Genomic DNA, 129,700 nt, shown 5'->3' with positions numbered 1-129,700 from the left:
TGGCCTGCCCTTCCACCCAGACAAGCGCTGGGGCCGTCCTGGTCTGAGCAGGGTCCTCCCTCACAAGGAGCTGACACCCACCCCAAGGATTTGCACCAGCGAAGGGCTGGCCCACAGGGCCCAGAGCTGTGCCCTGACGGGCAGCCCTGATGGCCTTTCTGTGAGCACATGGACGAGCCCACCCAGGCCCTGGGCAGTGCCCCAGAACTCAGATGGAGGTGCATCTGGTCTTTCTATTTTCAGTCCAGAGGGAGGGGCCATGAAGCATCGCCAGGTTGGGGCTGCCTGCAGCAGAGATGGGGGTCACACTGGCGGGGGGCTCCCACTAGGGCCTGGAAGATGGGTCCCAAGAACACCAGCTTCAGAAAAAGCCATGGGCCCGGTTCCCACAGAGGCGCTGGCCCCGCCATCGGGCCACAAGGATGTCAATGTCACTTCCTCTCAAGCGCTCAAGAAAAAACAGACCGGCCTAATCGTTTACACATGCTGCTCTGGGGGGCTGAGGGAGGGGCCACAGCAGCCCTCCTTGCGAAAGAAAATATATTCCAACATTGCTGTCACTATTGTAGCCGTAATTGCAGGGCTGTGTGGGCAGCTTCCCGGGCACCCGTCCCGGGATATAATTTTCCATGAGGATAAGGTACCCGAGGCCCCATCCCGGAATGGGAGAACTTGGAATCCTTCTCCCTCTGATTCCCTTTCCCCTTTTGGCCAAGCAAGCTTGGGACAGGGCATTGAATGTATCTGCTTCTGTTTTTTTGTTTGAAATAAAGAAACTTGAGTCGAGAGAAAGAGAGAGAAATTGAAGGAAAGGCAGTCTGGCTCTTGCAAAACCCAAAACCTGAGAAATTAAGACCAGAGTTTTACCTTGGGCAAGGCACTTCTCCGGGCCTCAGTTTCCTCCTCTATAACATGGGGTGATAACAGAAGCCACCTCACAGGGTTGTTGGCAGAGTTACCCTCCATAAATGAGCGCTGTGGTGTATACGGTGGAAAAACACAGACCAAGGGTGGAGTTCAGGGAAGTCAAAATAGTCCCTGTTCTGGGGTGAAATTGCACATTCCCTCCTCAGAGAACCTGGCTCTTCCCCTTGTCCCTTCCAAGCCCACATTCCTTGGGCACCAGCTGGGGACCAAAGCTCCTGCACCTCTGCTGCCTGCCACTGGAGGGCGCTGTGGGGTCCCCGCCAGGCACAGAGCCGGGAGAACAAGGGCCCTCTCCCGCACGGATCACCAGAGATGGCTGCAGGCTCCTGACCCAAAGACAAAGAAACAAGCAAATCCCAGATCACCAGCAGGGGTCACAGCATAAACATCAGCACAAGTCTTTTGGAGAATGCACCAACAGCCACGAAAATGTTTGCATGCTTTCACCCAGTAATTCTACCTCTGAGCCCCACTTCAAAAACTAATCCAAAATGGGGTGGGGGGTGGAAGCAACATGTGCCAAGATGTTTATCATATATTTTCATAGATTCAGTGTAAAAAATCTGGGAAGGGGCTTCCCTGGTGGGAAGCAGTGGTTGAGAGTCCGCCTGACGATGCAGGGGACACGGGTTTGTGCCCCGGTCCAGGAAGATCCCACATGCCGCGGAGCAGCTGGGCCCGTGAGCCATGGCCGCTGAGCCTGCGCGTCCGGAGCCTGTGCTCCGCAACGGGAGAGGCCACAACAGTGAGAGGCCCGCGTATCGCAAAAAAAAAAAAAAAAAAAAAAATCTGAGAAGACCCAAACCAAGTTGTAAATACTTTAAATTTGATAATGGCTCACAATCCACTTGTCTCTATGTTTTCTGTAATGAGACTAATAACCTCATAGGGAAACAGAACAAGCAGGCCAATGTGATCATCTCAACTGCATGAGAAGCTCTTTGCAATGAAAAAAACGTGCTTTCTTCCCTTTTATGTCCCCCTTGGTGCCTCAGTCAGAGCTGGACTTGCCTTTTCCATCCCTATTGGTAAGTGAGTGGCCCCCATCCAAAGCTCGCTTCTCTGCTCCCGTTATCCCACAATTAGTCCTTCAGATCTTGAAGCTTCGTGGTAGTCAGGAATTCCCTTCTCTATTGCAAGTGCTGGAAAGGGCGTGTTTGAGAACTTCTTAAGCTCTTAGTTCACATCTTAGAAGAAGTGGGAATGGATCGAGCTTGGGGTATGAGGACTCAGGAGTGGGCACCTTGAAACTGGAAGGTGCACTTGATAAAGTGGTGTAGATGACATAATTCTAAGATGTTCCCATGACTCCCACCCCAGGGAGACATACACTTCGTAATCCCCTCTCCTTGGGTAGGGGTGGAACCTCTGACTTGCTTCTAACCAATAGAATATGGTGAAGATGAAGGGATGTAGCAGATGTGATTAAGGTCCCTAATCAGTCGACTTTGACTAATCCGAAGGGAGATTATCCTTGGTGGGCCTAACCTAACCAGGTGAAACCTTTAAAAGAGAGTCCAGGTCTTCCCTGAAAGAAGAGATTCAGAGCAGAGAGATGCGTTCCCACCAGCCTTGAGAAACAAACAGCTGTGCTGTGACCTGCCTGTGGAGGAGGTGGCCCCCAGCAGCCAAGGGCCTCATTCCTACCACCACAAGGAACCCAATCCTGCCTGCAATCTGAATGAGCTCAGAATAGGATACTGAGCTCCAGATGAGACATCAGCTGAGGACTCCTTGACTGCAGCCTGGGAGACCCTGAGCAGAGAACCCAGTTAAGCTGGGCCCAGACTCCTGACCTATAGAAACTGTAAGACCATACATGGGGGTTGTTTTCTCTCTTTCTTTTTTTCTTTTTTGGCTGCACTGAGCAGCTTGCAGGATCTTAGTTCCCTGACCAGGAAACCAGGGATGGAACCCATGCGCCCTGCTGTGGAAGCACAGAGTCCTAACCACTGGACCACCAGGGAATTCCCTGGGTACTGTTTTCAGCTGTTACGTTTGTGGCAACTTGTTACCCAGTGTAGAAAACCAATGCAGATGGAGATGAAGCTTGGAAGTCCTCTTGAGCTTGGCCTCCCTCTGCTCACAGCACACCCGAAGAACCCCGGGACCCATGACAGAGGAGACTTGACACCTCTGCTCAAAGTACCTGCCATCTTATCACTTTCCAGGCCATTCTGCATAAGCCGACAGATTAGTTGCCCTAAAACACAGCTTTGGGACTTCCATGGTGGCGCTGTGGTTAAGAATCTGCCTGTCAATGCAGGGGACACAGGTTCGAGCCCTGGTCTGGGAAGATCCCACATGCTACAGAGCAACTAAGCCCGTGTGCCACAACTACTGAGCCTGCGCTCTAGAGCCTGTGAGCCACAACTACTGAGCCTGTGTGCCACAGCTATTGAAGCCCATGTGCCTAGAGCCCGTGCTCTGCAACAAGAAAAGCCACTGCAATGAGAAGCCCGCGTGCCACAACGAAGAGCAGCCCCCTCTCGCCACAACTAGAGAAAGCCCGTGCGCAGCAACGAAGACCCAAGGCAGCCAAAAATATAAATAAATAAAAAAACAAACAAAAAAACACAGCCTTGATCATGTCCCTCTCCTGCCTAAAGCCTTCTGGGGCTCCCCAAAGCCCTCCCATCAAAGTACCATCACCCAGGCCAGGTGTTTGAGGCCCTAGCATCCAGTCCTGCTCTCCCTGTCCGCCTTAAACCCGCCTTGTCCCCTACTCCAGATTCTTCAGACGATCCTGACAACTCAGTCCCCTCCTCCTACTGTCCCCCTGCAGCAACATCCTGCCCACCCAGCCCCGCTCTGCCAGTGAAAATGTATTCCCCAGAGGGTTACAATGTAGTGTCAACTTTTTTTAAAAAGCAAGCTAAATTCTAGACAGAAGATGCATTGGCATGTCTGGGGAGATGTGTGTCGCTTGAAAAAGAATAATTCAATGTTGTAATTTTATATTTGGAAAATGAAAAGAAAAACCCTATTATTTTCATAATTCAAACTTTAAAAAGTGAAGCTACTCAACATGCTCTTGGCAGGCACAGATACCAAGAGAAGCAACCACTGTCATGGGTGGCCACACGGCAGGATCTCCAGGGAGGAGAGGTAATATATAAAATATAAATATTATATATTTAATATGCATAGATATATACATATTATGTATATTGCATATAATTTGTATGTGTATTTAATATGCATAGTTTAAAAATCTGGAAAGTCATAAACCATAGGGTGAACAGTTGTTTTCTCAGGAACGTGGGATTGTGGGTGGTCTCTATTCTTTATACACACACTTGTAAATTTCCCTGCTTGGGTTCTAAAAATTGACAAAACTTTTTAAAGGTGCCCATGAAAGCATTGCTTATGCTGACGCAGCGCGGAAAATTAATTATCCAACAATAAGGGCAGATTAAATAAATGATGAGGGTATCCGGGATGATGGAGTGCCAGGGAGCTGTTAAAATTCATGATATTGACCATCGAAAGCCCTGGGAGGAAGTGCAGATGCATTATTAGGGAAAATCTCAAGTGATGATAAAAAGGCCAGGCTGTGAACCCCTGAGCACAGATGCCACCCACGTCTGTGACACACCGACGACATCTCCCCAAAGCCAAAAACCCTCGATCCATATTTTTTGTTGTGGAATTCCATCCTGGATAGAAACAGTTCGGAATCCCTATCTCTACACTATGTGTACACACACACACATTCATTTTACACATCATTCATTCACTTAATAGAAACGCCTTAGAAGCTAGGTGCTCTTCCAAGACCTGGGGACACAGGCACGGCAAGAATAATGCAGACCCAAATCCCCGTCCCCCTGGAGTGCACGTTCTAGAGGGAGAGATGGACAGTGAAGAAGGTGGCAGGAAGATGGTGAGGGAAGATGGCGCGGGGCCTTGCCAGCCTCCTCTGGGTAGGGGGAAGCCACCGGAGGACTGGCACACAGAAGCCTCTGGTCCTGGGTGGGGAGTGGACGGTGGGGGCCAAGGGTGGATGGTGGATGCAGGTATCCAGTTGGGAGCTGTTGCAATGACCCGGAGCATGACCAGGACAACAACTGCGTGGTGAGAATACAGGCAGTTTTTATTTTCTTCTTTGAGCTTTTCTGTAGTTTCTAAACCTCTGATAGTGACCATTACTTGTGAGTACCTGTAATTAACAGTTTAAAATCTCATCCACCTTTCAGCTTCCAACTCAAAGGATGCCTCTCCAGGGAATCCTGCCTGGATTCCCAGCCACCCGGACAGACACCCCTCTTCTGTGACTGCCCAAGGCCCAGCCCACCTGGAATAAGAAGGGGTCCGTCCTTCCGCCCTAGCCAGCCTGGAAGCCCATTCCTGAGGCCAATGGCCTCCCAGGGACACACACAGAAACCCCAGGAGCCCTTAATTCTGGGGGAATTAAGGGGGTCCCCAGGTTCTGTCCCCGCCTCCAGGACTAAAACCAGGCCCCTTTGTCCTCTCATCTTTGCCTGTTCCTCCAAGTCTGTCACGTACCAGGGAGGCTCTTGGAAGCCTGGAGCCAAGGAATCCATTAAACGAGGGAGCCCCAGTGGTTCCCCAGAGGGGCCCTCATAGGAGAGTGGGAAGCCCAGGTGGATAGGGTACACCAGCCGTCACCTGTCTTGGGCTTCCTGCTTAGAAGTGTGTGTACTCAGGACTTCCCTGGTGGTGCAGTGGTTAAGAATCCACCTGCCAATGCAGTGGACAGGGGTTCGAGCCCTGGTCCGGGAAGATCCCACGTGATGTGGAGCAACTAAGCCCGTGCGCCACAGCTACTGAGCCTGTGCTCTAGAGCCCATGCACCACAACTACTGAGCCCGCGTGCCACAACTACTGAAGCCCAGGCACCTCGAGCCCATGCTCCGCAACAAGAGAAACCACCGCAATGAGAAGCCCGTGCATGACAACAAAGAATAGCTCCCACTGGCCGCAACTAGAGAAAGCCTGCATGTAGCAACGAAGACCCAACACAGCCATAAATAAATAGTTTATTAAAAAAAAAAAAAAAAAGAAGTGTGTGTACCCGGGTTGGGGTGAAAGGTTCTATAGCATTAGGACCAAACTGGCAACATTTTGAGGAGAGGGCCCCTAACTCGCAGACCAGGGCCCTGACCCTGGGGTCTGTGTGACACCCCAGGCTGGCTCTGGGCTTTCCTGCCAGAGCCCAGGAGAAGTTGCCCCCAGCCACCAGGTCCCAGTCAGGGGCAGCTCCGGTTTCCCAGGCCTGGGCTGGGCCCCAAAGTCCTTGCCTGCCCCCAGGGCTGTGGTTCCGGAGCCCCCAGGCTGCTGCTCAGCACTGCCCTGCCCCCCAGCACTGCACACACTTCGCACCACCCCTAGCCCAGGGTCAGGTGGAGGCAGCCCAAGAGGGGGCCCGCATCTGGATGGGGTGCGATCGAGGCGAAGTCAGAGGAATTCACGGGCGCCCAGGATGGCCTGGGGCAGGGTGGGGGTGGGGCTTCCGGCCAGGCCAGCCCACCCGCATCATCTCACCTGCTGTGCTCACTTTGCCGCTGCCCAAGAAAGGGGCGCTGTGGTTCAGCCACAGGGGCAGCTGCTCCGGGAAGCCGCCCCCAGCCCTTCCCCATCCTGGAGGGTTCCAGGTCTACCCTGGAAACATCGCCCGGCTCCTGCCGGCTGCCCTCCCTGCTGTCAGGCTGCGCCTGCCTCTCCCCGGCCCCTCGAGAACCTGGAGGGGCAGCTGGGCACTGTTCGTGTCAGTTGGGGAACAAGAGCCACTGCCCAGCTGTCACCTCACCATGCTGCCCTCCACGTGGCTTCTCGGAAATCCTCTTAGGACACAGACCCAGGTCACTAATCCCTCGCCCACTTGTCCTCACCCTGGCTCTGAACCCACCCGACAAGGCCCCAAGTCCTTGAATGAGCCCCTTTCCGCCCACCCCCCTTCCCCCACCCTCTCCCACACGCCCCCCTCCACTTCCCAGGCACAAGACCCCAGGGGGCTGAGCTCTGCTCGTCTTCCCTCAGTTTGATTGGACACCCCCCCAAAACCGGTCTGACTTACCCCCATGGCAGGCGAGCTGTCACCTCCCCTAGGAAGCCCCTCCCCAGCAGGGGTTAGAGGCCTTCCCTGTGCTCCCACTGTCCACCTACCCCCGTTAGGGCACTGAGCACTTGGAGTTGTCACTGTCTGATGTCCTGCCGTCCCCCCACCCTGTTGTGGCTCAGCATCGGAGGGGTCCCGGGGGACGGGGCAGGGAGTGACTGATGGGCCAGTGCACAAGGGGCTGCTGCTTCTGCAGTTCCGAGGAGCTGCCCCCTCCCTCGGTCCCAGGGCACATGGTCCTTGTGGGTATCGGATGCCCTCCTCACCCGGCTCTGAGCTGGGCACTTTGTCCTCTCAGTCCCTCTTTCCCCAGAAGGGAAAATACTAAAATACAAGCACACATACTGGGTCTGCTCCTCCTTTACCACATCCCAGCTCCGGGATGTTGGGCAAGTTACAGCTCCTTTCCGAGCCTTACTTTCCGCATCAAAAAGCAGAAATACCTCCTTCCTGGGATAGAGGATCAAGTGGAAAAAAAAATTGTAAACACCATGCTCAGCCGATGCTTAGCAAACGGCAGACACTGAATACAGGGATGTGCGCTTTCTGTTTCCAGATGTGCGGCTGCAGCCCCAGAACAGAGGCTCATCTCACCACCAGGAAGCAATGTTACCCATCCCACCTCCTAGCACGGCCGGGCAGGGGGGCCGACTCGGATTTCTAGTGAGGCCTGGGGAACCCTGGGTCCCCAGTGAGGCCCCCACTAGGCAGACCCGTCAGTCCGCGGGGGCAGAAGCTCAGGGGCTGCAGGGCTCTGAGAGGAAGCCATGCCCAGGTACGAGGGGGGGCTTCCCTAGATCCTGGAGGAAAGGGGCAGCACTGGGGAGGGGGTTTGGGAAAAGGCAGGACTGTACAATGGTTAGAGCAGTTTTGGAGAGCCAGACAGGCGGGGTTCAGAGCTGCAGGGAGTCCACCTTGAGCCTCGGTTTCCTCATCTGTAAAAATGGGGTTGACTGACCATCTTACTGGCCCACGGCAGGAGGTGGGAGGGTGTCGCCCAGCAGCCTGCTTGCTTTCTGCATGATTCAACACCCTCGTCTGGGTGGGTTTGTGTGTTTGCTGGAGACTGTGTCTTGTCAGTTTCGCCCCAGACACAGACCCGCAAGTGTCCGGCGAGCCGGATGCCCAGCCAGCCTGGGCGGTGGTGGATGCCAGGAACCAGCAGCCAAGGGGCCAAGCTGGTCAGACACTTCATTAATGACTAAAGCCACATGCTCTTAGAGCAAGATCCAGGAGAGACACATGATTCCCCGGCAGGGGTTGCACATTTGTGGTTTTCAAGCCTCCCAAATACCGAAGGAGTCAAAATTTCCTTTTAGCGGTTGGTCCTTCAAAGCCTTGTCCTTGAATGACAGCCCTTCGGAACAACTAAAGCCTCGGGAAGAGAAGGTCGACCTTACTGTGGGCCCTTCCCGTCGGCACCTGTGCCAAAGAGAGAAGGATCCAGCAAAGGAATGTGGCACAGGGAACTGTCAACAGGGCACAAAGGAACACAACCCTTCTCCCACCGTGAGAGAAACTCCTACCCTGCCGGTCCTGGGCCCTCCCCTAGAGGGAACTGCCAGTGGGCCTCAGGCCCCGCCATTGTTGGGGCTCACAGGAACTTTCTAAAAATGCAGACGCCCAGGCTCCCCTCTAGACCAGCTAAATCAGAATCTCTGGGGTGGAGGTGAGAAGTCCTTATTTATTACAGCCCTGGATTCAGAGGGTCGTTAGGTTCAGAAACCGGAACTGAGTCTCTGCTCGCCCTTCCCAGACTTGGGGAGGAAGAGGGAGGGATATTTTTCATGCTCTGTTCTTTAAGTGGAAGGATTTTCTATCATTCGTGACAACCGGTCTCTAAACAGTTCCAATCGGTGGCTTCACCCAGGAATCCAGCTGGTTGCCAGGAAACCAGGCTCCGGGGCCTATCACAATCTCAGAGGGGCACCTGGTCTCCCGGTGGCTCGTGGCCAGGGGTCTGGCGGCCGAGGAAGTGTCAGCGGCTGGTCACAGGTGGTGAGCTGCTTCCCAGACAATCTGCAGGGCCATGGAGGCGCAGGGGAGCTGGGCCAGGGTGTAGGCCAGAGAGCGGGTGGGCGCCCGCAGCTTCCCCAGGTAGGCCACGGTGTGCACCATGCGGCCCAGGAAGACGACCAGGAAGTGCATCCAGGCAACGAAGGGGTCAGGCCCCAAGAAGGAGTAGACGAAGCCCAGGAACAGGAAAGGGTAGATGGTCTCCATGTCATTCCGGTGGGCTCTGGGAAGGCAAGGGGGTGCAGTCAGCCAGGAGTCGGCTTTGAGAATGTCCTGGAAGCTGAGACCCTCCGCCCCGAAAGGCCCCACACCCCTGGGGACCATCTCGGGGGTACCAGACTCACATCCATCATTGCCAAGACAAGGAGATACCCCAGAGGCAGGGGCGACGGTGACTCCAAGCTTGTTCCTGTGAGCGGCTCAGAAAGTGAAGTCCTGTTAGCAGACCGGGAGCCACGCAGGGCTGCTGGTTGGTTTTCTTACCGACCCCAGGGCTCGCCAAGATGCAGCCTCTGCCATGGTCTCCCCTATCTTCCCCTCTGGCCTTGGACACCAGGCAGGAAACGTGGGGCTCAGTGGGGTTGAGTGAGAGCCGGGGTGGAGCCTAGGTCTGCCTCCAGCCCCTGCTCTTTTATTTATTTTTTTAATTTTGGCCACGCCGCATGGCTTGCAGGATCTCAGTTCCCTGACCAGGAATTGAACCCGGGCCACAGTAGTGAAAGCGCCAAATCCTAACCACTAGACCACCAGGAAACTCCCCGGCCCGTGCTCTTTACCACCAAGGCAGGGCTTTTCTGAGGCCGTCCTCCTTCCAAATGCAGGTTCCTGGGCTCTCCCCAGCGGGATGGGCTAAGAACATGCATCTGAAATCCACACCTGGCTCTGTCTTATTCTGCCCCTAAATCTAAGCAAACCCTTCCTCCTCTCAGGGATAATAAGAATGACTTGCACTCACTGGAGCCAGCCAATCGCCGGACAGCAGCGAAGCCCTGTTTTATCCGCGCTATCCTGCTTCTTTCTTTGTTTAAAATAGTCAAGTGTGTGAGTATATGTGGTGGTGGTGGGGAGGGGCGGCTGTGTATAACCCTGCCATAAAAAAATGACCAACAAAGAAAACTCATCCACTTTTGCTAAGAGTTGGTTCACATTTTCCATGACTCTTGCTAATGGGCAGCTTCCTCTGTGGAGGGTGGGGAGGTCAAGTCCCATAAATTAGAGACTGAGCAAATGACCAAAGCCAGAGATGGCGTGTTGGAGGCGCAAATAAACAGGAACGCGTTGCCTGGGCCGTGACCTCCCCCAAGGACAGGGCACATGTGTGAGGCATGAGGACGCTTCTAGAACTGAAGCCCCTTCTCCAAGCCTTCCAGCTGGAGTGCATTTCACCAACGCTGCACCAACGGGCCAAGCCCAGCCCAGCCCAGCAGCCCCTGTATGGGGACCTGCCGCAGAGTCCTCCTCTTCCCTGCCACTTGCAAGGACCTCAGGCAAGGGCCAGGGTATGTGGATGCTAGGAATTGGGCAGGGCAGAGAGGAGGAGCACTTAGCAACCCAGGGCTGCAGGGGTCTCTGTGGCATGACTAGGGTGGGTGTAGTCAGGGAAGGAGACATTGTACTGAAGCCTGAATGATGAGGGGCCATCTGTGCAGGGGAAGAACTCTCCAGGGAGAAGGATGGGCATGTGCAAAGGCCCTGAGGTGGGAATGAGCATTGCGTGTTCGAGGCTCAGAAAAGTGACCCATGTGGCTGGAGTGTGGCACATAAGAGGGAGTGAGACCGGATAAGAGGGGGAGAGGGGCCTCATGAAGCAGGGTAAGGGGTCTGGAATTCAATCTGAGTGTACAAAAGCTCCCGTAAACCCAGCAGGGCCTGGATCTTAGGTCCAACTCAGGACACGGCAGTTGCTGTCTATGTCCGCATAACCTGGAGCCAACATGAGTCTTCCTTCTCCTTTATTCCCAAAGCTTGACCTTGGGACGCAGCCCCAGGGAAAGAAAGTCTACAGCAGGGCAGGTCTCACCAGCTGGGGGAAATACCGCCGGATGTCCATGTGAGAGAAGCAGGCCCTGGCCGGATCTTGGCTACAGGGATGAACAGGGGGAACCTGAGAACTGGGGCCATTTCAATTCCTCAATCGAGCAAGTGTCTTACCTTACTGGGGAAGAGGCAGGAACTGTTGCTCTAAAATCACCCCATGCTATGGAGACAAATCTGTGTGCACCAGCATCCCCTCACATGCTATGAGACAGACACCTGGGAAAACCTATTTGACGTTGTCAGTGTGTCCTAGAATGTGGTCTTCCTCCCACAGGTGGACTCATGAGATGGTGCCAGCTGGGAGTATTTCTGTCATGTTGTATATTTCTCGGAACGTTTCAGAAAAAGGGTAACTAGCGTGTGAAACCCATTCAATGAGACACTTCTCCTTAAAGTATGTATTTACGTTCTAAGAGTGAGTCACTGTTTAGAAAGCTGTTAAGAGGATTGTTGGCCAAACCCCAAAGCACAGGTGAGGGAAAGTAGTCGGGGGACACCAGGCAGAGAAGAGGCGTAAAGGTGGGAGGGGCAGCCCTACCTCCTGCCTCCAGCAACTGGGACTAGAGGATTCAGAGGTCACCTTTGAGGGAGGAGAGGTGGCTGGGAGCTGAGAAAGCCCCTCAGCCCCTGGGGTGCCCAGTCCCCACCCCCAGTACATTGAAAACTGCAATGGGGCCCCCACGAAGCCACAAGTGGTGCCAAGGACAGGCATGATGCCAAGAAAACTCATTCCTCTCCTCCCCGCCATCCCTACCCCAGGATCCGAATCAAGAGACATGGAGGGAGTCACGTACCAGAGAGATGCTTGGGCAAAATGTGTCATTCCACTAATAAGCAGTTTTTTAAGGTAAAAGGCACTCAGAGCAAATTCCTGCTAGACTGGACTTGCATGGCTTCCTGCAGCATTAGGCCTGCCTCTCCCGTCAACAGACACTGCAGCACCGGCTGCATTTTACTGCATCAGGTGACAGGACTGCGGAGAGAGCCCTACAGTTCCCCCCAGGCCTCCTGGGCAGGGACAGCTGCTGGCAGCCCCGCTAGCTCTCTCCTCTCCCCTCCCCAGGCTCTCCATCTGCACAGGTGATTTCCTTGAATTCAGGTTTGATATGAGATGAAGCCTGCTTAGTTTTAAAGGCAGGTTATAAAATAGAGTTAAACCGCGTTCTTTTTTTTTTTTCGGTACGCGGGCCTCTCACTGTTGTGGCCTCTCCCGTTGCGGAGCACAGGCTCCGGATGCGCAGGCTCAGCGGCCACGGATCATGGGCCCAGCCACTCCGCGGCATGTGGGATCCCCCTGGATCGGGGCACGAACCTGTGTCCCCTGCATCGGCAGGCGGACTCTCAACCACTGCGCCACCAGGGAAGCCCAAACCGCATTCTTGAAAGGAGAGCAGAGCCCATATCAGATGGCCTGGGCTCAATGGCAGCTTAGCCATCAGGAGCGATGTGGCCTTGGCAAACCTGCTTCTTCCTCTATAGATGCTAGTACCGCCCTTGGAAGCCTATATTGGGAGGCAGAGTGGGTTGGTTCCTATAAAGTGCTTAGAACACTGCCTGGCACGGGTTAGGTTTGCCCCAATTTAGCTGCCATCTTCTTTGTCATCGTCACCATCACCACCAGCCCTGTCCTGGACATGATTGTTAAAGCTCATTTCAGCTCTTGGTTTTGCCAGACTCCCAGCGCCCTCAGATGCCCAGGCCAAATGAACGAACATTTTATGGTGCGAGGCTGCTAGCCTCGCACCTCTCCAAGGGTGCTCGTTAGACCCCTGGCCTCAGGCAAGTCTCTGTCTCTGGACCTCTGTTCACCATCCACAAAATAATGTGTTTGGATGGGGTCTTAAAAGACTTCTAGGGCTGAGATTTTGTGACCCAATCTCCTGACAAACCAGTTCGCTGAGATTAAGTCTCCACACCACATTCCAAATAATCAGAAATATCCCAAAGTTTGGGTCAAGTGTTTGTCTTCCTTCCTCGGGACCACTCAGAGACACACCCCCCCACCGGCCCCACTGAAGTTGTATTCACATAAACTCAGAATCTGGCCCAAACATACATTGCCGGGAGACTTCGTTAGGTATCACTAAAAGGATGTGGCTGGGTTTCATCATTTTCCTTGAAACCTGGTTCCTGACCTCTCCCAGAGCTGGGCTCACATTTGGGTTCCAGCCTGTGCTAATCTGCAAGGCAGATCTGTGCTCCAAGAACTGAGACCAAAGTGCTTTCCTGTTTGTGCAGAAGGCGGCCCTGGTTGCACTAAAACCTCTGGTCTAATATTTAACTCACTTTTGCTTCCAGGGCATCTCCTGTCAGGTTCCAGCCAGTTCTCCGGTAGCGGATGGCAGGATGTGTGATGCTCTGCACCCTCGAGGTTCCATGATGTTATGTAAAGTCAGCAGGAGCCCTGGGGCCCCAGGAACCCCCAGGTCTGGCATAGTAAGCCCCAGTAAATAACAGTACATGGCAGGTCACCAATAACACTCACTGAATGAATATAAGACATTATTACCTAAGAGGTGCTCAAAAAGTGTTGAATTGCGGGGCTTCCCTGGTGGTGCACTGGTTGAGAGTCTGCCTGCCGATGCAGGGGACACGGGTTCGTGCCCTGGTCCGGGAAGATCCCACATGCCGCGGAGTGGCTGGACCCGTGATCCATGGCCGCTGAGCCTGCGCGTCCGGAGCCTGTGCTCCGCAACGGGAGAGGCCACAACAGTGAGAGGCCCGTGTACAGCAAAAATAAATAAATAAATAAATGATTTTTTTTTAAAGTGCCAAATTGGGCACTATTTACGATAGTCAGGTCATGGAAGCAACCTAAATGCTCATCAATGGACGAATGGATAAACAAGATGTGGTACATATATACAATGGAATATTACTCAGTCATAAAAAGGGATGAAATTGGGTCATTTGTAGATACGTGGATGGATCTAGAGACTGTCCTACAGAGTGAAGTAAGTCAGAAAGAGAAAAACAAATATCATATATTAACGCATATATGTGGAACCTAGAAAAATGGTACAGATGAACCGGTTGGCAGGGCAGAAATAGAGACACAGATGTAGAGAACAAACGTATGGACGCCAAGGGGGGAAAGCGGCGGGGGTGGGTGGTGGTGGTGGATGAATTGGGAGATTGAGATTGACATGTATACACTAATATGTATAAAATGGATAACTAATAAGAACCTGCTGTATAAAAAATAAATAGAATAAAATTCAGGGATCTCCCTGGTGACGCAGTGGTTAAGAATCTGCCTACCAATGCAGGGGACACGGGTTCGAGCCCTGGTCCGGGAAGATCCCACATGCTGTGGAGCAGCTAAGCCCGTGCGCCACAACTACTGAGCCCGTGCACCTACAGCCCATGCTCCGCAACAAGAGAAGACACCGCAATGAGAAGCCCATGCACTGCATCAAAGAGTAGCCCCCGCTCGCTGCAACTAGAGAAAACCCACGTGCAGCAATGAAGACCCAACGCAGCCATAAATAAATAAATAAATAGATAGATAGATGGATAGATAGATAGATAGAATCCACCTGCCAATGCAGGGGACACAGGTTCGAGCCCTGGTCCAGGAAGATCCCACATGCCGTGGAGCAGCTAAGCCCATGCACCACAACTACTGAGCCCGTGCACCTAGAGCCCGTGCTCCACAACAAGAGAAGCCACTGCAATGAGAAGCCCGTGCACCACAACGAAGAGTAGCCCCCACTCACCGCAACTAGAGAAAGCCCACACGCAGCAACGAGGACCCAACACAGCCAAAAATAATAATAATAATAAATTAATTAATTAATTAATTTAAAAAAATAAAAGAAAAGTGTTGAATTGGGGAATTCCCTGGTGGTCCAGTGGTTAAGACTGGGGTGTTTTCATTGCCAGGGGGGCCCGGGTTTTATCCCTGGTTGGGGAACTAAGATCCCACAAGTTATGTGGTACAGCCAAAAAAAAAAAAATGCTGAAAATTGAATTTCAGTTATTTGAGTATCAGCACTGTAGATGACATGTCCTTTTGTTCAGAAATGAGAATTGTATTGGGTGGGTGTAGACATCATGGCACCACACAGGTGTGTGGTCTCTCCCTGGCATGGTTGCAGCCAATAAAAACAAAGCGTTCATGACCCTATGTAACCACCCCTGTGCCACAAGTGACACAAGTTTTGCTACACAGACCTCTCACCCCTTGGGAGAAGCCGCACACTCCTCTGGGTGGCTGCTCTGAGCTGGCTTAGCAACCGGCTGCCCTGCTACTCATCACATCCTTCTCCACTGGCCAGGAGAGTCATGCCAACCAGGTGGCATGAGGGTGAGGCTTTTGTTCACCAAAGTACAACGAGTGCTTAGCACAGTAGCTAGCACATAGTCAGTGCTCGTTGAACATTGAATGAACGGATAGATGGATGGATGGATGGACCTCGTAAGGAGGACTATATACTGTAGTTACATTAGAAAGGATGAAAGAGCAATGAATTTCACTTTCTACATTACACATTTCTGTAATTTTTAAAAACCACAAGTACGTGTTATGTTCAATGGCCAAGAAAAATAAAAGAATCTCTATTATTTATACTACTTGGTCCCACCCATTTCTGCCGGTGATTCATGGGAATGTGACAAGAACTAGGTGAGGGCTTGTGTCTTTCTCACTCCTATCCAGCTACCCATCCTCCCCAGACCCATCCCATGCCTGCTGACAACCCCCATCCCCTGGGAGCGCTTCCTCCTGGTTCTCCAGCCCATCGGTGTAAAACAGCAGAGAGGAAACTGCCAAAATACCCACCACTGAGACTGGCTACGTGAAATTAACATTTAGTCTCTGATGGAATTTTACACAGCCTTTATTTATTTATTTATTTATTTATGGCCCCCACATGTGGCTTGTGGATCTCAGTTCCCTGATCAGGGATTGCACCTGGGCCACGTCAGTGAAAGCGCCGAGTCCCAACCACTGCACCGCCAGGGAACTCCCTCTACATCCCTTTTTAAGAATCACTTTTCGAGTAGTCATTACTGACATGGAAAGTGCTTATGAAATAATTAACTGAAAAAAAAATCAGAACGCCCAGTTGGGTGTACAATGCACACCTAGTATTACGAAAAATATTTAGACAAACGACAAAGAGGAGATAGATGAACATGTTAACGGTGACTAGAATTGTGAGTGGTTTTCCCCTTTTTGCTCTATGTATTTTCAATATTAACCAAATTGCTTGCAATGGATAGTTCTGAGTTTTATAATAAGAAAAATTGCTTTTGATTGACTGGGGGATGCTAAGCATATGAAAAAATGTTCAACTTCACTCAGAAATGCAAAGTAGGGAATTCCCTGCCAGTCCAGTGGTTTGGACTCCGTGCTCGCACTGCTGAGGGCCTGAGTTCAATCTCTGGTCAGGGAACTAAAATCCCATAAGCTGCACAGCACAGCCAAAAAAAAAAAAAAAGGAAATGCAAAGTAAAACTGAAATGTGATGTACATTTTCACCCATCATGTTGGCAAGAGTCCACCCAAAAGTGGATACAGAGTTAGCAGGGTCGGAGATACATCTCACACACCAGTTGTGGGACTAGATTTGTGTACCATTTGACAGTATTTCTTACCATTTTATTGCAACCTGCCGTTTTGCTCACACTGACGCACAAAGGAAAGTGAAAGAAGTTTTGATGCACTCTGTTCATAACACAGAAAGACTTAGAACAGCCTAAATGCCATCGGAGGGTAAGTGGTTGGGTCAGCTACAGACCATCTATTTAATAGAGAAATGATGTAAATACTACAGTGCCGATGTAATGAACGAGGCCCCTCTATGGGCTGATATAAAACAATTTCTGTTATGTGAAAAAAGGACAGTATAAATCAGTGGGTAAAGAGTGATCCTTTGGGAGTAAAAAGGAAAAAGCATAGCGTGTGTGTTGTAAATGCAGGAAAAGTGTCTCGGAGAAGATGCATAAGACATTGGTAACAGCACTGGCCTCTGGTGAGCAGATCTGGGCAGGACCTGCAGGTCAGAGGTGGGAGAGAGACTGAAATTGCACTGAATAGCCTTTTCTAACTTTGTCATCCTGAGCCACAGGTACATATTACTTTTCCACGAGTAACTAGAAATTAAATTAATAAATAAATGAAAACAGTCTAAGAGGATCTGGAAAGCAGAAGACCTAGGCCCCCTGGGCATCCTCCAAGCCCCCATGTTCAGAAGAGGGCCCGAAAGGACAGGCTGTGATCAGGCTGAGGGCCAGTGGTACTTGCCTGAGACAACGTTCCACATCCGGGTCGCTCCGGCAATACTGGAGGCCTCCGTGTCTCTGAGCATCCTCAGGGTTGGCAAAAGCCTGGATGGAATACATCAGCTGAGAATTACTGTTCATGAGATGGACGGCCCAGTCGACTAGTCTGCGGCGATGCAGGCACATACGTGTCCATTCACCAGCATCCATGAACTCTTACTGTGTGCGAAGTGCTGGGCACTCACCGTGAACAAGGCTGCTATGGATTAAATGTTTCTGTCCCTGCAAATTTCCTATGTTGAAGCCTAACCCCCAGTGTGATGCTTTGAAGGAGGCAGTTAGGTCATAAGGGTGGAGCTCTCTTGAATGAGATTAGCACTCTTATAAGAAGACCCCAAAGAGCTGCCTCGCCCCTTTGCCATGTGAGGACCCAGCAAGAACGTAGCCATCTACGGACCAGAAAGTAGGCCCTCATCAGACACCACCTCTGCCGGTTCCTTGACCTTGGACTTCCCAGCTTCCAGAACTGTGAGAAATAAATTTTTGTTGCTGATAAGCCACCCAGTCTCTGGCATTTTGTTGTATAGCAGCCTGAAAAGACTAAGAAAAAGGCCCTCCTATCTCTGCTCTTGTGAAGCTCAGAGTGTAATGAGGGAATTGCCAATGAACCAGGGAAGACCAGGCGGTGAGTGTTAAGAAACAGAAGACTGGGTTTGCTTTGAGAAAGTTCACAGGAGACCCAACCAAGGCTGGGGATCAGAGAAGGCTTCGCTGAGGCAGTGACAGTAAAGCTGAGGCTTGAAGGATGCATCAACATTAACCAGAAGAAGGGAGGGTTATAACAATAGCATACGGAACAGCATGTGCAAAGGCCCTGGGGTCAGAAGAAGAGCATGTATGAAGAATGAAAAACCAGCATGACTGGAGCATAGACAGCAAGGGACAGAGTTCCAAGATAAAGTTGCAGGGGTCAGCAGGGGTCCTGGAGGCAGGACCCTAAGAATTTAAACTTTGAACTAAGAGCAATAAGAGGGTCTTGACAGGTCCCGGTGAGAAACTCAGCTCCACACCGACTAACTGCAGGTTTCTGAACTTCCCTGGGTCTCAGCTTCCTCATCTGTGAATTCCAGATCAAATGAGGTTCATCTACCACACGAAGAGCAAAGGAGAGAAGTGGAGACGCCCCAGCACAGCGCCAGGAGGGCGCTCCCTCGGTGAATTGTCAGTGCAAAACAGGGACTTGAGGTCACACTCAGGTCATTGGAGGTCACACCCAACGCTCTTGCTGCCCTGTTCCCTGCGGGCATCCAGCCAGCCAGCCCCACCAACCCCACAGCAAACCTGAATCTCTGTAGCACGTCTTCTAAATTGCAGATCCTGCTGTTTCTGATTCATGAGCCCTTGAGATACCTGTCCCCAAGTGCTGGGGTTTTTTTTGTCCTGCCTGGTGGGTCTGCCCCTGCTCCAGCCCAGAGGTGAATGCAGCGCTTGTCACGATCAAGAATCCCCAACGCCCAGAATTCTTCTCTGCTGGCCCTTAAGTCATGGAATCACCAATTCTGATGGCCCTGCAGAGTCCGTGGGCCTGTGACACCTTTCACAGGGTCTCGGCATTCAGTGGGCAGCTGTCTTGGGTGTCCACAGTCCATGGGTTTGCTCACCCCTGAAGACAGCATGAATACAAGTTGGCCTGGCCAGGAGCCAGCGGCAGTGCAGATGGGATAAAGCCCCAGCGTCAGAAGCATAAGCCCTGCCTCTAGCCGGGGCCAGGGCCGGGACTCGGGATGCACTCCCACCAAGAGATCTACGGCCTGTCATGTCAATTCCAATTGTTAATAAGTAATGAAGACTAACACTGGTGGGGCATTTGCTCCGTGCCAGGCGCTGTATTCTCCTGGCACTGCTGTGACCATCCTCAGTTTACAAACAAGGAAATCAAGCTCTCAGACTTGCCCATGGTCCCAAGGCTAATGGGTGGAGGAGCCAGAGCCCGCATCTGTCACCTCCCCAGGCATCCGTCACCTCCCCACGGTGTGGCTCCCCCAGCTCCTCCCCGACTGACTGAATGAGAGGGAAATTTCTAGTGTAGGGAGAACCTGAGACAGCCCAAGGGGAGGTTTCCTTCTGCCACTCCCTACTGACCCGGCAGACAGACACCCCAACAGGTTTGCCTCTTCCTTCCCTAATTGCCATTAAAGAAAAGCTCTGGGCCCTGCACGGCCCTGGTGAGAACCCCATCCCCACAATGGCAGGGTGTGGGCTTCAGAGCTGGGCACCTGGGCTCAAATCCTCTTGTGTGGCCTTCACAAGAGATGTCTCCTCTTTGAGTTCAGGTTCCTCAAGTGGATGACAAGCTGAATACGGCCCCACCCCGCGGTGATGGGGAGGTGGTGGGGATTAAACGCTCCATAGAAGGATTCAATGGGTGACCGCAGCTGTCCCCGCTGGGTGCCTGTATCTTGCATCCCAGGATGCGCCGGGGCAGGGAGAAGTCAGCTTGATCCGTGTGCCTCTGCTTTGGGAGTTCTTTCACCTGGGGAGCTGCCCTGCCTTCAGTCCTGCCCGTACCTGCTGAGCCCTGCTGGTGAGCAACTTTCCTCTCCCCAGTGTCCACCCCCCGCATGGCACGACGTGGGAGCCGGCCTTGGCCTTGCCTTGGAACTGGACAAAGGGGCACGGTCGGAAACAACTCTTCTCTGAAATACCTGGGGGGGATAATCAGCGGTACCCCTGGGCTTCTCTATGTCTAATAGGACGGCTGCTGCCGCTTTCCTGGCTCTGGCTGCCCCGCGGGCTAGCGGCCGCCCTGGAACAGGTCCACCCGCCCCCCTGCTCCCCCCTCCCCCCGCCCGCCCCCACCGGCTCAGATCTTGGCGTCTTTATTGCTGTTTTGGCTCCAGGACTCGGACTGGCGGGTCGGTGGGGGAAATTCCTCCCCGAGCACTTCAGCGAAGCCTGGCTGAGACCTGGTCTCTGGAGGGAGGCTGCGGTGGGTTTGGGAGCGACCTTGCCGGGCGAGCTGGGAATTTCCACTTAAAGGCTTCTCTGGGCTCCTGTTCTGCCGGTTCCCACCCCACCCAAACGTCAGATCTCCGGTGCGGGAAGCCGCCAGGTCGGACGGAGGCTGAAAGCTGCCTCACTCCACCCTCTGGGACCTGCTTCTCTCGGAGCCGCCGGCAGAGCTCAGTGGGACTCGTGGAGTCTTGCTGTGCCGAGAAAACTCACCTGGTGGCACAGCAAATGGTAAATGCTCTTAAAACAGAGGAAAAGGAGGTGCGGGCCCCGCTGAAACCAAGGGCCGCAGAGAAGCCATCCCAAAGGGCTGGGAGAGGCACCTGGTCCCGAGCCCGCTCGCTCAAACTCTGGCCCCGAAAACATCTGGGCCAAGGGTCCCGTCCCCAACCTTCCCGGCGGCGGGAGAAGGGAGCGCACGCAGGGCTGGGGTCCCCGAGGGCGGCGCGTACCTTCTTCCGAAGCCTCACTTGGCCCGTGATGATGGCCACCACGTACATCTTGATGACGAGCAGCGTGCTGCACAGCAGGAAGGCCGGGAGCACCCGGCCGCTCATCAGCTCCAGGCCGGGGGGAGGCATCTCGGCGGTGGCAGCAGCGGCGGCAGCTCCGGGAAAGAGAGCGAGCGGCTGCGAGCTCGGGCGCGTGGCTCCGTCTCCGAGAGGAGGGAGGGGCGGGGAGAGCACACGGGAGGCTTGTCTGCGCTCGGCACCCGCCCACCTCCCAGCAGCCGCAACTTCTGCCCCCAGATGCTGGGAGAAGCAGAGAGCCAGGGGGGGTCCCGATCGGGCCCCGGGCCCCGCCCCACCCCTCCCTGGCAAATCCTTAAACACTTTCTAATCAGTTTCCTCAATCTGTCAAGTCGGGGGTGTATGGCAGTGCCTGTCTTCAGGGCGTGCAACAAAGCCAGGAGCCTGGCAGGACTTCCACAGGTGGCAGAGTCACGGATCTGTGGCCACCGCCCTGAGGGTCAGGGTGTGAGAACCAAGCTATCTGTCCCCACATTCAGCCTGGACACTTGAGCCACAGCCAGACCTACACTGATGTGACTTTGCTGAATAGTGCTCCCCCCGCCACACCCCCAAAGATGTCTACATCCCAATCTCCAGAGCCTGTGAATATATTACAGAAAATGGCAAAGGGCCTTTGCAAGGACGTAGTAAATGTCTTAAAATGGAGAGATTATCCTGGATTCTCTGTGAATGCAGTTAAATCAGAAGGGTCCTCCTAAGACAGAGGCGGTAGAAATGGGGGGAGAAAAGATGTGAAGACAGCAGAGGTCAGAGAGGAGAGAAGATGAAAGGTGAAAGGAAGGTGCACCAGAAAACGCAGGTGGCCTCTAGGAGCTGGACAAGGCAAGGAGACAACTTTTCCCCCGGAACCAGCCTTGTGGATACCTCCACTTTAGCCCACCGAAACTGATTTTGGACTTCTGGCCTCCAGAACTGTGAGATAGCAGGTGTGTGTTGTTTTATGCCACTAAATTTGTGTTCATTTGTTACAGCAACTGTAGGAAACTAGCACAGTGATCTACTGTCTTTTTTAGTATCACTTTATTTTCCAGGAGACTCCCAGGCAAATGGTTTCATTGTTCATTACAGGAACTTCCCAGAAGAGCCAGCTCTTCGATAGAAAGCATCAACAGCTTGTGATCCCTTTGAATCCCTTGCTTCAAAATCCTCACCCTGTTGTGTCCTCTCCTCCCCTTGGCCCCCTTCCCCAGGTTTGGGGTGGGACCTCGGTAGAGGCAGGGATCTTATCCCTTTAGTTTTGCCAGCACGGCTTGCTCCTGCTTGCAGGGGCACCCTGAGGAAGTGGGGAAGAGGGAAAAATCAGTTTCCGGTGCCCACTCCAAACTTGGACCTGCCCAGAGGGACAGCAGTGTCAGTCTTGTTACCTGAAAACTGGGTTCCCCTCTTGGTGGGTGTTGAGCCAAAAGACACACGAAGCCACAGATGGGGAGAAGGAAGGATTTATTACTTGCAGCAAGTAAGGCGGAACACCAGGGATCTTTCCCAAAGCAGTGTCTGTTAACAGCAAAAGTGGGGAAGTTTTAAGCTGAGGGTATGTGCATATTCATAGAGGGGCTTGAGCAGAGGAGAATTCAGCACAGAATTGGGGCAGAGGTCAACCGCGTCCAAGCTTTAGGTGATTGAAGTCAGGAGGGTCAGAAAATGTTATAGTCACCACCGTCCCCTAGGTTTCAGTAGATCTGGTGGTCGGGCGCCCGAGGGGGGTGTTTAAATTCTGCAAAACATCTCCAGAAAGTGCTTCAGGCTATTGAAGCATCATTGAAACAGAACCAGGAGTTTTAACAACTGATAAATTATCTTTGTTATTGTTATTCCTCCTGCCCGATAACAGTTTGTTTTTTTGTTCCCTGAAGTTCCTTATTACTGAGAGCTGTTCAAGGACTAGCATTGTGGCCACGCTTAGATCACAAAATGGCTTAGGCCAAAATGGCTTCTCTTATGCCAAAAACTATACCTGGTTCTTTTCCTCCGGGCACCCCCTACCTTAAATGCTTACAGCCTGGCTTGTGCCCCAAAGCAGCAGAGACCAAGGAAAGACCTGGCCAGAGGGCAAAGACACTTGCTGTGAACTCTGGAGCCAGACTCAGCTGGCATCAAAGCCCAGAGCAGCCCTCAGTGGCAGCTGTGTGGCTTTGGGCAAGCAGCTTCCCTCTCTGAACCCACTTCTTCAACTGTAAAATGCAGCCGACCGTCAGCCACTCCCCACAGCAGCTGTGGGAACCAGGAGGGATCATGTCTAATTATCAGGCACCAGGCACATAGTCGGCCCTCCATCTGCAGAAGCCTCTGAGCCTCAGTTTCCTCCTCCTCAAAACAGGAATAACGATGCCTACCTAGCAGGGTTGCCAGGAGGGAGACTCTTGGAAACCCCCCCGCCGCTGAGGCTGGGGGCAGTGGATTGGGGGTGGGGGACGTGAGGTGAGGGATAGCTTCTTGTCCATTTATATGTGCCAAGCCTTCCTTTATCTGGACAAAAGATGAGCTTGTAAACCAACACCCATGTCTCTGCAGCATGCGGCTGCCGGGCTGGGTTGTCCCAGCCCTATGAGATAAATGGTAGGACAAACATAGAAGGCATTGGATGTCCTGAAACGTGTTTTATCTCTGACACTAGATCGGGAGAGACTGTGCTGGCTTGCTCCTTGCCGATGTTTTTGTCTAAGAACAGAGGGCTCCCGCTTCTCTTGCCCCCAACTCAGGGGAACCACTGCAGGGGGCTGTCTTCCTTGTCAAAAAAGCTCAGATACGGGGCTGGGATCTCTGCACCACCCCCAGAATCGTGGACCAGAGACAACCAAGACGGGACGCTTGTGTTCATCCCTCCTTGGACCAGGGGGCGTGCTCTCCTCTGTTTGGTCTTCTAAAACAGCAAGATAGAGACCTCACCAGCAGAGGCTGGGAAAACCAGTATGGGCCAAGAGCAGATGATTACCTACTGTTACCCACAGCGGAAAATAAGAGGGACTTTGTAGGGAGGCCCTTCTGACCCGTGTGTGTGACTTTGTGATAGGAATCTTTTCTTCATCCTCTGCTGAAATTAACCAGCTAAGCCAGGGCCTGGTAAGGATAACAAACCCTTCTCTGATCTTCCGCCAAGAATTTCCCTAAAGCCTTCCTCAGTCAGTGGAGCTGCCCTTGTTGTTTTTGGTGGAGATGGTGATGGTGGTGTTACTTTTCTCTGAGCTCCGGTTACGTTCTTTGCATGTAAAATGGGATCGGTGCTCCCACCCCTGCCCTGCCTTGCAGGGGGTGGGGGTACAGGGTCTCAGGGATGGGAGTGCTCACCGTGGGCCTGGCCCCAAGGCCCCCAGAAAATACACTGGTGCCTGCACAGAAATGACAGCCAGAGAGGGAATTCCCTGGTGGTCCAGTGGTTAGGACTCCGAGCTTTCACTGCTTAGGGCTCTGGTTCAATCCCTGGTTAGGGAACTAAGACCCCCCCCCCCCCCGCAAGCCAAGAGGTGTGGCCAAATTTAAAAAAAAATTTAAAAAAAGAAAGAGGGCAAGAGAAGGCTCTGAGACCACCCCGGGAGGAGGCCTCCTGGGCGTTGGAAATGTTTTATGTCTTGACCCGGGTGATAGTTACACAGGTGGATATATACATAAAAATTCACCGAGCTGTATAATTAAAATGTGTTACTATACTGTATTAAAAAAATAACCCACAAAAGTTCTCCCATCCCAATTCTACAACCCTGAGCAGAGAGCAGCTGCCGTGTCTGAGCCTTCTTCCAGCTCACCCTCCTCGGCATTTCCTGAGGATCAGAGACCCGGCTCTGCACGCTGTTTAATTGTCTGTGAGTTCAGAGGAGGCTTAGAGAGAGGAGGAAGTTGCTCCACCTCGCCACTGGTTCCTGACCTCAGTGAATATTGCTGGGGCTTTCTCCAGCCAGGGATGAGGAAACGCAGTGATAAAAATCACTGTCACTGAAGTGACCTTTTAGGTCAGATTTGTGTTGTAGTCATCACCGCGGCATCAAGCCTCCTCAGAGAAGCAATGTTTGAGAAATGTGGTACGTGGTCTATGGGAGAGGCAAATGGAGATGAGTGAGTGCTTTCTGATGGCTCTGCAGCCCCTCCTGGGTCAGAGGTCCACCAGGTGGGAACCCTGGGCTCCCCTTGGGATGAGCAATTCAAGGAAGGGCTGTTGTTTTTTGTCTGCTACCTTACCTCTCCTTTCTACCTTCCTGTGGGAAATCACAACCTTCCTTTCCTTTCCTTGCACCCTGATGGCCTGTAACCCTGGTGGGGCAGCCAGACTACTGCATCTTCTTAGTGTGGGGCAGCCATGTGACACAGACCAGCCAATCACAATGTTCCTGGCATCTGGGCACTGCGATTGGTCCAAGCAGAGCCAATCAGAGACCTTCCCTGGGAGTTTATATTCTGACACTGATGGAGAAATCCCTCTAGCTCCAGGACGGGGCCCTGGCCTGGTGTTGGCCTGAAGCAGTGTGCAGCCATTCCCTCTCCCCGCATAGAGGAGGTTGTATGCGCAAGGAAACAAAGAGGCCCCAATCTCTGACTCACCCAGGCCTAGGAGTCTAGGCATTTCCTTTTTAGCTTCAACAAAACATCAGTCAAATCACATCTTTCCTCTGCTCCAAACACTGCAGTGGCTCCCATCTCACTCAGAGCAAAAGCCAAAGTTTGGACCATGGCCCATGGCCCTATCCCATCTGGTCCCCATCTGGTTCTCTCTGAACTCCTCCTTCCTCCCCTCATTCATTCAGCCCAGTCACACCGCCCTCCTTGCTGGTCCTCAAACATGCCAGACACTGTCCTTTCTCTGATCCCTCTGCCTGGAATTCTCTTCCCCCAGCCATCCACTGGGTTGACAACTCATCTTCAAGTCTTTACTCAAATCTCAGCTTCCTGATGCGGCCCACCCTGATCACCTTAAATCAGTTCTGCATCCTGTCCCCACCCCCAGCACTCCTGATGCCGCTTCCCTGCCTTCACTTTCTCTTTTCTTTCCATAGCACATATCACTCAATGACACATCATATAATTTATTTAATATCCTTACTAATACCTGGCTTTCTGGGGCAGGGGTCTCTTTTGTTTATTGATGAACCACAAGCATTGGTCCCATGCCTGACATATAGACACAACTGTAATTTGTTGAATTGAATTGAATTGAACTGAATTAAGCTTATTTGATTTGGATTTCTTTTTTTGTAACCCAAAGAGTCTAGCCCAAGATAAGTAAAAAGCTCCAGAGTTTGGTTCTGCATTCTGACTGCTGCCTGCCTACTTCTTGGAATTCCCGTGGGGGAGCCTGGCTGTCTCTCCTGCCTGACAAGCAGAGAGCCAGGGAAGAGGACTATGTGTCTCTGAGTGGCACTGGCTGCCAGGCAGGTTGGGACCAGAACAAGGTAACTGGGGCATTGCCCCAGGGTACCTGCCTTTGATAACCATTCAGTTAGGACTGGAAAAGAAGGCATAATTTTAAATTTGGTTAGTTTGCATGTTAACAGCACAAACACTCACCCAGCAGTGTAGAAACACAGAAGCTGACATTTATTGACAAGGATAAATGGTTAAGACTGGAAGCTGCCCATCAGTGAACCAGGCTGACTTGGGGCTTCTTGCCAAGCTGTCTGCCTGGGCTCCTAAGCCCAGCCTGACCCTGAAACCCATTCCTGAGACTGCCAAGACTCCCTTCAGGGATGATGCCATCCCACTAAGGACAGCAGTCACGTGGGATGATGGCCCCAGGGTCGTTGGGGCATTGCCTTCATACCCAACACTGGCCTAATCACAGACGCCATGGTATTCAATCCTGAGGAGAGATGACTATTAGACCCATTTTAGAGATGTGGAGCCTGGGGGAAATTCCCTGGCAGTCCAGTGGTTAGGTCTCCTATCTTCCATTGCAGGGGGTGTGGGTTTGATCCCTGGTCGGGGAACTAAGATTCCACGTGCCATGTGGCATGGGCAAAAAAAAAAAAAAGGAATGACATACTGATACTGGCTACATGTGGATGAACCTGAAAAACATCAAGCTAAGAGAAAGAAGCCACTCACAAAAATCCACCTATTGTATGATTCTATTTATATGAAATGTCCAGAATAAGCAAATCCATAGAAACAGAAAGCAGATTGATGGTGGCCAGGGTGTAGGTGGAGGGGGGAATGGGAGTGACGGCTTGAGGCATACAGGGTTTCCTTTGGGGAAGATGAAAAAGTTTTAGAGAGGGTTGGTGGTGACGTTTGTACAACAATATGAATGTACTTGATGCCACTGAATTGTACACTTTAAGATGGCTAGTTTTACGTTAAAAAGAAAAAGAAAAGCCAGGGCAGCTGTCTCGTTCACGGCTATCTTTACACACCTCACGTGGTGTCTGCATAAAGCTGTGCTGGGTAAATATTTGTCAAAAGTTGGACCACCTGAATGTGCGCATGAGATGCTGGTGAATTCTGGGGCTAGCTGTGGCGCCCGTCCTCTCCTCCCTTCTCAGGGGAGAGAAACACCCTTCTGGCTGTTCCAAGCTCTGACGAAGCGTGGCCCTTGATGGAGCCCATCTGCTTACCGCTCCTCGGCCTCTGGGTCTCAGATCTTGTTACTGATGAACAGAGCTGCAGTCAGGCAGGAGTATTTCCTGGATGCAGTTTGGGGACATGACACAAACAACAGGAGAGGCAGATGGGGGAGGAGGGAGAGGAGAAACGTTTGTCTCAGCACAAATCCCTGCCAAGACTTTTCCAGGGAAGCAGCAGTCACCCCAAGTGTGACTCTAGGCAGAGGCTCCAGGGTCAGCGAGGGCCAAGACCCTCCCCTGCCTGGGCTGTCCGTGCGTCAAGCGGCACATGCAACCTCCCTCTCACACGCACGCCACCCACTGATGCTGTTTTCCGGTGTCCTGCTCTCAGACACATCAGGAACCCATTTCCTAGGAGGCCCTTGGAGGGGAGCTTTTGCATTCCTGGGATCTTGTTCAGCGTGGGATGGCTCAGGGGACAGCTGGCTGAGGTTTTCAAAGGCAAGAAAAACGGGAACCCCTCCCACTTCTTCAGCAGCCTCCAGGACCCAAAGCTTCCTCTCCTCCACAAAAAACACCACCCCCTTTCCCTTGCTGCCTTTGTCACCAAGACGGTATTTTACGACTGCAGGTTTTTAAACTAATCATCCAAATACACCAGATGCCGAAAGGGGGCGAAGTGGGAACTTCTTCCTTTAGCTCTGATGCAAGGGCCGGCTCTGCAGCTCCCTGTTGATCCGTTTCAGCTAGAACCCTGCCGGTCTGGGGAACTCACTACCTTCCAATAATAATAACAATAGCAACGACAGCAATGGCAGCAGCTGTTACCCACGAGATACCTCCTAGGAGCCGGGCTCTCTTTACATGCTGTACCTGTAAACTTGCCTTGTTTTTTTTTTTTTTTTTTTTTTTCTTTTTGCGGTATGCGGGCCTCTCACTGTTGTGGCCTCTCCCGTTGCGGAGCACAGGCTCCGGATGCGCAGGCCCAGCGGCCATGGCTCACGGGCCCAGCCGCTCCGCGGCATATGGGATCCTCCCAGACCGGGGCACGAACCCATATCCCCTGCATCGGCAGGCGGACTCTTAACCACTGCGCCACCAGGGAGGCCCTAAACTTGCCTTGTTTTATTTTTAGCATCTCACCCTGTATTAGGGAGCGTTATCAGCCCCGTTTCCTAGGTGGGAAAATTGGCTCAGGGCTACAAATGACCTTCTCTATGGTCACAGATCTGGGCAGAGGTGGAGCTGCCGGAAGACAGAGCCCATGCCTCAGCCCCCAGGCAGAGCTGAGGTTTGAACTGAAGCCAGCCATTCCCTTCTTGCACAACTCTCCTTGTTTAAAATTCCTACCTTATCCTGGATCTGCCCTCTGGGGCCACAGAGAATACTTGAGTTCCCTTCTTTTCCCCACTGCCTTTCAGAAATTGGAGGATACGCAGTGTCCACGCCAAATCCCCTCTTCCAGTTGAAACAACTGCTGCCCTGTCAGCTCATCCTTGGAGCCCATGTTTTCCAGCCGCCACCACCCAGTTCGGAAAGGTCCCTCTTAGAGGGGCCATCACCCCATGTGCTGCTGAGCCAGCTCAGACCACAGTGGGAAATTCACCCCTCACTGCTACAAACACAGGAAGCACTGTGACTCCAAGTAGGTCTGGCTGCACAGTTTGCGGGGCCCAGTGCAAAATGACAATGCAAAGCCCCTTGATCAGAAGTTATTACGAATTTCAATACAGCCATGAATGAGACCGGCCACCTTTTTTTTTTTTTTTTTTTTTTTCGGGACACGGGCCTCTCACTGTTGTGGCCTCTCCCGTTGCGGAGCACAGGCTCCGGACGCACAGGCTCAACAGCCATGGCTCACGGGCCTAGCCGCTCCGCGGCACGTGGGATCTTCCCAGACCGGGGCACGAACCCGTGTCCCCTGCATTGGCAGGCGGACTCTCAACCACTGCACCACCAGGGAAGCCCCGGCCACCCTTTTTAACGTAAATGAGACGGCTTTTCTTTTTAATGTAAAACTAGCCATCTTAAAGTGTACAATTCAGTGGCATCAAGTACATTCATATTGTTGTACAAACGTCACCACCAACCCTCTCTAAAACGTTTCATCTTCCCCAAAGGAAACCCTGTATGCATCAAACTTTAAGAGCATTAAACTGAGCCTGTGTGACTGCATGAAGCTGGCCCTGATTCTGAGCTCAGGGTGACTTAGCATGGGCTGAGGGAAGAAGCCATGTCCTCATAAAAGCCAGAGAAAGGATAACATCAGAACCTGATAGGGCCTTTCAGGATACCAACATCTCATGGTAAATAACGTGAACAATAAGAGCAGCTAGCATTGTTTAGTACTTCCCCTGAGCCAGGCATCATGATTACTTTTTTTGTGTGTGTGTTACACGGGCCTCTCACTGTTGTGGCCTCTCCCGTTGCGGAGCACAGGCTCCAGACGCGCAGGTTCAGCAGCCATGGCTCATGGGCCCAGCCGCTCCGCGGCATGTGGGATCTTCCCGGACCGGGTCACGAACCCGTGTCCCCTGCATCGGCAGGCGGACTCTCAACCACTGTGCCACCAGGGAAGCCCCATGATTACTTTTTAATAATAGCACTTATATGACATTCACCATGTGCCCGGGAAATATTAAACTTATTTAAAATTCATAACAAAAAATTCATAACAACCTGTTGAGGTAGGTACTGTTATTCCCATTTTACAGATGAGAAAATTGAGGTATGGAGCATCTGAGTAACTTACCCTAAGAGCTAATGAGAGGGACTTCTCTGGTGGCGCAGTGGATAAGACTCCGTGCTCCCAATGCAGGGGGTCCAGTTTCGATCCCTGGTCAGGGAACTAGATCCCACATGCATGCCGTAACTAAGAGTTCACAGGCCACAACTAAGGAGCCCTGGAGCCGCAACTAAGGAGCCCTCCTGTGGCAACTAAGACCTGGTACAACCAAAAATAAATAAATAACATAATTTTTTTTTTTTTTTTTTTTTTTTTTTTGTGGTACTTGGACCTCTCACTGTTGTGGTCTCTCCCATTGTGGAGCACAGGCTCCGGACGCGCAGGCCCAGCGGCCATGGCTCATGGGCCCAGCCGCTCCGTGGCATGTGGAATCTTCCCGGACCAGGGCACGAACCCATGTCCCCTGCATTGTCAGGCGGACTCTCAACCACTATGCCACCAGGGAAGCCCAAATAACATAATTTTTTAAAAAGAGCTAATGAGAGGTCTCACAACAATCTTTTGGGGTAATTACTCATAACACCATGACCTCCAATTATCCTAGAGGATTCCTGAGGTTCAGGGGCCAAAAAACAACCATAGTAATGAGAACACAAGTGGAGGATTCAAATCCAGAACCATGCAGTTACAGAGCTCCTACTCTAATCCCCTTTGCAGTCCAGCCTCTATCAAAGACAGAGGTAACATGTCTGTAGTGTGTTGAATAGTGTCCCCACAAAAGATGTGTCCGAGTCCTAACCCACAGCGCCTGTGAATGTGAACTTACTTGGAAACAGGGTCTGTATGAGTCAGGGTTTTCCAGAGAAAAACAAAATCAAAAACAGAATCAATCAAATCCTATTGATCTGATTGAGAGAGAGATTATATGACTATATAGATATAGATATAATCTATCTATATATGATCTATATATAGAGAGATTGTCTATCTATCTATCCATCTAGAGGGATTTTTTTTTTTTTTTTTTGACCCTCCGCCACTGCCGCCGCCGCCGCCCTGCAGGCTCCGGGATTTTTTTTTTTTTTTTAATAAATTTATTTATTTATTTTTGACTGCGTTGGGTCTTCGTTGCTGCACGGGCTTTCTCTAGTTGTGGTGAGTGGGGGTTACTCTTCATTGTGGTGCGCGGGCTTCTCATCGCTGTGGCTTCTGTTGTTGCAGAGCACGGGCTCTAGGGCGCACGGGCTTCAGTAGTTGTGGCACACAGGCTCAGCAGTTGTGGCTTGTGGACTCTAGAGCACAGGCTCAGTAGTTGTGACGCATGGGCTTAGTTGCTCCGCGGCATGTGGGATCTTCCCGGACCAGGGCTCGAACCCGTGTCCCCTGCATTGGCAGGCAGACTCTCAACCACTGCACCACCAGGGAAGCCCTGGGATTTTTTTTTAATGAGAAATTAGTTCATATGATTATAGAGGCTGAGGAGTCCCACGACCTGCCATCTGCCAGCTGGAGACTCGGGAAAGCGGGTGGTGTAGTTCAGTCCAAGCCCAAAGGCCTGAGAACCAGCGGAGTCAATGGTGAAAATCTCAGTCCAAGGGCTGGGGGAGATTAGTGAGGCAGTGAGGCAGGAAAAATGGGGTGAATTCCTCCTTCCTCTGTCTTTGATTCTGTTCAGGCCCTGAGCATTGGCTGAAGCCCACCTACGCTGGGGAGGGTGTCCTACTTTACTGAGTCCACTGATTCAAGTGCTAATCTCATCCGGAAACAGGGTCACAGATCCACTCAGAAATAATGTTTAATCTGGGCACCCAGTGGCTAGCCAAGTTGACACATAAAATTAAGACATACAGGGTCTTTACATATGTGATTAAGTCAAGGACCTTGAAATGAGATCAGCTCAGATTTGAGGTGAACTCTGAATCCAATGGCTGGTGTCCTTATAAGAAAACAGAGAGGGAGACTCAGACTCAGAGGGAAAGGCCAATATCTGCATCTCTGGTGGACGCAGAGATTGTAGTGGTGCGGCCACAAGCCAAGGAACGCCAAGGGCTGCCAGTGATACCAGAAGCTGGGAGAGAGGACTGGAAGAGACTCCCCAGAGGGAACCAACGCTGCCAACACCTGGATTTCAGACCTCTGGCTTCCAGAGCTATGAGAGAATAAAATTCTGTTGTTTAAGCCACCCAGTTGGTGGTAATTTGTCACAGAAGCCCCAGGAAACTAATAAAATGCCTTTCTGTGTTTTTAAAAGTGTTTGCATGTCCACAGGACACGTGTAACTGCTGGTTGGATCTCCAGAGAGTGCTTACTTCATATAATCCAGCCCAAAACTAAAGATTTATTTAACTGATACTGCCAAGCTGAAAATAAATCTACAGACACCTTCCTGGACCCCCAAAGACCCAAGGACTGTGGATGAGAAGTGCTGTCCCGGTTCAATGCCTTGTTTACAGACAAGGAGCCAGAGAAGGGAAGTGGCTTCCTCCCCTTATGGTTAAAGAAGAGTGAGAAAGGTCCAAGGTCACCACAAGTGCAAGCCACATATGTAATTAAAATTTTTCTAGTAGCTGTGTTAAAAAAAATAAAATGAAACAATGAAATTAATTTCAACAATTCTTTGAGTTCCCTGAGGACACTAACAAATCACCAGAAACTTGGTGACTTAACAGAAATTTATTCTCTTACGGTTCTGGAGGCTAGAAATCTGAAACCAAGCTGTCAGCCTGGCTGTGCTCCCCACCACAGCCTCAAGGAGAGAATTTGCTCCTTGCATCTTCCAGCTTCTGGTGGCTGCTGGCATTCCTTGGCTTGTGGCAGAATCACTCCAGTCTCTGCCTTCATGACCACAACCAACCGCACTGCCTTCTCCTCCTCTTCTCTGTGTGTCTATGTCACACCTCCCTCTTTCTCCCACTTATGAGGATACATGTGATTACATTTAGGGTTTACCTGGATAATCCAGGATAATCTCCTCATCTCAAGATCTTTAACTGAATCACAATTGCAAAGAAGAACACCTTTTCCATTACGGTAACATTTACAGGTTGCAGGGATTAGGACTTGATATCTCTGGGGGACATTGTCCAGTCTACTATAATAATATATTTTACTTAACCCACTAGATCCAAAATATCATCATTTTAACATCATTAATATTTAAAAATTATTAATTAGATATTTAACTTTTTTTTCATATTAGGTCTTCAAAATTAGGTTTGAATTCTACACTCATGGCACATCTCAATTTGGAGCTCCACATTTCAGGAGCTCAAGGACCATATCTGGCTTGAGACTGCCATGTGGACAGTGCATAAAGCAGATTCAATTTATCTCTACATAAAGTGTTCTAGAACTTGTCTTTCCGGTTTTTTATTTCTTTAAGGCACGTGGTACAAAGGTCACAGATGTGATTAGAATCTCAGGTGAAACTTGAGCCTTTCAGTTCAGACCCGAAGACCTGTGAATCAAGCTGTCGAAGCTGCCTGTGAGGTATGTGCCCAAATCTGGGGATGATTTCAAGCAAGCTGGACTTAAAATTTAACTCTGAAAACCCCAGTTTATTACCAAGAGAACAGCAAAAATCCACTTCCTATCTGTGATAATAATGCCAACCCACGGGTTGAGTTTTAGTTTGAAAAGCGCTGATTTTCTGTGACCACTTCGTATGTTAAATCCTCTTATCCTACTTTTGGAGAAAGTAAAACTGAGGCCTGGAGATGCCAAGTAACCTGCCACCAGGGCTCAGCGGCTGAGGATCAGGAAGGAGCACAGGTCTGAGCCAGTGCTGGTCACTGTTGGGCACCACTGCTTCCTCTCTGAGCACCATACTTCCCCTCTCCAAGCCTCGCTTTCCTCATCTCTAAAATGGGCATGAGAACAGACCTTCCTCCGTGGATTACTGAGGTAATCCAGGTAGCATGTAGCATTGTTTCTGGCATTAAATATAAACTGTCACTGCTGGTGGTGGTGTTCATATTGGTTTATTCAACTGAGCCAGTCTAATTCCAGAGGCAGAGCCCAGGGGCTGGGGATGTGTGTGTAAAGGGCCACCTGCTCTCCAGTTGTCAGTCCAGTGGGGGTCGAGCGGTATTGAACTAATTACCTTACAACAGGATAAGAACCATGCATAATGATGAGTGTGTACCAGGTGAAGAAGAAAACAGGTGGTCAGGGTGGGGGAGCCTTGGGGGTTTGCTGGATTGCCCAGGAACCTGATTGACTGGTTGGAAGCCAGGGGGTGTACTTGACAAGCCCAGAATGCGGGCCTTCACTGAGCCCCTGCAAGGGGTCCTTCCCACCTCTCCTCCACACACACACACAGGTAGAGACACCTCCCCCAGGGAGGCAGTCCCAGGCAATTCCTGAGGTAGGGCCGCCATGGCCATAGCTGATTGGACGGCAGAGAGCACCTGACCACAGGCAGCCAATGGGAAGCTAGCCAACAGACAATGAAATCTGCTGCTGGGGTAGCTCCGCTCAAACAGGTGCTTCCCAGGTGTGAACAGAAGATACCAAGAGAGATGGAAAGGTGGGCGTGGTTCAGGAGCCCAGACCACTGAGAGGAGTCTGAGCTCAGCGCCCGAGGAGTGGGATGCAAGCAGCAGGAACAGATCAAAGAACGTTGACAACCAGGCCCCTCCATGAATCTGCTTCGGGTCCCGTCCAGCCCTGGGATCCTCACCTGTGTTTCCGTGTCCTGACTGAGAAGTTCCCCTTGTACCGCAGCATCCTCACCATAAGTCCCTCTATCCCAGAATCCTCAGCGCGGCTCTGCCTTAGCAACAAGAAAACAACCTACCACCAACCCAAGCTAGTTAGCGCTGGTCGGCCACCTGCTCTACTGGGCGCCGGTGTCCACGTGAAGCCAAGGCCCCACAGAAGGCCATTTCAGATTCCGCTTGTCCTCTGGGTATAGTAGGGTAAGACGACATTTTCTATGTAAGCCTCTCACTGCTTCCCTGCCCCCCACCCGACCCTAACTCCTCCACCGTGAAGGCCTCCCTGCTCTCACCTCGTCCCAAGAGTCAGATCCTCCCTGACACGGAAGAGCACAGAATTGACCCAGACCAGCCTCTCGCGGCCAGCAGCCCCCTCCTCACTGCATTTTTCCTGCGAGGCCATTCTCTGGGCAAGATTCTGGCCATGTGGACCCATCAAAGGCCACTAGGGCCACTAGGGCTCAACAGTGTGTCACTGTTAAGCATGTTGGCAGCAGCAGCTGAGAGATGAGACCGACCAGCACTGTGGGAGGGGGTGAGACCCCGGGGATGAACAGACACAATTTGGCTCCAAGACAAGAGTAAGACCTGGCAAAGAGAACAGGCTCCTCCCTCCCAGACAGGGCCGCTGAGAGAGCTCCAGCTTGGGCTGGGAACACAAGCAGGGCAGTAAACTAAGTGATAACATGATAATCATTATATAACAAGATTAACAGTAATAAGAGCTAACTTTATTTTTATTTTTTTTTAATTTTTAAATTTAATTTTATTTATTTTTTTATACAGCAGGTTCTTTTTTAATTTTTTTTTTTTTTTTTTTTTGCGGTACGTTGGCCTCTCACTGTTGTGGCCTCTCCCGTTGCGGAGCACAGGCTCCGGATGCTCAGGCTCACCGGCCATGGCTCACGGGCCTAGCTGCTCCACGGCATGTGGGATCTTCCCAGACCGGGGCATGAACCCGTGTCCCCTGCATTGGCAGACGGACTCTCAACCACTGCACCACCAGGGAAGCCCAGCAGGTTCTTATTAGTTATCTATTTTATACACATCAGTGTATACATGTCAATCCCAATCGCCCAATTCAGCACACCACCACCCCCACCTCCCCGCTGCTTTCCCCCCTTGGTGTCCATACGTTTGTTCCCTACATCTGTGTCTCAATTTCTGCCCTGCAAACCGGTTCATCTGTACCATGTTTCTAGGTTCCACATACATGCGTTAATATACGATATTTGTTTTTCTCTTTCTGACTTACTTCACTCTGTAGGACAGTCTCTAGATCCATCCACGAATAAGAGCTAACTTTAGCTGCCAGATACTGTGCCCAATATTAGTCCACTGTCTTCCTTGTCCCCATTTTAGAGGTGAGGAAGTTGAGGTTCAGAGGAGTGAAGTGACTTGATCAATTTCCATGCTAAACCACTGTGATATATACACATCACTGCACTGGTGTATGTGAAAAAGACTCTTCAGAGAGCCCAGTGGGGAGGAAAGGACTTGGCTGAGAAGGGGCTGATACCCACACGAAGCTGATCTTCCACGGGCCCAGCTGGATGCTCTGACCTTCCCCCCAGTCTCCACTTTCCAATCTGGACTCTGTGTCTCAGAACTGCAGGCAGCACTGTGTGCTATTATCGACTGCTCAGCCCAGAGCACTAGGGGTGGTGTTCCAGAAGCTTCTGAGTTTGGAGCCAGGAAAGGACCAGAAATGTCCCTTGCTGCCTCCACTCCCATTGGCCCTGCACAACCTGCAGCCAGGGACCCAGGCATCTCAGTTTTAACCACCTTGGGAGGCCCTGCCCCTCCTGTCTCATCATGAGCGATGCCCTCCAGCCCTGGGAACGACACAGTTTTGACCACAGTTTTGGCGCTAAGGGAAAAAGTGCAGCTTCCTCCTGGCCAGAGGCCATTCTACACCCAGTTGTCTGTCATTCCCCAGCTGTGTACGGAGCTGGTGAAAATGCTGGCCTGTGACCAGAATGCCAGACCAGCCCTCATGGGAACCAGGGAAATGTAAAGCCCAAGAACAGTCCTTTTTTTTTTTTTTTTCGGCTGTGCCATGTGGCTTGTGAGATCTTAGTTCCCCGACCCGGGATTGAACCCGGGCCCTCGGCAGTGAGAGCGTGGAGTCCTAACCACTGGACCACCAGTGAATTCCCAAGAACAGTCATTTTTTTTAATTTATATTTTTGGCCGTGCCGCAAGGCTTGTGTGATCTAAGTTCCCCGAACAGGGATTGAACCCATGTACCCTGAATTGGAAGCATGGAGTCTTAACCACTGAACTGCCAGGGAAGTCCCCCCAAGAACAGTCACTTCTGAAATTTGCAGAATTAAAGTGGGAGACCAGTGTGCCCAGCAGAGGTGCCTTGCTCCCTAATTCATTCATTCATTCATTGATTCGTCCATTCAACCCCTGAACTCCGAGTGCTTAAGTGTGCCAGGCACTGTGCTGGGTGCTGGGGACACAGGGGTCACGTCAGAGGCGCCCCAACATTGGGAGGGGTTTGGGGCTCTCTCCAAGGAGACGCTCGACCCGGTGACCTCTCTCCAACCCAGGCCTGGAGTTCCTCTGAGCCAGCCTCTGCCCTTCGTCCTGTCTCTCACCCTGGCCCCAGACCCCTCTGCCTGAGCTCACAGGCGATGACTTCAGTGATGTCACACCAGAGGCCCTGGCCGGCCTGCAATACCAGGGGCTTCCAGCTCCGGCTTTCTGGCTTTATCCTCCCCCTTCTCAAGCATGACTCAGGCGGGGACAGGACGTGGAATGTGGTAAGGCTCTCCATTTTTACGCAATGACTGTCAGGGTTCAGACACTGGGTAAATAAAGAGCTTCTCCTCTGCTAGGGGTCAAGGCCAGTCCTCAGGAAAGTGCCACAGTGGAGGAAAGCCTCCACTCCAGAGAAGCGCTCTGCCCGGCACTGTAGGGACCTCCTGCCTCCCTCCTTCCTCCTCCTCCACCTCTCTTCTCCCCCTCCCTTCTCCTCCTTTTCCTCTTCCGCAGCCAGCAAAGTGATCTCAAATGCAACCCATTGGCAGTGGGACATACGATTTTTCCTAAGCGTAGCTGTATTTCTGCAAAAGAAAACCTGAATAGATGAATAGATCATTCTGTCATTCATTCTTCATTCATTCATGGAATGATGGCAGTAGGACTTTTTTTTTTTTAATAAATTTATTTATTTTATTTTTGGCTGCATTGGGTCTTCGTTGCCGCGCACAGGATTTTCTCTAGTTGCGGTGAGCGGGGGCCACTCCTCTAGTTGTGGTGCGCGGGCTTCTCACTGCGGTGGCCTCTCTTGTTGCGGAATATGGGCTCTAGGCACGCGGGCTCAGGAGTTGTGGCATGTGGGCTCAGTAGTTGTGGCGCATGGGCCCAGCCGCTCCGCAGCACGTGGGATCCTCCCGGACCAGGGCTCGAACCTGTGTCCCCTGCACTGGCAGGCGGACTCCCAACCACTGCGCCACCAGGGAAGCCCGGCCGTAGGCCTATTAACAGCATGGGTTTGGGAGTCAACCTGTAGGTGTGTCCAGCTCCACTGCTTGCTGCCTTTGCAATCACGGACCAGTGGCATCCCCATCGTGCCTCCATTCCCTTGTCTGGGGTGTGGTGAGGACTCAGGGGATGGTGCAGGCAGGGTGCCCGGTGCCAGGTGATGATTAGTCTCGGTGCTGAGCACAGAGGGAGCTGGCACTACCCTGAGGACACTATAGGAGCCTTTGGGAAGTCTCAGGCAGGCTGGGTACTGCTCAGGTCCCTGGCTGCTGGGGAGGAGGGGGTGCCAGAGGAGAGGGGACACGTGAGAAGGCAGGTGCTATTGCCCGGATGAGAGGTGACAGGGCCTGAGAAAGATATGGCACAAGGACTGGCAGGCCTCAGCGATAGGCTGGCTGTTAGGTCTTAGAGACAGAATGTCAGCAGAAGTCAGAAGAGTGGTTACCTCTGTGTGCAGGGGGTGTAGTGACTGTGATGGGACACAAGGGAATTCACTGGGTGCTGAGAAATTTCCGTGTCTCCATCTGGGTGGTAGTTAAAAAATTTTTAACTTAGGGATGTCTACGTAGGTTAAATTTTTTTTCTTTTTGAGCTGTCACTTAAGATTTGTGTATTTTACTTAGGTAAATGGTACCTCAGTAAAAAAAATAAAGAGAATCCCTTGGTGGTCCAGTGGTTAGGACTCAGTGCTTTCACTGCTGGGGCCCGGGTTCAATCCCTGGTTGGGGAACTAAGATCCCGCAAGCTGCATGGCGCGACCAAAAAAAAAAAAAAATTTTTTTTTTTAAATAAAAAAACAGAATAGGGCCTCCCTGGTGGTGCAGTGGTTGGGAGTCCGCCTGCCGATGCAGGGGTCACGGGTTCGTGCCCCGGTCCGGGAAGATCCCACATGCCGCGGAGCGGCTGGGCCCGTGAGCCATGGCTGCTGAGCCTGCGCGTCCGGAGCCTGTGCTCCACAACGGGAGAGGCCACAACAGTGAGAGGCCCGCGTACCGCAAACAAACAAACAAACAAACAAACAAACAGAATAGGGCTTCCCTGGTGGCGCAGTGGTGGAGAGTCCGCCTGCCGATGCAGGGGACACGGGTTCGTGCCCCGGTCCAGGAAGATCCCACATGCCGCGGAGCGGCTGGGCCTGTGAGCCATGGCCGCTGAGCCTGCGCGTCCGGAGCCTGTGCTCTGCAACGGGAGAGGCCACAGCAGTGAGAGGCCCACGTGCAGCAAAAAAAAAAAAAAAAACCAGAATAAAATCCCAATGCCCAGGTCTGTGACTTGAATAGCTGAGTAGATGGGGATGTCATTTACTGACATGGGAAGTGTGGAAGAAATGCTGTCTTGAGAGAAAAGATCAAGAACTTGGTTTTGTATTTAACCAACTGCTGGACATTTAAGTTGTTCTCAATGCTTTCCCTGGTATAAACAATGCCAAGATGAATGTCGGTGTCCATTCAGGTAAATTCCTACAAGTGGGATTTCTGGATCCAAGTGTACAAGCATGTCTTTAAGACTTTTGACTCACACTGTCCATAAGGCTTTATCAATCTGTGTTCCCTCCCACATTCATTCATTTGTCCATTCATTCCATTGCTGAGCGCCATCTCTGTGCCAGGCCCTGTCCTGGGTACTAGGGACACAGTGGCAAACCAGACAGGGAGATTGCTGCCACCCGCTTCCTGGAGCGCCCAGTCTGGGGTTGGGGGCAATGTAGGAAGAGGGACCCTCTTGTTCAGAGAGGTCTATTCAACCCTAAAGGGGTGAAACACTTGCCCAGAACGCTGGCCTGAAACCAGCTATTTTTAGTGATATATTTTTTTCCTCTGTAGTCAGAGAAAGATATATTAGACAGCCAGAGCGACCAGAGCTCTAGAGGAAAAGCGCTCCAGAGGGGGAGAAGCATTCCAGAAAAGGGCACAGAATGTGCGAAGGTCCTGCGCTGAGGAGTGCAGGACAGGGCTGCAGGGCCAGGCAGCAGGTTAGAGCTTCACCTCAAGAGCGATGGGAACCACAGGAGGATTGCTTTTTTAAATAAATTTATTTATTTTATTTATTTACTTTTAGCTACGTTGGGTCTTCGTTGCTGCGTGCGGGCTTTCTCTAGTTGCAGCAAGCGGGGGTTACTTTACGTTGCAGTGTGCGGGCTTCTCATTGCCGTGGCTTCTCTTGTTGCAGAGCACAGGCTCTAGGCACGTGGGCTTCAGTAGTTGTGGCACGCGGGCTCAGTAGTTGTGGCTCGTGGGCTCTAGAGCGCAGGCTCAGCAGTTGTGGCGCACAGGCTTAGTTGTTCCGCAGCATGTGGGATCTTCCCAGACCAGGGATCGAACCCTTGCCGCCTGCATTGACAGGAGGATTCTTAACCACTGCACCACCAGGGAAGTTCCTGTGTTTATTTTTGATTGTTCGTGTTTTCTAATTTTCTTCATGCACATGTACTGTTTTTGTAATTTTAAAATATATTAATATATCTAAATTATATATACTTAGATATATAATACATTATATAATATATATTATATATTTTAAAATATATATTTAAATATACATGCACATACCACAGATGCTTTTTATTTTATTAAAAAAAAACCTCTCCAGTACAAAAAGTGCTGGGTGGCAGCCCAAGGCTCCCTACCCGCCTCGGTTAGACCCTTCACTCAGTTGCTCAGGGCCTTTCGAAGCCTATGCGAGGTCTGAGGTGGGGGAGAGGTGCCCACCAGAGAAATCAGAAACCCCGCAGGGAGGGCGCCCAGAGCCCTGCGCCCCACTGGCCGTGAGCTCGGGTTTCGGCCCAGAGCCCCGTCTGGCCGGTTGTGCGTGTCTTTTTCTCTCCACTTTGGCGTCCCACCTGCGCTCCCTTTGCAATCTCCCCGACTGGGACCCCCTGGCGCGGCCGGATGCCACCCATCGCATAGGTGTTGATGTGCACGCACACCCGGAGCCTCTGGCGGCTGGGGTGAGTTCCTCAACCCCGGGGGCCTCCCGCTGCAGCCGAGCCGGCTCAGCAGGAACTCTGAGCACAATTTGGAGCAAGGTGGGTGCCAGGACAGGGCCCGGGATGGGACGGGAGGGAGGCGCGGGGTCAGCAAAGCCAGCTGGAGAGCAGGTGCTTCAGCGTCTAGGCGCTCAGAGTCGGTCAGACGTGGGTTCAAATTCTGACTCCTCCAGGCTCAAGTAGGTGGACGCGGGCGAGGTGTGACATCAACTCCCACCTCTCCTCTGGGAATGTGGGCAGTAGCCCCTGCCTGGCTGTTCTGAGGACCGGGTGATTGCTGTTGGCATATACTTCCCTCAGGAGCCTGACCCGTTCAACTTCTCACATGGATTAGCAATTTCCATTCATTTTGGTTCAATTCAAAGCCTGGCTTCCAATGACAACCAAATGCAAGGCTTAATCCTTCATTAGCTCTTGAATTAAAAACAACAAACGAACAAACAAAAAACCCTGAAGGACATTATTGAGATAACTGGGGAAATTTGAATGTGGACCAAATGACTGATAACATTGTGTTGAAATTAAATTGAGTAAGATGATGGTATTGTGGTTTTACAGGCATTGTCCTTAACCTTAGGAGACACTTGATGAAGAGTTTGGGGCTGGAGTTTAATGATGGCTGCAAAGTGCTTTCAGATGGGTCAGTAAAAGAAGAGAAGGAGGAGGCCAATGGGAGAGTGTTCACACTTGCTGGATCCAGGTGAGCAAATGTGGGCATTCATCGTAGTATTCTTTCCACTTATCTGAAAGTTTAAAACAGTTTTTTTTTTCCAAACTGAAATGCTATCAACTTTCTAAGAAAGAGGGTCTTGCTTTCTTGTTGCATTAGGAGAAGTGTTGGGAACTTTCTCCCTCTTCTCTGTCTTCCTCCGTTATCACTCCAAGGGTCCCCAACTAAGGTGTGCTGTTGTGTGTCAAACAGATGTTTTGGGCCAGCCAGGGAGCCTCACCACTCTTCTTCTTCTTTTTTTTTTTTGCGGTACACGGGCCTCTCACCATTGTGGCCTCTCCCATTGCGGAGCACAGGCTCCGGACGCGCAGGCTCAGCGGCCATGGCTCACGGGCCCAGCCGCTCCGCGGCATGTGGGATCCTCCCGGACCGGGGCACGAACCCGTGTCCCCTGCATCGGCAGGCGGACTCTCAACCTCTGCGCCACCAGGGAAGCCCTCGCTGTTCTTCATGCTGTTGCATTAACAAGTGTTAGTAGCACACTTTCAGAACCCCTGTCCCCATCCTCGCTGGGCTGGTACATCCTGGACATTAGTCCCGAATCATGTCAGTTTGGCCATTGCGGCCACATCCCCAAGCCAAGGCCCTTTGACCAGAACAATAAATAACTCCACCTAATTTGGACTTCATCAAACCAACTTCGTTTAGTCTAGAGCCATGCTTCTCAATATATGGGACAACGGTCACACACAACCTTTAAAAGAATGGCATAGCCGTAGGACATGACAAAAACTGGTTAGATCCCACATGCTGTGGAGCAACTAAGCCCGTGCGCCACAACTCCTGAGCCTGAGCTCTAGGCCCACAAGCCACAACTACTGAGCCCATGTGCCACAACTACTGAAGCCCGTGCACCTAAGAACCTGTGCAACAGGCCCGTGCGCCTAAGAAGCCATCGCAACAAAGGGTAGCCCCTGCTCCATGCAGCTTAGAGAAAGCCGGTGCACAGCAACGAAGACCCAATGCAGCCAGAACAAAACAAAACAAAACAAAAAAGAAAACTGGTTAGAACCAGCTAGATCCAAGATGGCGGAAGATTTGACTTCCAGTGGACCTTGAGCCTTGTTATATACTCATTGTAATACATTAGCATCTGCTAAGTGACACACCCACTAGCACCGTGACAGTTCCAAGGCCAACCATCAAAGACCAAAAGTGGGCAATGGCCTATCCTGGAAATCACCCTTTCCCCAAAATAATTGGAATAATCCTCCCACTCATTAGCCTATGAAATTACCCAGCCCATAAAAACTAACCATGCCATATTTCAGAGCCTCTCGCCTTCTGGGGTGGCCCACGCTCTGTCTGTGGAGAGTGCTTCTCTCTTAATAAGTCCACTTCTTACCTATCACTTTGTCTCTCACTGAATTCTTTATGTGAGGAGACATCAAGAACCTGAGCTTCATCAAGTCCTGAAACCAGGTGTGTGATCTCAATTTAAAGACTGTGGGTTCAAGTCCCAATCTGGGTTTAGGCACTTGGCTTCAAGTCGCTATCTGAGGCGCATGGTTTCACTTTGAGACTCTGAAAATGACAAAATTCCCCTAAAACACACACACATTTTAGATGTCACGTCAAGGGGCTGACAGAAGCTGTGATGGCCACCAAGCTGTGATGTCCATCCACTGGCCCTAGAACTAAAATTTGAATGGGCTAGACAGAAACAGGAAACAACCTAAATGTCCATCAACTGGCAGATGGAGAGACAAAATGTGACATATCCTTATAATGGAACACTATTCAGCAATAAAAATGATGTAGCTACAGATACATACTATGACATGGATGAACCTCAAAAATATGCTCAGGGAAAGAACCGGGACACAAGAGACCACATGTTGTATGGTCTATTTATATGAAATGTCCAGAAAAGGCAAAGCTACAGACAGAAAGAAGATTAGTGGTTTCCTGGGGCAAGGACCGGAACTAACATTCAATGTGCACAAGGGTTCATAATGGGATGATGAAATGTTTGAAAACTGATTTATGGTGATGGTTGCATAACTTGGTAATTTTACTAAAAACCACTCAATTGCAGACATGAAAAGTGTGAACAATCCAGTATGCAAATATACCTCAATAATGTTGTTTTTGAATGTCACTGGGCTGGAACATACTGACCCACACTTTCGGGGTTTCAGACACACAGGGTCCCATCATTCTGACGTGTGTGATCGTATCCCTGCCTTCATCTCCTTTGCCCTCTAGTCCTCACCACATAGTGTTCTGCCCTACCTGGGCTGTACATCCTCAGGGGAGGGAGGGGCAGTGTGTGTCTTGCTCACACTGCATCCCAGGGCCTGCTCTAGGAAGCTGCTCTCTAAATATTTGTCTAATGAGTGAAAGAAGGAAGGGATGGTGTCATCCTCTTCTTGAGAAAGTGGCAGGGTTCCTAGAAGCTCCTTTTTTTAATTTTTAGTTTTTTTTTTTTTTTAATTCAGTCTTGTTTATTCTTCTTCTTCTCTTCTTTTTTTTTTTGCGGTACGCGGGCCTCTCGCTGTTGTGGCCTCTCCCGTTGTGGAGCACAGGCTCCGGATGCACAGGCTCAGAGGCCATGGCTCACAGGCCCAGCCACTCTGCGGCATGTGCGATCTTCCCGGACCGGGGCACGAACCCGTGTCCCCTGCTTCGGCAGGCGGACTCTCAACCACTGCGCCACCAGGGAAGCCCTCTTCTTTTTCTTTAATTTTTAGTTTTTGGCCATGCCATGTAACATGTGGGATCTTAGTTCCCTGACCGGGCATCGAACCTGTGCCCCCTGCATTGGAAGGAAAGAGTCTTAACCACTGGACCTCTAGGGAAGTCCCTCTAGCTGCTCCTTTTATATGGTCATCAAATATCTCACCATTATCCTTTCCCATGGCTGGGTACGTGGGAATATCTTTACCCCTCAGGAGAGCATTAAATTCTGTTCATCGTGTTGCAGTTTGAAACCTTGTCCTTGTTCCCTGGAATTGCTTACTTTAGAGTGATTTGGGCATTAGGGTCTAATGCTTCTACCATTTACCAAAGGCTTACTATGTGCCGGGGGGGTTCACGTGTGTAATCGCATCCAACCCTGGCAACAGTCCTGTGGGCCAGGTGTTATTATTTCCCCTAGTTTGCAGATCAGAAAGCTGAGGCCCAGAAAGGTTAAGGCAGTCACCCAAGGTTACACAGCTGTTCAAAAGCAGTGTCAGGATGTGAACTCAGGGCCTTCAAAGTCCAGGCACTTGAAACTAAACATACCTCTGGGTCGTTCAGTGGAATGGTATCAGTCAGATGCGGGGGTGGGAACTGGAGTTTCCCTGAACCCCTTGTTGACATCTGTTTTAAGGCCTAAGAACTGCATCTTGGGTAATTTTAAGGACTAGAAAATAGATACCTTATCAACACCAGTGAATGGTTTGCTACTTCAAATAGGGGTTCTTTTGTTACTTGGATGCTGTTTTTTTTACCTCTACCTGTCTCTCATGTTCTCAAGGTCACTGCCTCTGCTTCTCTCGCAAAATTTCTTCCTTGTTTCAAGTTGCTCGGGTGAGCCCGTTTCTCCATTTCTAATCCTGCGTGCTCGCCCCATCTAGTGGTACGACTTGGGAATTACACTATCCTCCCTCTGAGAAGCCGCAGGGTGAGGCAAGGTTTGGGGGAATGAATGCCTTGAGCCCTTCTGTCCAGGACAAAAATAGCAACAGTTCTCAGGTTACCAGAGGCCAGGTTCTCCAGATGCGTTCTAGCTACCTCTCTGGAGGCCACCTTAACTCTTTTATTTAATTATAAACTATTTAATCAAAAGAAACAATATAACACCCCAGATTTAATAGATGTTACATTTTGCTGTATTTCCTCCAGCTCTCTTTAATAAAAGTACCTTTAATAAAAGTAGAGTTCTAGGGCTTCCCTGGTGGCGCAGTGGTTGAGAGTCCACCTGCCAATGCAGGGGACACGGATTTGTGCCCCGGTCCGGGAAGATCCCACATGCCGCGGAGCGGCTGGGCCCGTGAGCCATGGCCGCTGAGCCTGCGCGTCCAGAGCCTGTGCTCTGCAATGGGAGAGGCCACAACAGTGAGAGGCCCGCGTACTGCAAAAAAAAAAAAAAGAAAAAAAGTAGAGCTCTAATCCCATCCCTTTGGCCTTCCTCCCCAAAAGTCATCTCCATGCCAAAACTGAAGTGTATCAATTCCTTGTTATGTTTTGTTTTTATTTTAACTACACATGTTATGTATCCGCATACAATGTGCATTTTAAAAAACTATTTATTTATTTTGGCTGCTCCAGGTCTTAGTTGTGGCACACGGGATCTTTGTTGTGGCACGCATGTGGGATCTAGTTCCCCGACCAGGGATCGAACCCAGGCCCCCTGCATTGGGAGCGAGGAGTCTTACCCACTGGACCACTAGGGAAGTCCCACAATGTGCATTTTAAATATGTGAACAGAAGGAATTCCCTGGCAGTCCAGTGGTTAGGACTCCGTGCTTTCACTGCCAGGGCTCAGGTTCAGGGAACCAAGATCCTGCAAGCTGTGTGGCATGGCCAAAAAACAAAACAGAACAAAAAAACAAAAAATATGTAAACACATAAATGGTATGCTGTACATCTCCTTTGGCTACTTTTTCTTTTTCACTCAACTCTGGTTCATGAGACTTATTGACATTGATACACATAGTTCTAGTGCATCCATTTTTATCTTCTGTATAATATTCCATTTTAGGACTAAACAATGGTTTGTTTATCCATTCCTCTGGTGATGGAAAATTAGCTTTGATTCCAATTTTTAATACTACAAGTAGCACCTCAACAAACATCCTTGAATGTGTCTCCTTGTGTACATGGGTCCCTCTAGGAGTGGGCTTTGCCATGAATGGGTTACAGGTGGGCAGACGGAAAGGGCCCAAGGCAGCCAGGGCCCTGGGCTCAGTCACCCTGTCCAGTAGCCCTTCCACTAACACCAGTGGACTGTACCCATACTTTCATTTTCTTCATGCATCATAATGTGATAAAGGCTTGAAGATGGAATTTCTGGGTCACAGGGCATGTACATCTTCAACTTTGCCAAGTATTGCCAAATTGGTCTTGTCTTCAATGTCACTTTAAGTGACATCAGGGGGCTCTTGTTCCCCCAAAAGATCTGGGTGACTGCCATTTCCTGGGTATGTAGCTTAGGACTGGAGCGCGTGCAACCATCTGTTTACATCACAGATATTTACTGACGTCTGCTGTGCCATGAGTAATAACATCCCTGTCTCTGACCCAGGAAGCTCATGTCTTTGACAGCCTCTGTGAAACTGGCAGGCTAACTTGTGAGCTTGCAAGCAGGGCAAAACCTGAGACACTTCACCATTCTTCACGAGACAATCCCCTTTCCCACCATGCACAAAGCACTATCACAAGCCTGAAGGGCTCAAAGAGAAGGGTCCCCTTGGCCTGTTTTTTTTTTTTTTTTTTTTTTTTTTCTTTTTGCGGTATGTGGGCCTCTCACTGTTGTGGCCTCTCCCGTTGCGGAGCACAGGCTCCGGATGCGCAGGCCCAGCGTCCATGGCTCACGGGCCCAGCCGCTCCGCGGCATATGGGATCCTCCCAGACCGGGGCACGAACCCGTATCCCCTGCATCGGCAGGCGGACTCTCAACCACTGCGCCACTAGGGAGGCCCGCCCCTTGGCCTGTTTTGAAGGGTATGATGGTTAATTTTATCCACCAGCTTGACTGGGTCATGGGGTGCCCATACATTTGGTTAAATGTTATATCTGGGTGTGTCTGCGAGGGTGTTTCTGGATGAGATCAACATTTTTTTTTACTTTTTTTTTTTTGCAGTATGCGGGCCTCTCACTGTTGTGGCCTCTCCCGTTGTGGAGCACAGGCTCCGGACACGCAGGCTCAGCGGCCATGGCTCACAGGCCCAGCCGCTCCGTGACATGTGGGATCCTCCCGGACCGAGGCACGAACCCATGTCCCCTGCATCGGCAGGCGGACTCTCAGCCACTGCGCCACCAGGGGAGCCCTGTTTTCTCTTTTTTAACATTTATTTTTTAAAATTTCTTTTTAAATATTTATTTATTTGGCTGTGCCAGGTCTTGGTTGCAGCACACAGGATCTTCTTTGCTGCATGCAGGATCTTTTAGTTGAGGTAGGCGGGAATTTTTTAGTTGCAGCATGTAGGATATAGTTCCCTGACCAGGGATCGAACTTGGGTCCCCTGCATTGGGAGCATGAAGTCTTAGCCACTGGACCACCAGGGAAGTCCCTGGTGTCTTCTTTAGCTTGAAACCCACAGTCCCTATGGATGCAATGCGTTAACTGCCTTCTCCAACCTTGGGTGTATGATCCATCTGGGAGGCAGATTTCTTTCCCCTTTGTGTTTTGCCTATGAAGCAGGTTGGCAGTCCTGAGCCCACGCCCATCGGGAGGTCAAAGAGGGTGGCTAGGTCCCAGGGGGAAAAGAAGCCAGCTTTGGGTTAAACACGTTCCTCGGAGAAGCCAGTTCAGTCATTCCTGAGCCCAGCTCCTGGCCATCCATTTGTGATTGACTTGGGGGCTGGAGGTGACATTTGTTTAAGGAACAACAGTGAGAGACCTGAGTGGTGTGTAGAAGCGCAGAGAACAGGAAACCTTTCCAGGAGGTTTTTCAACAACAGCAACACCACCTTGGGGTGTTTTCCAACAATGATGCATTTACAAAGAATTCTCCATGGGGCAGCTGGTCGGTCTCAGGTGATGTTGGTAGAACTTGGAGGGATTGTAAAAGTGAGATGGAAGAATATTAACCCCCCACCACAGCTCTGACGACACTGGATGGTAATTGCTGAGACCCCTCCCCAGGCGCCACCCCCGGCCAGATGGGCGCCCTGTTGGGCGGCACCAAGTCTCTCTTACTTATTGTAAATCCCCAGATGGACAGATACAGCGCCTGACATAGAGGAAGCCTTGGACTGCTAGAAGATGGATGAGTGCATTTCCAGCACAAGTAGAACAGACAAAGGTCATCCAGGAATTCAAGGAGAGAACTTTCCAGAAGTCTTGCATCCCATACCAACTGCCCCCTTCCTACCTCCTGGGTTCCCAACGTGTCCTGGATGTCCGTCTCACTGCACTCACCTCCCACACCGTGACCACACGTCTACTCATCCGTCTTCCCTGGGCCCTCTGCTAAGGTGCCCCTACACTCATCTCGTCAAGTGACCCTCAGGGCAACCTTATAAGGCAGGGACTATCGTTAGGGCCAGTCTACAAATGAGGAACCAGGGCCTAGAGAGCGTGAGTAACCTGCCCAGGGTCATATGCATGGTCACAGCAGAGGCAGAGTTTGAACCCAGGCAGTTTGTTTCCTGCCTGTTGGAGGAGAGAGGCAGGTCAGTGGGGGAAGAGCTCAGGTGGGGCCTCCGAAGGGCCCAAGTGCTCATCCTGACTCCACCACTTTCTACTCATGTGACAAGTTCCTTGGGCACGTTATTTAACCTCTCTGGATATTCACCTGTAAAATAAAGATTGCCACTTCACAGGGTTGCCTTAGAATTAAATGAGATGATGAGTCTAGTGCACCCAGAACCTGATCCTTAGCAAGCACTTAATAAATAAAACGATACAAAATAATGTTATTTTAAAAACATATGATAGCCTATAAAAAGTGTCTGAATCTGCAGTGATAGAAAGCAAATCTGTGGTCGATTGACAGGGGTGGGGGCGTCAGGGGAGAGGTGAGAATTACAAGATGGCAGGAGGAATCTTCTGGGCGTGAAGGCCATGCTCACTACCCTGATTATGAGGATAAATATGTCAAAATGTAACAAATTGTACACTTTTATTTTTTTATTAATTAATGAATTAATTAATTGATGGCTGGGTTTGGTCTTCGTTGCTGTGCGCAGGCTTTCTCTAGTTGCGGTGAGCAGGTGCTACTCTTTGTTGCGGTGTGCAGGATTCTCATTGCAGTGGCTTCTCTTTTTGTGGAGCATGGGCTCTAGGTGCGTGGGCTTCAGTAGTTGTGGCACGTGGGCTTCAGTAGTTGTGGCACGTGGGCTCAGTAATTGTGGCTCATGGGCTCTAGAGCGCAGGCTCAGTAGTTGTGGCACACGGGCCCAGCCGCTCCGTGGCATGTGGGATCTTCCTGGACCATGGCTTGAACCTGTGTCCCCTGCATTGGCAGGCGGATTCTTAACCACTGCGCCACCAGGGAAGCCCTGTACACTTTAAATGTGTGCATTTTGTTGTATGTCAAACCTACCTCAATAAAGCTTTTTGAAGGCATATGTAATATTCTATAGCCATTAGGATTTCATAGAAATAAAGTGCGAATCCCTGTATAAACGATAACAAGAAGAACGCCAAATACCATGTGCCCCAGCAGAGCCCCTCTGTATAAAATAGACACTGATAAGACTTAGATGAGAACAAGTCTTCGGGCCGACAGTTGGCTTTTTATTTTTATTTATTTATTTATCTATTTTTAGCTGTGTTGGGTCTTCATTGCTGTGCACAGGCTTTCTCTAGTTGTAGCGAGCGGGGGTTACTCTTTTTTTTTTTTTTTTTTTTTTTGCGGTATGCGGGCCTCTCACTGCCGCGGCCTCCCCTGCTGCGGAGCACAGGCTCCGGACGCGCAGGCTCCGGACGCGCAGGCTCAGCGGCCATGGCTCACGGGCCCAGCCGCTCCGCGGCATATGGGATCCTCCCAGACCGGGGCACGAACCCGTATCCCCTGCATCGGCAGGCGGACTCTCAACCACTTGCGCCACCAGGGAGGCCCCGGGGGTGGGGGTTACTCTTTGTTGTGGTGTGCGGGCTTCTCATTGCAGAGGCTTCTCTTGTTGCGGAGCACAGGCTCTAGGCGCACGGGCTTCAGTAGTTGTGGCACATGGGCTCAGTAGTTGTAGTGCATGGGCTTAGTTGCTCCATGGCATGTGGGATCTTCCCAGACCAGGGACTGAACCCGTGTCCCCTGCATTGGCAGGTGGATTCTTAACCACTGTGCCACCAGGGAAGTCCGACAGTTGGTTTTTTATATAATCTAGGGGTTTGAACTTCTGTTGTCATTTTTTTCTGGAGGTCACAGAGGTAGTGAGGGCAGGATTTGAACCCACGGCTCTGAGTCCTCAGACCAGCAGCTCACCAGTACCCTCTCGTGCTTCACTCGGTGCGAGTAGGTCTCTGCAGCCTTGAGCAGTTTCCCATTCTATCAGCGTGGTCACACCTCTACTTACAGTCAACTCCGAAACTTCCCTGGAAACAGGTGTGGACCAGGGGGCGCTGTCTTTGGTCCTGAAAATCTCTGCCCACCTCGAACCAAAGGGCAGAGCCCTATCTGCAGCTCCCTTCCAAGACTTTCCTGGTTGCGCTTTCAAGTTATGACGGCCTTAAGGAGTCAAGTTGGTGGTTTTGAATGTTTTTGTTTTTGTTTTTTGCGGTACGTGGGCCTCTCACTGTTGTGGCCTCTCCCGTTGCGGAGCACAGGCTCTGGACGCACAGGCTCAGCAGCCATGGCTCACGGGCCCAGCCGCTCCGCAGCATGTGGGATCTTCCCGGACTGGGGCACGAACCCGTGTCCCCTGCATCAGCAGGCAGACTCTCAACCACTGCGCCACCAGGGAAGCCCTTGAATGTTTTTTATTAACAATTTAAACACTGTAGGTGATGTTCCAAGAGAGAAATGACAGAAAGATTAAAGGGGAAGGGGATAATGTAGGGACAAGAGGACGGGTGGGAGGTGAGATGACCAGCCTTCCAGGGACAGTGATGCAAGATGGCAGCTACCATGGGCTTGGACGATTTTTGAAAACAAAATGTGGATATAAATACCCAGAAGCACTCCCTTTTGTAAGATTTATAACAAAAATTAATATGACTGGAGTTAATAGTTCTAATGGAGTGGTCACCCAGTAGCCAAATCAGTGTTAGCAAAATGGCAGAATTCATGTAGCATCAAACTGGTCCAAAGAGAGCTTCAGCTTCTAATGTTGTCTAAAGAAAACATGAAACACCCTCAGCTGCCTGAAGGACAGTATTACAGCAATTAATAAAAAAGATAAACCACAGGCTCTCCACCACCCGCCTCCCAATCCGATTTCTTCATTTTCCACAGCAGCAAATTTTCTAGGTACGTCTTGCAGACCTCAGAGTACTAGAAGTTCCCATTCACAGGCAATTTCTCTTAAGATATGCTAAATGAACTAGTTTTTATCTTAAGATACTCACTGATACTGGAAATATATGTTGTTTTACACTCTTTAAAACTTTATTTTATTTTATTTTATTTTTTGCGGTACGCGGGCCTCTCACTGTTGTGGCCTCTCCCGTTGTGGAGCACAGGCTCCGGACGCGCAGGCTCAGTGGCCATGGCTCACGGGCCCAGCTGCTCCGCGGCATGTGGGATCTTCCCGGACCGGAGCACGAACCCGTGACCCCTGCATCGGCAGGCGAACTCTCAACCACTGCGCCACCAGGGAAGCCCAGGGTTACAATTTTTTTCATAAATAATTATTAAACCAAGAATTAAGATTTTATGGAAAATCTATTAATGAGATGGATGGGGTTCTCTCTCTTTTCTTTTTCCATTTACTTCGTGTATCCACTGGGGAAAATTACTGAGTGATTTTTCTTCTTTCCAGAGGGCCAGAGGTAAGACAGGGGAGGTGAGAAAGGAAGCTTCAGAAAGCTGGGCCACTGGGGTCTTGCTCAGGGAGGAAAGAGGAAAGAGGCTACGTTTCCACTGTACAGCACAGGGAGCCATATTCAATATCTGGTAATAACCTATAATGAAAAAAATCTGAAAAACTGAATCACTTTGCTGTATACCTGAAACTAACAAAACCTTGTAAGTCAACTATACTTTAATTAAAAAGACAGACAGACAGACAGAAAGAAAGAAAGAAAGAAAGAAAGAAAGAAAGAAAGAAAGAAAGAAAAGAAAGAGGCTGAGTTTCTAGGATTGGCATCCTTACAGTGACCCATCCCACATGTCCTTGGGAAGTCTTCATCTACCTCCAGGTGTTCACATACCCCAGGGTGAAGGTGGCCGGCTTAAGACAGGGTAAGGCCCACCACAAGGGCTGCCACCCTACCTCCAGAAAGTTGGGGCTCAAAGCACCTCTCCAGGGACGCCTGACAAGCTTTCTCCACCAGGGCTGGTGTGAGCAGGTGGCCTGGCTGCCAGGCCCTCTGTTATCTGTTGAACCTAATCGGTTTTCCTGCTGGCTCTGGGACAGAGGCCGCCTCGGGCATGCAGTTGGTCAAGTCCAGCGCGCTCCCTGGGGTGCAGCTGTGAGAGATGTTGGAGCAGCTCTGTGGCCTCCAGGGGATTTGCAACACGGGGTGGGGCGAGTGTGTGGAGAGCAGGAGGTTGAGGCCATAAAAGTTACAGAAACTGGTTCATTCCTTCTCTTCCTAGCTGAGTGGTTCTGGACATGTGACCCCACTTCTCTGGGTCTCAGTTTCCCTATCTGTAAAGTGGGGATCACAACAGTCTCTTCCTCTTGAAGTTGTTGGACATACCAATGGACTGATGCATATAGAGCCCTTACTGCTGCAGACAGTTAAGAGGTCAGGAAGACCTTTTACTGTGACTGTCACTGCTTTTGACTCTCTCAGCAAATTGTGTGAGGCTCACAAGTCAGGAGAGACTGTTTATTTTTTTAAAGATTTTGTTGACGTGGACCATTTTTAAAGTCTTTAATGAATTTGTTACAATATTGTTTCTGTTTTGTGTTTCGGTTTTTTGGCCGCGAGGCATGTGGGATCTTAGCTCCCCGACCAGGGATCGAACCCGCGCTCCTTGCATTGGAAGGCAAAGTCTTTAACCACTGGACCGCCTGGGAAGTACCAGGAGAGACTGTTTAGACCACTAGTGTTTGAAAGGAAACTTTTGTGTCTTTAAGGATTGTATATAGTGCTGGAAGGAATCGATGGTGTTTGGATCTGGAATTACAAAAGCTCAGTAGCTGGTATTTATGACTCTAAAGATAACACAGGGCTTCCCTGGTGGTGCACTGGTTGAGTCCGCCTGCCGATGCACGATGGGTTCGTGCCCCGGTCTGGGAGGATCCCACATGCCGCGGAGCAGCTGGGCCCGTGAGCCATGGCCGCTGAGCCTGCGCATCCGGAGCCTGTGCTCTGCAATGGGAGAGGCCGCAACAGTGAGAGGCAAGCGTACTGCAAAAAAAAAAAAAAAAAAAAAAAAAGTGTTTTTGGCTGTGCTGTGGCATGCAGGATCTTAGTTCCCTGACCAGGGACGGAACCCATGCTCCTGCAGTGCAAGTGAGAAGTCCTAACCCTGGGCCGCCAGGCAATTCCCCTGTGCTCTGCTTTATCCCCAGCATACGGCACTGGATCTGACACAGCCAGTGTCTGTTAAATATTTGTTGATACACTGGCTGATGAGTGAACTCAACCAACTTCGGCAAAGCCTGGGCCAGCGTTACCTGAACAAACCCAGCAGCCATCGTGATCTTTGATCTGACCATGTCATTCCCGGTGTGCAACCTTCTGTGGCTCCCTATTGCCCCCCAAACAGAGGCCTTCCCCTTCCAGTCTCTGCCTAGCTCTCCATCCTCCTTCTCACCAGCCTCCACCGTGTGAAATACTTTCAGTTCCCCAAACTGCACATCCTGCATATTCTGTTCTCTGCATAGAACATCCTACTCCTCCGTTTTTGCTTGGCTAACTCCGTTAATTCTCAGTTCAGACTGACAGCGTTCCCTGCTCCATGGCCTCGGCGCTTCTCTGACCGCTCACTATTGGCCCTTGCCCACTGCCTGCCTCTCCCAGAGCCTAGAAGCTCGAGGCGGGGGCGGGCAACCCCATCTCCTTCCATGCTGTCTCCCAGCATCCAGCAAGGGGCCTGCCTTGTAGCGTGCTCAATGAAAGAGTGCGCTTCTGGGTTTGTGCACACCAGGGCACGTCCGCCTTGGTGTAGCCCCAGTGCTCAGCCTGGGGCCAGGCACCCAGAGCACCCTGCAACTGTTTCAGGAAGGCAGGCAGGATGGGGAGACTTGAGAAAGGCTCACGATAGCTCCAGGGGACGTGAAGAGAGGGATGACAAAGCAAAGCGTGAAGGATCTGAGAAGCTCTTAAGAAAAAGAAACCGTAAAAGCTAGCCGTGCGTTTCACCTGCAGCTGAGAGAGTCACTACCCCTTTCCGTGGCTCTCGCAAAGATGGTGGCGCGGAGCCACGCCCCTCGCCAACAAGGCCTTCCCACGGTGTGTTGGGGGTGGCCTGCGGGCGGAGGTGACGCACGGATCGGAAGTTCGTCCCCAAACTCGGCCGCCCGGGCGGCCCTAGCAGCGGCTGTGGCTGGTTGCGAGCTGGGCGATGCATCCGGCTGGGCTGTTCTGGGTCGCCGCGGCGCTGCGGCTGCTGCTGGAGGCCCACGTGGCGGCGGCGTTCGACCCTATCAGCTTGGGCATCGCCATCGGGGCCGCGTCGGCCCTCACCGGCTACCTGTCGTACAAGGACCTGTACTGCCGCTTCGCCGAGTGCTGCCGAGAAGAGCAGCCGCTCAACGCGTCGGGTACGGCGGGTCTGCCCCGGAGGGGCTCGAGGGGCGCGGGCGCCAGCGCCCGGCACCCCGCGCTTACCCTGAGGTGGGGTGGGAAGGAGGAGGGTTGGGGCCTCGGTCCGGACTCCAGCCTCGGAAGCCGTGTCTTCGGAGACAGATTCTCCGGATCGTGGGGCTCTGCCCAAGTTCCTTTCTAAAAGTTTGGATGCGTTGGGATGACAGTAAGAAGAAACTGAAAGCAGCAGCCCTTCGGCGCCATGTCACCCCTGTTAAGTAGTTTTCAGATGTGCAGCGTCTGCCCAGAAAGCCCACATTTGGCCCTCGGTTTTCTTACAAGCCGGAAGGGGTGGCTGGGGAAATAGCAAGCAGCTGAGTCAAGAGAGGGCCAATCCTTGGATGAACGAACACATTTGGCTTCCTTTTCTAGTCCATTTCCTTGGAAGTGGCGTCGTGTGACTGCAGCCCGTGTGGTTCTGCCTCGGCGCTAACCCTGGGGTTTGGCAGAGACCCTGCTGGACCACTTGCTAACCTGTGCCTCTCACTTTGGCCAGCTGGGGAGAGTGCTGCTTTTCTGGTGCACGTTTAATGTGTGTTTTTCTCTCTTGTTCCCGGGCTGGCTCCTGCAGCCCTCAAGCTGAATTTGGAGGAGAAGCTCTTTGGGCAGCATCTGGCCACAGCGGTGATTCTCAAGGCGCTGACTGGCTTCAGGAACAACAAAAATCCCAAGAAACCACTGACCCTTTCCTTACACGGCTGGGCTGGCACGGGCAAGAATTTTGTCAGCCAAATTGTGGCTGAAAATCTTCACCCAAAAGGTCTCAAGAGCGACTTTGTCCACCTGTTTGTGTCGACCCTGCACTTTCCTCACGAGCAGCACATAAAACTGTACCAGGCAAGGAATTCTGTTATCCCGTCCCCTGGCCTCTCGGACCCGTCCGGGCGACCTGCTCCCTGACTCCGGCCTCTGCTGCTTTCCTTTGCACTCCCGTAGCCCCAGGCCCCTGCACACTTCCCCCACCCTGGTAACCCTTTGCCATCTGCAGAGCTCTCCTGCAACTTTTTTTTCTCGCTGATTCCAAAATAATACAGCTGGGTAGGTGATGTTATTTCCATTAAAAGATGGAGCCAAGAGCGGCAAGGCGACTTGCTCCTTAGAATTTTTGTGCAAATCAGAAACCGGGACCCAAATCTCCTGACTCCCAGTCCACAGGGTAGCTGTGTTGCGCGGTGCGTATCTTCAGTATCCCCATCACAGCCCTTGGTTAAGTGGAGCAGGTCATGCGATTTGCTTGGACACGACTTCATGTAAGGCTCCTCCTATGATGCAGCTTCAGCTTGGCCTCTGCGGTTAGCAGTGGAGACCAGACGATTTTGTTTCTCCTCAATAGCGTTCACTTCCTTTGTTCCTCCCATCCTTCCCATTCTTGGCATTGCTGTGTTAAGTCGTCCCGTAGGGCTCTCATTTAAATGGACGTCCTTGTGAAAGTTAGTGTTCCTGCTGTTAGGTGGGGACTGAAATAAGGAATAGAAACTGAACAAGGAAGTGAAAGTGGATATTTGCCCCATAAACTGTAAGACAGGGAAGACTGCCAAAAAGAGAGAATGATTTTCTTATTTACCAAATTCTGTCATAAATCCCTAGAAATACACGAACAAACGCTTTTCATGAAATGTCATCTAGGTCAGCACCTTTGTTCACTGCACCAGTAAAAGGCACTGGTCTTGGGATGCTGTGCCGGTCTTAGTCTAGTTTCTTATTCCTCAGTATGTCTGGTAAAATTAACATGAGATTCCCAGCCCTAGGGAGATGAAGATGACAGGTTGGTGAACAGTGAAATGATCAATATTCACGTATCTTAGACCCCGATACCTTTAAAAAGTCACATTTGGCACGTCATTTGAGTTAGGAAAACACTTATTTGCATTTTAGCACCTATCTCTGCCAGTTTCCACTTCTTATAGATGAAGTTTTGGAAAAGCTCTCAGCCAGTGAGTGGAGGTTAGGGTGCGAGTTTTCTTTGTTAAACCCCAGAGAGCTCTGATTTTTCACCTTCCTGAGCATGAGGAACAGTGGAGCGCCCCTGCTCCCCTGGGCCTATCTTTTGAGTCCCTGCATCCTATTTCTTCTCTTATGGTTGGTGTAGGACCAGTTACGGAGGTGGATTCGGGGTAACGTGAGTGCATGTGCGAGCTCCGTGTTCATATTTGACGAGATGGATAAATTGCACCCGGGGCTCATTGATGCAATCAAGCCATTCCTAGATTACTACGAGCAGATTGATGGCGTGTCTTACCGGAAGGCCATCTTCATCTTTCTCAGGTCAGTGGGAGGTGTTTCTCTGAGGGCACACAGCCCTTCATTCTGCCAGGGCTAGAAGGAGGTCCTGGCAACCTCAGCAGGTGCCAGGGACAAAAGTGCCAGCCTGGCAAAAGTGACTTGCGGACTTCTTTTACTTTGGGGTTGCTAGTGTCAGCATGGTACAGAGCAGGGGAAGGAGGAAACAAATGAAGGAAATAGTAGATAACAGGTAATTTCATTACCTGCACATGTTGTCTCTGAGGGTTATAAAAAGTTGTAGCGGACTTCCCTGGTGGCGCAGTGGTTAAGAATCCGCCTGCCAATGCAGGAGACATGGGTTCGAGCCCTGGTCCAGGAAAATCCCACATGCCGCAGAGCAACTAAGCCCGTGCGCCACAACTACTGAGGCTGTGCCCTAGAGCCTTCGAGCCACAGCTACTGAAGCCTGCGTGCCTAGAGCCCGTGCTCCGCAATAAGAGAAGCCACTGCAATGAGAAGCCCACGCACAGCAACGAAGACCCAACGCAGCCAAAAATAAATAAATAATTAAAAAAAAAAAAAAGTTGTAGCATGACACACCAAGTTCTGAAAAGATTTTCAGTTCCTGAGGGCAGGTGCTATTTTTTTTGTCTAGTAACACTTAGTAAATATTCCTTGGTTAAGAATAAACCTTAGAGAAATATCACAATCTGATTCCATATTAGAAAACTCAAGTGTTTCCTGATGATATATGACATTTGTAAGAAGTCATTACAACCCTTTAATACATATAGACTGGCTTATATATTTGACTTTGAAACAAGCTGTATAGGGACCTCCCTGGCGGTCCAGTGGTTAAGACTTCGCCTTCCAGTGCAGGGGGTGCAGGTTCGATCCCTGATTGGAGAGCTAAGATCCCACATGCCTTGTGGCCAAAAAACCAAAACATAAGAAAACTGAAGCAGTATTGTAACAAATTCAATAAAGACTTTAAAAATGGTCCACATCAAAAAAAAAAAAAAAAAAAAACCGCATAGAAACTGAAAAAAAAAGAATAAACTTAGAGCAGGTACGTTTCCTGATTAGAGAAGTCTTTTTATTTTTAATTAATTTTTATTGGAGTATAGTTGATTTACAATGTTGTGTTAGTTTCTGCTGTACAGGAAAGTGAATCAGTTTTATGTATACATATATCCACTCTTAGATTCTTTTCCCATATAGGTCATTACAGAGTATTGAGTAGAGTTCCTGTGCTATACAGTAGGTTCTTATTAGTTATCTATTTTATGTATAGTAGTGTGTATATGTCATAGAGAAGTCTTAATGTGTGATTTTAATCTTCGTTTCTTTGGCCAACTCAGCAATGCAGGCGGGGACCTCATAACTAAGACGGCCCTTGACTTTTGGCGGGCAGGGAGGAAGAGGGAAGACATCCAGCTGAAGGACCTGGAGCCCGTGCTGTCTGTTGGGGTCTTCAATAACAAACACAGTGAGTGCCCCTGGCGAGGAGCCCTCACCCTGCCCGCGGTCACGTGTCTCTCTTTAAGCCTCTCACGAAACCACAGAATCTGCTCGCCTCCGTGCCTTGGTTGAAGTAGGGACTTTTTCGGAGGGCATTCTATTCTAGAAGCTAGTTAGCAGGGGTAGCCAACCGGTCCTTACATCACGCTTGACCAAAAGAGAATCTTGAGGGCTACAGACGTGAAGCATGTGCTGGGCCCTGTTAGAGCAGCGAGCTTGGCCGGGTGACAGGGACAGGAACAGGCGAGAAACCCAGCTGTGCCTTGTTTCCCAGGTGGCCTGTGGCACAGTGGACTGATAGACAGGAACCTCATCGACTACTTCATCCCCTTCCTGCCCCTGGAGTACAGCCACGTGAAGATGTGCGTGCGGGCAGAGATGAAGGCCCGTGGTTCTGCCGTCGACGAAGACGTCGTCACCAGGGTGGCAGAGGAAATGACGTTTTTCCCTAAAGACGAGAAAATCTACTCAGACAAGGGCTGCAAGACAGTGCAGTCACGGCTGGATTTTCACTGAACTCTCATCCAGATGGGGTGAGATGCGGCTGGGAGCCCAGGGAACTCGGGGCCTGGCCTTTCCAAGCACTTTGAAGACCTCTTCAGGGTTTACACATTTGCACCTGTGGACTTGCGGGACATGGAAGCTTCTAAGGGTTGATTTTTGAAATGATGCTCATCTGTTAAGGGTACTTGTCATTTTGCAACAGGACAGCAACCCAGCTGTTCATTGTGGTTGAAGATGAACTTTTGAAGTCCCTCCCCTCCCCTGCCACTACCACTTAACTGACCTTGACAGAATGACAGAAGTGCCTTGAAAACAGCTTTGTGAGTGAGACCAAGGACTCTTTCTGACCCAACGGTACCCACACCTCAGAAGCTGAACTGAAGGAGTTCAAGGGCCCCGCTGCAATCCGGGGAGCGCTGGGTTTTCACCTGCCAGAAGCATTCTTCTGCTCTAGTTCTTTTTTTTACGGAGCGCGTTCACTGACTTGAAGTATTTTCAGGTAAAATCGGTGGCACCTTCAGGCAGTGTCGTGTGGGAGGACCTGGGCCCACAGGCCGAGCACGCAGCTGGGGGAACCGCCTGTGTGTGGCATGGGGGCTCCACGCCAGGGCCCTGCAGCCAGGCAGGACAGGCAGGACCTCTCCGTCTGTCCGTGGCTTTGCTGCTGATGACAGCCCTGGTCATGGAATTCCTTCTCCCAACTCTTACTTGGTACCGATCGCTGCCTTCCTTGTACCACCTCTACTCCTTAACTTCAGCCCCGGCTAGATGTCCCCCCAGCCATATCATCCCTGAAGTCAGATCAGAACGCGACTGTTGGCTTTGAGTCCTTGGCTCCCACGGTGAAATGTTTGTCTGTTAAAGTTTACACGTGGGTCAGTCTCTCACTTGACTGCACAGAACCATTTGAAATCCGTAGGACAGAGTCCTTCTCCACGGATGACACGTGCCGACTGAACGGTCAGCTTGCACGTTCTCGTTGCTAAAGTGGAAGTACTGGACACTAGAAGTGCTCGAGTTTTCAAGGATATGTATATTTTTTATAATGTTCTTCTGAATCTTAGATAATAGAAATGTGGGACATTGCTCATTTTAAAACATGGGAAGGAATAATTGCCTATTCCTTTATCAGATACTCTTAAGGTTGTGGCTGATCCTGGGTGTCATCTGAGAATGATACCCTGTATGGCACTGTCAGGCTGGGCTGCCCTGGCCACTGGGAAATACGACTTCCATTCCAGCCAGTGTGGATCATTCTATCTTGTAGTTGCAATGCAACTGCAGACATGTGATGAGAACATGCAGCTTTTTTCTATATAAGATGTGGCAGAATGAATGTTCCTCCCACATGGCAATGCCTTATAGAGGATCATACTTAGTCTTTAAAAAATGCCAAGGTGGGGCTTCCCTGGTGGCGCAGTGGTTGAGAGTCCGCCTGCCGATGCAGGGGACACGGGTTCGTGCCCCGGTCCGGGAAGATCCCACATGCCGTGGAGCGGCTGGGCCCATGAGCCATGGCCGCTGAGCCTGTGCGTCCGGAGCCTGCGCTCCGCAGCGGGAGAGGCCACAACAGTGAGAGGCCCGCGTACCGCAAAAAAAAAAAAAAAAAAAAAAAAGCCAAGGTGAGGCTTAAAATTTTTAGTACATGTTCTCAAGTTGGAGCTAAGTTATGTTTCTTTTGTCACCTTTTGGGTGTCTGGTCAGGAGGAGATAAGATTTTTTGTTATGATGCAATAAACTCAACACACGTTGGTTACCTTTGGACTGCTGTTAACTGATTTGTAACTTGAAAAGGCCACAGCTGCTCATGGCCCAGTATCCCCACCCCACGTAAGATGCAGACAAACTTAAATTGACCTACTGAATGTCAAATAATAAAGCCTACATTTTATCATGTGAGATGCCACTTGCAGATTTTGTCTCTGGTTTATTTGGTAGCTCTGAAAAGTCTGAGCTTAGAATAAAGGCTCTTCGATAAGTCAGGTGTCTTTAGGCTCACCGTACCCTGGACACGCTGGGTGGCATTCTTTTTTTTTTTTTTTTTTTTTTTTTTATGGCTCACAGGCCCAGCTGCTCCAGGGCATGCGGGTTCTTCCCAGACCGGGGCACGAACCTGTGTCCCCTGCATTGGCAGGCGGACTCTCTACCACTGCGCCACCAGGGAAGCCCTGGGTGGCATTCTTTACCTCATAAAGAATCAGTATTTACCTTAGGGAGTTCCCTGATGGTCCAGCAGTGGAGAATCTACCTTCTAGTGCAGGGGACGTGGGTTTGATCCTTAGTTGGGGAACTAAGATCCCACATGCCGCAGGACAACTAAGCCCGTGTGCCACAATCAGAGAGAAGCCCGCACGCTGGAACTAAAGACCCGACGCAGCCAAAAATAAATAAAATTAAAAAAAAAAAGTATTAGACCTTAAAAAAACATTTACCTTAAAGGCTGTTATCCCCAAACAAATACAAAGTTAAATTGGATTAGATGATGGGTTCTACTCCATCGAGTTTTCATGGATGAAAATATCATCAGAAAGAGCTGGTTGTCTTCCTAACAAATATATTCTCCTAAAATTAACGTAGGAAGGAAACTGAGGCACTCAAACGTGACTCACGGCTGCCATTCTGAACCTAAGCAAGGCCGAGCTCAGACCGGGAAACCTACTTGCCTGGTCTTGCCTGCCCTGAAGTGGTAAATAATGAAATCCTTGTTATGTTAACCAGATTTCAGCTTAATCCCTTAACCTGGGCTCTTATCTTCAGACAGTGATTTGTTAACACCAGCTCTTCCCAGGACTGAGGATGGAGCCCTTTCTAGAAAGCTGAGACCCTCTTCGCCACCACGTCACCCACTCCTGTAAGTTCCCAGTTGGAGGTGCTCATCCCATGAGGCTGCCCTTCTCCGTCTGGGTCTCAGGCTAATGTCGCTTCTACTTCACCCCATGCTGACTCACCTCAAAGACTGAACTTTCCAAGGGGAGTCAGGGGACCCCTGTGTTCCCTAATTAGGGACTCCCAGGTGCTGGGGCTGCCATTTTCAGATGAACGGTTTGCCCTACTCCGTTACCCCCGGGGCCGTGACAACAGGCCAGCTTCAGGTCAACATCAAGCACTTTCCTATGTTCCGTGCTGCCTTAGGGGGCCTGGGCGGGTGGGTAGCCATGAGGCAGAGGGGTCCAACCCATCTTCTGTGCCTGCTAATAACTGCCCCTGCGAGCACTGTGCAGATGCTCGTATCCCACAGCGGCCCTCAGCAGCCCTCGTAGGCACAAAGGTGTGTTGCACAAAACAAGGTGTGTTTACATTCCGACACTGCTCTGTACTCCTGGCCGGCTTCTCAGCGGGAGGTATGTCTGTAGACTTGAATGAACTCCACAGCTGAGTGTCGGGAGCTCCAGGGGCCCCCTTGATGGAGTGGGACCCCACGGGCAGCTGAGCAAGGAGCCGGAGCTGCCAAGGTCCTCGGAGTCCGTGTCACACTCTCCTCCATTCCAGCCTGGGCTGCACTGTTAGGTCTAAATTCACAGCTTAGGGACTTCCCTGGTGGCGCAGTGGTTAAGACTCCGCCTGCCAACGCAGGGGACACGGGTTTGAGCCCTGGTCCAGGAAGATCCCACATGCCGCGGAGCAACTAAGTCCATGCGCCACAGCTACTGACCCTGTGCTCTAGAGCCCGCGAGCCACAACTACTGAGCCTGCGTGCCACAACTACTGAAGCCTGCACGCCTAGAGTCTGTGTTCCACAACAAGAGAAGCCACCACAATGAGAAGCCCACGCACTGCAACGAAGACCCAATGCAGCCAAAAGTATAATAAAAAAAATTTTTAATTAAAAACAAAAGCAAGTCACATGAGTGTTTATAAATAAATAAATAAATAAATAAATAAATAAATAAATAAATAAAATTTATTTTAAAAAAAAAATCTGCCTACCAACGCAGGGGACGCAGGTTCGAGCCCTGGTCCGGGAAGATCCCACATGTTGCAAAGCAACTAAGCCCATGTGCCACAACTACTGAGCCTGCGCTCTAGAGCCTGCAAGCCACAACTTCTGAGCCTGAGTGACACAACTACTGAAGCCCACGTGCCTAGAGCCCGTGCTCCACAACAAAGAGAACCCACCACAATGAGAAGCCTGCACACTGCAATGACGAGTAGCCCCCGCTCGCTGCAACTAGAGAAAGCCTGCACACAGCAACAAAGACCCAATGTGGCCAAAAATAAAAAAAAAATAAATTAAAAAAATATATTCACAAATCATACACAATTTTATTGTAAAATGGTAGCTGTTTGCATTAATAAATAAAAACACTGTTCTCAGCATCCTGGGGGGCAGCTGAGCTTCCCTAGAGGTTTGGGGAGTTCTGATTCAATATAATGAAAATTAGTAATCAGTGAGGAAGGTTTTAAGAAAATATGGCAAAACCTGGTACAGAGCGTGCGGCTCATTTAGGAATGGAAAGAAGAGAAGGGCCTTTGCAAAGCTGACTGACCGGCCAGTGACAAGCTGCAGATGCTTTTCTTTCGAGGAGATTCTGTTTCTAACAAATTGTTCATGACGTTACTAAGATCATTCCCACAGTTCACAATGCTACTGTGACGAAAACTCTTGGGGAGGACATTTAGGTCTTGTCTGTGACGGGCCTGAGTGTGTCCCCTTACACATTTGTCCTTCTATAAACCCTGCCCTTGCGACGGTCATCCTGGGACAGATCGGCTCACTGCTAGAGCCTCCGTCCCCAGTACAGCGACACCATCCTACAGAAGACAGGCCGAGGACTCAGGCTTTTTAGCAGTAAAGACATCACAGTGTATGTTTGAATGACAGGAACGTAAAAACACACACAAAGCCAACAACTTAAGAGTCTGAAAAGTTTCTTCATAATGTTAAAAACCATTTTAAATAAAATTATCACATTTTCAGTAAAACTGATTCATCCTTCCTTGAAACAGAAACACTTGAAATTAAAACATGATTTTTAAAAAACCATGAGGCCTGGCGGCTGGCTGCTCCTGCTTCTGCAGGCTCTGGGGCTGTTTCCACCTGTGATGCGTCACCGACGGCCCACAGGCCCTGCCGGATGAAAATAACGCCCAGGAAAGTGCCTGTCCTGTCACACCGGGATAATTCATTTTACTCCTCTTCCGGGACCAGAGCGGGGATGCGGGAAGCGACATCTCTGGTGCCATCAGTCATCGTAGTAATAATCTAACTTGGTGAACACAGTTTTGCAGCCTTTGTCAGAGAAAACTCTCTCCTCTTTGGGGAAAAATGTCATCTCCTCGGCCACTCTGCTTACAATGTCCTCGTCAACTTCGTAGCCTCGGGACTGCATTTCGACTCGGATGCACATTTTTAGGTGTTTATATTCCAGGGGGAGGAAGGGAACAAAATAATCAATGAGATTTCGGTCAATTAAGCTGCTGTGCCAGAAGCCACCTGGGGAAAAGAAAAAGGTGCTGTTCATCCATTGTCCACCCACCTATCCACCTGTCCACACACATCTGCTGGGTGTCAGCCATGAGGTGGAGCCCCGCACCTGCCCTCATGGGGCTCACAGCCTAATGAGCAGTCAGACTAGCCAGGGAGCTCACCCAGGGCAACCGCGAGGGGTGACGCTCCTGTGAAAGCCAAGGGCAGGGTGATGCCGCAGTGGGCAGGGAGGCCTCTCGAGATGGGATCGCTAAGATCTCAGGCGGGTACCCTTCCTATGCATTTATTAAAATTTTTAGATATGAAAAAAAAAAAGGATCTGAAGTGGGAAAGGGGCTCACCACCCACCCTGGAATAAGCAAGCAGGCCGAGTAGGAAAGGGAGCAGCTTCACAGAAAGTGAAAGGTGAGAAGAAGAGTCCCCAGGGAAGGACCAGCACTCCCGCATCTTGGAAATTTGCGACTGGCTGGGGTTCCAGCGGCTGGGATTAGCAACACGGTAGAGACCCACTGCGGCTGCTGGCATGTCCCGACCCTCCAGAGTGTTTGCGGGACCAAAAGCTAGAATCCTCAGTAATGTGTGAAGACAGCGCTCTGTTACGGCCACAGGGCTCGCACTTTCCCTGGATGAGGCCTGCCTCTGCCCAGTCTCGGGTCCTCCAAGATTCCCGGCCTCTTGACCCTCCCACTTCCCCTTTGGAGATGACGCAGCACCCACTGGATCACACTCAGCGTTTCTTTCTGAGGAGGGTTTCCCTTCCGCCTTGCCACTTCACCCCTGTGCCTTAATCCTGGTTTGCCTCCGACATCAAGTCCATCCTGTATTTCCCCCCACACCACCAAGAGGTTCTCTGAGCCCACCTGCTTTCAGCTCAATTCTGACACTCTCTACCTGGAGACTCCATCAGATCCCACAGGTTAAGGAAGCAGCCCCACAAGACCGTCCCCTCCTTCGGCCACCAACCAAAAGTTCGGGTTGTCACCTGTGCTTCTGAGGTTCCAATGACCCCCTCCTTGGGTTCAATTAATTTGCTAGAGCAGCTCAAAGAAACTCAGAGAAACATTTTCTTACTAGATTACCGGTTGATTATAAAAGGATATAACTCAGAAACAGCCAGCTGGAAGAGATGCACAGGGCAACGTATGTGGGAAGGGGCGTGACCCTTCCATGACCTCTGAGCGCATCACTCGCCCCAGATCTCCACGTGCTCACCAACCTGGAAGCTCTCCAAACCCTGTCCTTTAGGGGTTCCATGGAAAATTCTTTACATAGGCACGGTTGATTAAATCACTGGCCACTGGTGACTGATGCAACCTTCAGCCCCTCTTCCCTCCTGGGAGGTCTACAAGGGCTGGAGACGGAAAGTTCCAACCCTCCGATCAAGGGTTGGTTCCCCTGGAAGCCACCCCCGACCCTGGTTATTTTCCAAAAGTCACTCATTAACACAAACTCTGATGTGATTGAAAGGGGTTTGTTAGGAATATCAAAGACACCATTATGGCTCTTATCATTTTGAAACTCCAAGGGTTTTAGGAGCTCTGGGCCAGAAAATGCGGATGAAGACCAAATATACTTTTTTTACTATCAATCACATCTGGGGTTTATTCTTTTCTTGCCCAACGGTGCTTTGCACACAGCTGGTGCTCAATAAACATCTGACTGCCTGGATGCGGTGGAGTCTGTGGCCGTGGGAAAGCAGCACATGGAGCGCCGAGCCGGACAGCCCTGGCCAGGTCGTCGCCGGCAGGCCTGCCCTGTGCCAGGTGCGCCTGAGGCCCGAGGCAGGGGAGGGAGGAGAGCCAGGCAGACGTGGACCGGCCACCTGGTAAACAGACGATTCCAGGTGGTGCCGCGGCCTGTGAGCACTGAGCTGGGGCCATCAGGCAAGGAGAGCAGGAAGCTAATCAGCCAGGGAGTCAGGATGCCAAGGACCCGCCACACAGGGGCCCTGAAGAGTGCTCAGGTGGAGCGAGTGACTTTACAAACCACCAACCGACCACTGACCGACCACTCCGCAGTCTGCGTCCTCAGCCTGACCCCCTGCCCCGGAACTGTTCTGGAACTTTAGCCACCTGCTCCGCATCTCTGCCTTCAGATGAGTCATCCCTTGCCAGACACGCCCCTCTTCATCTCCCACCCTCTCTGCAAACCTCCTCCTCCTCCTGCAGGCCGTCCCCTAAACGGCAGTGTCACCCTGCCAAGTGCTCAAGCCGGATTCTCGATTCGTCTCTCTCATTCCCACACACAGTCCCTTAGGAAATCTTATTGTTTCCACCTTCAAAATACATCCCAGTCAGACGGTGTCCCACCTCCCCCACGGCTGCCACGCTGGACCGAGCCGCCATCATCTCCCCCCAGGTTGTTGCAGCTGCTCCTCGCTGGCCTCCCCGTCCCTGCTGCCTTCAGTCTGTTCTCCACCCGGCAGCCAGGTGGTCCTGTTAAAACTAGGTCCGATCAGGGAACTGTCTGCTCAAAACCCTCCAGGGGCTCCCTCTTCCACTTGGAGCCAAGCCCAAGGCCCTCCTGTGGTTCCCCAGGCCTTCCATGATCTGCACCCCACATCAAGCTCCACCTCTCATCTGACCTCCCGTCCCCTGCGTTCATCCTGGCCCAGGCACACTCCTGCCTCAGGGCTCTCGCGTGTGCTGTTCCCTCCCATGAAGTGCTTTTCCCTCCCGTGTCCACATGGCTCCCTCACTCCTCGGGTCAGGCCAGATGTCACCCTCACAGTAAGCCTTCCCTGACCACTGTATTTAAAACTGCAGGGACTTCCGTGGTGGTGCAGTGGTTAACAATCTGCCTGCTAGTGCAGGGGACGCAGGTTCGATCCCTGGTCTGGGAAGATCCCACGTGCCGCGGAGCAACTAAGCCCGTGCGCCACAACTACTGAGCCTGCACTCTCGAGCCCGCAAGCCACAACTACTGAAGCCCACGTGCCACAACTTACTGAAGCCCGCACGCCTAGAGCCCGTGCTCTGCAACAAGAGAAGCCACCGCAGTGAGAAGCCCGCGCACCACAGTGAAGAGTAGCCCCTGCTCACCGCAATTAGAGAAAGCCCGCGTGCAGCAATAAAGACCCAACGCAGCCAAAGATAAATTAATTAATTTTAAAAATTAAAAAATAAATAAAACTGCAGCTCACCCTCGTCCCACACCCCCCAACCCCTATTTATTGGTTTACTTTTTCCCTATTGTGGGAAAAGGGGAAGATAAATCTCTACCTCTACGTAGATATGGGTCCCAGCATCTGACACGTCTCCTTACTTGTTATCATTAGGATAGAGACTCCACGAGAGTGAGGATTTGTGTTTTGGTTCACTGCTGGGTCCCCAGTTCTTGGACCCGTGCCTGACACCTAGTAGATGCTCAACAAATACGTTGAGTGAACGAATGAAAGGGTTCAGCCATCTGCCTAAGGCCGGAGTCAGGACGTGGCTGAGCCAGGCCTGCCCAGATCCAAAGCTCATCCTCTGGAACCCTCTGGAACCTGCAGCGTGGGTTCTAGGCCAGAAGCACTTGCTGTGGTATTCAGGGGCTGAGACTTCTACTGCATGTGTTCATACTTCTGGCATGCCAAGAATCTACTCAACACACTACAAAATATTTTGTCTTTCACCGTTAACATTCCACTTGCACGAACTGACATAAAGTACCCCATTACTGTTCATGTAACTCTGAAGTGCTATGAATTTCTTGACAAGTCTGTTTCAGAGGAGACCTTCTGTTTTACAATTTCAAGAACAAACCTGGGCAAATGGTAGCAACCCACCCACATGGCTCACGGATTTTACCCAGTGGGTCAGTCTCCAACATGGTGTCTTTCCACATCCAAGGGTTCAAGGTCAAAAGTGAATGTGTCAGGTCACTGGCAAAGCAATAAGCTTGGTAGTAAAAGCTCATGCTCCGGAATAGAGATACCTAATAGGCTGTGTGTCCTTGGGCAAGGGTTCTCTCTCTCTGAGCCTCAGTTTCCCCATCTATAAAATGAGGACAACAGTAGTTTCTACCCCAAGAGGTAATTATGGAGATTAAAGGAAACGTGCAGGTAGAGAGTTTCACACAGTGCCCAGTACAGAACAGGGGCCCAACCACTGCTTGGCTGTTACTCTCGGGCACAGACCCTCAGGGTTCTAGGTTAATGTGCAGAAAGAAAGGGATCTAATGGGCCCATCTCCTCCATCAGAGGCTCCCCAGCAGCCTTCCTTGTTCCACCACCCGCTTTTACAAAGGAAAATGATTTGGCTGAAAAAACCAGGAAACGAATTTTCAAGATCTTGATGATCAACAATGTCCCTATTTCTTTAAAACAGCATCTCCCAGACTTGCGTATGTGTAAAAGTCACCTGGAGCTTATTAACACAGATTCCCTCAGGAATTTGGACTCAGGAGGCCTGGGGAAGGGACTGAGAATTGGTATTTCTAACCAGCCCCCAGGTGATGGTGAGGTCGTCAATTTAAAACTTAGGGGCGCGGGATCATGAAGTAGGGGGATGTTGTGCTGGGAATGGATGGCCTCGCTTACCGTTTTTTTTTTTTTGGCCGCACTGCACCGTGTGTGGGGTCTTAGTTCCCCAACCAGGGATCAAACCCACAGCCTCTGCATTGGAAGTACGGCGTCTTAACCACTGGACCACCAGGGAAGCCCCCCCACTTACTGTTCTTGTTATTGAAGGCCGACACAGACAAGGCATGCTCCATGTCTCTGAGCTTGATTTCTTCCCTCTGCTTTCCACTTCTCCAGAAGTCTAAAGCCACGTCTGTGATCCTTTCTGCTCCAGCATTGCTGCAAAAGAATGCTAGTGAATAAGGACTGGGGTTCTTTTCCCCAAAGCCCCCAGGCTGGAGCTCAGAGCTCTTCAAACCATGTCCCAGCCCCGACCTTACCTGAGAAATACGAAGATGGCTTTCTGATAGGAGACCCCATCCAAGTTGTCATAATAGTCTAGGTAAGGCTTGATGGCGTCTATGAGGCCAGCATGCATCTTGTCCATCTCATCAAATATGAAGATGGACCTCGCACAGGCACTCACGTTGCCGCGAATCCACGACTGTAACTGATCCTGAGTGACAAGGGGGAAGAGCCAACACACAGATGTTCAGAAGTGTGAGTGACACCGCCAGAGTGAGCATTATTAACGCTACGACTGCCTCTACAAAGGCTGCATTTACGGACTACTTACTGTGTGCTCCCCACTGTGCTAAGAACTTTATATAAGCTCTTTTGTTTCTCACCACAACGCCATGTAGTAGGCATTATCATACCCATTGTACAGATGAGAAAACTGAAGCACAGAGAGCATAGTCAACTGAGATTACAAAATTTGCCCCAGATTACAAAATTAGTATGTGACAGAGCTAAGATCTGAATCCCACCCTGCCTGATTCCAAGGCCCCACACTCTGATTGTAATTCTTGTCCTGCAACATGTCACGTCGATGCCGTGTCACTGAGTTGTTGGGCCTTTGTCATCAAAATGGCAATGTTAATACATATCCTGTGTACACCAGCCTTCTTGGAAGAAGGCAGAGACCAAGTAACCTCTTTTCTCATTCAGTCCTTAGATCAGCCTGGAGAAGGGGCTCTAACTTTCCAATGGGGGAAGTGAGGAGAACTCCAGAGCACACACACTTGGGGATGAGTGTGGTGAGGCAACACTCTTGAGTTTCTGGAACAATGCCTGGAGGTTGCTGAAATAAATTTGCTTAAGTGGAACATTCCCTAAGAACATATTTAGGTACTTCTTATATTAAACAATCAAGATAAGAGCGAGAAAGGACCCTTTACATCAGAAATTTGAATTATGGTTCTATACAGGTCTTTCCTGGGTGTAAGGAGAAACAATTAGCTATCTGTTTCTGAGGAAAAATCTGTAAGTTACAATGACTTGACTTCTTGACTTCTTATGATTTGGCGTTTTGCTTGGCTACTCGGACCACAGTTACAATGTTCCATGGGTACATATTTAAGCAGTAACTCTGCTCTGTAGGTATGAACTAACCTCTGTTTACAGGACGAGAACCTTAGGGGAGCTGAAGTGACTTGCCAGAGTCCACAAAGCGAACCACCTTTTTTTTTTTTTTTTTTTTTTTTTTGCAGTACGCGGGCCTCTCACCGTTGTGGCCTCTCCAGTTGCGGAGCACAGGCTCCAGACGCGTAGGCTCAGCGGCCATGGCTCACGGGCCCAGCCGCTCCGTGGCATGTGGGATCCTCCCGGACCGGGGCACGAACCCATGTCCCCGGCGTCGGCAGGCGGACTCCCAACCATTGCGCCACCAGAGAAGCCCCGCGAACCACCTTTTAAACAAGGATTCCTTCATGTCTGGCAGGCTCCAGCAACCAAGGTCTTCCCATTCTGCTTCTCCCACTTACAGACAACAACAGAGAACATGTATCGAGCACTCACTGCAGGTTAAGATGCTGTTCTAAGCACCGTTCATACAATGTTTTATTGTGACCTTCCAAAACCCACCATAGTAGTTACTACTGTGTTCCCTATTTCACAGATGAGGAAACTGAGGTGTAGAGAGGTTAAGTAACTTGCTCAAAGTCACACAGCTATTAAACAGTGAAGACAGAATGCTAACTAGGATGACTAACTCATCTCTATTTGCCTGGAACTTTCTCAGTTGTAGCACCGAAAGCCCCACATCCCAGAAACTCCTGGACAGTTGGTGACCCTGATGCTCTCCCAAGCCAAAGGGAAAAATGTGTTCGCACAAGTGAGGATTAAAAAAGGCAATAGTTAACATTGATTTGAACGCTTATGTGCCAGGCATCATGTTACATACTTGACACACAGAGCTCAAGAAATCCTCACAACTGCCATTTGACAGATGAAGAACCTGAGTCTCAGGGAGGTCTTGTGACTTTCCCACAATTACACAGCTGCAAGGAGCCTTAGGGCTCAAATCCAGGTGTGCCTGCCAACAAAGCCAGACTGTTAAATAGGGAGTTAAACCGTAAAAGCAGACTGAGGCCTCCCTAGAAACATTTCCTCTTTTATAAAACATGTTAGATTTGAAGATCTTTAAACTGGATTTGATTATGTCCATCTCTCAAATCCTACGACCCCACTTAATATCACACTGAGCCTGTTTTCAGAAACCACCACGAGCTTTGATGGTATAATTGCTTCCTGCATCTCCAACCCTCTGTAAGTTCCACACTTTTCAAAGGGGGAACTGATGCATTTTCAGGGCTCACTCATTTCAACACGGAATTTCCAAATCCCGTTCCCCAACAAAGAAACCCCAAACCCAGCATCATCCAGGAAGGATCCCGAAATTTGGCCCTTGCCTTATACAGGGTGATGTTGGAGATGTGAGGGAAGTGCAGTGTGGCCACAAACAGGTGGACGTAGTCACTGTTCAGACCACCCTCGTAAATATTCTCTGCGATGATCTTGCTGACAAAATTTTTGCCGGTGCCCGTCCACCCGTGTAGGGAGAGGGTGAGAGGTTTCTTGGGCTTCGGGTTGCTTATGAAGCCAGACACAGCATTTAAGATGACTTTCTTTGCAAGATGCTGTCCAAAGAGCTTGCTGTCCAGATCCTTCTGCAGCGCTGGGAAAAACAAAGCCAGTCAGGCGGGGAGGAGGGGGACACACGTGGCAAAACGCAGCCCAGGTTACAGGCTCATGGGAAAGTCAGCGAAGCCCGCTAAGCTCTTCAAGCGTCTAGTGAGACGCGGATGTAGGTAAGCACTTGGCCCAGGTGACCGGCGGGTCCAGCAGGCCCTCCCTCTACTAGTCCTGCCCGTTCCCGAGCCCTCCTTCCTGAAGAGACCCTTGGCTCCAGTGCCTCCGCCACCAGCGTGAGCCCCTCATCCCCGCTCGGTCCCTCCCGCCCCACGCCCGGCAGGAAAAGGGCGGCGGTTCGGCCCTTACTGCTCCGCGCCGTTAGAGTCCCCACCAGCCTTCCCGTCTCCGGCGAGGAAGGAGTAAAAACTCTCTGGAGTTAGTTTCCAATCGTCCACACTCCCAGTTTCTGAGCGAAGGTGCCCAAACAGCAGCTGGCCTCCGCAGGTCTCCGACCAAAGTCCGGTCTGCCTGTGGCCGTGGCCCAGGAGCCAGGCCCCATCCCGCACTCCGGTTCCGGGTCCAGCCCCCGCTGGCCTCAGCCCTGCCCGGGCTTCCGGGTCTCCTGGACCCCAGCCTCTGACCCCCGCCCCAGCCCTAGCACCAGCCCCCAGCGCCCCCCGGGCTTCCGGGCCTCCTGGACCCCAGCCTCTGACCCCCGCCCCAGCCCTAGCACCAGCCCCCAGACCCTTCCCCATCCTACCGTCCCGGCTGAGGCTCCGCTTCTGGCTGCAGCACTCGGCGAACAGGCAGTAGAGGCGCGGGTAGGAGATGTAGCCGGTGAGGACGCCGGCCAGGGCCAGTCCCACGCTGATGGGCTCCACCGCCCGCACCGCCAACGGCGCCAGCAGCACCAGGCCCAGTGCGGCCCGGCCCAGCTTCATGCCCGGACCCGCGCCACCCGCGCGTCCTCACGCCTACCGCAGACCGGCGCTACCGCCAGACTGCACTTCCGGTCCCGCCCTCCGGGGGCCGCCATCTTTGTAGCGGGCGGACCTCCTCCGACGCCGGCGGCCGCCATCTTTGTGAGGGGCACGGCCCTTGCCTGCTTTGGGCGCTGGGGCCGCTGGAGGGGCAAATTTTTTTTTTAATAAAACATTTTTGGGAACAGTTTTACATTCATAGAAAAGTTGACAGGACAGTACAGAGAGGTTCCATATTACCACACCCCCGCCCGCACAGGTTCCCCTATTATTAACATTTTACATTAGTATGTTACATTTGTTAAAATTAATGAACTTATATTGCTAGATTGTAACTAACTAAAGTTTCTTCATATTTCCTTAGGTTTTACCTAACGTCCTATTTGTGATCCGGGATCCCATCCAAGATACCACATTATATTTAGTTGTCATGTCTCCTTAGCTCCCCTTGGCTGTGGCTGTTTCTCAAACTTTCCTTGGTTTTGATGACCTTGAGAGTTTGGGGGGAGTACTGGTCAAATCTTTTGTAGGATCCCCAACTATTGGAATTTGTCTGATGCTTTCCTTATGATTAGACTGGAGTTACGGGTTTTAGGGAGGAATATACTTTACAGAGATAAAGTGCTATTTTTATAACATCATATCAAAGGTACATACAGTCAACATGATTTCTGTTGATGTTGACCTGCATCACCTGGACAAGGTAGTGTTGGTCAGGTCTCTCCCAGGTAACGATATTTCCATTCATTCATTCATAATTTTTTTTTTTTTTTTGCGGTACGCGGGCCTCTCACTGTTGTGGCCTCTCTCGTTGCGGAGCACAGGCTCCGGACACGCAGGCTCAGCAGCCATGGCTCACGGGCCTAGCTGCTCCGCGGCATGTGGGATCTTCCCGGACCGGGGCACAAACCCGTGTCCCCTGCATCGGCAGGCGGACTCTCAACCACTGCGCCACCAGGGAAGCCTCATTCATTCATAATTTTGAGGATCGCCTATGGACTCGATCCTGGGGATTCAAGAAAAAAATGAGGCACACGTGATTCCTGCCTTCAGTGAACTTGCATTCATTCGAGTGAAGGGGAAAAAAAGCTAGAAGAAAATCTAGTTTACAGATGAGAAAACTGAGGCTCCGAGGCAAACGGATTTGTCCAACGACTTAAGAAAGCTGTGAGCAGGGCTCGGATCTGACTCCAAAGCCACACCTCTCTAATCACACAGTACCTGCTTTAAATCAGCCCAGGAGTCAACCGACCTGTTCTTTCCTCGTCACAACCTGTGTAACTATCTCAGGAAAAATGGCACAGGTGGGCCATACCTGACAGCTCAGAGACTGGAGCCTGTCCACCTCTCTTAACCTAAATGAGAAAATCCCTCTCAGTGACTGAATTCTGCTTTTGAGCTGCCCAACCCCCAGACTCTGAACACATTACCTAGCGTTGGTATAAGAAGACACAGTACAAACAATAAGGCTGGGTCCATTTCATATTTAATACTTAAGTGCTAAAAGTGATAGAAATTGTTTTTTCTTTCATAATGAAAAGAAACAGATAACTTTGTAAAAGTCAGAAAATACCAGTGTCCCTTTGATCTCAACCTAGATTTTTCTGCTGTCAGCTGGATCCACTGTAAACAGTGATGGATGCATTTCTGAACCCCACTCCAGATACTTGAAAATAGGAGACATGATTGCATATATAATAATCATAAAACCACAATCTAAAGGATATTATCTCACCCTGAAACACACAACTGTTTCCTCCTGACCCAGGGCAAATATTAGGAGAAAGCCAACGTATTTACAAACGAGATTTAATAATGCTCTCAAGAATAGAGTTTGTCCCCAAATAGGAAAACTACACATTGTTTCAAAAGGTACAAATTCAGTGCCTGAAAAATCCAGCAGGTAAGCAGCAGGACTGATAGAGTCTGTTTTGGGAACTGTCTGCTAGCCAATGAGCAGGCTTCTGTCCAGGAAGCCTTTTATCAGGGGGATAAAGGGAGTGAACGACACTGTTTACATCCCGCTTTGCACCTCTCCCCTTTAGCCTCCCTCAGTACCGCCTGTTCATCTTCTTGAACTTCTCATAGTGATAGTCATCCGTGGCCTTCTCGTTAGCAGGACGCTTGCGGTTGGGAGGGGACCCTGAGAAGGAAAAGAGGAAAAGCTGTTTGCCATGCTGGAAGCCAACAACAGGCTTAGCTCCACGTAGGCAAGGACGACCATGCCTGTCTCACTCCCTACAGGAGCCCCCGGTGCCTACTCTAGTGAACAGGAACATAGTAGGGCCTCAGTAAGTAAGTAAGTGTTTTTGGGTGAATAGCAATAAACACGGTGGAGTCAGGTGCCAGCCAAAATATGCTGACTTCAATGTTAGACCAGGTGAACAGCAGTAGCTACGCTTCATTGAGAGCTTGACAACATACCAGGCGTGGCACTAAATCTTTTTAGACAAGACTTCCTTTCACCCACCCGGCAATCCTAGCAGGGGCATGTTACCATCTCTGCTCAGAGAGGTTAGCTGATTTGCTCAAGGTCACTCAGGAAGTGATGGTGGGCTGAGTTGAACCCAAGTCTGGTGCCTCCAAAGTCCCTGCTTCCTAGGTATTAATAATAGGAAGCTCTTTGGGAATCAAAGACTACACAGCTGAGGTGTTACAGAAAATAATTTCTCAAGTAGGAAGGAAGAAACAGAGCAACAGGCTGGATTTTCAGAAGCCTCAGCAAATTTAGCATTTCCTTAGAATCATCCCATTGTTGATGAGAAAGATGACACCGCCTGGTGCTGGTGAGCACGTGGGAAAGGGGCACTGCTGGATGTTGCTGGCGGGAGAACAAATTAGGATCATTTGGTGAGTTCTCAGAAGGCAGCTTAAGGACATGACATGGGCAAGAATGATCATCATTAAATAGGGAAAAATGGGAAACAACCTAAGTGTCCCGGCAGAGGGAAATGGTTAGACTATAGGACATCTATCTATACAGCAGAACGTGATATGGCCATTGAAAGGGAAAATGTATTTACTGTCATGGAGAGACAGGCAGAGCACACTAAAAAGCTGTGAGATCCTATTAAGTATGTATACAGCATATGTATATTTTTTAAAAGTGGGCAAGGTTATACACAGTCAGCCCTTGGTATCCCTGGGTTCCACATCCATGGATACAGAGGGCTGACTGTGGGACTTGAGCATCCACAGATTTTGGTGTCTGCAGCGGGTCCAGGAACCAGTCCCCCACGGACACTGAGGGATAACAATATATAAAAATGTTAACAGGGGCCGTCTTTGGGTGGTGAAATTATGATTAACTTTTAATTTACTTTTGCTTATTGAAATTTTCTAATTTTTTGAGTTTCTATTATATTTGACAGCCCAGTGAATCCTTAGAGCAACCCCAAGTGGTAAGTTTGATTACTATCCCCATCTTAGAGGTAAAGAAACTGAGGCTTGGAAAGGGGAAGGCACGTGACCATGGTCCAGAAAATGGACTAGAACCCAGATGCCCTGACCCCAAAGCCCAAGCGCCGCCCCTGCCGAGTCCCTCCCCACCTCCACGGGCCCTGGGCAACAGTCACGCCAGGCGACCCGAGGCCTCTGCTGTACTCACGCTCAGGCTCCGGCTTCTCTGTGTCACCCACTCTTAACGGTCGGGCTTTGGGCTCTTCTTTGTTTCTCCGTATGGGCGCATTGAGCTCCTCGTGATAAACTGGACCAAAAGAGACCAGGGGACGGGTCAGACAGACTTTGGGAACCCAGGGACCTCGACCCAGTGGCGTGGGCTGGAGCTGCTTCCCCAGAGACGCGACACTTACATCGGTTGTGCTGCACGTAATTCACAGCCATGTTGGTGGGCACGAAGGATGTCTCGCTGTCTTTCTTCTTGTTCTGCTGCTCTGCCAGCAGACGGGCCTTGGCATCCTCCGTGGAAATGATATTTTTTATTTTAGCACTACGGGGAGAAAGGAGCCACACCACAGTGAGATCGTCACACCTCTGGGCCTCAGACGGAACTGACTAAGGGGGTTGGCAGCCCCCCCCCCCTCCACTGCATAAGGACGTCATCTTTCTTGGGGCACAGCTCTCTACAATTTACCAACTCCCTTGTGGTCAGACTGTCACGGAGCTCTCCCAGCATCAGAGATGCAGGAGTTACTCTCTTCTGATCAAGAGGAAATTGAGCTGGAGGTCAGGTGAACTAAGGCTCAAAGCTAGTAAGGCCAAAAAGGAAGTGAGAACCCAGAAGTCTCCCAACTTCCTACCACACCCGAAGATGATTATGACCACTGTATTTCCTCCATAAAAATCCCCTTTTGGAGCAGATGCTTTGTAGTAAAAGTGAAAGAAGGATCACGGGGTGGGTGAGCCTTTATCATTGCTCCTGCTAGAATAAAGCAGAAGAATACAAGGACCTGAATAGAAGAGCTGAAGAGCTGTGAACAAAGGCTAAATAAAAACATTCTTGTTTTCGGCAGGCAGAGTCCCTTGTCTCTTTAACTACTTCTCACCAACCCTCCAGAGAAACTCTGGGCAACAACCATGTCAGCCTGCCACAGAAGACAGTTTATATCTGTGGGTGTCCAAGGAGACAGGTTAAGAAACAGTCCTTTAACTTTTAACTGGAAAGCAGAGAGCTCGTCTTTTCTGCCTAGGGGCGGGAGAGAGGCACGACCGTGGGTCTGAAACGCACTCGATGCCGAGGTCCACCTCCGGGATGCCGCTCAGCATCTGGTTGGACAGCATCTCCTCAGTCTTCTTTGCTGAGGAAACCCGGATGTTTTCCGGCAGTTCGTAAAGGCAGTCCTCTGCATTCTTTGGCTTAACTTTCTGTTCCTCGTGTTCCACGATCCCTTTCCGCTTCTTCAGCTCCGTCTCAATGTACTTCATCCTGAAATGAGATATCCAAAGGCCTCAAAAAGGGGCAGGAAAGCTCACAACGGGTGTCTTTTAAATGGTCCCCAACACTGGCTCACGGAGCCGTGATGGCTGATGATGAAGTTGCCCTCGTTCCATGGAGGAGAAAAATAAAAATAACTTGAGTTTTTAAATCAAGCTAAAATTTTTCAACTTAAAGCACCAACCTACATATTATGAGATTCTGTCCTACCACACCATGTGTAAGGTTCTTCGAAGACAAAAAGATGATGGTAGATGGTAGTTTGTTTAACAGCCTTGTTGGCAAAATGAAAAATAGGCAAGTCCATTGTTTATCCCTGCAATTTTGGGGGGATGGAACATTACTAGTCAAGGAATCTAAAATCCCAAGAACCACACTTTTAAAGAATTTTCGAATTTTTCAAAGTTCTCAAGCCTCAGGCGGTGGGGAAAGGGGAGGCAGGGGCGCAAGAGGGGCCGATTTGCTGTCTCTGGGTAAGTCTAGAAATGTCATCTGTGACAAAATATCTTGGACTCTGGCTGGCTGGAGCCCTCCCCCAATCTCTTACTGATGAACAGACTGACACCTACATGTCAGCATCCTCGTCCCTTCGGTTGGTTTCTGCAGAAAATGACGTCCCCAGATGGAGGTCTTCCTCTTCACTGATCCTAAAAAAAGGGAACAGTGAAGCAGAGCCTTAGAGTCACAGCTAAATGAGGCTGAGTGTGATGTTACATGAATAAAACAAGTATGCAACGAAATGTACAACATCCTGTTTATGGTCAAAAAATATATACATATATATGATATGTAAATCGAAGGAACTCTAGGAATATATGCAAGCACCCTGACGGCCTCTGGAGATACCTCGGGGGAATGAATAGATTCGTTTATATTTCACTTTTGTATTGTTTGTATTATTTTTGTAATTGTTTCTATGTTTTCCTCAAAAAAGAGAAACAACTTCCACATGGGTTTGAAAGACAATATATAGCGGCTTCCCAGGTGGTGCAGTGGTTGGGAGTCCGCCTGCCAGTGCAGGGGAGGACATGGGTTCGAGACCTGGTCTGGGAGGGTCCCACATACCGCGGAGCAACTAAACCCGTGCGCCACAGCTGCTGAGCCTGCGCTCTAGAGCCCGCGAGCCACAACTACTGAGCCTGTGCGCCACAACTACTGAAGCCCACGTGCCTGGAGCCTGTGCTCTGCAATGGGAGAGGCCACTGCAATGAGAAGCCCACGCACCACAACGAGGAGTGGCCCCCGCTCGCTGCAACTAGAGGAAGCCCACGTGCAGCAGCGAAGACCCAACGCAACCAAGGATAAATAAATAAATTTTTTTAAAAAAGGCAATATACAATGCATCTTTACAAGAGGTGCCTACCCGCATCACTCTAAGTTAACTTTTGAAGGGTTTTTGTTTTCTTTGTTTTTAAACAACATACCGTTTACAAAGCACAAAGGGTACTCCAAGATGTCTCATTAAAGCTGTGGCAGGACCCAGCTCCCTGGGGGAACACAGACCCAGGCAGGGGCTGCAGGTGAATTTGCCTCTCAGCCAGTTTTGCACTTACTTATCTTTGCCCCTTTCCTTTAGTTTCTTCATGTCCACCATCCCGCCTGTCTTCATCTGAAAGGGATCATCCTGCAGACAGCAAACACAGCTGAGAAGAAGCATCTATATAACTTGCAGTGGAATTTTTTTTTTCTTTTAAGAAAACACAATCATCCACTGAAGAGCAGCCACATCTTCCCACTGCCCAGGGAGGACCCCACAACTCACCACTAGAGTGGTCTCTTCTTGTACCTTCTCTCCCACCAGCAGGGCTACAGCACTGAGAAAAGCCAAAAAGTGGGGGAGAGAGAGAGAAAGGGCACAATTCAGAGATAAGGAGAAACATTTAGGAAATCTGTAGGCTGCAACATTAGGGCAAGGGTGAGATTTGCGGGGTGAACACTGAAGTCGGCTGGAAAAGCCTACAAGAATAACAGGGTCCAAGAAACACTCTAGATGTTGGAGGTGGGGGTAGTGGTGATGTCAGTGGTATATTTTCCTGTAAAGTCATTTAGCATTATCTTGGCTTAGAAATCTCATTTCTAAGATTATGCCTTCAGGGAAAATGAAGCTAAAGACAAATGCAGGAAAATACTATTGCAGCCTTATTTGATGGTGAAATTAAAAAAAATGATCTACAGGTCCCAAACTAAGAGGTAAGTTAAATTATGATATGTATATCTGATAGAATATTATGCAGATATTAAAAAGGTTTTTGGAAAAATTACCCACAGTGTGGTTGAATGCCCACAATATCATAAGTTGAAAGTACAGTAGTCCCCCTTTATCTGTGGTTTCACTTTCCACAGTGTCAGTTATCTGCAGTCCAAAAATATTAAATGGAAAATTCCAGAAATAAAAAATTCATAAGTTTTAAATTACCAGCTGTTCTGAATGGTGTGATGAATCTCTGCCATCCTGCCCCGTCCCACAGAGGAGGTGAATCATCCCTTTGCCCTGAGTGTCCACACTGTATATACTACCCACCCATCAGTATAGGAAAAAATAATCTACATAAGGTTCAGTACTACCCAGGCTTCAGGTATCCACTGGGGGTCTCAGAACATAGCCCCCCATGGATAAGAGGGGACTACCGAAGAAGAACAGAATAAAAGTAAAGCTGCTCATCGTCTTTACAAAAAAGAGAGCAAACAGACAGGAAAAGAACATTAAATGTTAACACTGATCACCTCTGTATGGGAGAATTATGGGTACTGTTTATTTTCATGATTATACTTTTCTAAATTTTCCCAAACTCTTAACGATCAGTGTGCATTTCACAATTAATCACAGTGTGCATTTGACAATAAAAACACTGATCAATGACCTGTTCCTGTACCTCTGGAGCAAACTTAAAGATCACAAGGCTCGGGGCATGTCCTGGTTAAACATCTGCAAAAAACGCTTGGACCCCTCCCCAGGCAGTACAAGGTGTAAAGTGTGTCAAGAGAAGGGGCTATGTCTGAGGAGGTATTTGTGACAGCGACCAGGTGGGGATGGGGGAGTCGGGGTAGGTGGTGTCTCGGTCATCCCCTCCTCTTCCGGGTCCTCTCCCCCACGCAGTACCCACCTCACCCCGTTGGGCCTCTTCCTCAAGTTCTGCACCTCTCGGGTCTCTTCCAGTTTTAATCTAAAAAGGCAATGCACAGGCTGAGAGACCCTCCACGGAACTCAGAGTCAAAAGGCAGCTTCGAAGGACATCCCTGCCTCGCTGCCTGCCCGCAGTGGTCCAGAGGGTGCCTCTGCGTCTGGACCCACCAACAGGAGTCAGAACCGCTGTGCATGCCAGGGGCACCTCTCCCAACCATGAGACCCTGGGGCGGCGGTCTCATCCCTAGGGTCCTCAATTTCTTCACAGAAGGGGATAACAACCCGGCTCATAATTAGCAATGTTGTCAACAAGGTGCCTGGCCGGTGGTGAGTCCCCCTAGGCTGCCTCTCTCTTCCTGCCCCGTGGAAGCCCGCCCCAAACGCACCGAACTTCCTCTGAGTCCTGCTCATCTTCCTCCGACTCCGAGTCGGCCCGGCGCCGGCGGAAAGCCTTCCCGGTGACCGGCATACTCGCGCCAACCCCACGGTCTAGCCGCCGAGCCCCTGCGCTGAGATCTAGGATACTTCCGGCGCTCAGCAGTGAGATCAGAGCGCCGGCCCCTGCCCGGTCCGGCCCCAAGCCCTCAGGCCCCGCCCGCGGCCCGCACCGTTCATCTGACCACGCCCCTAGCCCTGGCGTCGACCTCTCCCGATTGGGCAGCCGAGGGGGAGGAGGCGGGGCGCGGCCGGCCGGACCTCATGACCCTGCGCTGCGCCGAGCCGCGGAAGGCACGCTTGACTGACAGGCGGAGGTGGCGCGGTTGCTACGGCAGGTGAGTTCCGGGCCGCAGCCAGCTGCTTTAGGGGGCCGGGTCTCTCCGAACAGGGGCGATCCCAGTCCAGCTACGGGCCGGCGGGGGCCTGGCCCTGCCTGGTACTAAGAACGCCGCGGCCAGGTGAGCTGAGCCTGGGACCCCCCCCCCAACCCTGGCCGCCACCGCCCTGTGCCCTCCTCCGGCCGGCGCCCAGGGGATCCTCTCGGGGCCCAGCAGCCCACTTCGAGCCCCCAGGGGCTCGTTACTTCTCCGGAACAGGGGCCGCTATCTCTTTTATTTCTGCCTGGGCCTGACCCAGCGTTTAAGGCACGCGTGTGGCGTCTCGGAGCGCTGAGTTGTATTTCCCCGGGGTCTGGGCCCTGACGGGCACTTTTTTCTTTAGGGACAAAAGATGACCACTTCTTAGCGGTGATGAATTAAAGTCCCAGCCCCGACTGCCCCGCTAATGATCACTTCCAGCCACTTCTCCCCGAGGAGAGTCGCGTCTGGTGTTTTGAACCCACCCGGGAGGGTTTGAGGGTAGAGGGTGCTTGCTGGCCGCTTCCCGGGACCTTCGGGGGCCTTGTTTTCGTCCTTTGTCACGAGGACTGTCTCTCCGGCCTCCGCCCCTTCTACCCGAGGATGCTGTGAGGATTAAGTTTATTTGAAAAAACAGGCATCAACAAACGCTTAGGATATACCTAAATGCATAAATAATGGCTTACGGGACGTCTAGAAAGCCCTTATTAGTTTTTCTTTTCTCAATATACTGTCTGTCCTTTCCTTTGCAAGAACTACCTGTTATTAAGCACTTCTTATGTGGCTGGCACTGGACTCAGCATTATTTCATTGAACTCATCCAACAGTCCTAGGAAGTAGATTCAGTTACTGTTTTTCATTTTGCAAATGAAGACACCAAGGCTCAGAGAGGCAGTATGTGCCTCAGGTAACACAGCTGGAAGGTGGAGCAGGCATCAGTCACAGGCCTACCTCTGCTGCACCTTGTGCACATAAGAGTTCAGTAGTGTTTACTGCAGGTTCCCTGTTCCAGAAGACCATTCTGAAGCAGGGCAGCATTTCTGGAATGCCTTACTTTTCTCTGGAACAGTCTCCTTGGAGGTTGTTGTTCTCTTCCTTGGACTGAGACAAATAGTAGACTCAGGACTTGTTGGAACAGCCTTTTGGCTTTGACGAAAAGCCATAGTTTAAAAGCCTCCAAGTCTTGCCCTCTGCAGCCTGGTTCAGCCGAACCCAGATGCACATGGAATCACTGGGCACCTTGTCCGTGGTGGCTGAAGGAGAGGCTCCTTGGGAATTGCTGCAGGAACCCAGGGAGTTGACATCTGCAGCTCTCACGCTCTCAGAGTTGGCTGCAATTTTGCCCTCCCAGCAGCGCTCCTACCGGGGGTACTGGACAGCACTGAGGAGAGGGCCACAAGGCCAAGGACATTTCCGGATCCTCCTCATCTGACATCCCAGGGAGGACCATCTGGTACAGATGCACTGTCCCCGCTGGCCAAGACCAGAGTGCCCACTGGTAACCTCCTGGGCTGTAGCAGATCTAATTGAGACTTGTTTAGCAAAAGTAATGCTGATAAGTGGCAGCTGTGAATCTGGCAGCGTGTGGCTGGGCCGAGGGGCTGCAGATCCTCTGAGTTTTGCTGGGCCTTTTTGGGGATGGGATGAAACTGCTTCTCAGAGGGAGCCTGTGGGAAATCTGGGTTCTCTTCAGTTCAGAGATAGACCATGTCTTAGTTTGGTTTGAGAGCTTGGTTCCTGAAGGAAGTGTCCAGGTTTGGCTTGAGTTTGGGTTAGTGTGCCGGCTCCTTTCTGGAGCCAGGTGAAATGTGGGCTTGTGTCAGTGAGCATTAATGTCTTTGGGATCCAGCAAAATGATTGCAGTTCACAGCCTGGCCATAGTACGTATTCAGTGAATGTTAGACTGGTTTACTTATTTAGCAGCTATTTACTGAGCTTTCAGTATATGGAGCAGGCACTGTTTTAGGCGCTTGAAAAACATCAGGGAGCAAAAGAGACTAAAGACCCCTGAACTAGTGGACTTTATGTTCTGATAACATGATAAGTATGTAAGTATGTTACAAGGTGATGCCATGGAAATAGAAAAAAATAGAGCAAGGCAAGGGAATCAGGGGTGGGAGGGAGGATTGACTTGCTAATTTAAGTTGGTGTTCTGGTTTGCGGTTTGGTGGGTAACATGACAAAGCAGTGGACTGAATTATAGGCCCTGGGTTCAAGTCCCAGTTCTGCCAGCTTGCTGTGTGAGTCTGGCCAGGAAACTTCCCTTCTCTGAGCCAGTTTCCCCACCAGAGTCCCTGCTGTGCCGTTTACTGGCTGTGTGACCTTGGCATGAACCTCTCTGATCCTTTCCTGCTTGGTGGTTTTAGGGGTCCTAGTCTGAGTTTCTGCTTAGACCTACTCCAGGGTTTGCAGCTTCTCAGTGACCGTGGCCAGTCACTGCCTCCCGCCTGTCAAGCCCCAGGGACTGCCAGCGTGGGGCAGCCACAAACCCCATTAACAGACTCTTTTGGACCCTGGAACAAAGTGCAGTACCAGGTTTTGGGCCATGAAGAGATGTTATCCTAAACTTAAGGAATTTAAGTTGAGCAGAAAAATGCTGGGTGAAGAATGACTCAGAAGAGGTATTCGTGAGGGAGGCCAGGGGAAGCTACTCTGGGGGTGTGGGGGTGTGGGTTCAAGCATGTAGAGGTCATCCCCGCTCCAGTCTATCCAGGGCTATTTGGGAGCTGGTAGAGCCAGCAGTTCAGAGCACTGACTTTGGGGCAGGCAGTCCTGGGTTTGAATCCTGGCTCAGCTGTTCGGTAGCTCTGTGGCCCCCTGCCAGTCACTTCGCCTCTCTGAGCCTCCGTCTTTCCTCCTTTAGTGATGGAGGTGGAGATGGATTTAGTTCTCAATGTTACCCGACCTCCAGAGTGGTTGTGAGGACTTAGTGAGGTCTAGTAGTACCCGTTCCAGTACACAGGGCCACTCCGGGCGGCGGCAGGCAGGGCTTGGCAGGGAAGGAGGTTTAAGGGTCCTGCTTTGAGAGTCGGAAAGATGGTGGACTCGGTGAATTAAGACTGGTTAAAGGAAGGGATGTATCTGGGATTTGGGGAAAATGGGGTTGCTTGGAAGTAGAATGGAGAGAAGGCACGAGGGAGGGAAGAGGTACGTGTTCTGTGGGGCGGAGGGCAGCATGGAGGGGTGTGGGCACAGGTGTGTGGGGTGTGGAGTGGCCAGTGTGGTGGGGATCAGGGCAGGTGGGGTCCTTGTGTTGGGGGCGGGCTTGGTAGCATCACCTTCCCATCCTGAGGAAGTGGGCTCTTAGGTGGCAGGAGGATGTAGCCAGAACCCCTAGGAAAGTGATGAGTAATGGGCACCTGAGGCCTGGTCGCCGCAGCTCTGCCAGGCCCAGACGTGCTGCCTCACTGCCTGCGCTCCTGCGCGGGGTTGAGGTGGGTTACTTCCCCCGTCGCTCTGTGCAGGCCCCGGGGAGGGGGACCGTGCCTGCCCTTATTCAGGATGAAGCATCTTGGAAGTCTCATCCGGGGCCTGCAACGGGTGGGCTCAGTGCCAGACCTACCGGCCTGCCTCCTTGCTTCCTGCTTTCTTGTCCCTGAGAGAGGAGGTGGGTCTGGTGGGTCAGGAGGGAGAGGTGCCCTGGGGTCGCTGTAGTGGAGGCGCAACCCCTCTGGCTGGCATCTCGGGCGCTGGCTGGGGGGCGGTGATTTCCAACAGCACAGCGGAGCCGCGGCTCTCAAGAGGGCCCATTCCTGCATCCAGGCCTCTCAGCAGCACAGGTATCTTTCCCTTTCAGTCTTTATTAAACGCCTGCCGTGGGCACTCCATTTATTTGCACAGAGGGAAGGGTGGGAAGGGCTGTGAAGGCGGACCCCACCTGGCTCACTTCCCACTGCACCGCTTCCTTGCTCTGTGGTCTCAGGCAAGTGGCTTCCCATCTCGGAGCCTCCGTTCTTCCTCCATAAGATGAGAAACAGCGGTCCTTACCCAAGAGTGTGTAGTGAAGTGCCGGGCATCGTGCCTAGCTCAGAGTAGGCCCTCGAGCTTCTGCTGTTGAGTTAGGGTTACCTTTTCCGAAAGACCCCTCCCTGCTCCCACCTTAAGTGAATTAAAAGGACTCTTTCAAAAGTGTCTATTTTAAAAAACATCAAACTTATAGAAAAGCGAAAAGAATAATAAAATGAAATCACATTTATACCCTTCATCTGTATTCACCAATTATTAATATGTTTGCCCTGTTTACTGTCTGTATATTTATACACTCATTATCACCAGAATCATTATTGCCGATCTATTTAAGAGTAAGTTGCAGATATCATGACCCTTTGCCCCTAAATATTGCAGGAGGAATTATCTAAGAACAAGGACACTATAATACATAACCAGAAAATGGTTTTCATCTTCAGAAACTTTAACACTGATATTGATATAATACTATATCAGTTTCCCAGGGCTGCCGTAAAGTCCACAGACTGGGTGGCTTAAACAACAAGATAAAGATGTCAGCAGATTTGGTTTCTTCTGAGGCCTCTCTGACTTGTAGGCAGTGACCTCCTTGCTGTGTCCTCACATGGTCTTTTCTCTGGGTGCATCCTTGGTTCCTCCTTGTGTATCCAAATTTCCTCCTCTTATAAGGACACCAGTCAGGTTGGATTAAGGCCCACCCTAAAGACCTCACTGAACTTAATTACCTCTTTAAAGACCTTATCTCCCAGGGGCTTCCCTGGTGGCGCAGTGGTTGAGAGTCCGCCTGCCGATGCAGGGGACACGGGTTCGTGCCCCGGTCCGGGAAGATCCCACATGCCGCGGAGCGGCTAGGCCCGTGAGCCATGGCTGCTGAGCCTGCGCGTCCGGAGCCTGTCCATGGCCGCTGAGCCTGCGCGTCCGGAGCCTGTGCTTCGCAAAGGGAGAGGCCACGACAGTGAGAGGCCCGCGTACCACAAAAAAAAAAAAAAAAAAAAAAAGACCTTATCTCACAGTAAGATTACATTCTGAGGTACTGGAGGTTAGGACTTCAACATATGAATTGGTGGGGGGACACAACTGGGTCCATAACAAATGCTGTTACCTAATATGTAGTCCATATTCAAATGTGTCAGTTGTTCCACTAATGTCCTTTTCCCCGTTGATCCAGGATCCAACGTTGTCAAGTCTTTTTAGTGCCTCTTCTCTGGAACAGTTTCTCAGCCTGTGTTGAGAAAGGGAATTTCTAGAAGCAGAGGTGCTGGCTGCCTTGGGACAGGAACCCTATTTAAGGATTTGCACCATTCCCTTGGGTCTCTTTTCAGGGCTTTACTTTGATGTCAGAAGCACCAGGAGGTGAGCTTGGATCTTTAAAAGCGTCACTGAGAGCCAGAACTGCGTTAGTCACCTGCTGTGTGTCACACTTGGTGGACGTTATACATTTCTCGGCTGGGCTGGTCGGCCTGCACTGCCCTGGGCAATGGAGCCCTGAGTGAAAAGCTAATGCAGGACATGCGACTTATGTTCCTACCAATCTCAGTTTCCAGATCTATAAAACATGGCCAGTAACTCAATTTATAGTACTAAGCATTTTTTGAACTTTGTTGCTGTGCAGATAAATACAAACTCTGAGCCGCCGTGCAAGTCCTGGTGATCAGAAGTCATTAAATCCTTCCCATGCACTGTCCCACTTCATCCTCTCAGTTACCCTAGTTGCTGTCTTTGTCCCCACTTTCCTGGATGAGGAAACTGAGGGTTGGGTGATTTAGCTAAAGATACACAGCTTGCAAATGACAAGAGCAAGGAACCGAACTCGGGGCTAGGTGTCTCCATAATTGCCTTGTGTGATTACAGACAACTCCAGGGATGACGGGTGTGGAGCAACTGGCATGTAGTAAGAGCGCAGTGGAAGGTGGCTCCCGTTAGTAATTATAGCATCCTTTGTGGCTGCACACAAGTGCCCTGGTGTGGAAACAGGGAACTCTGTGCCCCATGAGGGCAGGGCCTGGGCCTGGCTTCTTTCCCATCACCCTAAGGCGGTCAGTGTTGGTTGGGGACCAAGATAAAATAAAATGAAAAATTTTAGACGGCTGGGATCAGTAAAGTATGATCCTTGCAGACACATGCACTTCAGATGTGTCAGGTCCTGCGTGGAATATTAAGCACCCAAAGTTTTTGGTTCTACCACTTGACATTTCCCTGTATGTAAACTGATTTTTTAAAACTTGAAGTAGAGTTGATTTACAATGTTGTGTTAGTTTCAGGTGTATAGCATAGTGATTCAATTATACATACATACGTATATAGGTGTGCATAGGTATATATATGTGTGTATGTAGGTATATATAGGTATATATATATATATAGGTGTGTTTATATATGTATATATATGTATTCTTTTTCAGATTCTTTTCCTTTACAGGTTACTACAAAATACTAAGTATAGTTCCCTGTGCTATACAGTAGGTCCTTGTTGGTTATCTATTTTATATAATAGGGTGTGTATGTTAATCCCAGCCTCCTAATTTCCCCTTTGGTAACCATAAGTTTGTTTTCTATGTTTGTGGGTCTATTTGTATAAAATGATTTTTAACCATTAACTTTTAACTAATGTTAGTACACCTTAAACTTTCTATGCTGCTCATACACTGTTGGGAGGCAGATAAATTTATATAATCTTTCTGGAGGAAAATTTGTCAGTGTATATCTAGTGCCTTCAAAACAAACATTTTGACCCAGTAATTTTTCCTGTGGTCAAAGATGTAGTCAAAGATTTATATTCTAAAATATTCCTCACTGCCATATATCTAATAACAAAACACATACGCACACATACAAATACCCTAAGTGTCCAACAGTAGGAGAATGGTTAAGTAAGGTATTGTAGAGCTTAAATTGTATGTGGTGTAATGTTATTCAGCCATTAGAAATGAAGTTGTTGATGGGGCTTCCCTGGTGGCACAGTGGTTGAGAGTCCGCCTGCCAATGCAGGGGACACGGGTTCGTGCCCCGGTCCGGGAAGATCCCACATGCCGCGGAGCGGCTGGGCCCGTGAGCCATGGCCGCTGGGCCTGCGCGTCCGGAGCCTGTGCTCCGCAGCGGGAGAGGCCACAACAGTGAGAAGCCCGCGTACCACAAAAAAAAAAAGAAGTTGTTGAAAAGAAGTCTAGTGATGTGGGAAACGTATATAATATAAACCAAAAAAAATCTGTATACAAACTATATCTGTTACAGTCTGGTTTAGTTTTAAAATTTATATATTCATACATATGAATAAGACTTACCAAAGCAGTAACCAAGTTTTTTTCTGTATAGAAGGATTACAGGTGATTTTTATTTCATTTTATGTTTGTCTGTGTTTTCCAGCTTCTATGGAGGTGAATATTAATTTCATTAAAACCAAACAAAAATACCATTTTCTCTTTGCAGGATAGGTAGGAGAAGATGAAAATTTTTAATCCAGCACAGAAGTTAATGAGGCAAAAACAAAGGTATTAAGAGCAAATCTTCTTCTGAATGAGTCACAAGGTGAAGAGTTGTACTTTCAAGCCATCCAGGTAGCGGCTGAGGCATTTCCTCTGTTGGGGCTTCCGGGTCCACTCAGGTGCTGCTGCCCCTCTCTGAAATGGCCCTCGAGTGTCCTGTTCACACTCTGTGGGCCTGGAGAGCTCCAAGGGATGAGGTCCTCCTCCCCCAGGGTGCTCTCAGGGGTCTGCAGAGAAGCACGGACAGACGCAAGAGGGGCAACCCCACATGCTCCTCTTATTTTCGAATATTTTTTTCTTTTTTTTTTTGCGGTACGCGGGCCTCTCACTGTTGTGGCCTCTCCCGTTGCGGAGCATAGGCTCTGGACGCGCAGGCTCAGCGGCCATGGCTCACGGGCCCAGCCGCTCCGCGGCATGTGGGATCCTCCCGGACCGGGGCTCGAACCCGTGTCCCCTGCATTGGCAGGCGGACTCTCAACCACTGCGCCACCAGGGAAGCCCTTATTTTCGAAACTTCAAAAATTATGCTTAAAAGTAACCTATTAGGGTCTATGTTACAAAAGCAACACAAATTCGTTGCAGAAAATGCAGACAAGCAAAAAAGGAGGAAAAAAAATCACTTGACTCCATCCTCCCAGAGATGAGGAGGGCACCCTTTCTGTACATGCAAAAACAAAATTATTTTACCAAAATGAAATTTTACTATAACAGTGTTTTATAACTTTTTGACTTTTTTTTTCCTTTTCCATTATGGTTTATTACAGGATATTGAATATCGTTTCTGTGCTATACAGTAGGACCTTATTTATCCATTCTATGTATAATAGTTTGCATCTGTATAGCTTTTTGACTTCCGATTCATTCAGCAAATATTTACTGAGAAGTTACTGTGTTCCAGGTGCCGTTTTAGGTATTTGGGGTACAACAGTGCATAAAACAGATCCCTGCCCTAGGGGACTCACATTCTTGAGGAAAGATAGGAATTAGACAAAAAAACAAACAAAAAAACCCGGCAGTCTAGTGTTTAGGACTTTGCGCTTCCACCTCAGGGGACCCGGGTTCAATCCCTGGTTGGGAACTAAGATCCTGCGCGCTGTACAGTGTGGCCAAAAAAAAAAAAAAAAAAAAAAGATAAATGACCAAAATGATTATAGAGCATGCCAAGTATGGGCCAGGATGGACATAGGGTCTTTCTCAAAAGAGAGTAGTGGGGTAGGGTGAGACTGCCTTCAGCAGGGTGGCCAGGGGACCTGGTCAAGGGACAGTGAAGCTGAGTACTGAAGGATGAGAGAGGGAGAGATACACTGAGCAGCATGGCAGGGCACCAGTGGGGACCAGTGTCTTTCCTGGTCATTGAGTATTTTACTTCATTATACCTCGTCCCAGCTTTTTCAAAAAATTTTTAATGGTGTTATACTATATGTATTCTTCTGCAACTTATTTAAAAGTTACTGTATTTTATTTTAGTTTTAAAATGTCAGTAGAATACATATAACATAAAATGTACCATCTTAATCATTTTTTAGTGTACAGTTCGCTGGCATTAAGTATATTCACAGTGTTATGCAACCATCACCACCGTCCATCTCCAGAACTTTTCCATCTCCCCAAGCTGAAGCTCTGCACCCACAAATCAACTCTCCATTCCCCCTACCCGTGACAACCATCATTCTACTGTCTGTCTCTATGGATCTGACTCCTCTAGGGACCTCATATAGGGAGAGTCGTACAGTATTTGTCCTTTTGTGTCTGGCTTATTTCATTTCGCATAATGTCATCTAAAACATTCCAAGACCGTAGAAAGTTCTCTCTTGCCTCTTTGCAGTGTAGCCTTACCTTCTGCCCCAGGCAACTACTGATCCAGTTTCTATCATTGCAGATTAGTTTCGTCTGTTTTGAAATTTCATAAAAGTAGAATCATATAATGTGTACTTTTTGTTTCTTTGACTTCTTGTCCTCAGTTTAATTTAGTTTCTGGAATTGATTCATGTTGCTGTGTGTATCAGTAGGTCTTTCTAATGCCATGTATTATTCTATGATATGAAAATACCAGTAGTTTGCTTCAGTCCCCCGTTTGTTGGACATTTAGGGTCTTTCCAGTTTTGGGCTATTATGTATAAAGCTATTATGAGTGTCTGTGTACAAGTCTTTGTGTGGATGCATGTTTTCATTTCTCCTGGGAAAATATCTAAGAGAGGAATTGCAGGATCCTATGATAAGTATAAGCTTAACTTTGTAGGAAACTGTTAAACTATTTTCCAAAGCTTTTTATACCACTTAACATTCCTATCAGAATATATGAGAATTCCTTTACAAATTCAGCAACAGCTGGTAACGTAGGTTATTAGTTTTAGATATTCTTGGGTGTGTGAGATGTTATCTCATGGTTTTAACTTGCATGTCTCTGATGGCAGATGATGTTGAGCGTGTTTTCATGGGCTCATTGGCCGTTCTTACTTGGTGAAGTATCTGTTTAATCATTTGTCCGTTTAACAAAATTAGACCATTTATCCTTTTGGGAGTTGTAAGAGTTCTTTATATATTTTGGATATTTGTCAGATACAGGTTTCGTGAACATTTTCTTCCAGCCTGTAGCTTGTCTTTTCATTTTCTTAACATCATCTTTTGAAAAGAAAAAGTTTTAATTTTGAAAAAGTCCAGTTCATCAGTGTTTCCTTTTATGATTAATGCCTTTTGTGTCCTGAGACCTTCGCCAGCTCCAAAGTCGCCAAGATTTTCTCTGTTTTTTCCTCTAGAAGTTTCAGAGTTGTAATTTGTTTGTTTAATGTCTGTGATCCGGAGAACTGGCAGGCTGTTCCGTGCCCAGGCTGGTCCTGGAGGGACTGTTGGTCAACGGGAGGGTCAGGGTGAGGTCCGGGGCTGCGGTGGATGGGAGGTCAGCCTCAGCACTGTGGTGGCTCAGCAGACGGACCTTCAGGGCTCCGTGGGGTTTGCAGATCTCCCACATCAAGTATACAGCAATCAGTGAAGAGAGCGGTTGAATTCACACTTAGGGTTCTACATTAACCAACTCATTATTCCTCACGGATTTGTATTCTCCAGAGCATCCAGGTCCTTCCATAGAATAAAAAAGACCGTATAGGTGGAACAATCCAAAGTTTTCTACAAAGAAGGTGGTGTTCAGTTGCTGCTCACAATAGTTGATGCCCTGGGGTTTGGAGATGCAGTTGGTCATAGTAACTGCTGACAGCCTGTTACCGACTGCATTGATAGCACATCCGAGGACCACCTAAGTGCAGAATCTCGAGTGAACAGACGTTAGACGCTGGACAGCAAGATGCCGTGTTGTTTACACTTCGTTGCTCCTTCAAGACATGGACGTCAACCATTGGATATCGAGTTTATGAAGTGTTTGCATGAAAAAGTGAGTATTATCCCACTTATTGACAAAACTCACACCGGAGAAGTGCCAACGGTTTAGAAAACAGATGATGAAAGAAACCCAAAGCTATAAAATTAAAATACGTGAATTTCCAGAAACAGTTGATGATGAAGAAGAAAAACTTGTTAAAAACATGGAGGACCGTTTACCTCTTGCTGTGGAAGGTAGCAGTACTGTCCTCAAGGTTAATGGCAAAAGGGTCAGAGGAAGGTGGTATCCTTGGGGTATTGCTGAAGCTAAAAGTGGTGAACATTGGGATTTGACAATTCTAAGAAATATGTTGCCAAGAACACACATGCAGGACTTGAAAAATGTTATTGGTAACGTGCGCTACGAGAACTACAGAAGCAGAAAACCTGCAGCTGTGACTTACAATGGAGTTGTTAACAACAGAACAAAAGGCAGCTTCCTAAGAGCCCCCTGGCACAAATGGAAGAAGAAAGAAGGGAGCGTGTAGCTAAGATGAAGTTGGAGATGGAGCAGGCGTTGGAGATGAAGGCCAAAGAAGTTCAAAAGCTGAAGGACTCTGAAGCTGAGCTCCAGCGGCGCCATGAGCAAATGAAAAAGAATTTGGGAGCACTGCACAAAGAATTGGAGGAAAAATGTCATCAATTTGAAGATGAGAAAGCAAACTGGAAAGCTCGACAGTGTACTTTCGAGCAACCAAACTCTTAGAGAACCGTGGAGAAGAATGAGAAGAAAGGGAAGATCTTTTAAACCCTCTACTGACCACCAATTACATAAAGTCTGTGATTCATTTCTAAATAATTTTTGTATACGATACATAGGGTAGGGGTTAAAGTTCTTTTTTTTTTTACCATATGGATATCATTGTTCCAGTACCATTTGTTGAAAAGACCATCTTTTGCCCATTGAATTATATCAGTACCTTGGGATTTCCCTCGTGGTCCAGTGGGTAAGACTCCATGGTCCCAATGCAGGGGGAGCAGGTTCTATCCCTGGGCAGGGAACTACATCCCACATGCCACAACTAAGAGTCTGCATGCCGCAGCTAAGAAGTCCGCACGTCACAACTAAGAGTCTGCATGCTGCGGCTAGGAAGTCTGCATGCCACAACTAAGACTTGGCACAGCCAAAATTAAAAATAATAATAATAATGAATTATATCAGTACCTTTGTTGGAAATCAATTGACAACAAATGTGTGGGTCTAGACTCTCTGTTCCCTTGAGCTGTATGTCTGTGTTTGAGCCCATGCCACACTGACTTGATTACTGTAGCTTTATAGAAAGTCTTAAGTCAAGTGGTATAAGTCTTCCAACTTTGTTCTTTGCAAAAATTGTTTTGGCTATTCTAGGTCTTTTGCTTTTCCCTATAAATTTTATTTTATTTTTTTATGAAAAGAATTATTTATTTATTTATTTATTTAGACTGTGTTGGGTCTTCGTTGCTGCACGCGGGCTTTCTCTTGTTGCGGCAAGCAGGGGCTACTCTTCATTGCAGCGCGTGGGCTTCTCATTGCAGTGGCTTCTCTTGTGGAGCACAGGCTCTAGGCATATGGGCTGCAGTAGTTGCGGCACGTGGACCCTAGGGTGCGGGGGCTTCAGTAGTGGTGGCACACGGGCTCTAGGGCACGTGGGCTTCAGTAGTTATGGCACACAGGCTCAGTAGCTGTGGCGTGTGGGCTTAGTTGCTTCACGGCACGTGGGATCTTCCTGGACCAGGGATTGAACCCGTGTCCCCTGCATTGGCAGGAGGATTCTTAACCACTGCACCACCAGGGAAGACCCCTTATAAATTTTAGAATCAGCTCGGCAGTTTCTACAAACAAGGCTGCTGGGATTTTGATTGAGATTACATTGAATCTGTAGATCAATTTGGGGAGAACGGACATCTTAACAATATTAAGTGTGCTAGTCCGTGAACATGGTATATCTCTCCATTTATTTAGATCTAATTTAATTTCATGGATAGGAAGATTCAACATTCATCATCATTTTCAATGGCAACGTAGTACAACAGTGTACGGTTGTGCTATTATTTATCCAGTTGCCTGTTGTTGTTCACTTAGATTATGTCCAGTTTCCCCCCATTATAAACAGTGTTACAGTGGATGTCTTTGTCATTGTGTCTTTGCACACACCATTGATGACTTACTTAGAGAACATCTGGAGCCAAGTCAACCCTCTTGACTGTTCTTTGCTCTCTGCCTTACTTAAACTGGTGGGCATTTGTGTGCGGTGGAATGTGGAATGCCAGTGATCGGGCTTGCTTTTGGTGAGGCCCAGTGCACAGTGACTCAGAACAGGGGTTGGCTAACTGTGACAGCAGGCCGGAGTTGTTTTGTCAAGCCCTTGAGCTAAGATTTTTTTTTTTAATTAATTTATTTTTTGCTGCATTGGGTCTTCGTTGCTGCACGCAGGCTTTCTCTAGTTGCAGTGAGCGGGGTCTACTCTTCGTTGCAGTGTGCGGGCTTCTCAATGCAGTGGCTTCTCTTGTTGTGGAGCACGGGCTCCAGGCGTGTGGGCTTAAGTAGTTGTGGCACGTGGGCTCAGTAGTTGTGGCTCGCGGGCTCTAGAATGCAGTCTCAGTAGTTGTGGCACACGGGCTTAGTTGCTCCGTGGCATGTGGGATCTTCCCGGACCAGAGCTCGAACCCGTGTCCCCTGCATTGGCAGGAGGATTCTTAACCACTGCACCACCAGGGAAGTCCTGAGCTAAGAATTTTTTAAAAATATATTTTTAATGGATTATAAAACAAAACAGAAACAAAGAAGAATATGTTTTGAAGATCACTGTGGGCAGCAAAGCCTAAATCCTTACTACCTGGACGCTTATAGAAAAATTTTGCTGACCCCTGACTTAGAGCAAGACTCTTCACTGGACAGACCTGATCAGGTCCCCGCCAACCACGTACTAGCCCAGGATCGACCGTGGCCAAGTTCCTAGCTCATTAGCTCCAGTTCTGTTTCTTCATCTGTAAAATGGGCAGTGAGAGTACACAGAGGGTTTTCAGCCACAGGGCTATTTTTTTTTTTTTTTCTATCTGAAGTTGCAGGAATGTAAGTAGTCTGATTGCACATGTGAGTCAAGAGTGGGCCTGTCACTGTCATCCTTGTCTGGGGCAATGTTCACGGCACTGGGCATCAAGCTCATAACCTGGCTCAGCCATCTAGCTGGAGAGATGGGGCACATACCAAAGCTACTCAAAAAACCCACATACTGCAGCTTAAAATAGTGTGGAGCTGCCACTCACCCAGCGCACTTGGCCTCCGTGGAAACGAAAAACTAAAAATCTGGGTTCAAAGGAGGAGGACTGGAATTTAGAACCTTGAACCCCGTCATTGGCATGTGACCATTTTAAATGGTAGCTTCTCACTGCCTCTCCCTCTATGAACTGCCCACACCTGGGAAGCTGTGGCCCACCAAGGAAGGGAGAGCATTGGTGACATGCGGACGAATCTGATTGTGTCTGTCGCCTAGGGTCGGGGGTTCTGAGCAGTACAAAGTTCTTGGGAGTCTCAAAGGATGATCTGAGGGTCTCAGTGGCCCTCCTGGAAGGGGCGGATCCTTCTGTCCGTGGGGAGCAATAGCTGGAGAGGCCCCGTGGCCCTCTCCTGCAGATCCCTCTCTCGGGGATCGCGAAGGTAACGCCCAGCAGTGATTAGTGAAAGGTCCAGCTCCCCCCAGGAGGGGCTGTTTGCCCTGTTTGACAGCTCCACCCAAGCCTTCTTCAACGGCCCCTTCAGTGGTGTGTTTTTATTGTCCCTGTGGATGGACTGGGGAGTGTGTCCAGCCTGTGGATACCCCAAATGTCCAAAAATTCACTTTCCTCTCCCAGGAGGAATTCTGGGCTGTTTTTAGCCCCTGGTTGGTGCTAAGAGTGATTTTAAGGTAACGGAGGTACATGAAGTGTGCTGGTTTGTCCCTCTAGGTTCCCTGCCAGAAGCCTGCACTCACCCCGGCCCACTGCAGCCCAGCACTGTCGGCCGTCACCGGAGAATGCGGATGCTGGCTGCTTCCTGGGACTGTCGCTTTGCACAAAGGTAGGCCCATAGCCTGCTCCACTCAGGTGTAGCCCTTATGCACAGACCAAGGAGGAAGTTTGGATTTTTCTTTTTAGGTGAAATAATGGAATTGTGGTTATGTTTGTTTGTTTTTACTTTTTCTTTTTTCAAGTCTTGTAGAAAAACATACACGGATGAAATGACGTGATATCTGGGATTTGCTGCAGAAAAAGAGGAAGTGGGAGGTTGAGATGAAGCAAGGTTGGCCATGGATTAGTTGTGAAGCCAGGTGATGGGTACATGGGGGTGTGTTACACACTTCCATCTGCATCTGCATCTGTTTATATTTTCCGTAAGTTCCAAAGAGAGAGCCTTAAGAGTCTGACCAGCTGGGGTTTCGGCCTTAGCCCTGGTGCTCCTGTTTGCAAGACCTGAGACCAGAAGTGTCCCGTTTCCTCATCTACAAAATGGGGCAAAACACAGCTGCCTCAAAGATTGCCGGGGCAAGTTTTCAATGAAAGAATACACAGAAAGCACTTAGTCTGGGACCTGGCCCCTAATCAGTCCCAATCACTCCTGTTCTGGCTGGGAGTCTGGGCCAGTTCACCCCCGGCCGACCATATGGAGTGAGGAGGGGGCTTACAGGAGGGTGCCTGGGGGTGTCCACCTCCCTCTGGTGGATGCACAGCCTCTGCCTTTGATTAAAGCACTTTTGGCTCCACCTACATCTTTGATTGGTTGGACCTTTCTTGATAATAGTTTGGAGCTAGAATCAAAAGCCAGGTTCCTGGGTACAATTTCTGCTAAAATATTGGGTTGTGGAAGCATTTACTTAGTTATTTCTTTTTAAACATTTCCTTTTGAAATAATTATAGATACACAGTAAGTTGCCAGGAATGTGCTGGGAGGTCCCATGTACCTTTCACCCAGTGTCCCCCAGTGGTAACACATCTCTGGTGTTTCTGTACCACAGTGTCATGACCAGCAAAGTGACTGGTACAACCCAGGGAGCTTATTCAGATTTCACCAGTTTTACCTGCACCCATTTGTGTGTATGAGGTGTGTGTGTGTGTGTGTGTGTGTGTGTGTGTGTGTGTGTGTGTGTGTGTTCAGTTCTGAGCAGTTTTACACACATGTAGAGCCACGTAACTACCACCACAGTCAAAATACAGAACTACCTATCACCACCAAGGAGTTCCCTCAAAGGAAGCATTTGTTTTTCAAAACAGAAATACCATTTTTCCTTCTGATTTAAAAAAAGAGAGAAATTATACACAGAAGAGTGTCAGGAAGGAAGTTTGCCACAGTATCATCAGCAATTTTACTTTATACTTTGTACTTTTTTTTTAACATCATCTGAGTTTTGTTTTTATAATAAGCATGTATCATTGTAAAAAAACAACAAAGCTATTGTGAAATCTCTCACCCAGATACACCACCATTTGGTGCTTTAGTGAACATCTTTCGGACCTCTTCCTAGGTTGGTTTGCCCGCCCTTCTCTCTGACTTGCTCCTTCTCAGGAAACATTTTCTGGAGGAGCTGCTGCTCTGATGGCCTCCTCTAGTATCGTGGTGTTTAAGGATTCTTCTCTAAGTGGGGTTTCTCATAGGAAGTGAGATAAGTGGCCTATGGGGCACCTGGCCTCTCAGAAGCTCTTGAGAAGAGGGGTCTTGCTTGCTTAGAGAAGACTGAGGTCAACATCTGCTTCTTGCCTTTCTACTTGGTTTTGAGATCCAGCCTCTCCACCCAGCCCTCTGCTGCCCCCTTGGGTAGAGTAGTCTCCAGGGCATGGGTCTGGTCTCTTTTAATAAAAGTACCACGGTTTTAGATTCCTTGACACGCAGCTTCCCCAATGTAGGCAGGACCCTTGCATCTTCCCTGTCGACACTTTTAATCATCACACCCAGCGCTTGAATCCTAATCATCATCCCAGCACCTGCTCTCCCTGTGCCAGCCCTGTGCCAGCCCTGTGCCAGCCCTGTGCCAGGCGTTTGACGTATATTATCTTCATGAGTCCTCTGAGCAACCCATCAGGGTGGGTGTTATCTCCCTCCCCAGTTCTCAGGCAAGGAGGGTGAGGCTCAGAGAAGTTAAGTCGCTTCCCTGGGTCACCAGCTGGTATGTGGCTGAGCTGGGACTAGAGACCAAAGTGTGCACTTCACCACCAGCCTCCCCTGCCTCTGGCCAGCAGTGGCTGCCATTAACCCAGGATTCCTTGTGTTTTCTTGTAGGTAAGCCCAGGCCAGCATGGGGGACTCCAGGGACCTTTGCCCTCATCTTGACTCTATAGGGGAGGTGACCAAAGAGGACTTGCTGCTCAAATCCAAGGTAAAGGGTCAGACCTTATGGGGCTGAGGGCCACACCCAGGGCCACCACATTCCTGGGGTACAAACGTTTCTGAAGCAGCGGAAGAACTGGCCCCTGACAGTCTCTTCTTGGCCTTTTCTGTAAATGGAAAAGCTGGCGACAGTTTAGGAGGCCTTCCAGGGGCTGTGTCCTAACAGCCATTAATTACCATGTAGACCAGTCCATTTGGGAACACTGATGCTCTGCCCATTAGTGGTTGGAGCAGGTGCAAGGCAGGGAATGAGTCAGACTCTGAGAGTCCACGGGCATTTTTGCACACGTGATCTGTGAAGGGCTCAGGGAGCCTCAAAGAGAGAAGGTGGGCCACTTCGAATAGGGAAGATGTGTTGTCTGTTTGTTAAGTTAAATTTTTTTAAATAGGTAACGTGGTTCAAAAATGAAACAACGTAAGAAGAAAAATGTCAAGAAGTATCCCCCCACCTGCCCTGTGCCCAGCTTCTCCATTCCACCCTCATGTAACCAGGGACATTAGTTGCTTTCATATCTTTTCAGAGTTTCTTTATGGAAATACTTATTTTTCATTTTCCCCTTTATTACATAAAAGGTAGTGTACCATAGCTATTTTTGTAACGTGGTTTATTCACAGGACAGTGTATCTTGGAGCTCTTTGGCCTCGGCACATAGATCTCATGGTTTATCTTGAAGCTGTATCATATTCACTGTGTGGACTCCATAGCTGCTCCTCTGTGGGTGGACATCTGGGCCCTTTGCAGCCTTCTGCCAATACAGCGTCGTCGTGTTCAGAGGAAGGGCCATGTGCAGGGGCCATTCCCAGAAGTGGGGGTGGGTCAGATTCCTAGACATATTTCCTTGTCTTCTTTCCAGGCACCTAATGCTGGTCGTTCAGCCTCCCTGCACCAGCAGGTTCTGGGTGGCTTTTGGCCTGAGCTGGTTTAGTCTGGGCCCGCATGAGGGCGCGATTCTTCAAAGTACCCATGGCTTCTTTTGAAGTAGTTTCACTGGCTGTTACTGAACCAAGTTTGTTTGCCCAGCGTGCATTAAGCCAAACGCTGAGACACTGAGGTTTGCAGCAGAGAAAGGATTTATTCACAAGGCAGCCAAGCGAGGAGACGAGAGAACAAGCCTGAGGTCCACCTCCCCAAAGGCCAGGGGCTTGGGGTATTTATGGATTAAAGAAGCAGGGTGGTCTTAGGCGTGGGGACAGGTGAGGTAATCGGTGTTCTGTGCGGGTGTTGTCTGAGTTACGTCCTTCTTCCTGGGATGTGTGTTCAAAAATGGAGGCGCCTAGCATGATCTGAGGGTGGAGTTTTTGGCCCTCTGATGACAAAAGGTCATTCATCGGACACCTACGTAGGCCCAGTTTTAGGGTCAGTGGTCCCAACCAGTTTAAGCCAGCTCAGACTGGACAAGAGCTGACTCCAAGTTTCTAAAAAACAGCTTAAGCCCCTATTCCTATAGTGACCCATACATCAGAGCTGTTAGAGCTGTTATCTATAGGGGTTGTTAAGGAGTCTTGTGATATATAGGCTACGCGAAGCTTGGAGGGTATGCAATTTGAGAAAAATAATTAAGACAAGCTTGCTCAGTGAAGGCAGGCTCAAAGCAGAGGGGCTTTTTAAGGAGCTGATTCCCTAGCTGCTATTCTGTAAGACAAGTTCAATTTCTGTTAATCACCAATTTCTGTTAACCCTAAGGGGCACGGTTTCAGTGTGGCCAGGAGGAGGGGCAGCGAGGCTCTGGTGCATTTGCACGGTCTAATGCTGGGTCTCTTCCTGAGTCTGCACAAAAGAATAAGTGAGACAAGCTGAGAGGATTTCTCAGGGAATCTGAGAGCAGGGAGGAGATAAACGAGGTGGGAGGAGGGAGGCAGAACGTGGAAAGACTGGGCTGGGACGTGGCAGCCTTTTGGAAATCTACAAAATGAAACCAATGTTGTTTTAAAATACGCAGAAGGGGCTTCCCTGGTGGCGCAGTGGTTAAGAATCCGCCAGCCAATGCAGGGGACACGGGTTCGAGCCCTGGTCCGGGAAGATCCCACATGCCGCGGAGCAACTAAGCCCGTGTGCCACAACTACTGACCCTGCGCTCTAGAGCCCGCGAGCCACAACTACTGAGCCCACATGCCACAACTACCGAAGCCTGCGTGCCCAATGCAGCCATAAATAAATAATAAACAAACAAATAAATAAAATTTATAAAATAAAATAAAATACCCAGAAGGGGCACGGATTGAACAGGTAGCTCAAAATGGAGGAAATGCAAATGGCCGAGAAACTCTTGAAAAAAGATGCCTGACTTCCCCGATGGTTAAGGATTTTGCCAGAGAAGCAACATGACACCATTTTCAGGTGGGCAAAGCAGAAGCTGCTCTCACTCAGAGCTGACCAAGGGAGGGAAGTAGACCAGGCGTGGTAGTGGGGTTAGGCATTACTGTGACTTTAGGGGTGTAATGCCACCTCTGGGAGTTTATCTAGTAGAAGTGTAGTAACAGTTACAAATACAGCAGTATTTATTGAGCATTATTTGTAAAAGGAAAATACTGGTGGCAGTCTGCATGTTCATCAAGAAGGGAATGAGTGAACAGATTGTGGTGTCTGTGCCCATGGTGTGTACCACCATGCACTCATGGCAAAGAATGAGATGTGGTCTCTGTGTACAGACTAGAAGGATGACCACAAATAGGTGACAAAAGCCTGTTACCGAAAAATTTGTATAGGATGATCTTATTTTTACTAGAAATCACACCCCCTCATGCATATTTGTTTATATAAGAAGAAGATATGGAGGGATATACTTCAAATTATTACAGCATATATGTATTGCATATAGTATACTACACATTATATACAGAATATATGTATTGTATATAACATACTACACATTATATACAGTGTACGTGTATCATTTAAATTGTTAAACATACAATACTTTTATCATTCAAATGACTGAAATGAAAAAAAAAAAACTTGGGAAGATGGGAGTGAACTGTGAAATCAGAAAATCACAAAAGATGACAGATTTGGAAAGGTCAAGAGCTGTGACTTTGAGTCCACTAAGCAGACTGATCTCTAGCCAGCCGTAGCATCCTTAGCAAGAGACCCTAAATCACAGATTGCAAATCTCTGCCCTGTTGTATGGGATGAGCTGTGTCACCTCCACCCTAGTGAGAGTCCCACATTCAGGCTGTTTACAAACAGCCAAAATCTGGGCTTAGTGAGACGAAGAAGTTCCCATGGAGGCCTGGGGGTCGACGTGGTCACCCTTGGGAGGAAACTGGGAAGTTTGATGACCGCGGCTCCTCAGCTTCCCCTTCTGACTCTGCTCTGTAGGGTCATGACCTCTCTGAGCCTCAGTTTCTCATCTTATGAAGGGGATCTTGATGGGACCTGCTGCACAGACTGTGGTGGGGATTACATGAGCAAGGTGTAAAAAACTTAGCTGGGTGCTTGGACTGTTGTGATCCCTCACCAGAGGTCAGCTCTCACTCTGATTAAGTACTCTGTAACTGCTTCCAGCGCTTAGAATTCATCGCACAACTGGCAGAGACACATTGGGTATTGTGGAGGCTTAATTGGGGATTGCTGTTCTAGACAGGCACAGACAAAATTACTTAGAACAATTTAAATTATAACGAAGAGACCCTGAGATACGGTGGCTTAAATGAGACAGAAGTTTACTTTTCTCTCACTGAACAGTCCAGACGTAGGTAGCACTGATAGAGTGGCTCTGCCATTCTCAACACATGGCTTACATCTCCAGGTCCAAAGTGGTTGCTTCACTTCCTGCCATCACATCTGCATTCCAGCCAATGGAAAGAGGAGAAAGAACAAGGGTTATGCAAAACTCATAAGTGGCACATGTCGCTTTTCGCTGTCATACTATTGACTAGAACTGAGCCCCATGATCACAGCGGGGGCTGGGACACATAGTCTGCAGCTGGCTGGCCATGTGCTCAGCCTAAATTCATGGATTCTTTTATTAAAGCAGGGAGGAGAGAGATTGGTAGACAAGAAGCAGGCTCTGTCATCCAGACCACCAGAAACCTGGGTGTTTTCTGTGGTCAGCAAATATATTGATCTCCTGATCTCTACCAGGCTCTCTGTGAAGTCGCAGGGGTAGGCAAAACAGACCATCCTTCTTTCATGGAGCCCATAGCCTAGGTGGGGAGAAAGGCTTAAATAAATAAATGCAACGAAGGAAGAGTAGAAGGTGTGTTGAGGGAGCATATTATGGCGTCTGTTTATTTAGGCTTTAAATGATGGTATTGAAAATGTGTTTACAGGCACATGATAAAACGAAATTCAAACATTAAAATTTAAAGTGCCCCTGTGGGCCAGCGAGGGCCTTTCTGAGGCAAAGCCTCTAAGCTGAGACCTTCAGGTGCGTCCGTCAGTGCACATCCAACAGGCCACTCACACCCTTCTCTTCCTCTCTCTCCGCACCTCACACAGGGCACCTGTCAGTCATGCGGTGTTTCCGGACCCAACCTGTGGGCCTGTCTCCAGGTAAAGTATCCTTGCAGCTGTCTGGGGTGTGGAGCTGGGTCCAGACTCTGCGGTGGGAACATCCGTCCCCCATGGGCACAGCTGGGAACCTTGGGCAGGGACACAGGGCATGGATGTCTCGGGTGTGGTTCCCAAGCCCAAGCCAAGAGGGCCCCAGAGTCTGCGAGCCCCTGGCCTGGCTGCCCTGGCAGCCATTAAAGATGCCAAGAGTAGAAAGCAAGTTGGAGAAGACTCTGGACTGAATGATCCCATCGGCATTAAAGGCAGAGAGAGAGAGAGAGGGAGGGAGGGAGGGAGAGAGAGAGAGAGAGAGAGAGAGAGAGTGTGTGTGTGTGTGTGTGTGTGTGTGTGTGAGAGAGAGAGAGAGAGAGAGAGAGAGAGAGAGACGTTGTAGCATCTTGGCTCTGAGCCCTGGCCTGGGCCTTTGTTTCCTAGAGGCCACAACACTGATAACTGGCCCCTCCTTGCAGACCCACCTTAGCATAGAATTTGACGAGATGATGCCTGTGATGTTCGTAACAGGGCGTGTGGCCGGTAGACAGTGTCCAGGAAAATCTGGTCGTGATTATTACTGCTTACCAAAAAGAGTAACCGTAGATGTATCAACACGTGACAGTTTTCTCTGGGGGGTAGAATTATGGGTAATTCATTTTTCTTTGTAACTTTGTAGTGTTTTCCAACTTTTCTACAAGTGTGTGTTGCATTTTATAGTCATACTGAAAATGGCTGTTAACTTAAAATTTCTTTGAAAACAAATACAAGGAGAAACAAAAAAGCCCACAGAGGTGAAAATACCATAGTTCAAGTCTGTCTTTTCAGAAGACATAGGACCCCCCACGGGGCTTTGGCCTCCTCCTTTTGGGCCTGTTGCTCAGTGTAAACTACACTGCAAGACACTGTCTGGGCCCCCAGGGGACAGCAAGAAGTGCGAGGCGTGGTCATACCTCCTGGGAGCCCACAGGCCCCCCAGAGAGACAGAGACGGACCTGATGCAGAAAGTGGCACATCCTTTATGACACAGCCCAAAGGTCGTTTCCTTGAAAGGTCCTCATCAGCCTGTGCAGTGGTGACCACAGCTGGAAATGACACCAAAGCACTCCTGCGGAGAAGCAGGCTGATCGCTGGGGCAGAGGCTCGCAGAGGAGAGACCCTTAAGCTGGCCCTTGGGAGCTGGGTGGATTTGGGAGAGGAGAGTGCAAGGCCAGAGGCAGGTCACCAGGGACACTGAGGGGCACGGGGTCTGCACCGGGCCCCAGCCGCCTCTGCCCGATTCAGTGTTCCCCGTTAAAAGATGGCTGTGAGGCCCAGTCTCCCCACCCAAAGTGTGGGTCCCGATAACTGGCCCCTCAGGAAGTGGGGTTTTGGTGAAAAAGGGACAAGTGGAGGGGGTGAGGGTCTGGGCGCCAAGCAGCCAGGCCTCAGCTGTGCCCGGATCTGGCTGCGACCCTGCCTGGCTTCTTGCAGGAGAGCAGCAGCTCCGGGCACAGTGCCCGTCTCGCTCAGAGGCGGGGGCAGCTGTGTGGTAGCCGTTCCTGTCCAGCGCGGACCTTGGCTGTGCAAGCCTGTGTTCCTGCAGGGCGGCAGGGCCTCGGTGCCTGTGGGTCCTGTTGGGCGGAGACGGGCACTGGCTCGCCGTGCTGGCAGCGTCCTCTTGGCCGCCCCATCCGTCCGCTCTCCTTTCCTCTCCACCCCCCTCCCCAGGTCGCCTGCTCCTACGTTGGCTGCGGAGAATCCTTCGCTGACCACAGCACCATCCACGCGCAGGTGAGCGTGGTGGCCGGGAGCATGGGCGCTGCGGTCCGACAGCCCAGAGTTCAAACCCCAGCTTCGGCCGCACCCAGCGCCGTCTACCGCTCTGGGCTTCAGTGGTTATATGTGTAAAATGGGAAGAATCACGGCGAAGAAGCAAGAGAGAATGCTGCTGCAGCCCCTGGCACTCCTGGCCTGTGGGGGGAGCGGATCCTGAGCTTCTAGGTCTCTGACCCGATGGGGCTTTTTCCTGAGGCTGGAGAGCTCACGCAGCCCTGAGGCAGGCCTGGGGCACCCATTAGGCCACTGTATCCTTCTGATTTTGCATCTTGCCCTCTAGGCCAAAAAGCACAACCTGACAGTGAACCTGACCACGTTCCGGGTGTGGTGCTACGCCTGTGAGAAGGAGGTATTCCTGGAGCCTCGGCTGGCGGCCCAGCCGCAGGGCCCCTCACCCAAGTTCTCAGAGCAGGTGAGTGGGTGCGGGCGCCAGCCAGGGAGACGCCCAGGAGGGCAGGGCGGTGGGTCCCCGACGGCGTCCATTCCTGCTCAGCGTTCCCAGCTGGCTTTGAGGAGCTCGTGTCAGCGAACGCCCGCTGAACCCCAGCCCTGGGCGACACGGAGGTGCCTGGAAGGAGGGCGGCCCTCCCACAGGGAGTTTGTAGGCCTCGGGTGAGCCCAGGGCCGTGGGGCGGGGCACGCCCTCCCTGGCCTGTGGAGAGTCCCTGGTGACGGTCCTGCAGCCGCCGCTCATGGGGAAACGCCCGGAAACCTCCTGCCCCTCACCAGGCAAGGCACACGCGGGGCGCCGAGCAGCCCTTAAAGGAGGCAGGCGGGTGAGCCCAGCCCGGAGCCGGCCTCGGAGAGCAGTCAGAGAGCCGGCCCTGGAGCCCCGGGAGGCCAGGCGTGTGTGCGTGTGTAGGCCAGGCGTGTCTGCGTGCATGCGTGCGTGTGTGTGTGTGTGGAGGCCAGGCGTGTTTGCATGCGTGTGTCTGTGTGTGTGCAGTGCTGTCTTCACATTGGACAGTGACCATCACATAATGGGTGCTTAATAAGTGTATATAGAAAACGTTTGTGGACATGGTAGATATTTATGATTTTTTACAAAAAAGGCTCTGAAGAAGTATATACAAATCCTGTTTTGAGGGTGTATCTGTATTAACAGTTAAAACGCTACATAGATAAGATAGATTATCAACAGTGGTTGTCTCAGGAAAGTTGGATTGCCTGTTGTTTTTTCTGTGTTTCTGTTTTTTCCCAAATTTATTATAAATAAATTATTACTACTCATTACTGTAAGTAAAATACAAGTCACGGAGTTCCCAGGGCAAGGCCACCAATGCCCTCTCTTTCCACGGTGTCCTCTGCTCGGATGGGCTGGCTCAGTGCAGGCTGGGGGCCTGGGCTTCTCCCCTGACCCTGAACCCCAGCGGGGGAGGCACATGGGCCTCTGACCCCAACCCCTCTCCCTCCTCACCCCCCTAGTTTACCTCACTCTGGTTCTCGAACACAGGACTCTGTGCCGCCCTCCCACCCTCTGAAAGCTGTCCCCATTGCCGTGGCTGACGAAGGAGAGTCCGAGTCGGAGGACGATGACCTCAAACCGCGAGGTAATGGCCCCACGCGCTGCGCTGCCTGGGCAGGGCGGGGTGGCCTGTGGGGCACGAGGGCTTCCCTGGGGTGCCCGCCGCTGCCCTCAGCCTTGTACAGCCATGTGCCCGTGGGCGGGCCGGCCCCTCTGCACCCAGGCCGCTGCCCCTGCTCGGTGCTGACAGTGGGCTGGGCTGGGCAGAGGGTGGAGGGGTCCGTGGGTTCCGTACACTGCGGTAACCAGAGCTGCTGGGAGTGGGACCACGTCAGCGGACTCGGCAGGTTTCCGGGGTGGGTCCAGGGGACTCAGAACCATCCTCTACGGGTTCCTGCTGTGTCGAGATGCTCACCTTCCCCTTCCTCTGTGTGCGCTGGTCTCCCAGGCCTCACGGGCATGAAGAACCTTGGCAACTCCTGCTACATGAACGCAGCCCTGCAGGCCCTGTCCAACTGGTAGGTTGCGCCTCATCTGGGAGTTGGGGCCCCCAAGCCGGGTTCTGTATGTTACCCACAGAAGCCTGTATATGGATACACATCAGAATGCCCCAAACCACACACGCCCTCTGACCCAGCAATCCCTCCTGTTGGAATTTATCCTAAGGAGGTACCCTGAGATGTCAAGAAAGCTGTCTGTGCAGTGAGGTGCATGATTCTGCCGTTTGCTGGAAACAAATTAAAGGTTGATAAAATCATAAATTTATTGTAGGGAAGCCTTACAATGAGTTCAGGAAAAAATGGTGCAGGACAATGTTTATTAAAAAGAGGAGGAGTTCAGAAGATGATAAGTAGGAAAAAGGAGGTTATAAACCTTTGTTTGGTGCAATCCCATTTTGGAGGGAAAATATTATTTTCCATCTAGGATAGGGTGTCCACTCCCTGAGGCTGGGACATCTATTCCTGGCACTCAGGGTCTCCCACCTAGTAGGGGTTCAATATGTGTGTGTGTGTGTGTGTGTGAGAGAGAGAGAGAGGAGGGAGGGATGGGGGATACTCATACATAGAAAAGTCTAGAAGGATATGCCCCCAGATCTACAGAGTAGCTATCCTCACGTAGTAGGATTAAGGTCAATTATTGTTTGCTTAGTATTTTTAAGTTTTTCTACAGTAAATGAGTATTTCTTATGTAATAAGATAACAAAAACAAAGAAAAGGGGAGTGGGGGAGATGCTTTTGGGCTCAGGAAGGTTTCCAAGAAGGGGCTGACGGGAGGACAGGCAGTGGTTCCTCTCGTTCACACAACAGTCTTTAAAGAAAGACCCTATTTCCAAACACAATCACATTCTAAGGTACAGGGGTTAGGACTTCAGTGTATGAATTTTTTTTTGTTTTTAAATTTTTATTTACTTATTTTTGGCTGCTTTTGGGTCTTCGTTGCTGCATGTGGGCTTTCTCTAGTTGCGGTGAGCGGGGGCTACTCTTGGTTGTGGTGCGCGGGCTTCTCATTGCGGTGGCCTCTTGTTATGGAGCACGGGCTCTAGGCGCAGGGGCTTCAGGAGTTGTGGCACGTGGGCTCTAGAGCACAGGCTCGGTAGTTGTGGCACACGGGCTTAGTTGCTCCGTTGCATGTGGGATCTTACCGCACCAGGGCTCGAACCCATCTCCCCTACATTGGCAGACGGATTCTCAACCACTGCGCCACCAGGGAAGCCCTCAGTGTATGAATTTGGGGGGATACAATTCAGCCCATAACAGGTGGTGTCCTTCAATGCCTTCTGCAGGCATTTCTGGCTCCAGGGGGCCACGGTACATCCCACATAAGACGCTTTTGCTTCTCCATCCGGCTCTGTGTAAACAATGCCACGCTCCCCTTCTTTTCTCTTCTGACCTGGCTCCCTGCCCCATCCCCCAGCCCCCCACTGACCCAGTTCTTCTTGGAGTGTGGAGGCCTGGTGCGCACAGACAAGAAGCCAGCCCTGTGCAAAAGTTACCAGAAGCTGGTCTCTGAGGTCTGGCACAGGAAACGGTGAGTTGACCGAGTCCCTAACCTGGGGCAGGGGTGTGGGGATGGGTTTTCTGTCGGCCCTTTGATAGTGCACTTCCTGTGCCTTCAGCCTCTCACCATCACTTGCTGTGTTTTACCCTGTGCAATGCTTACATCAGCCCTTCGGGCTGTAGGTCATAGCCAACTCTGTTTCACAAATTGGGGAACTGAGGTTCAGAAGATTTAAGGATCTCGCTCAAGATAGCACGTCTTGTGAAAGGTGGAGCTAGAATTTGAGCCTGGTGTTGACTGAAGATGGCAGCATTTTGCAGCGTGTGTGCTGAGGTCCAGAGTTGTGTGGTGACCACTCCTAGGTCTCAGCCACATCCGCGCACGTAGGAAAGGATTTCAGAAGTGGCTGGCACTGACGTCCAGCGGCTTTAGCTCAGTGAAAAAGGACTTTAAGGACCAGAAGCCTGGGTTAGATCTGTTTCTCCAGGAAAAGTTAAAATTGGGACTAATTTAAAGTGAGTGCTGGGAATTCCCTGGCAGTCCAGTGGTTAGGACTTTCACTGCTGTGATCCGGGTTCAGTCCCTGGTCGGGGAACTAAGATCCTGCAAGGTGTGCGGTGCGGCCAAAAAACCCCAAAACAACAACAAAAAAAACCTGTGAGTGCATAGAAACATATTAAGTGTAAAAGCAGATTATTAAACAGTGTGATGCAATATAATTCCAATTCTAAGAAGCCACATTTAAGTGTTTACCTGCATGTAATTTTGTATATGCGTCCGTATTTTCGTGGAAAAATCTGGAAATCTTAATGATAGTTATCTCTGGGTGGTGCTGTTAGTTTTGATGACTCTTTGTTGTGCTTTTCTGAAATTTTCTGTTTTTCAATCATGAACATGTATATATTTTTTAAAGCAGCTGTCTTTTTTATTTATTTTTATTTATTTATTTAGCCGCGCCACGCCGCGTGCGAGATCTTAGTTCCCCGACCCGGGTTTAGACCCGTGCGCCCTGCAGTAGAATCGCGCAGTCTTAACCACTGGACCGCCAGGGAAGTCCCCATGTATTACTTTTGAAATTAGAAAACCACAAGAAATATTTTATAATGAGAACAGTTTTGGGGTAGGTTGTCAAGGGCTGGTGGGACGTGATGCCATCCCAGTCAGGAGCCTTTTGCCTCACTGAACCGTGACTTGACGTTTTCCTTGACCTTAGAGACGTGCAAACTTGCTGGGGCTCCTGGCTAGGTTAGCACCTCCCAAAGTTGTAGTCAACGCATCACTGAGTCTGATCTGGCCGTACTGGCTGCCTGGCTGCCCCCATGGGCTTGAGCAGCTCAGAGCAGGCCGCCTGTACTAATGGGTCTGGTCTTCCTACAGCCCCAGCTACGTGGTTCCCACCAGCCTGTCCCATGGGATCAAGTTGGTCAACCCGATGTTCCGAGGCTATGCCCAGCAGGTAGGCCGTCCGAGCTGCCCGGGGGACACCCAGGGCTGTAACTTACCAGGCCTGGCTTTGAAGCCAAGACCAGTGTGGAAATCGGCAGCAGCAGCTCTGCTTTGCCAGGCAGGGCTCCTGGATCAGACCTGCTGCCTGAGCCCTTCACCTGCGTGGGGATGTCGGGGCCTCCCGGCAACCTGGTGTTCTCCCCACTCAACAGATGGGGCGACTGAGGCTCAGCGGCCAAGTCCTCACCCACTTACCACGTACCAGTTACACAGCTGGTACATGGCAGAGGGGAAAGTTGACCTCAGGCAGCCTCATCTCCAGGTGTGTGCACCTCAGCACTCACTCAAATCAGCACGTGGTTTCTTGTTCCCCAAGTCGCAGGCAGAATTTCACTTTTATTAAAGTAAACATTTTGATGACAAGTTTTTGTAAATCTAGAGAATCCCTCTGAAACCAGTGATATCTTTCTATGGTGTAAAATCCTGGGCCCGAATGAAGCAGAATGCAGCCACACACCTCCCCCTGCCCCAGGCTGACCGTTCAAGTGGTCCAAGTCCTGCCCCAGAGTGGGGTTTCGCTGCTGCCCTGAACCTGTTTGCACTGCCGACGCTGCTGCCTGCGTGGGGGGCCCAGGAACAGAGCAGCGGTCACTGAGGGATGCCCTTGGCCCCCTCCTTCGGCCCCCACTCTCCCCAGGGTGAGGGCTGCTGGGCCTTTCTCTGCTCACACCCTCAGTTGGATGAACACTTGGCCTCTGCCTGAGAAGCCTAGCGTTGCCTCTGCACCACCCTTTCTGGGGGGTGATAACACCCACGGTGATCAGAATCCACCGTGCACCATTTATTAAGTGGTCAGTACCTGCCACACGAGTTCAGCCCTGTTTCTACTCACAGACCTCTCACGAAGTGGGCCCCGTCATCACCTTCACGTTATAGGTAAGGAGCCGAGGCTCAGAGAGGTTCTACAAGTGGCTGAGGTCAGACAGCGCACAGCAGCAGGGGTGGGATTTAGGCTTACCTGAGCTGTCCCTCACCGCAGTGCTGCCCTCCCTGTACAAGGACCCCTGCTGGCCCTCAGGCTCTCGGCGAGGACACCGCGGGGCAGGGCTACTTGGCCGCTGCCAAACGTCCACTCGACTCCAAAGCATCCCTTTCTGTGGATCTTGGACGTGGCACAGGGGATGTTTCTGAGTCTGAAACATACAGGTAGCTATAGGCCTCTCTGAATGGCCAGAGGATGCTGTCCTGCTTCCACATGGCTTGAGATTTTAGCCATGAACACAGGGTACTTTTGTTAAAAGGAAAAAGCAGAAAGAAAAGTAGATGATGTATTGAGCGCCTGTTTCTTCAAAGAACCTTTCAGTGTCCCTGACACACAGGACACACGCCTCCTGCCCCCTCCCTAATGCTCGATGTAATCCAACCAGAGCCCTCTCCTCCCTCTGCTAGAACTGAGAAAACGAGGCCCTTCTCTCCATATCGGTGACCCGAGGCTTTGGGTGCTTGGCTGGGTCTGGCCACTGTGTGATCCCCGCCTCGTTGGGCAGGAGGTGGGCTCGGGAGCTGCTTCTGACATCCAGGCCAGGGGCTGTGAGGGACAGGACTGGACTTTGAACCCAGTGGCCCCGCACAGCACCAAGTGTCCCCAGCTGTCAGAGGCCGGCCACCATCATCTTCTGACCTTTTAAAGCGCCTCCTGTGTGCACTGCTCATGGCTGGGCCAGTGGGCAGGCTGTGCCAGAGGCCTCGCTGCCCTGGCTTCCTCTGGGTTATGACGTAGTCACAGCGTAGTCAGAATAACAGCGTCACTGCTGGGATTTGAGACCCGGCCAACCTAAAGAGGCACCTTCGTCCGAGTCATGCCCAGGCCTGCGGGAAGCCTGTTCTCCTGCACCAGTCACAATGGCAGGGGAAGGCGTGGGCACGGGGGCTGGCGAAGGACTGGAAGGGCAGAGAGAACCAGAGGCAGGTCAAGGATGCAGGCAGCCTGGCCTGCCGGGTGGCCTTGCTCCCTCCCTGTGGAACTCAGCTGAGCGCTCCCCTGCAGACGCACTCACAGTGTCACCTTGTCCTACTCGGGCTCCCTGCCCACCCTCACTGTCCCCTCCTTTAGGGAGCGAGGCGACTTTAATGGCTGAACGCGATACGTCCCCTCTCTCCCATGCTGAGTTGGAAGCAGGGCCGCAGGTGATGGAGAGCAGGAGCTGGGAGTCAGGTGGACCTGGGTCACCGCCTCTGCTCTGCCGTTTCACAGCGTGAGACCTGGGAGGGGTCGGCCAGCCTCTCGAGCCTCAGGGTCCTCCTCAGTAGGAGGGGGGTTAGGACAGCAGTGTTGAGGAGGCCACTGTGAGGGGTGCCCGAATGGCCCCCCGGCATCCGTGTCGATGCCGCCCCTGGTTCCAGGACACCCAAGAGTTCCTGCGCTGCCTGATGGACCAGCTGCACGAGGAGCTCAAGGAGCCCGTGGTGGCCGCGGCGGCAGCGCTGACCGAGGCTCGGGACTCGGACTCGAGCGACACGGATGAGAAGCGGGAGGGCGACCGGAGCCCATCAGAGGACGAGTTCCTGTCCTGTGATTCCAGCAGCGACCGCGGTGAGGGCGACGGGCTGGGGCGTGGCGGGGGCGGCCCCCAGGCTGAGACGGAGCTGCTGGTCGCGGACGAGGCGGGCCGCGCCATCTCCGAGAAGGAGCGCATGAAGGACCGCAAGTTCTCGTGGGGCCAGCAGCGCACCAACTCGGAGCAGGTGGACGAGGACGCCGACGTGGACACCGCCATGGCCGCCCTGAACCAGCAGCCCACGGGCACGCAGCCGCCGTCACCGCGGTCCACCAGCCCCTGCCGGACACCAGGTACCAGCCAAGCCCCTCGGGGCCTCGCAGCCCCGTTTGTCCAGCTCCTGCTGGGGGGCAGGGCACCCACAGCCTGCTTGCTCAGCTCCCCCCCACCCTGGGGGCTCTCCCGTGAGACCCGACTTACCGGTGAGAAATCGGGTAAATGACGTGTCCAGACTCACTTGGACTCAGAGCCCGCCTGAGCCCTCCGCTGGGAACGGGAAGGGTGTGGACAGCGCATTCTGCGTGGGGCTGGGGGGCTGGGGTGGGCCCAGGACAGGGGAGATGTGGTGGGTTCAGGCCTCAGTCCCCTTAGGAGGCGCTGGCAGGTCTTCCTGACCAGGCCCGGCGCCGGCTCGGCTGCCCTGCCCCAGCACGGTCCCCCCTTTGCCCCCAGAGCCGGACAACGAGGCCCACATGCGCAGCGCCTCTCGCCCCTGCAGCCCTGTCCACCACCACGAGGGCCACGCCAAGCTGGCCGGCAGCCCTCCTCGTGCGAGCCCTGTGAGGATGGGGCCGTCCTACGTGCTCAAGAAAGGTTCGGAGGAGTGGGCGGGGAGGGAAGGTGGGCAGGGCATCCCCGCGCGGAGCTCGGGGCTGGGGTGGAAGCCGCGCCTCTGGCTGCCGTTTTGGGGTTTGGAGCGCTCTTTACCAGGGGCTGGGCTGCCGTATGCCTCACGCGGTGTCTCTGAAGCCTCCTAACACGGCTGGGACACGAGTGGGGCCCCATCCCACAGACGATGAGTGAGGCACCGGGAGGTGAAGTGACAGCCAGTCACGTGACTCATACAGATTTGACTCCAAGTCCCAGCACCCACCCCTTGCCCCAGACAGGCCAGTGGGGGCTGGGCCTAGCCTTGTGCTGTGCCCCCAGCCCAGGTACCAAGTGCCGGCAGCCGGCGGCGGAAGGAGCAGCGCTACCGCAGCGTCATCTCAGACATCTTCGATGGCTCCATCCTCAGCCTCGTGCAGTGTCTCACCTGTGACCGGGTGGGCGCCCTGGGGGAGGGGAGGGATGCACCGGGGTCCTCACGCAGCTTGGGGGTTGGGCGCTGCTTCTCTGCCTGGTGCCCCCTGCCTTTCTCTGGGGGTGGGCCCCGGTTGTGGGCCTCCCGTGTCCCGGGCTCGGGAACAGGCTCTCTGCCCCACACCTGCCCTCTGGTGGCTGGGGTTTGGGGTGCAAACTCTGGTTGGTCTGGGCAGGACGGAACCCTGGGAGGTGGAGACCCAGGCTGACCTTCGACCCCACAGGTGTCCACCACGGTGGAGACATTCCAGGACCTGTCGCTGCCCATTCCTGGCAAGGAAGACCTGGCCAAGCTCCACTCGGCCATCTACCAGAACGTGCCAGCCAAGCCGGGTTCCTGTGGGGACAGCTCCGCCGCCCAGGGCTGGCTGGCCTTTATCGTGGAGTATATCCGACGGTACGCCACCTTCCCGCCAGCTGGAGACACAAGACCACCCAGGCCTGGCCTTTCTGGAACTCGCAGGCTGACAGGCGACAGACCTTTAACAGCAAAATACAAGCTTTTGCAGGGTTGAGAGTGTAGTTCGGAAGGGAGCTTGAGGCTGAAGGGAGCTCGGGGGTTAGCAAGTAGGGTGGGAGTGCTCCTCGGCCGTCCTGGAATGGCCCGGTTCGGGTGGGCCTCTGGATCGGAAGGCAGGTGACAATGGAGAGTGTGACCAAGTGGCATCTGGAAAGGAGGGCGGCGGCTGGAGTGCAGGCCTGGCCCTGTGGGGAGCGCCGTGGTGGCCTTCCGGAGTCCCCACTGTGTGCCCCGAGGCCAGCTTTACCTGCCTGATGTCAGGAACCTGTACTCTGCCCAGAAGGCAGGCCAGCGTGATTGGGGCCCCTTCACAGATAAGGAAGGCGAGACTGGGCAGTGGGGGGAAGTGATGTCGCCCTTCCAAGGACATGGAGCTGCTGGCTGGCGGTCCCAGGCTTCTGGCTCCAGACTGCGGCCCATTCCACCCACTGGGCCAAGCTGCCTGTCTGGGCCCAAACAGACACCAGCCCAAAGGCCCCCACATCTTACTCTCACTGAGGCCCCGGCAGCAACCCCGCCACCCCCTTTCTGTCTCTGTAGGTTCGTGGTATCCTGTACCCCCAGCTGGTTTTGGGGTCCGGTCGTCACCCTGGAAGACTGCCTCGCTGCCTTCTTTGCCGCTGATGAGCTGAAGGGTGAGTGGACCCTGCCAGGCTGGGCCTGGGACTGCACACTCTCGCAGCCCCACCGCCTGTACCTCTTAGGGGTTCACCTGTTTTCCTTCCTTTACCTGTTCGGTGGACAAAAAGGATAACAGTCTTTAATTTTGCATTTCCTTGATTATTGATGAGCGTGAACTTTTTTTAAAAAAGTGTATTGGCTGTATTTCTTATTTTAGAATTTCCCATTCCTGTCCTTTTCCTGTTTTTCTGTTCCGTGATTGGCATCTCACTAACTTCTGGGAAAACTCTTTTTGTTTAATTTTTAATTGTGGTAAAAAGATCTACATAACGTAAAGTGAGCCATCAGAACCATTTTTAAGTGTTCAGTAGTATTAACTATATTCATATTGTTGTGCAACCAATCTCCAGAACGTTCTCATCTTGCAGAAATGAAACTATCCCTTAAACAGCAACTCCCTGTTCCCCCTTCCACCCAGCCCTGGGCACCCACCATCCTACTTTCTGTCTCTATGAATTTGACTATTCTAGGTTCCTCATCTAAGTCAAATCATACAGTGATTGTCCTTTTGTGACTAGTCTACGTCTATTAGCGTAATGTCCTCAAGGCTCATCCATGTTGTAGCAAGTGTAGAATTTCCTTACTTTTTTAAAATTAATTAATTAATTAATTAATTAATTAATTTTGGCTGTGTTGGGGCTTGGTTGCTACGCACAGCCTTTCTCTAGTTGCTGTGAGTGGGGGCTACTCTTCGTTGCGGTGCACGGGCTTCTCATTGCAGTGGCTTCTCTTGTGGCGGAGCATGGACTTTAGGCACGCAGGCTTTAGTAGTTGTGGTGTGCGGGCTCAGTAGTTGTGGCGCACAGGCTTAGTTGCTCCGTGGCATGTGGGATCTTCCCGGACCAGCGATCGAACCCATGTACCCTGCATTGGCAGGCGGATTCCCAATCACTGCACCACCAGGGGAAGTCCCTCCTTCCTTTTTTAAGGCTGAATAATATTCCATTGTGTAAATGGGCCACATTTTGTTTATTCGTCATCTGTCGATGGACACTTGAGTTGCTCCCACCTTTTGGCTCTTGTGAATAATGCTGTGATGAACTATGGATGCACAGATATCTCTTCAAGACAGTGATTTCATTTCCTTTGGTTATATACCCAGAAGTGGCATTGCTGGATTATATGATCGATCTATTTTTAATTTTTTGAGGAACTGCCATACCGTTTTCCTTGATAGCTGAACCAATTCACATTCCCACTAATAGTGGACAAGGGTTCCCTTTTCTCTACATCCTTGCCAACACTGTACTCTCTTGTCTTTTTAAAAAATCTCTTTCTGGGAATTCCCTGGCAGTCCAGTGTTAGGACTCTGCGCTTTCACTGCCAAGGGCCCAGGTTCAGTGCCTGGTAGGGGAACTAAGATCCTACAAGCCACGTGGCACAGCCAAAACTAAACAAACAAACAAACAAACAAATAAAGAAAAATCTTTCTTTTTGACAATAGCTATTCTAACAGGTGTGAGGTGATATCTCATTGTTGTTTTTATTTGCCTTTCCCTTATGATTAATCGTGTTGAGCATCTTTTCATGTACCTGTTGGCCATCTGTATATCTTCTTTGGAAAAATGCCTGTTTAGATTCTCTGCCCATTTTTAAATTGTATTATTTGTGTTTTGCTATTGACTTATATGAATTCTTTATATAGTTTGGATATTAACCCCTAATCTGATATATGGTTTCTAAAATATTTTCTACCGTGCTGTAGGTTGCCTCCTCATTTTGTTGATTGTTTCTTCTGCTGTGCAGAAGCTTTTTAGTTTGATGTAGTCCCACTTGTTTATTTTTGCTTTTGTTGCTTATGCTTTTGGTGTCATATCCAAAAAATCATTGCCAAGACCAATGTCAAGGAGTTTTTCCCTGTGTTTTCTTCTAGGAGTGTTATGGTGTCAGGTCTTACATTTAAGTCTTTAACTGATTTCAAGTTGATATTTGTGAGTGATGTGAGATAGGGTAAAATTTCATTCTTTTGCATGTGAACATCCAGTTTTCCCAACACTGTTTATTGAAAAGATTATCTTTTCCCTACTGAGGATTCTTGGCTGCCTTGTCAAATATTAGTGGACCATGTATGCATGGGTTTATCTCCAGCCTCTCAATTCTGTTCATTGTTCTATGTGTCTGTTTTTATGCCAGTACCATACTGTTTTGTTTTGTTTTGAATTGGGTCATGCCGCACGCAGGATCTTAGTTCCCCGACCAGGAATCAAACCTGTGTCCCCTGCAGTGGGAGGGCAGAGTTTTAACCACTGGACCGCCAGGGAAGTCCCAGTACCATACTCTTCTGATAACTGTAGTATTGTAGGAGAGTTTGAAATCAGGAAATGTGATGCCTCCAGCTTTGTCCTTCTTTCTCAAGATTGTTTTGGTTATTTGGGATCTTTTGTAGTTACATGTGAATTTCAGGATTTTTTTTTCTATATCTATGACAACATCGTTGGATTGCTTTGAATCTATAGATGACTTTGGGTAAGATGGACATTTTAACAATATTTCTTCTGCTGCTCCATGACCACAGGCTTTCTCTTTATTTGTGTCATTGTGTGGGAACAACTCAGTCTTCCTACTGTGTGTCTCTCCTCTACTCTCACACTACTACCACACAGCACTTGGGACACCAGGTGTGTGGTGGTTTTTCCACACCAAGCAATTATGCAACACCCGCCAGGTATCCTACAGTTTCACTTGATTCTAACACTATCTATCTAGCGTCAGATCCCACAGGTTAAGGACTCAGTCCTACAAGCCCTCCCCCTCCCCAACTTCAGATGCCAGTCACAAGTGCAGGTTGTCACCTGGGCTTCTGACTGGCTGGCTATAGACGGGAGGTTCCAACGGCCCCCTCCTTGGCTTCAATTAGAGCAGCTAGAGTGGCTCAGCTCGCAGAACTCAGAGAAACATTTTGTTACTAGGTGACTGGTTTATGATAAAAGGATATAACTCAGGAAGAGCCAGATGGAAGGGGCGCATCGGGCAAGGCATGTGGGAAGGGGCACATCGGGCAAGGCATGGGGGAAGGGGCCTGGAGCTTTCATTTGCTCTGAGCATGACCCTCTCCCCAAACTTCCCCGTGTTCACCAGCCCAGAAGCTTTCCAAACCCCATACTGTTGGTATTTAATGGAGACTTCTTCACGTAGGTATGATCAATTATTAGCTCCATCTCTAGCCCCTCTCCCCTCTCTGAAGAATGCCGGGTGGTGCTGAAAATTCCAAACTTCCAGTTATGGCTTGGTCTTCCTGGTGGCCAGCCCCAATCCAGAAGCCCACCCAGAGTCACCTCGTCAGAACAAAAGACCCTGCCATCACTCAGGAAATTGCAAGGGATTTAGGAGCTCTGTATTAGAAACGCTGGTCAGAGACCAAAGATTAGAACGAAAGATGCTTCCAGTGCTCTTATCACTTGGGAAATTACAAGGACTTTAAGAGCTCTGTGCCAGGAACCTCTGGGAGAGCCCAATATGTATATTTTCTATTATCTCACCTCCACCTTCAATTTCTTTCATCAGCGTCTAGTAGTTTTCAGTGTACAAATCTTTCACTTCCTTGGTTAAGTTTATTCCTATATGTTTTATTGTTTCTGATGCTTTTGTAAATGGGATTGTTTATTTCTCATTCAGATATTTTATCATTAGTGTATAGAAATGCAGCTGATTTTCGTATGTTGATTTTGTGTCTTGCAACTTTACTAAATTAGTTTGTCAGTTCTAACAGTTTTTTGTGACATCTTAAGGTTTTTTATGTAAAAGATCATGTCATCTACAAACAGAGAGAGTTTTACTTCCTCTTTTCCTATTTGGATGCCTTTTACTTCTTTTTTTGCCTTTCTCTGACTTCCAGTACTATGTTCAATAGGAGTGGTGAGATTGGGCATCTTTGCCTTGTTCCTGATTTGAGAGGAAAAGCTTTTATCTTTTCACTGTTGAGTAGGATATTAGCTATGGGTTTATCATATATGGCCTTGATTATGTTGAGTGCATTCCTTCTACACCCAACTTGTTGAGAACTTTTATCATGAAAGGGTATTGAAATGTGTCAGATGCTTTTTCTGTATCTATTGAGAGGATCATATGATTTTTATCCTTCATTCTATTAATGTAGTATATCGTGTTCATTGATTTGCGTATGATAAACCATCCTTACAACCCAGAGAGAAATTCCACTTGATCATGGTGTATGATCCTTTTAATATGCTGTTGAAGTCAGCTTGCTAGTATTTTGTTGAGAATTTTCCCGTCTGTATTCATCAGGGATATTGGCCTGTAGTTTCCTTTTCTTATAGTGTCCTCATCTGGCTTTGCTGTCAGCATAAAATGAGTTTGGGAGTGCTCCTTCCTCTTCAATTTTTTGGAAGAGTTTGAGAAGAATTGTTAATTCTTCTTTAAATGTTTGGGAGAATTCACTGGTGAAACCATCTGGTCCTGGGCTTTTCTTTGTTAGGAGGTTTTTTTTTTTATTATTGCTTCAATCTCCTTAGTCATTGGTGTTTTCAGATTTTCCATTTCTTCATAATTCAGTCTGGGTAGGTTGTATGTTTCTAAGTATTTATCCATTTCTTCTAGGTTATCCAATTCGTTGTGTTGGTGTATAGTTGGTCATGGGAGTCTTTTTTGATCCTTTATATGTCTGTGGTGTCTGTTGTGTGTCTCTTCTTTCATTTATAATTTTGTTTGAGTCCTTTTTTTTCTTGGTTAATCTAGCTAAAGATTTGTTAATTTTGTTTCTCTTTTCAAAAAAACAGCTCTTAGTTTCATTGATTTTTTTTTTCCTATGGTCTTTCTAGTCTCTGTTTTATTTCTGCTCTAACCTTTATTATCTCCTTTCTTCTGTTAACTTTGGATTTAGTTTGTTCTTCTGATTCCTTGAGGTGTAAAATCAGATTGTTTGAAAGCTTCCTTTTTTCTAAATATAGGCATGTATTGCTATAAAATTCCCTCTTAGAACTGCTTTTGCTGTATCCCATAAGTGCTAGTGTGTTGTATTTTCAGTTTTATTTGTCTCAGGATACTTTATGATTTCCTTTTGATTCCTTCTTTGACCCATCAGTTGTTCAGGAATGTGTTGTTTAATTTCCACATATTTGTGAATTTTTAAGGTTTCCTCCTGTTATTCATTTCTAGTTTCATACCATTGTGTTTGGAAAAGATATTAGATACGATTTCAGTCTTCTTAAATTTGTTAAGGCTTGCTTGATGGGCCAACATACGATCTATTCTGGAGAACGTGTGTGTGCACTTCTGAAGAACGTGTATTTTGGTGCTGTTGGATGGAACGTTCTGTTTATGTCTGTTAGGTTCATTTGGGCTATAGTGTTATTCAGGTCTGCTGTTCCCTTGTTAATTTTCTGTCTGGATGATCTATCCAGTATTGAGGGTGGACTACTGAAGTTTCCTACTATTATTGTATTGCTGTTTATTTCTCCCTTCAGTTGTGCTTTAATATTCAGGTGCTCCAATGTTGGCTGCCTATATATTCACAATGGTTACTTCCTGTTGATGAATTGACCCCTTTATCACTGTGGGGTGACCCTCCTTGTCTCTTGTAACTGATTTTGGCTGAAAGTGTATTTTATCTGATACAAGTACAGCCACTCCTGCTCTCTTCTGGTTACCACTGCATGGAATATATTTTTCCATCCCTTCACTTTCAGCCTCTGTGTGTCCTTGAAGCTAAAGTGAGTCTCTTGTAGTCAGCGTGTTGTGGTTTTATTTCTAAAGCATAAGTCATTATGTGCCCTTCTCCCCCGTTTTCCATCCCTGCTAACCTTTGTCTCTGTATTTTACTGCCCTAGGTGACAACATGTATAGCTGTGAACGGTGTAAAAAGTAAGTGTGTGCGTTCTAGAGGCTTCTCCCCGACTTCCCGTTTCCATCTGTGGTCCATCTGTGTTCCACGTACTTCCCCCGGGCTCCCCCAGATAGCTTGACCTCACAGAGTGAGCTGGGTGGGAGGGGTGCTCCCCTGCCTGCCAGCCCCCTCCCTGGGACGCTCACGTCCCCCCCTCCTCTGCTCCCAGGCTGCGCAACGGCGTGAAGTACTGTAAGGTCCTGCGGTTGCCAGAGGTGAGTGGGCAGCCTCCCGCCACCTCTGCCTGCCGGGCCTTCTCCACCCCGAGCGGTGCCGTGCAGGGCAGAGGCCGACCCCCTCCCGGACTCAGGAGGCCCGTGGAGACTGCTGCTCTGGCTGGGCGACCCCCCGGGAGGGTCTGGCTGGTGGGGAGGCTTGTTGCTCGGTGTGTAGCTTGGAGCCCGGCGCCTTCATCCCTCAGCACGTCTCGTGTGGGCGGGAGGCAGGTGTGGGGCGCCGAGGGCACCGTCTGGAGTGAAGCGTAGGCGGGGCTGTTGGGAGTGCCTTTCCGAGGAAGTGGCATCTGAGTGGGGCCTGAGGACATAGGCAGGTGTCGGCCTGGTGGAAGGAGAGCGGGGAAAGAACAGGTGGGCAAAACCCCAAAGCAGAAGCGGGCTTGGCCGGGGCTTGTGGCTGCAACGAGAGGAGTGTGGCCCGACGCGGGTGCCAGGCTGGGCTGAGCAGGTCTGGGGAGCCTTGGCGGAGAAGCCTTCTACAAGTCGGCGCCCACAGAACTGGTGGCCAGACTTCTTGGGATGGTCAACTCGACGGGCCAGCGACAGCTTCCTGTACAGCCCAGCCCAGTGCTCGGGGACAGCCCGTCCTGACCGCCAGTCCTGTGAGCGCAGCTCAGCTCTGCTGTCACATCTGCCTTTGTCCCTGAAAGCTGGCCTGGCCCGGCTCCCACGCGCGGTTCTGAAGTGTATTCAGAGTCAAGGGCGGGGCCGTCAGTTCGCCTGGGTCTCCGGAAGGCTCTAGCCGCTACGTGTCTTGTCTTCCCCTGGGTGACGGGGCCTGAGTGGGTCAAACAGCGGACTAGTGGGTGTCCCAGAGCCCTGCTCCGAGGCCCCCGTCAGGTTACCAGGGGTCCCAGGGCCCTGGCCAGCCCCGGAGTGACTGGCACCTCCCCTCCTTCCCCCCCAGATCCTGTGCATTCACCTGAAGCGCTTTCGACACGAGGTGATGTACTCATTCAAAATCAGCAGCCACGTCTCCTTCCCCCTGGAGGGACTTGACCTGCGCCCCTTCCTCGCCAAGGAGTGCACGTCCCAGATCACCACCTACGACCTCCTCTCGGTCATCTGCCACCACGGCACGGCAGGCAGTGAGTGCAGCCACCCGGCCCCACCCCGGCCCCACCCCGGCCCTAGGGTGTTTGTCACCCCTACCTCTCCCGCCGCAGGTGGCCACTACATCGCCTACTGCCAGAACGTGATCAACGGGCAGTGGTATGAGTTCGACGACCAGTACGTCACCGAGGTTCACGAGACAGTGGTGCAGAACGCCGAGGCCTACGTGCTCTTCTACAGGTGGGGCCCGGGCAGCGCGTGCGGGGCTGAGGGACCGCGCCTGCGGCCCAGGACTTCAGCTGGTGCAGGTCGGGGTGGTGGCGCCTGCGAGGGCTTTAGGCCAGGGAGGAGTAAGGAGTTGGGTTTTTAAGAAAGAGCCCGCTGGCCGCTGGTGGGAAAGCTGGAAACCCAAGTAGCCGAGTTGTGTTTTCTCCGGTGGTCCCGGTGGGAGGTGATGGCGGCCGCCACCCTGGCAGGGGCGGCGGAGGGATGCTGCGGCGTCCGGGAGGCGGGGCTTTCCTGCATGGGGCGTGGCTGCGGCTCCTGATGTGCCCCCACCCCAACGCCGCCGCCCCAGGAAGAGCAGCGAGGAGGCCGTGCGGGAGCGGCAGCAGGTGGTGTCCCTGGCCGCCATGCGGGAGCCCAGCCTGCTGCGGTTCTACGTGTCCCGGGAATGGCTCAACAAGTTCAACACCTTCGCCGAGCCGGGGCCCATCACCAACCATACCTTCCTCTGCTCCCACGGAGGTGAGGTCGCCTTCTCTGCGATGGGCCACGGGGCGGGTGGGCCGCGCCCCAGCTCTCCATCCTGTGCCTTCCTCCGCAGGCATCCCGCCCAACAAATACCACTACATCGACGACCTGGTGGTCATCCTGCCCCAGAGCGTCTGGGAGCACCTCTACAACAGGTACCAGTGGCCGCGGCCGGCCTCTGCCGTCCAGGCCGGGCACTCAGCTGAGCGGGAGGCGGGGCCAGGTGGGGGGATGCCTCCGTGACCCCACGCCGCGCTCACTCAGGCAGCAGGACAGCACGCAAGCAGTTGTGGGGTGCCCCTGGCAGCCTGGTCTGCATCGAAAAAGATGCCCGCCTTTGGGGGCATCCAGCCAGACCCTCCCAGTCGCAGGGGACGGAAAACTGGTCAAGCCAAAGCAGGGTATTGGTCCCTCTCGCAGACAGTCGTGGGGCTGCTGGCCGCCGGGCAGCCTGAGCGGTGTCTCTCCCCAACCCCGTGCCTGGCTCAGGGGGCCGGGGGCGTGTGCTGCCTGGGGCCTTCCAGGTTCAAGTCCGTCAAGATCCAGAGCGTGTGACTCTGTCGTTGAGGGGAGAGCCCCTGGCCGGGCTCGGGTCACTCTGGATCCGGGAGGCCGGCTGTGTCGCGGCCGAGGGGGTGGTCACACGGGCGGGGAAGGAGAGGCTGGGGAGACTCCTGGACTGGCTTTGCTTCACCCACTCACAGCTCAGGCACGGCCTGTGCCCTGTGGTTGGTGGATGGGTCAGAACTCCACAGGGAGCGGCATCCCCAGGTCCTGTGGGGGGACCCCCCCGCAGAAGGATGTGCAGCCTCCCTTTGATGTCGTCCTTAGAATCAGGCCAGGCAGGCTTTGGCCGCCATGGCTCCTGCCCAGTGGCCAGGAGAGGAGGTGAGAGCATTCAACTGTCCTTTGGCCATTGAGCACATTTGTGAGGCACTCCCCTGCGGCAGGCACTGTCCCGGGTGCTGGGGGTGCTCAGGTGCGCAGGTAGCCGTGCCCATCAAGGGAGGAAGACGAGACAAGTAAACAGGCCGTGCATAGGGTGCCCAGGGGCCCAGTGGCTGGGCCAGGGCAGCATCAGGAAGCCTCGCTCTCCCGCAGGTTCTCTGCTGCCTTCCCCACGGGGGCCTCCCCTCAGGGTTCGTGACTCCCTCTCTCTCTGCACCTCCCGCCCTGGTGCAGGTTTGGAGGCGGCCCTGCCGTGAACCATCTGTACGTGTGCTCCATCTGCCAGGTGGAGATCGAGGCGCTGGCCAAGCGCAGGCGGATCGAGATTGACACCTTCATCAAGGTGCCTGGGGAAGGGGGTGGGGCGCGGAAGAGCCGGGGGAGCTGAGTGCAGTCAGGCTCTGTTTGGAAGACCTGTTCTGTGGGAGATCAGGGTGGCCGGAGGCCTGGCCTGACATTGAAGATTTTCACCGGCGGAAGGGGGTTGGGCTTAGCGAGTTCAGGTCCCTCTGCTGGAGGCTGTTAGGCAGCTGGTAAAGGGATAAGTGCTGCCGTTAGGGGCCGGATGGTTCTTTATTGTGCGGGTTGTAGGATGTTTAGCAGCATCCCTGACCTCCACCCACTCGATGCCAGTGACAACAAAAATTACCTCCAGACATGGGCGGGTGCCCCCTGGGGGCAGAGTCCCCCCCCCCGCACGCCCCCCTTTGGGAACCACTGGGCTCTACAAACTGACACAGAAAGGTGCATTAAGTGGAAAAAGCAAGTTGCAAGATAGGACCCAGCATGACCCCATTTTAAGGAAGGGGACTTCTGCAGGGGACACGGGGGTGTGTGAGGACTGAGGCCCCTGGTGCTGCTCAAAGCAGGGGGACTCGGGGACCCTCTGTCGTTCAACAGTCCAGGGTTGGACTGTTAGATACCCTGCTTTGTGGTCATTAAATATGAGACGTCAGACCAGTTAAGGAGTGAGCAGGGGACACGTTCTATTAAGTGGTGGGGGAACAGCATCTACCGTCTGATCTCAAGTGGCTTTTTGAAAAGTTATTAACAAGAGATTCACCCAAATGCTAGCAGCAGTCATCTGAGTGGTGGGACCGTGGGGGATGTTTCTTTTCTTTGAACTCGTCTGTGCGTTCGAAACTTTCTCTGAGTATCTAGTGTTTGGTAAGAGTCCAGGGTGGGGACTGACCGGTGGGGAGTTGGATAGTCACGCTGACCCTCCCCTCGGCCCCGCCCAGCTGAACAAGGCATTCCAGGCCGAGGAGTCGCCCAGTGTCATCTACTGCATCAGCATGCAGTGGTTCCGGGAGTGGGAGGCCTTCGTCAAGGGCAAGGACAACGGTGAGTGAGTCAGATGGCACGTGCCCGCCACCCCCAACACCAGGAGGGGCCTGGGGCTGCCGACTGCTGGGAGTGTCCCAGGAGGCGGAGGTGGGGCGCCCAGGATCTGTGCCTGCCCGGCAGGTTTTCGGTGTCACCCCTTCAGGCACGCGCCCTGTGGGCAGGAGCGCTGTCCTCACCCTGGCCAGGCCTCCTCACTGCAGCAGGACAGAAGCCATCTGGCTCCGCCCCTTACCCTCTGTCTGCAGGTGCCCAGGGGTGGCTGCTCTTCCCTCCTGCCAGGCCCTTTCCCTTGGGGACTCTGTTGCCCTAAATAATAGATTTTAGTTGACAGATGGCTTCAGACTCTTAGGAAAGGACTTGGACACCATGTCCTCTGATCGCTCGCTTTACAGAGGTGGAAACAGGCCCCAGCAGAGGGCCGCTCCCAGAGTCCCTCACGGTCCCCGGCAGGGAACAGCTGAGCCCGAGCCGCGGCCTGCATGCGGCCACCCTCACCGCCCCCGAGTCCCACACTCGGCTCCCAGGCCAGGCTTTGGAGCCTGGCGGGGTCAGCAGAGCCAGGAGCTTCTGCGCACTGGACATCTGCCCTTTGGAGCATAAGCACCAGGACGCGGGAAGGGGGAGGGGCCTCCCTAGTGGCTGCGGTCGATCAAGAACCCGGCTCCAGAGTCGCAGCCCCCACCTCGGGCCCTGGCTCTGCCTTCTGCCAGCGCTGAGCTGGGCGGTCACGTCGCCTGCCTCACCTCACCCAGTTGTTGAGGGTTGAGCTAGTGGGGCGCGTGGGAAGGATGCTCAGTAAGCACAGCTGCCATCAGATTAGGACAATGTCCACCTGGCACTGGACAGCTACCCTACCCACCCCCATGCTAAGGTCTGAAACTAGGGTGCGAGTCCTCAAAACTCCCTCTGCTGGGTCCAGGGATGCCACAGTCCCTTCTGGCTCTCAGACTCGTGGAGATGAACATTTGGTCCCCTAAGCACCTAAGCCTGTAAGAGCTTCACACTGACCCCTTGGGCCCAGGACAGCCTCTCCGGGATCACAGGTGTCGGTGGTACACTTTGAGAATGGCTCGTATCTGTTGAGGGGTGGAAGGCTGTGGCAGAGGAGGGGACTGGGCTTTCTTCCCATTGCTGCAGAGGCCCAGAGGCACTGAGCCTGAGCCCTGTCTGTTCCAGAGCCCCCCGGGCCCATTGACAACAGCAGGATCGCACAAGTCAAAGGAAGTGGCCACATCCAACTGAAGCAGGGTGAGAGTCTCACCAGCCCCAGCCCTGGCCTCCCAAGCCAGCCCGGCTCCCCGCTGCCCCTCCTGGCTTGCCGGTCTCACCAGGCGCCCCCTTGCCACCTGTCTGAGTCAGGCTGTGACATCTGTGCGTGTCCAGGTCCCAGACTCGAGCAGATGGGCCAAGGTGCTCAGCCTCTGTGTGGTTCCCACAGCCCCTGTGCCCCTACCCACGCCCTCTCCCCACTCCAGCACCTCACCTGCCTGCCCTTTGGCGTGAACCCCACCCCCTGGGAAATGAGGGGCTGCAGCCATCGTAGTGCCCTCTAGAGTCCTCAGAGAATGGGCATTCCCCTGGAAAATCCAGAATTCCCATTTACAGCTTTGCAAGGAAGCCCATGGTTGCCCTCCGTCCCCACTGGGGCCTGGCCCTCCCAGACCCCCCACGGCCAAGACGGTGGCTTCAGTGAGGGGGCGAGGGCAAGCCCAGCCTGACCGGTAGCCTCTCGGGCCCTGCAGGAGCTGACTACGGGCAGATCTCAGAGGAGACCTGGGTGTACCTGAATAACCTGTATGGCGGCGGCCCCGAGATCGCCCTCCGCCAGAGTGTGGCCCAGCTCCAGGACCCGGAGAGCTTGCACGGGGAGCAGAAAATCGAAGCCGAGACCCGGGCCGTGTGACTCAGTGGGCCCGTCTGTAAGTCCTCTCCTCCCTCCGCGGAGACCCTCTCGTGTCCCTCACGTGTTGGAAGAGCACCCTGCACACACCTTCCCTGAGGCTGCTTGGAAGGACCTTCACGAGGCCCCCGCCGGCTGATGACCCGGGTGTCCCCACAGGCCCCCCGCCTTTGCCCCCCTCCCTGCGGAGGGGGCATCTGTACCCGGAAGAGAGGCCGGCCGCTCTGGAAACCCAGATGTGTAAAGAGGCAGAAAAGTTGTTTTGGTTCCCAGTGAGTAATGCTGCAACTAGGAAATACATCCCCTTCAGGCTTGTTAAACGACCAAGGCTCTGCGACGTTAACTCGGGTCTTTGTCTCGGCAGTGCCCTCGTGTCACTGCTGTCGTTGTGTCCCCAAACCTGCCCTCTCGCTAGCTCGGGCCCAGCTTTTGTCCCTGGACCCTCAGTCAGGGGCCATGGCCTTGGGACAGAGGGTCGGGGAGCGGCTGCCGCTCCGCAGGCGTTTCCCGCGGGCTCCTGGTCCAGCACCTGAGTCACGGGTCGACGGTCAGGGCTGCGAGCAGGGTGCCAAGCACTCGGCAGTGCGGATGCTGCCGCTGGCCCCTGGGCCTGGTCCTCCCGAGGCCCCGCTTCGCCCCCACACCTCCTGGTCGTCACGGAGGCCTCCTGAATCCTGGGCGGCTCTCGATGTTTTTCGTGCAGACTAATGACTCCGGACACGTTTGCGATTGGGACCCGAGGGCGGGGTTGGTTTTCTGTCAGTGGAGCTCAGTTCTGGAGGCAGCGGGTCCCCTCGCACCCTGTGCTGCTGAGCTGGCCCTGTGGATTGGCTGTCATTTGCCCCTGCCAGGGACCCAGATGATGAAACAGAAATACCTCGCGTTGCTATGTTTGCTGCTGATGCAGCTTCCCCGGGGGGCTGACATTTCTCCCCGACACTGAGCTGCACAGGGCCCCTGGGCCGGCTCGTACGCGTGGGTCCCGGAAGTGCGTCTTCTGGATGCTGAGCGAGGCCACTGCTGGGGGGCTGGGACCTCCGAGCACAGCGCGGTGGCACTGAAGCCCCTGGACAAAACAGCCGTGGCCAGTGCTCACCTCGTCAGGGCCAAAGCGAAAGGGGGGTGGGAAAGGGGTCCTGGGACCAAACCCCCCAGATACCGTGGCCCTCAGCCTCCATAGAAGCAGCTGTCAGTGGAACTTGCAGCAGGCGGTTCTGGCGGAGCCCCTGAAGCTCTCACGTCTCACTCATTTCTGTGACCTCGTTTCACCCGGATCTGTTTCCTTCTCCACCGGGGCAGCATAAGATCACAGAACAAGCCGCTGCTGGGATTTCTGGACGTTTGCCACAGTCCTTTGGAAGTTGCTGCTGGCACCAGCGGCGACCCCCGTGCAGAGCCCGGCGGTTGCATGTTGCACTGTTTGTGACGTAGACTCCGCTGTGCAGGTTGTAATCTCGCCCCACGTCTGCGCCGTCTAGTTTGTGCTCAGAACGTCCTAATAAATATGTAACGTTCCCCCCCAGCCCATGCTCTCGTCTCTGCACCCGCCGCAGTTAGTTCTGTTCCTGGAGGGAGAGGGAAGCGGGCTGCCGTGGGGGAGGGTCATGGGGGAGGGCGGTGGAGCCGCGGTGATTAATGTTTGACCTTTCTAAGAAAAAAGGATTCTTATTCTAAGCTTTTGCTTTTTCGTTTTGTAACCTACAAAAAGAATCTGCCAGAAAAACTTAACATGCATTAGATTTTTAAAAA

At 50.9% G+C, this 129,700-nt stretch overlaps 5 protein-coding genes and 1 pseudogene across 11 annotated transcripts; 3 read left to right on the top strand and 3 right to left on the bottom strand.

Annotated features, from left to right (window-relative positions):
• Positions 1-8,673: 8,673 nt before the first annotated feature.
• On the bottom strand, positions 8,674-21,035 carry PTGES (prostaglandin E synthase). The gene is made up of 3 exons (XM_060102641.1): positions 20,755-21,035; positions 17,313-17,395; positions 8,674-9,248 (listed from the first exon to the last, which is right to left on the bottom strand). Exons 1-3 carry the CDS (start codon positions 20,881-20,883, stop codon positions 8,999-9,001), a joined length of 462 nt encoding a protein of 153 aa, XP_059958624.1. The 5' UTR covers positions 20,884-21,035; the 3' UTR covers positions 8,674-8,998.
• A 34,110-nt stretch (positions 21,036-55,145) lies between these two features.
• Positions 55,146-61,608, top strand: LOC132491850 (torsin-1B). The gene is made up of 5 exons (XM_060100841.1): positions 55,146-55,411; positions 56,026-56,291; positions 57,544-57,719; positions 59,039-59,166; positions 59,473-61,608. The coding sequence occupies exons 1-5, from the start codon at positions 55,213-55,215 to the stop codon at positions 59,712-59,714; spliced, it is 1,011 nt and encodes a 336-aa protein (XP_059956824.1). The 5' UTR covers positions 55,146-55,212; the 3' UTR covers positions 59,715-61,608.
• Positions 61,609-64,554: 2,946 nt separating this feature from the next.
• Positions 64,555-73,640, bottom strand: TOR1A (torsin family 1 member A). 3 transcript variants are annotated; one of them, XM_060100698.1, is made up of 5 exons: positions 73,410-73,640; positions 72,427-72,692; positions 70,015-70,190; positions 69,786-69,913; positions 64,555-65,136 (listed from the first exon to the last, which is right to left on the bottom strand). In XM_060100698.1, the coding sequence occupies exons 1-5, from the start codon at positions 73,588-73,590 to the stop codon at positions 64,886-64,888; spliced, it is 1,002 nt and encodes a 333-aa protein (XP_059956681.1). In that variant the 5' UTR covers positions 73,591-73,640; the 3' UTR covers positions 64,555-64,885. The 3 variants fall into 3 exon arrangements, with proteins under 3 accessions (XP_059956681.1, XP_059956682.1, XP_059956683.1); XM_060100699.1 differs by lacking the exons at positions 64,555-65,136; positions 69,786-69,913 and adding an exon at positions 71,243-71,424 and having other exon boundaries at positions 70,113-70,190; XM_060100700.1 differs by lacking the exons at positions 64,555-65,136; positions 69,786-69,913; positions 70,015-70,190 and adding an exon at positions 71,412-71,494.
• Positions 73,641-75,422: 1,782 nt separating this feature from the next.
• C6H9orf78 (chromosome 6 C9orf78 homolog) lies at positions 75,423-82,176 on the bottom strand. The gene is made up of 9 exons (XM_060101171.1): positions 82,034-82,176; positions 81,628-81,687; positions 80,286-80,337; positions 80,077-80,147; positions 79,093-79,170; positions 78,317-78,514; positions 77,442-77,578; positions 77,237-77,335; positions 75,423-75,772 (listed from the first exon to the last, which is right to left on the bottom strand). Exons 1-9 carry the CDS (start codon positions 82,114-82,116, stop codon positions 75,681-75,683), a joined length of 870 nt encoding a protein of 289 aa, XP_059957154.1. The 5' UTR covers positions 82,117-82,176; the 3' UTR covers positions 75,423-75,680.
• A 156-nt stretch (positions 82,177-82,332) lies between these two features.
• On the top strand, positions 82,333-129,466 carry USP20 (ubiquitin specific peptidase 20). Of its 5 annotated transcripts, none has more exons than XM_060100617.1 (26): positions 82,333-82,420; positions 97,186-97,297; positions 99,491-99,587; positions 104,040-104,093; positions 105,795-105,857; positions 106,183-106,314; positions 107,356-107,452; positions 107,816-107,885; positions 109,282-109,395; positions 110,743-110,821; positions 113,215-113,662; positions 114,042-114,182; positions 114,519-114,634; positions 114,896-115,068; positions 115,732-115,826; positions 121,659-121,692; positions 121,884-121,929; positions 122,858-123,038; positions 123,117-123,243; positions 123,581-123,750; positions 123,830-123,911; positions 124,939-125,047; positions 125,946-126,048; positions 127,228-127,299; positions 127,794-127,970; positions 128,111-129,466. In XM_060100617.1, exons 3-25 carry the CDS (start codon positions 99,507-99,509, stop codon positions 127,952-127,954), a joined length of 2,748 nt encoding a protein of 915 aa, XP_059956600.1. In that variant the 5' UTR covers positions 82,333-82,420; positions 97,186-97,297; positions 99,491-99,506; the 3' UTR covers positions 127,955-127,970; positions 128,111-129,466. The 5 variants fall into 5 exon arrangements, with proteins under 5 accessions (XP_059956600.1, XP_059956598.1, XP_059956596.1 ...); XM_060100615.1 differs by adding an exon at positions 97,431-97,519 and having other exon boundaries at positions 127,794-129,466; XM_060100613.1 differs by having other exon boundaries at positions 127,794-129,466.
• LOC132491575 (septin-7-like) lies at positions 92,675-94,009 on the top strand (annotated as a pseudogene).
• Positions 129,467-129,700: the final 234 nt, after the last annotated feature.

The sequence above is a fragment of the Mesoplodon densirostris genome, chromosome 6 (assembly GCF_025265405.1).
Source record: "Mesoplodon densirostris isolate mMesDen1 chromosome 6, mMesDen1 primary haplotype, whole genome shotgun sequence".
Classification (NCBI taxonomy): Eukaryota; Metazoa; Chordata; class Mammalia; order Artiodactyla; family Ziphiidae; genus Mesoplodon; species Mesoplodon densirostris.
The sequence above is the reverse complement of the archived record's forward strand: the minus strand, read 5'-3'. Positions and strand labels throughout refer to the sequence as shown.

What these genes read in the sequence shown, in the direction of transcription:
- PTGES (XM_060102641.1), bottom strand. Translation starts at nt 20,883, where the DNA reads ATGCCTCCCCCCGGCCTGGAGCTGATGAGCGGCCGGGTGCTCCCGGCC. An exon ending in AAGTGAGGCTTCGGAAGAAG is followed by an intron (nt 17,396 to 20,754) that starts GTACGCGCCGCC and finishes TATTCCATCCAG; the next exon opens with GCTTTTGCCAACCCTGAGGA. An exon ending in GATGTGGAACGTTGTCTCAG is followed by an intron (nt 9,249 to 17,312) that starts GCAAGTACCACT and finishes TTGCCTTCCCAG; the next exon opens with AGCCCACCGGAATGACATGG.
- LOC132491850 (XM_060100841.1), top strand. Translation starts at nt 55,213, where the DNA reads ATGCATCCGGCTGGGCTGTTCTGGGTCGCCGCGGCGCTGCGGCTGCTG. An exon ending in GCAGCCGCTCAACGCGTCGG is followed by an intron (nt 55,412 to 56,025) that starts GTACGGCGGGTC and finishes TGGCTCCTGCAG; the next exon opens with CCCTCAAGCTGAATTTGGAG. An exon ending in AGCACATAAAACTGTACCAG is followed by an intron (nt 56,292 to 57,543) that starts GCAAGGAATTCT and finishes TGGTTGGTGTAG; the next exon opens with GACCAGTTACGGAGGTGGAT.
- TOR1A (XM_060100698.1), bottom strand. Translation starts at nt 73,590, where the DNA reads ATGAAGCTGGGCCGGGCCGCACTGGGCCTGGTGCTGCTGGCGCCGTTG. An exon ending in GCCATCTTCGTATTTCTCAG is followed by an intron (nt 69,914 to 70,014) that starts GTAAGGTCGGGG and finishes ATTCTTTTGCAG; the next exon opens with CAATGCTGGAGCAGAAAGGA. An exon ending in GGCCTTCAATAACAAGAACA is followed by an intron (nt 65,137 to 69,785) that starts GTAAGTGGGGGG and finishes TCTTTTCCCCAG; the next exon opens with GTGGCTTCTGGCACAGCAGC.
- C6H9orf78 (XM_060101171.1), bottom strand. Translation starts at nt 82,116, where the DNA reads ATGCCGGTCACCGGGAAGGCTTTCCGCCGGCGCCGGGCCGACTCGGAG. An exon ending in AAGAGGCCCAACGGGGTGAG is followed by an intron (nt 80,338 to 81,627) that starts GTGGGTACTGCG and finishes GGCTTTTCTCAG; the next exon opens with TGCTGTAGCCCTGCTGGTGG. An exon ending in AAGAAGAGACCACTCTAGTG is followed by an intron (nt 80,148 to 80,285) that starts GTGAGTTGTGGG and finishes TGCTGTCTGCAG; the next exon opens with GATGATCCCTTTCAGATGAA.
- USP20 (XM_060100617.1), top strand. Translation starts at nt 99,507, where the DNA reads ATGGGGGACTCCAGGGACCTTTGCCCTCATCTTGACTCTATAGGGGAG. An exon ending in ACAGCACCATCCACGCGCAG is followed by an intron (nt 105,858 to 106,182) that starts GTGAGCGTGGTG and finishes CTTGCCCTCTAG; the next exon opens with GCCAAAAAGCACAACCTGAC. An exon ending in CGATGACCTCAAACCGCGAG is followed by an intron (nt 107,453 to 107,815) that starts GTAATGGCCCCA and finishes CTGGTCTCCCAG; the next exon opens with GCCTCACGGGCATGAAGAAC.